The following is a 144,179-nucleotide window of genomic DNA, read 5'->3' on the forward strand; positions in this document are numbered from 1 at the left end:
GGAGTGGGTCTAGGGTTTCTGGGATAATGATGTTGATGTGACCCATGACCAGCCTTTCAAAGCACCTCATGGCTACAGACATGAGTTCTACGGGGTCGGTAGTCATTTAGGCAGGTTACCCTAGTGTTCTTGGGCACAGGGACTATGGTAGTCTGCTTGAAATGCACTCATAACTTATGACATAATAAGCAATATAATTAGACTAAGCTTTATCTGGGCTTGATAGCCAGCTAGCTAGTAAGCTAACTGCAGGCTAACTATGCAGAGTATTGCATCACGGGAGACAAAATTCACCCTGGGAATTGTAGTATGCTATTGACGAGGGCAATGCAGACGCTTCAAAATGCCAAACAAGGAATTGTGCAGTATGACGAACAAAAACGATAGAACATTTAAATGTGTAGCAAATATTATAATTTTACAGTGCATTCGGAAAGTATTCAGACTTCTTGACCTTTTCCACATTTTGTTTCAGGTCTCTCTAGGGATGTTCAATCAGGTTCAAGTCCAGGCTCTGGCTGGGACATTCAGACACTTGTCCCAAAGACACTCCTGCGTTGTCTTGGCTGTGTGCTTAAGGTCATTGTCCTGTTGAAAGGTGAACCTTCGCCCCAATCTGAGGACCTGAGTGCTCTGGAGCAGGTTTTCATCAAAGATCTCTCTACACTTTGCTCGGTTCATCTTTCCCTCGATTCTGACCTTAACTGAGGAGTGGCTCCCGTCTGGCCACTCTACTTTAAAGGCCTGATTGGTGGAGTGCTGCAGAGATGGTTGTCCTTCTGGAAGCTTCTCCCATCTCCACAGAGAAACTCTGGAGCTCTGTCAGAGTGACCATTGGGTTTTTGGTCACCTCCGTTCTCCCCTGATTGCTCAGTTTGGCCAGGCGGCCAGCTCTAGGAAGAGTCTTGATGGTTCCAAACATCTTCATTTTAAGAATGATGGAGGCCACTGTGTTCTTAAGGACTTTCAATGCTGCGGAAATGTTTTGGTACCCTTCCCCAGATCTGTGCCTCGACACAATCCTGTCTCGGAGCTCAGCGGACAATTCCTTTCACCTCATGGCTTGGTTTTTGCTCTGCCCATATATAGACAGGTGTGCCTTTCCAAATCAAATCCAATCAATTGAATTTACCACATGTGGACTCAAATCAAGTTATAGAAACATCTCAAGTATTATCAATGGAAACAGGATGCACATGAGCTCAATCTCGAGTCTCATAGCGAAAGGTTTATAATACCTATGTAAATAAGGTATTTCTGTTGTTTAATTTGAATAGATTTCATAAAACCTGTTTTTGCTTTGTCATTATGGGGTATTGTGTGTAGAATGATGAGATAATTTAAAAAAAACTATTTTAGAACTAGGCTGTAAGGTAACAGAATGTGGAAATAGTCAAGGGGTCTGAATACTTTCCAAATGCAATGTTTACCGTAATGAAACAGGTAGGGAGCGCGGTTCGAACCCTCAACCCTCTGGCCCGAAGCCCAGCGCGCCATCGACTGTACCACAAAAGCATGCTCGAGTGGCAGAGTTGACATCTGCACTTATAAACCAGGGTCGCTACACAACTACCTCCTTTCAAAGAGCGCGTCCTAGCACACAACCTCACAGGATGCTGTCTTATAGGAACACACTCACCGGCCAAGCATCCAGCTTATCGTTCCTATCTTTCAACACTCACTTTCTTTACTTATCCGTAATGTGTACAGTATTTATTGTCTGTTTGTTGACTGCGATGGTCAACCAGATCATGATTATGAGGCTTCCTACATCCAGAAATGTTCTTTCTACTCTGTCATTTGGGGAATTTTGTCCCTGTAAGCATTGTCTCTGTAAGTTTTTGATAAAGTGACTACCTGTTTGAAAATGAGGGTCATGGAATTCCTTTTCTTTTGCGTGACTTTCATCACTTCTGTTCAACTAGCTGCAGATTTGCGAAATTGTGCCTCAAAATGAGCATACTTCAATGTTCAGGTGAACTTTCTCTTCATGTGCAGCATCCTACAAGCTAATGAATCTAAAGGTAGTATCACCTTATAGTGGGAAATGCCACAGTTTGAAACATCAGTGGTTGTTTTGGCAGAGTTTCAATAGACAAAACAAAGCTTGGAGGCAGAAGAAAATCAAAGCACAGTTTTGACTGTTATAGAATTGTTTTGTCTCGTCTTTGAACAGAGACAGGGAAACTATCAAGGTTGTTTTACGTTTGTGAATTTGGTTTAATTTCTCATCTGTTCAGTGAAACTGTTCTATGTAAGTTCCTGACCTTAGTTTGTATTGCAAGTTGAGTAACAAGGAAATGAGTGACACTTAACATTACTGGCCTAATACCGGAATGAATCATGTGGAATGAAGCCGTTAAATAGCCCTCAACTAATTGATACTGTAAAATACAGTTGGTCTGCAAGACAAGAACAGTCTAAAACAGGACAAAGCCACTACGATGTGTGGCTTTTATTCACTACATTTTGTATTCGCCCTATCTTCCTTTTTAAAGGCTTGAAAGAAAGTTTCACTCTGCTTTCTGCCAATAAAGATCTGTTTTTTTTAAAATTCATTACAGAAGCAACATAAATAAACTTGATTTATAGTAGGCCATAAAGCAGTGCATCCCATAACCCGCCAATGCAATCTACACTCTAATTACAACTCCAATCATAAAAGATCAGAAGAAAATGTAATATAAACAAAACTTCACATTAAAGTAAGCAATATTGTAATGATGAACACAGATGGAACGATGCCTTTAAAGTTGTTTTTAAATGTATCGGTAGATATCACAGATTATTATAGAAAATTGTCAGAAGTTTTGATGTAGCTAATTGTGATGAAAGTTCAATTTTGGGAAAATACACAGGATATTGTTTAATTTCTCTGGTGCCACTTTCTTTAACCAGTGTACATGTCAACACGTGAAAATATAATTAGATGAGTAAGATTAACGCAATTAAAAATATATTCTGAACAAAAAATATAAACGCAACATGCAGCAATTTCAAAGATCTTACTCGGCCCACCCACTTGGGAACCAGGCCCATCACCTCTAGCAACAGCGCTGCTGGACATTCCTGCAGTCAGCATGTCAACTGTATAGGGGCATGCAAAAGTATTCACCCCTTTTGGCATTTTTCCTATTTTGTTGCCTTACAACCTGGAATTCAAATTGATTTCTTGGGGGTTTGCATCATTTGATTTACACAACATGCACTTTGAAGATGTAAAATATTTTTTGGTGTGAAACTAACTAAGAAATAAGACAAAAAAAAACTAAACTTGAGGGTGCATAACTATTCACCCCCAAGTCAACACTTTGGAGTGCCACCTTTTGCAGCAATTACAGCTGCAAGTCTCTTGTGGTATGTCTCTGTAAACTTGGCACATCTAGCCACTGGGATTTATGCCCATTCTTCAAGGCAAATCTGCTCCAGCTCCTTCAAGTTGGTTGGGTTCCGCTGGTGTACATCAATCTTTAAGTCATACCATAGATTCTCAATTGGATTGAGGTCTGGGCTTTGACTAGGCTATTCCAAGACATTTAAATGTTTCCCCTTAAACCACTTGAGTGTTGCTTTAGTAGTATTAGGGTCATTGTCCTGCTGGAAGGTGAACCTCCGTCCCAGTCTCAAATCTCTGGAAGACTGAAACAGGTTTCACTCAAAAATTTCCCTGTATTTAGCACCATCCATCATTCCTTCAATTCTTACCAGTTTCCCAGTCCCTGCCAATGAAAAACATCCCCACAGCATGATGCTGCCACCACCATGGTGTTCCTCGGTGTGATGAGAGGTGTTGGGTTTGCGCCAGACATAGCATTTTCCTTGATAGCCAAAAAACGAAATTTTAGTGTCATCTGACCAGACTACCTTCTTCCATATGTTTGGGGAGTCTCCCACATGCATTTTGGAGAACACCAAACGTTTTTGCTTATTTTTTCTTTAAGCAATGGCTTTTCTCTGGATACTCTTCCGTAAAGTGCAGATCTGTGGAGTGTACGGCTTAAAGTGGTTATATGGACAGATACTCCAATCTTCACTGTGGAGCTTTGCAGTCTCTTTGTTGCCTCTCTAATTAATGCCCTCCTTGCCTGGTCCGTGAGTTTTGGTGGGCGGCCGTCTCTTGGCAGGTTTGTTGTGGTGCCATATTCTTTCCATTTTTTTAACAGTGGATTTAATGGTGCTCTGTGGGATGTTCAAAGTTTCAGATATTTTTTATAACCCAACCCTGATCTGTACTTCTCCACAACTTTGTCCCTGATAGGTTTGGAGAGCTCCTTGGTCTTCATGGTGCCATTTGCTTGGTGATGCACTTTGCTTAGTGGTGTTGCAGACTCTGGGGCCTTTCAGAACAGTTGTATATATACTGAAATCATGTGACAGATCATGTAACACTTAGATTGCACACAGGTAGACTTTATTTAACTAATTATTTGACTTCTGAAGGTAACTGGTTACACCAGATCTTATTTAGGGGTTTCATAGCAAAGGGGGAATACATATGCACGCACCACTTTTCTGTATTTTATATTTTTTGAATTTTTTAAAAGAAGTTCTTTTTTTCATTTCACCAATTTGGACTGTTTTGTGTATGTTCATTACATGAAATCAAATTAAAAATCCATTTAAATTACTGTTTGCAATGCAACAAAAACGTCAAGGGGGACAAATACCTTTCCATAGCACTGTTTACTCCCTCAAAACTTGAGACATCTGTGGCATTGTATTGTGTGACAAAACGACACATTTTATTGTGGCCTTTTATTGTCCCCCGCAAAAGGTGCACTTGTGTAATGATCATGCTGTTTAATGAGCATCTTGATATGCCACACCTATCAGGTGGATGGGTTATCTTGGCAAAGAAGAAATGCTCACTAACGCTTTTTGTGCATATGGAACATTTCGGGTATCTTTTATTTCAGCTCATGAAACATGGGTCCAACACTTTAAATGTTGTGTTTATATTTTTTGTTCAGTATATATACACTTCACCATCATATTTTAAGTGCGAGCGCAATTTTTCTGTGTGAAAGGGATTGTCATTGTTTTACATGTTCACTGATAAGATAGTAATGCAGGCTGGAGTCTGCAGTGAAGTCGACATTCATGTACTCTTTGGCAGATGCAGGGTACAGATCGAATGCAACAATCCCACTACGTTTCACTGCCAGTGGAACCAGTTCTTTCCAGATAAAGAAGTCACATCAGAGGGGTAATCAGACACAGCGTTACATGGGAATTCAACATGGATATCTGCCATTAGGATCGCAAATCAACAACAACAACCAGCAGACAAATGAAGGAGAACAAAAAAAGATGTGCAGATAGAGGAGAAGTGTTCATCTTCTGTGTTGTGTCTAATCCTGTTGAGAGGTGTAAATACCTACCTTATCCCCCACCTTAAAAAGTGCCATTCAGTCACTCTCTGGTACAAACTCAAGCAAAACAAGATGGCTTCCTTCACCTCCTCGTTAACTAGTGACAATGTCAAAGTGGGTTGTACAAGTCTATACCTTGCCATGTACATGAAATGCAATTAAATGAGCAACTATACAAACACATATAAACATGTCAATGATGCATTGTAGTAGTTCATTTTTAAACAGTTATTTACTTGTTGTTTATCTACTTAGGTAAAAAAAAAAAACAGTTACAGTATCTTCATATCCACAAGCATGTCAATCTGATTATGCAATCTATTTTCTGACATTTAAAAAAAAATCAAATTGAACAAAATTCTTTCCCTTTATCCATCCTCAATTATAGGAGAATTATTAACATCTGTTTATACAGACATCAGGATAAGTCACTGGTGCCTTAATGACCTCTCCTGTTGTCATTTACGTGGAAAATGAACAATTAACCAGATATAGGATATATTTTCTCCGAATTTCATCCAACATCCATTTATTTTTATGTTTACTACAACAAAGTTCAGCGTATTGACAGTCTTTCGCTGTTAAATTGACGTTGGTGATGAGACATATCTGCTTAGCTAAACGAAAGGTCATTAAAGAAGGCTGTACAATGACAGGTGGACACTGAGGACAGTAAGGAAATGCCATCTAAAGCCATGAAACAGCCTCAAGAGACCCTCTCAATCTGAAGACAAAACATTCATGTGTGGTGTTCAGTATATCCTTGAGTGAATGACACTGGAAATATTGTTTGCTGACTATACAAATACTTAGCTGGACATCACAAGTGATGAGCTGCACGCATAGAGAGACATCAGCTCCATAACTGGTTCCTGACCTGGTGTACAGCAAGGATTCTGGCTTGACTTGTTTCCACTGCAGAGCTTATTAAAACAAACAAGCACACACACACACACACACACACACACACACACACACACACACACACACACACACACACACACACACACACACACACACACACACACACACACACACACACACACACACACACACACACACACACACACACACACACACACACATATATATATTTACACACAAATACACACAGAGACACACAAAGTCTTGTATAACTAACCACAATTCAGTCCCGTTCAAAATCCACCCTAGCCCCTATCCCTAACCCGAAAACTAACCTTACCTCCTCACCCTAAACCTAATTCTAACCGTAAAAAAAAAACATTTTAATCTTAACATTAAACCCCCTAGAAATAGCATTTGATCATTAACAAAATGTCCCCAGTTGTTTGTTTACTATTTGTGTGGGGACTTATGGTCCCCACAATTATAGTTAAACACACACACTCACACACCTTTGCTGACATCATATTGTCATGCCCTCCAGCACCCCGCAGGTAGCTGTCTCAGACATCCTTCCGCTACAGAGCCATAGATCATTTGAAAGATCCAAAAGTTACAGTTGACCAACTGCCTTCTTGGCTGAGAAATACACACAGGGTGTGTGTGGGGTTTTATCGACAAAGCCACCATCTGGTGTCAATGCCTTAGTCATTCACCATGACCAATTGTGTTATTAGATTATTGAATAATTACTGGGTTGATCATGACTACACACAGCATGCATTTTCACTGTCTTAGCTATTTTGTCAGAGGTCAAAGCCAGTGGGACATAAACATAGATTAGATAGAAGGTTAAAAAGCATTCATACACATCTGATTGTTTGTCAACCAAATTGACAAGTTGGATTTAACCAGGCTTTCTAGACCATGTTTGATAGCTATATCACATAGTGTCAATACACTAATGTAGCTTTCAGACAGAATATTCTCTTTACTGGACTGAAGGACGGCTCTAAATGAGTTCTTAGCTACAGTATGACTCACATACTGTTCTGGGCAGTGAAGGATATTTTATTAATGAAGTCTGCACTTTGTTTCAGGTCAAACTATCGTTAACACCACCCACTGCCACACCACCAAGGTAGAATGAACTAAATGGTATTTTATGTAGGAAACTTCTTTGATGTGGATGTCAGCATGTATTTTGCCAAAATCCTATCATGAGTAGTCTGTCGGTTGTGAGCAGATTTGACAGTTTGTGGTTTACACCAGTGAGATATTGGTAGACATTTTCACCCTCCCAACTTCTCAAGAATGTTACCTCTTTTGAGGGCTTGAGCTTCAAAGAACCCCCTCATATTGCACTTTAACTGTTAGTGCAACAAAAGATGCAGGAAATAAATTGACCTTTTAGATTCGTACGTAAGTCACGTCTGCAAAAACAAGGTACAGGTGACATCCAGAGTGAACCTGAACCGTTTCACAGAATACTGTCCCTGGTTTAGGTGAACATTTCTGTTGGATTCCGTTTACCTTTTAAACATGATTTTGTATTAGCAGCAACATTGTAATCTCCTGATCCTGTCGACTCCAGATGATGGTGTGGAAGCTGAAGAATAAGTATTACATATAAGAACTAATGAAACAACTCAATAACAAGTTCACAATGACGTGGAGGAATTCATTTGACGGGCGTTACGAGTTATTTTGGTGAACGCGATTGTCCTTTAGCTTGTGTAGGGGCTGTGTTATATTCCTGTCATGGGGCCTTACGCTCCACAGGGAGTAAGAAAGAGGAGAAGAAGTGACTGAGTAACATTCATGTCATGTACGCCTCTTTTTCATACCACCACTTTATTTTGAATAGTGAGTTGAAGTGCTGGGTCTATGGACTGTTATCTTGTCATCTGTGTGCGTCCCTAAGATGTATTTGACAGCTTCTCTGACTTTAAGGCTGAGGGTTTTATTGTAGTTTGAGCCTCTCATTGAAATGATTTATGTGGATGGCACAGATGTTGTTCAGATCCTGCTTTTTCATTCAATTACTGAATCCATCTTGCTGTTTTAATGATCCTATGAAAAGCCCATATCCCTCCTCTTCGACTCCTCTCTTCAGACCATATTAAGGCCCCTGATGGCCTGGCAATGTTGTTATCAGGTGCTTCTATGTTGCTCAGAAGTGAGTCGACTAAGGTTGGAGGATTTTGAATAAAACAATTAAAGGGGCAATATGCAGAAATCACTCGCAAAAATTCTAATAGTTCACCTAATTTTCATAACAAGCTATGTATAGTGTAGAGAATCATTGTAACACCTAAACCGCTGTGAAATATATTTTCAGTAACCAAAAATGTTGTATTTTTAGCTGTTTGAAACTGGTGTACAACACGAAAAGTAACAGACACAAAAACTAAACGTAACAATAGAAACATAGAAATATCGCACATAGAACAGATCTACCGCTTCATAGACTTGCTTTCAATGAGAATGGAACAGAAATATATGTCACATTTCTATGCGAATTTGGTCGGGTCACCCAAAAAGTTACATATTGCAGCTTTAAAGAAATTATACCTGTCTTACTTGGGTTAATGACAATAATGGCCTTTTTATCTGTTATAAATTATATTAATGGTAAATCAGTGTAGTTGCTTTGTTGCAGGTTTTGTTCAACCGTATGTAACATGAATAGACCTCTATAGGCCTACTATTTTTCTTGCTTTAAGTGTAAATGATATGATTTTTGAAGGTTAAAAGCATGGTTTTGAAGGTTAAAGACAAGTTATATCTCTCCTCACGCATCGTTGAAACAGAATTTGCACTCTCTTGTCTGTCAACTGGTTTATGAGTGTTTGTTGGCATAACAAAATGCACTGCCTCCCTCAGTTCTCCAAGCAGTGCAATACTCTCCTGTGAAGATCTCTCCTCCTGGTCCTTGGGGTATCAGATTCCAAGCAGAAACTAGCTACCTGCTTCCTTTTCTCTGGGTGTTTTTGTTTTTCTCTCTTAAGTGGCGGCGCTCTCCACGGTTCCAGGAGACCTCATGCATTTTTATTGCCATCTGGAAAATTCCAACAGGTCTTAACAAGAGGACTCACTGTAAAAATCTGTTTACTGTAAAGCAGTCATTTGACTGGCCGAGACCCGGTATAAGAGAGAGAGAGGGAATAAAAAGCACAGGTTAAAATAACTTGAATCTCCTAATAATCTCAGAGAGAGAGAGAAACGATGTGTGTTTGAATGTCACACCAGAGCAGATAACCCACTAAGTATCCCTCTTCCCCTCCCTCCCTCCTTCCCTCTTCCTCCCCAAGAGCACCAGAGTTTGATGAGTCGTCCCAGACGCTAGCTGACATTTTGTCCCCACTCCGACCGGATGCTGCATGAAAAATGCAGTCAAGCAAGGAGCCAGGAGGAATACCCAGTCCCCCAGTGTGTGTCTCTCTGTGGGGAGTGCAAGGTGAGCAGAACTTGAGCTTGTCATGGCTCCACGCTCCTGACAAACATAAGTAGATGCTAATGGCAAAATCGTGACAGAGCAGAGTCCCACCACCATATGGCTAATTGCCACAACAATATCTTCTGTGTTATTAATCACGTTTTCATAGCGTGCCATGATAATTGGAATAATTAGAGAGGGAGAAGGCACAGGGATGCCTCTGCGACAATGTCCCCTGCTCGCCAAAAACAGACCTGCAAAATATGTCACTTTTCCCCTTACCCTTCACCTTGTCCTTCCTTGGTCCTTCTTATACCCCTTCCCCTTCATCCTCTTATTGTCTTTCCCTCCTCTATTCCCACCTACCTCTATCCTTCCTTCCTTCTCTCTTTCCATCTCCTCCCTTCCTCCTCTTCCTCCTCTTTTATCTCACTAATCGCTCTCTAGTTCCCCATATCCCCGTGTTGTTTACAGTTTTGCTGTGAGGAATGGAGGGAGTAATTAATGAATACAGTTCCTTGCCTGTCAGGAGGACCTTGGTTGCTAACTTGCTGCTAGCTGTGGTGCGGGCATCTCCGGTAGCTGAATGAGGCCACATGCCCCACATATAGACAATGGAGGAGATATTTTTAACCCTTTCTGGTCCAGTTCTGTATGTGCTCTGTATGTTTGTGATGGTAATAAAAGGCCTGTGAATCTCAGTGGACATTATTCAGACATTAGTATCTCAGATTGGCCATATATAGGCCATGTTTAATAGTGCAGAAAGAAACATTTGGATGCTTGAGGTAATGTCCCTGTAAATCTCTCAATGTTTGTGCAGGAGCAGCCTCAACGTCTCTGCTACTCAAACTGTAATTTAAATGCCTAACTTTATTGATTCTGCCAGTGAGTCAATCAATAGAACATCTGTAGCATTACAGCTATTTCCGTCCCTGATGGCTACTTCTGCCAAAATAACCGTAGAGAGATCAAACTTTTTCCAGTCACTCGTAATGAAGACATCTTCCCTTGACCTGCACGACCTATGTCTGGAAATAATGAGAGGAGGGTTGAGAGAGAGAGAGAGAGAGAGAGAGAGAGAGAGAGAGAGAGAGAGAGAGACACTTACAGATGACTCATGGGCGTTTTGGAGCAATAAGCCTCAGAAAGATAGAGAGCATCTGCCATTATAATGTACTGTAGGAGAGGTCAGGCAGAGATAGAGAATACAGTACTGTTGTCCACAGTGAATGCATTATGAGGAAATGATTTAACCATTGTTTGTTGTCAAAGTTATTACCAAATCACATAGTTTGATACTCGGATGAGAGCAATAAATGAGTGTACAGTATGTTTTCCTACTCTCCAAAATGAAATGTGAAGTAATAGAGTTAACCTTCTGAAGCCATTATTTTTGAGCTCATCCTGTAAGGCACTGATTTAGGCCTAACGTTTGACTGAAAAAGTAGTTTTGGCTCCACATTCACTGTTGTCTCTAATCGCTTGAGGTCTCGTTAATGACTTGACTCTTCATTTCAACGAGTCCCATCCCCAAGGCCTCTTGTTAACACCATTCACATCTTGCTCAATATCTTTTATCAACACTTCAAACCACGTTGCCAAAGCTCTGCTATTTTTTGCTCCCGTCGTCTGAAGGGGAAAAACCCATTGCAGATTGTCTGTGACATGATCTGTTTATGGTTGACTAGCGGAGGTGTGGATTATGCAGAATAAGCAGAAAGAGGGTGTAACACACAACTGGAGGGAGGGGCCAGTGCTACTCTTCTCTCCCCTCACTGTTGTATCAGACAGTAAATGTCAAAGCAGCTGCTTCTCTGACCATAAACCAGAGAGCTGGGCCCTTAATTATTTCTCTGTGGAGTGGAAAAGATCCCCAACAAAGACCTCCCCTGGGAGAGGGTTAGTGCTATCTGGGATCCTTGGTACATCCAAACCCTAATCTTAACCACTACCCTAACCATAACTCTTACCTAACCCTAACCATAACCATTTTAAATGTAAACTTTAATGGGTTAGGGACGTTCCAAGGATCCCGCATAGCAAGGTCCCCTGGGAGAGAGGAGGGGATGGAGGCTTGGATAGGTGTGGGTGGATTTTGGCACAGCCACTGGAGGGTGATGCGGTAGTGGTACTGTATTGTAGATAGAACTCCAGCAACACAGGCTAACATGGTAACCCAGTAAGACAGAGCTAACTGAAATGGTGACACTTCCTGTAATATCCGTAGATCCAAGATGCAGACATTTTGTATGGGAGCATTTCCTTCCTATGTGTATTTTCTGTGATGCTTGCCTTCTTGTATGAGACATATTTTATTACATGTTCTACAGTTTGGTATGATTGAATGTTTATCCATTAACAGCATATCAAAAAGCATAGGTTAAAAGAGATGTTGTAATGTGTAATGTGGCTCTGAGAGTACATGGGAAGGCTTTCCGTCTGCTGTTGAGTGTCCGCTCTGGGAGATAGGCCTGTGTGTTCACCATACAGATAGCAGCTCTTCTCTATAGAGGTGAGCTCTAGGTGCCTCCACATATTAGTTTGCTTTCCACTTAATGAGGCAGCGGAGCATGAAGGTCCAAGCACTGCTAAATGCTGTGTTCATTAAACCAATGGTGCTTAATGATGACGGTAAAGACAGCCACGACCTGCTCTGCTCGGCTCACTCCTGCTGGGGACTGCCATTACGGTTACAGCCAGCCAGCTGGAGGACAACATGGGAGGGTGTTCTCCCTGGGACTATAGGCTGCCACAGGGACATCTAGCAGGGATAAATGACCATACCGGTGTAACAGTTCTGCTTCCGTCCCTCTCCTCGCCCTTACCTGGGCTCGAACCAGGGACCCTCTGCACACATCAGCAACTGACTCCCTTGAAGCATCATTACCTATCGCTCCACAAAAGCTACGGCCCTTTTGCATAGCAAGGGAAACAACTACTTCAAGTCTCAGAGCGATTATCAGCGAGCACCCCGCAAACTAGCTAGCCATTTCACACTGGTAACACTGGCAATAGTAGTGTTTTTCAAGTAGAGATGAAGTACGGCTGTTTGTGAAAATAATGGATACTGGTTTATAGTTGTTGTTTTGAGTTTACTTGAGTAACTTTAATGGGGTAATTTGAGTCGTGCTTGATGTATTTCATGGACGCGTGCAGGATTTCAAATTGCATTTGAATATTTTCAGGTTAAAGAAATTGTCATCATAAAATGTAATATTTGTGCTTTTTAAGGGCAGTGCAATATCGAGTGACATCACCATGTGCGTTGTGCATTGTTTCTGGCTAAAAGAGGTAACATGCTTACCCAGGATTCAGATCTGCATTCACAACCACCTGCACTATATCCTGTTTAAACTAAAGTTACTCTGTGACAAATATCCTCTTTCCAGTAGTATTCAATCTTAGCCCACTCTGTGTATTTTGCTTGAAAGAGTGTGGACATTGGAGTCTGTGGACTGCATCAGTGCCCACACACTGCCAGCCATCACCACAGGCTATGTGCTTCATGCAGATCCCAAAGGACAAACTAATGTATCCAAATATATTTACAACAGATGTTGCATTTTATTTTTCATGATAAAAACCCATTTTAGAACATTTACTTCATAATGGGTATTGCATGTTTTTCTGTGTGCGTGCGGGTGTGTGAGGGTCTTCGAGTATAGCGAGCGAAGTACCCCACCTACTGGCGGTAAATTGCAAAGACTTTGCTTATATTGACCTGAGTTGAAATGAAATCGATCAAAACAAAGTTTGAATAAGCTGTGAGTACTGTATGCCAAGTTTGCCTACTATGTCAACTGTCATCGTGCCATCTGGAATGTTGATACTGCAAGTTAAACTGTTATCAGGTGATGTTTCATTTGATAGGCCTATCCCACTGGTGTTCATGAGTAACATGTTCTTTGAAACAAATTAAGAAAATGTGTGATTAAATCAATGTGTTAAATCAATGTTATTAAATCAAATCCTTAAACATTTTGCTCATTTGAAATTGGATTAAATCTGAATCAGATAAAACAACTATTCTGTACAGGAACGTATTCAATCGGAGTAATAAGGAACCTTCAACTTCACACCTTTGAGTAAGTAGTTCAAGGACTTTGACGAAGAACACTCTTCACAAGTCTTCATCAAACTCTGATGCCGGTATGTGTGCTTGTGCATTCTATCACTTGTGTTCTAATCACCATAGTCAGACTTGGATGATTAGACAATGGGAGAGGGAGAGAAGGGGGAAAGATTAAACAGAGGACGCATGGAGAGTAAGAGAAAGAGAGGGGGAGGATTAGGTAAGGAAGAGGGCAAGTGGCGCTCTCATGGAGCCTGATGTGGCTAGAGAGAACGAGAGAGAGGCAATAGAGAGGCGATAGAGAGGCAGAGCAAAGGAGAGCAACGCGGGCTAAGTGAGCCCTTTATGAATGAAAGCAGATGCCTGGCATTATGAATTTGTTGGGTCGCAGATGGAGCGTACAACTATGATCGTGATCACTCACTCACAAGCCCTCGACTTGTGCATGTTTCCCCCTGCTGAAACAAAAAAAGAATCATCCCAGAATACAAGCGAGCAGGGCGATGAGGAGGAGGACCTTTCAAACGAGTGATTAGTGAGCCTAACAAGGCCCTTCTCAACGAAGAGGGGAGAGAAACACTTCACGTCTTTCCCCCTCCCTTTCCTCCCTCCCTTGCTTTTTTTAAAGCCTGAGCATTGATTGATCTTGGCGTTGGTGCTCGGTGATTGATTGGATTGCCTGCGGAACATCATCTCGCTAACTCTGCGAGAGGGGAGTTTGTCAGTGCAATTGATCTTGTTGTAAATGAAATGTTCCATTTCCAGTGCATTTTATTGTTAAATGCAGTTCATTAGCTACACAGAGATTTATCACCAGTTCTCCAGTCTTCTCGAGTCTCGTCAGTGATGCTTTGATTTCTCTAAAGAGAGTTGAACTGAGGTAAGGATGATAGAGGAAGAAGAGTGATTTAAAGTCAACTGATGTTGGGTTCAAAACAACAGGGAACTCAGGGAATAGTTTTGAATGGTCATCCAAGTCGGAAACATCTTTCTAGAGCTCTGACTTTCTGACCTGAACATCACTGACGTCATGACTTGAGCTAACTTTTTCCCGAGTTCCAAGTTGTCTTAAAAGACTAATTTGGTACAACATTGCTGCAACTTCCTCGAAATACCCAATATCCTGCTTTTCAAAGTTCGTACAACTGGAAAATTACATTTTACAATGCATATAACTGTGGCATACACACACACACACACACACACACACACACACACACACACACACACACACACACACACACACACACACACACACACACACACACACACACACACACACACACACACACACACACACACACACACACACACAGCCCAATTAAAAGCTGTCATTTGAAGAAATCTTGGGTGTCCTCGGCTTCCTGTCTCACCAGATGTTATTGCGCACCTGCAGGCTACAGTGCTACTCTCTCTCTCCCTCTCTCTCTCTCTCTCTCTCTCTCTCTCTCTCTCTCTCTCTCTCTCTCTCTCTCTCTCTCTCTCTCTCTCTCTCTCTCTCTCTCTCTCTCTCTCTCTCTCTCTCTCTCTCTCTCTCTCTCTCTCTCTCTCTTTTATTCTCTTCTTTCTTTCTGCACTTCATCCTTACTGTGAATAGTCTTTTTAATGCAGTTGGCCCTCTGGGGACCGGCTGGCGCTCTGAGTCCCAGACACATCAAGGACAGAGCTGCACCTCTGTTTGCCCCTGTCAAACAGTCTGTGTGCAGGGACAATTACAAAAGCAAACTGGAGCCACTGGGTTTCCACAGAAGTACAGGCATAATGCTATGAGTTATGAAAAGCAACCGCGTGTTGATTCATTAGTAGGCAGGCCTTCTCTGTAACGTGTGTGTAATAATACTACTTTGGAGTGTGCTCATATTTGTCCTATTTCACACACGTACAAGTGTACATTAATATGCAAGTGTGAATTGAACATGTGTTTTTTGCATATCCCAACTCTCCCTGAGACACCTTCAGAGAGTGGGGTCACAGCCAGGGTCTGTCATTATCAAAGGAGTGTGGGGTCACTCAAGGGCACATTGACAGATTTTTCACCCTGTTGGCTCTGAGATTTGAACTAGCAACCTTTCGGTTACTGGTCCAAAGCTTTAACTGCTAGGCTACCTGCCGCCCTGCGTGTGTGCATGTGTGTGTGTGTGCGTGTGTGTGTGTATGTGTGTAAGCCACTTTTGTGCTGACTTTGACAGTAATTGCTGTGATCAAGTCTTCAAAAGAGTGCAGGACTGTTAGACACATGCACTTGTTAATAATCTAATTTCATAATGTTGTGCATGTTTTGTAACTCATCAAAACTCGGCATACTTGACATGGGTAATTAGCAAGCTGCTAATGTTGGACAGACTGTGTGCTTGAGCTATACCACCTATATTAGTTCTGATGTACAAAACCACCCACACTCATTAAGTAACACAGTAGTGTACAGTACATGCCAGTTATTATAGTGCTTAACACTTTCTTAGCTTAGTGTAGATGCAATTTGATATTTAAGATGTAAGAGACATCATTTCGGCCTACCACTAAAATGCCGTATGATGTACATCGTAAAATCTTACAGTATTTAAATCAGAGCCTGCGGTTTAATTTGATTAGAAAAGGGACACATTGGAAACATCTTGTCTTCCACACTTGGTTTTGGTGATGTGTTGCAGTACCACGCGTCCTCAGCCATAACAAATAGTACACGTTGTCACAGACGTAGCTCCTCGTAGGGCTACACGGGAGCCTAACATTGCGCTCATCCATATTCATCCCTTGGAATTGGGGATAGTGACATATGGTTGGTACTCTTGTACATCCCCCTGAACGAGAGACACACATTCGAAATTGGATTTAACACTTGAATTCCCCGTTGACCAGCGCGGCTGATACAATTACCATCCTGGAGATGCCACACACACACACACAGGGCTAATCCAATTAGAACACAGCCACTGTGTGTGTGTGCATGTGTGTATTTGTGTGTATTTGTGTGCATGATTAAGAGAGAGGGAGAGTCTGGTTCTGGTACTAATTGTTCCAGTTGTGGACTGGTCAAATCACTCTCCAAGTGTGCCATCCCTCATCTCTGTCTTTCTTTTCCCATCTCTCTCCCCCCTCTCTCTCTCTCTCTCTCTCTCTCTCTCTCTCTCTCTCTCTCTCTCTCTCTCTCTCTCTCTCTCTCTCTCTCTCTCTCTCTCTCTCTCTCTCTATACTGTTCTTCATCTTCTATACTGTGGCACTTTGGTTACCCCATGCAAGGGAACTTTTAGCAATGTCTCGCTGATAAGAATCAATTACTTTAAATGATCAATGTACCTCTATGTCATAAACAGAACCAATGCATGAATGAGTGCCATGTGTCTGCTGGGCCGTAGACGATTTGCTATGTCTCATCCATTTATCTCTGTCTAGCTCCTGTTACAAGTGATTCTATCATGGAACAGAGGGAGCCATAAGCATCACATGTTGTGGACAAGCTCACCAAGTGTTTGCACAACACATGTTGTACCTACAGTACCAGGCAAAAGTTTGGACACACCTACTCATTAAAATGGTCTGACGGTGAACTGGACAGACTCGGTATTCATAACCTGAAATAAAAAATGATCTCACTACAATACATTTTAACAGAAAGTTAGCAAATATAGATAAGATCTTGCTACTATTGTCACACCCTGATCTGTTTCACCTGTCTTGTGCTTCTCTCCACCCCCCTCCAGGTGTTGCTCATTTACCCCATTATTCCTGTGCATTTATTTATTTATGTTTGTTTTTTTTACCCCTAATTTCGTGGTATCCAATTGGTAGTCTTGTCCCATCACTGCAACTCCCGTATGGACTCAGGAGAGACGAAGGTCGAGAGCCATGCGTCCTTCGAAAGACAACCCAGCCAAGCCACACTGCTTCTTGACACAATGCCCGCTTAACCCGGAAGCCAACCACACCAATGTGTCGGAGGAACACCATACATCTGACGACCGTGTCAGCGTGCATGCGCCCGGCCCGCCACAGGAGTCGCTAGAGAGCGATGGGACAAGGACATCCCGACCGACCAATACCTCACCTAACCCTGACGACGCTGAGCCATTTGTGCGTCGCCCCATGGGTCTCCCAGCTGCAACAGAGCCTGGACTCAAACCAGGCTCTCTAGTGGCACAGCTATCACTGCGATGTAGTTCCTTAGACAACTGCGCCACTCGGGATGCCCCCTGTGAATTTATACCTGTGTTTTCTGTTTGTCTGTTGCCAGTTTGTCATGTCTCGTCAAGCCTAACAGCGTATTTTTCCCGTACTCCTGTTTCTCTCTAGCCCTTGTTTTTCCGGTTTTGAACACTCTGCCTGCCCTGACCCTGAGCCTGCCTGCCGTTCTGTACCTTTCTGACTCTGCCCTGGATTACCGACCTCTGCCTGCCCTTGACATTTCGTCTGCCTGCCCCCTGTTTTGTTAATAAACAAGTCATTTAAGAACACATTCTTATTTTCACCCACTCAATTTTATTTGGAACGGAAAACCAGACTTAAATAAATGGGCCTATTTATATAATAATTATGAATTCGGAGTGGCGAAATGTTTAAATATTAAAAATATTAGACATCTCACTAAAGGCTTCAGTCATGCAAAAGTTATACTTTAATCTGAACTGGTTCTCTAGCAGATTAGTTCAAATGTAATATTTCTTACATTGTTAGCCCAGTGTTATTACATACAGCCGGAAAGAACTATTGGATATCAGAGCGACGTCAACTTACCAACATTACGACCAGGAATACATCTTTCCCGAAGCAGATCTTTTGTTCGCACCACCACCCAGGACATTGTATCTGATTTCAGAGGCCAACCCAAAACAACGTCGCAGCAGAAGAAGTAGACGGAGTGGCCTCTTGGTCCGACTTCGAAGGCATGTACACCACCCTCCACTTCTGAGTATAATTAATCGCCAAATGTCCAGTCTCTAGATAACAAGGTAGACAAAATTAGGGCAAGGGTTGCTTTCCAGAGAGACATCCGGGATTGTAACGTTCTGTGTTTCATGGAAACATGGCTCTCTTGGGATATGTTGTCGGAGTCGGTACAGCCACTGGGATTCTTTATGCGTCACGCCGGCAGAAATAAACAACTCTCTGGGAAGAAGGGCGGGGGTGTATGCTTGATGATTAATGGCTCATGGTGTAATCATAACAACATACAGGAAGTCAAGTCCTTTTGTTCACCTGACCTAAAATTCCTTACAATCAAATTCCGACCATATTATCTCTCAAGAGAATTCTCGTCGGTCACAGCCGTGTATATCCCTCCTCAAGCCAATACCACGACGGCCCTCAAGGAACTTCACTGGAAACCATACATCCTGAGGCTGCATTTATTGTAGCTGGGGATTTTAACAAAGCAAATTTGAGAACAAGGCTACCTAAAATCTATCAGCATATTTATTGTAGCACTCTTGCGGGCAAAACACTGGATCACTGCTACTCTAACTTCCGCGATGCATGCAAGGCCCTCCCTTCGGCAAATCCGACCACGACTCCATTTTGCTCCTATCGTTCTATAGGTAGAAACTCAAACAGGATGTACCCGTGACTAGAACTATCCAACGCTGGTCTGACCAATCGGCATCCATGCTTCAAGATAGTTTTGATCATGCGGACTGGGAAATGTTCCGGGCAGCCTCAGAGAATAACATCGATTTATACTCTGATTCGGTGAGTGAGTTTACAAGTGCATTGGAGATGTTGTACCCACTGTGACTATTAAAACCTAGCCTAACCAGAAATCTTGGATAGATGGTCGGATTCACTCAAAACTGAAAGCGCAAAACACTGTATTTAACCATGGAAAGATGACTGGGAATATGGCTGAACATTAACAGTGTAGTTATTCCCTCCGTAAGGCAATCAGCATTCAACACCATAGTACCCTCTAAGCTCATCCCTGGGCCTCAACCACGCCCTGTGCAATTGCGTTCTGGACTTTCTGACGGGCCGCCCCCAGGCAGTGAAGGTAGGAAACAACGTCTCCACTTCGCTGATCCTCAACACTAGGGCCCCACAAGGGTCAGCCTCCTCCTGTACTCCCTGTTCACCAATGACTGCGTGACCATGCACACCTCCAACTCAATCATCAAGTTTGCAGATGACACAACAGTTGTGGGCTTGATTACCAACAACAACGAGACAGCCTACAGGGAGGAGGTGAGAGCACTCGGAGTGTGGTGTCAGGAAAACAACCTCTCACTCAACATCAACAAAACAAAGGAGATGATTGTGGACTCCAGGAAACAGCAGAGGGAGCACACCCCATCCTCATCGATGGGACAGCAGTGGAGAAGGTGGAAAGTTTTAAGTTCCTCGGCGAACACATCACGGACAAACTGAAATGGTCCACCCACACAGACAGTGTGGTGAAGAAGGCGCAACAGCGCCTCTTCAACCTCAGGAGGCAGAGGAAATTTGGCTTGTCACCTAAAACCCTCACAAACTTTTACAGATGCACAATTGAGAGCATCCTGTCGGGCTGTATCACCGCCTGGTATGGCAACTGCATCACCCACAACCGCAAAGGCTCTCCAGAGGGTGGTGCGGTCTGCACAACGCATCACCAGATGCAAACTACCTGGCCTCCAGGACACCTACACCACCCAATGTCACTGGAAGGCCATAAAGATCATCAAGGACAACAACCACCCCAGCCATTGCCTGTTCACCCCTCTACCATCCCAAGGCGAGGTTAGTACAGGTGTATCAAAGCTGGGACAGAGAGATTGAAAAACAGCTTCTATCTCAAGGCCATCAGACTGTTAAACAGCCATCACTGACACAGAGAAGCTGCTGCTTACATACAGCCTCTAAATCATTGGCCACCTTAATAAATGGATCACTAGTCACTTTAATAATGCCACTTTAATAATGTTTACATTCTTGCATTACTCATCTCATATGTATATACTGTCACGCCCTGGCCATAGAGAGGCTTTTATTCTCTATGTTGGTTATGCCAGGTGTGACTAGTGTGGGCATTCTAGTTTCTTTATTCCTATGTTTTCTGTTTCTATGTTTTGGCCGGGTATGGTTCTCAATCAGGGACAGCTGTCTATCGTTGTCTCTGATTGGGAATCATACTTAGGCAGCCTTTTTTCCTTTGTATTTTGTGGGCAGTTATCTTTGTTAGTGGCACTATAGCCCTAGTAAGCTTAAAGGAAATGTACGCTCACCACGCTGCACCTTGGTCCGGTCATTTATACGATGACGTCTGTGACAGTGTGTACAAACTTTTGACTGGTACTGTAACTATTTCCCCAATCATCTTGAGGATAAAGCCTTACCTGTTGTGACATTTCTGATGAAAACATCTGCTTTCGAAGAATGTCACTTAAACAAACAGTATGAGCCCGAATCAACAATTCAGCAAAGTCATTTCACAGTTGGATGCAGTGAAAACAGGACAGACAACAGCACCATTGCTTAAATGTGTGACATAAAATATATTGTGAAGGAAATGCTACCTGCAACTTTCATAGAAAATGATATGCTCCACATTCACAGTTTATGCTCTGAAAATTGCAGTCAGTTCAAGAAAGCCAAAAACGAATAGTTCAACTAGGGCATGTTTTTAGAAAGAGGCATCATAGAATTCCTTTCACTGCATGCATCGCAAGAAAACAAGATTTGTAAAACATGTCAAACTTTCAGCGGTCAAGCTTTAATGTCATCCATGTTCCAAAGACATTACCAAAGACATTAGCATGTTAGCATTTTCAGATAATTACCCATTTGGGAAATCGTACACACTACATGGCAAGCTCTGGTAAATATCGACTACACTCAAGTATCAAAATCAATTGTGGGCTTTACCTTAGAGAAGGACCAATAATTCCTGAAGCAAGCTGTGTTCTACCTGGTATCATACGAAAAGAAACACAGTGAAAAAGTACTCAATTTTCTTCAGAAAGACAAAAGTAATATGTGCTCTGACAAATGTACAAAGAATAACTCATCTGTGTCTTAACTTCTAATTTCAAAGGCAACCAAAACTCTTCCATCTCCACTTACTAAAGAGGATTATAACATATTAAGCAATGACAACAAGTGATTCAATGACCAAATCATTTAAGGGTACAATTATCTTTTGATGTCACATCTGAAGGAACAATTTGTGTTAATTTCTCCCGCTGTCTTTGAGTCGCGAATGACAGTCTGTTTTGTGACAGCAATGAGGTTATGCCAAATGTGCCTGGAACCGAAATGGTGCACTATTGGTGGCGTTTTGATCATGTGATAGTGATAATCTATCAGCTGATCCACTCAAACAGCTGAAACTGAGTATTTCTGTCTGTAATAAAGCCCTTTTGTGGGGAAAAACTCATTCTGATTGGCTGGCCCTGGCTTCCCAGCCTATGCCCTCCCAGGCCCACCCATGGCTGCGCCCCTGCCCAATCAAGTGAAATCCATTGACTAGGGCCTAGTTCATTTCAGTAAAATCTTTGAAATTGTTGTATGTTGAGTTTATATTTTTGTTCAGTATAAATATGCTAGCATGAAACAAACTAGTTTTTAAATGATATGAGATTGTTCTGCTGGTGACATCTTCCTCTTACTAACAAGCAGTCGAATTGCCCTATTTTTTGTCTGTAACAGTGAAAGACACACGTGATCTAAAAAAAAAAGATCTACCAGTATTCAAGTCTCCCCGCCCAGCCTACCACAACCAGTGACCACTGCATACAGGTCAGACGAGTGCACTCTTGGGGCGTGTGGGCGGGGATGGGGAATTTTCAGAGATTCAAAATCTTATGAAATTAGCTAGTTTTAATGTGCAATCCGTTACCTTTAAAAATAAAAACATTTAAGAGACTCAAAATAAAATCCACCGAAGTGCGAGGGCACTTTTTCATAAGAGGACCAAAGGGCAGGTGCTTGGGCCCTATCTGTGCAGATGCCTGGTATTGAGCTAATACAAGCTGCCCAGACCACCTGACACCTGAGACAGAGGTAATACAGCCCGCATTACGTCACCTTACCTGTTATAATGGATCTGCTTGTTTGGGTTCATTCCCTACCTGTATGTGTGTCTGTGCTGATGAAGGGGATACGGCTCAGTGTGTGTGAGTACTGGGAGGCAGGTATTAGCCCTGACAGATCGCACCGTTAATTGCTAATTGTGTTTCTCATTAGGTGCAGGGGTGACAGGTGTTGTTAGTGTGTTGTGAGTTTTCCGGTGCTCTCCCATGACTTGTGCTAACTCCCCCCGTGCTCCACCGCCGATCCACGCTCTAATGGCTCCCCCGAGATCTGCCATCAGCCCCTGCCCTGGGCTCCATGCAGCGAGAGGTCCACTTTAGATACTCTGTAACAGCCGTGCGTGAAGTCGCAGTGGGATGTGGTTTCCTGTATTCTTTTGTTTGTCAATTCCCTTTCACAAATAGACTCAATCTATTTTTCTCAGTGGTTTGAGTAAAGTATTATATACATAATAACATTTGAACTATGGTTCATGGAAGCATATTGGTTCTTAAGGTAAAGGCAGAGAGGCCTTCTGAATATTTCAATGTTGTTCCTTTGTTTTGACATCTTGGGTGTGGTCTCATTTTCATACTCTAACTGTATACTTGACATTGACAATGCTCTCTTTCCTTTTTCTGCTGATACTTATACTTATTCAAAGAATACAACACCAACCAGCTATACTCAATGGTACATAGTTGTCCATAGTTGCTTGCTTCAATGAATCCCGAATAAAACAGTATTTTGTGGCGCGCAGAATCAGAATAATTTACTATGGAGATAAACCCTGTTCTCATCACCTTTCACATCACAAGAAAGAGAGTTCCAATGTACATATGATGTGAGGGTTTCAAATGAATATTAGAAAAGGGGTTCCCCAAGGCTCCAATTTAGGGCCTGTTTTGTTCAGCATTCATCTAAATGATATCGGCAAAGCTGTGAAATACCATTTCACTGCAGAACATATGACATTCTATAAAATGTGGACAATACAATGTTTGAGTTTCCATAGTTAGTCCCCTGACATTACACAAATTGTGTTCCTACGATGTCCCAAACTGTTTTAAAATAGTAAATAAATCGGCATGGCAAAAAAAATCCATGCCTTCTTCTACATTATCTTCCTGGATGCAACTGGCTTTAACCCCGAGGTCCTGGCCTAACCACATGGCTGAATCAGTGGGTCAGTGGTGGCAGTGATAGCTTGTCTAATAGAATATCCTGGGTTGATTGTTTTGGTGATTGATAATTATTATTGTTGCTGAGACCCTGGTGTCCCCGTTTACCTCTCCTTGCTCCTCTGGTGAGCTGTGTTTTCACCGGCTACTAATTACAACCTGAGGCCCTGTCCCCACACGGCCTGAGTCTGACACGTCCCCCCAGTGTCACCTCTGTGTCCCCCACCACTGCCATTAGCCACACTTGGCAGCCAGTATTAGCCCAGATATTAGCGCCTCGCCGGCCCACCTGCTGCCCTTATGGGACACTCTCATTGCACCCCTATGTGTGTCTGTCCTGTGCTAGTGGGGAATCGGGACTATCGGGGCACATTGCGTTAATAATAATAATTACCCCCCAGGCACTATCCCAGTCCCCACGTACACAGTCCCGCTAACGAAGTGTCTCAGTCAGGGTCCTGTGCGCCTATACCCCTTCCCCAGGGAACGGCATGTCTAGTCCACACAATGCACAATACCGCCAAACCCTCATCCCCTGATCCCCTCCTGCTTTGTTAGATTGACTCTTCCTCACATCCCCCCCTCCCTCTTTCTCTTTCTATGCTCCCTGGTCTTCCTTTGATATCACCTGAGTGGGCTACTCTTGACTTTGCCTCTGTAGCAGACGCTCCCTCCATTTCTCCCTCGCTCCCCTTGTGAGAGTGACTCCAGGGAGACCCCCCCCCCCACCTCCTTTGTCGTGAGATCACTCTACCCCTCTGGGTCTTTTTATTTTCCTGTTCGCACAGCAGATCCATCCAGTGCCAATTATCTCATCATTTCCACCAACTAATTCACCATCAGCCTCAGCAGTGTGCCCTTCTTTCTTGCCACTGCAAGTTATTTGTAAGGTATATGATGTAGTGGTATATTTCCATAGAAATGTCAATAGCATTTTTTTTTATTGCTTACTTACCTCATGTTTACTTCTGATTAAAAATGCTCAGTGGACAGGACTAACATCTTGTTATATTGCCCAAGCCGAAAAGTGTTTAACTAAGCTTTTGAGGCCGACATCAAGTGTTCTGATTTAACTTCTTATGCAACAATTGAATTTATATACACGAAAGAAAAATGTAAATGCAACATGCAACAATTTTAAAGATTTGACTGAGTTACAGTTCATTATAAGAAAATCTGTCAATTTAAATAAATTCATTAGACCCTAATCTATCGATTCCGCATGACTGGGAGTACAGATCTGCATCTGTTGGTCACAGAAACCTTAAAAAAAGGTAGGGAAGTTGATCATTAAACCAGTCGGTATCTGGTGTGACCACCATTTGCCGGATGCAGCACGACATATCTCCTTCGCATGGAGTTTATCAGGCTGTTGATTGTGGCCTGTGGAATGTTGTCCCACTCCTCTTCAATGGCTGTGCTAAGTTTCTGGATATTGGCAGGAACTGGAACATTCTGTCGTACACGTCGATTCAGAGCATCCCAAACATGCTCAATGGGTGACATGTCTGGTGAGTATGTAGGCCAGAGAAGAACTGGGACATTTTCAGTTTCCAGGAATTGTGTACAGATCCTTGCAACATGGGGCTGTGCATTATCATGCTGAAACATGAGGTGATGGCGGCGAATGCATGGCATGACAATGGGCCTCAGGATCTCGTCACGGTATCTCTGCATTCGAATTGCCATCGATAAAATGCTATTGTGTTCGTTGCCTGTAGTTTATGCCGGCCCATACCACAACCCCACAGCCTCCATGGGGCACTCTGTTCACAACATTGACATCAGCAAACCGCTCACTCACATGTCTGCCATCTGCCTGGTACAGTTGAAACCGGGATTAATCTGTGAAGAGGACACTTCTCCAGCATGCCAGTGGCCATCAAAGGTGAGCATTTGCCCACTAAAATTGGTTACAATGTCGAACTGCAGTCAGGTCAAGACCCTGGTGAGGATGACGAGCACGCAGATGAGCTTCCCTGAGACGGTTTCTGACAGTTTGTGCAGAAATTCTTTGGTTGTGCAAACCCACAGTTTCATCAGCTATTGGGGTGTCTCTCCTCAGACCATCCCACAGGGGAAGAAGCCGGATGTGGAGGTACTGGGTTGGCATGGTTATACATGGTCTACGGTTGTGAAACCAGTTGGTCAAATTCTATAAAACTACATGGGAAGCAGCTTATGGTAGAGAAATGAACATTTCAGTTCTCAGGCAACAGCTCTGGTGGACATTCCTGCAGTCAGCATGCTAATTGCTCGCGCCGTCAAAACATGAGACATCTCTGGCATTGTGTTGTGTGACAGAACTGCACATTTTAGAGTTGCACCTGTGTAATGATAATGCTTTTTAATCAGCTTCTTGATATGCCACAACTACCAAGTGGATGGATTATCTTGGCAAAGGAGAAATGCTCACTGAAAGGGATGTGAACAAATTTGTGCACAAAAGTTTTTTTTGCGTATGGAAATGTCTGGGATCTTTTATTTTAGCTTAAGAAACACGGGACCAACACTTTATTTGTTGCATTCATATTTTTTTGTTCAGTATAGATTCAAAATATAATAAAGTGCCAGTGTCAACTCCTTTTGGAAAATCATGAATATCTATGACAATGGAACAACCTCTACTGTACTTCAAATCAGCCCATTCTGTTAAAGCTGTGATAAGTGTTAACAATAGACAGTACCATAGATCTCTGAGGTTTTCCTGGAGTGCCATGATGCCACTCATGCTGATCCCTCCTGGAGGCTTGGGCGGGTGTCAGTGGACGCTGGTACGGTGCACAGATCTGATTGAATGTGACAGGAGATCCCTGAACAAGGCTGAAGTGTCCAGTCACATCTTTGTCCCCATCACACAGACAGATGTGTCGAGTAGATTTAAGTTATGTACTGCATGTCTATACAAGTTAAATCTAATTTAATATGTCACGCACGTCCTACTCAAACTCTCAATGAGGTGACCTGGCAGTACATGACAAAACAGTCTGTGATATGATTTCTGTAACATTGTTCTCACACCTTTGTGTGGTGTGGATTGACACCATTACATACTGTAGTATGTATTCTCCAGCTTTGTCTTTTCACTATCGCATTGGTCTTTTTCTAATGATAAGGGGAGGATTCCACAGTAAATTGAATTTGAAGTTGTTTCAGTCACACTTTATTTGAATAGCCCCATTTTGATGATCTACAGATGGTCACACTAGCAACAAACTATCCGTTGAAAAGCAAATGATTGCTAAGGTTACGGTTCGGGTTAGGTTTAGAATAGGGGTAAGGGTTCAAGTTAGGGCAAGGGTTAGGCTAAGGGTTAAGTTTAGGGATAGGATAAGGGTTAAGGTTAGGGCTAGTGTTCGTGGATAGTTAGTTGAGATGTTGTTGACAGTTATTGAACATCTACTGAACATCTACAAACCATCTACTCGGGACTATCCAAATAAAGTGTTACTGTGGTTTCTTTTAACAGACGTTCAAGCTATCTATACTTTGATTGATGTATAATTTGTCCATAATAAGGTTTCACTGCCATTCCGCTCCTAGTTTACTCCTTGCCGTTCATCGTGTCACTTCATCACTTAAATAGCCAATAATCTGTGCAACACAACAACAGTCTATTTAGATCTTCTCTTTCTTCTGGCAAATACTATTTAAACAACCTGGTAAACATGTCTGTCTTAATTCATTATTCTCCTCCCCATCATGATCAAGCCTCTCGATTTAATGAGGCAAATAGATATTTCTGCAGTGATTGTCTCTCTCCCTCAAAGTATTAAGACTATTAAATGGACACATCTGTTTTTAATTAGGAGCTAAAGTCACCTCGACGCTGCCTTCCATTTTAATGTACTTTGAGCAGTGATTCCATCATGCCCCCCCGACAAACAATGCAGTGTTTCTCTGCGGCTCTCTGTAAACAATGGCCTAAAATTAGATAAATAAGGAAGGATGAAACAATTCTACCGGCATACCAGAGACACTGCAGTGCACAGAAAGGCCGATCCAGGGTTTTGTCCAGCAGTATAATGACATACATTAGATAATTGTCCCATCCTTCTTTATGTAATTCTAGACAATAGCACCTCAGTGATTTGTCCATAGAGAGAGTAGGCAAAAGTATAGGCTGTTTTGGTTTGGTTCCTGTTGCTAAATCAAATCAAATCAAATGTATTTATACAGCCCTTCGTACATCAGCTGATATCTCAAAGTGCTGTATAGAAACCCAGCCTAAAACCCCAAACAGCAAGCAATGCAGGTGTTGAAGCACGGTGGCTAGGAAAAACTCCCTAGAAAGGCCAAAACCTAGGAAGAAACCTAGAGAGAAACCAGGCTATGTGGGGTGGCCAGTCCTCTTCTGGCTGTGCCGGGTGGAGATTATAACAGAACATGGCCAAGATGTTCAAATGTTCATAAATGACCAGCATGGTCAAATAATAATAATCACAGGCAGAACAGTTGAAACTGGAGCAGCAGCACGGCTAGGTGGACTGGGGACAGCAAGGAGTCATCATGTCAGGTAGTCCTGAGGCATGGTCCTAGGGCTCAGGTCCTCCGAGAGAGAGAAAGAAAGAGAGAAAGAGAGAATTAGAGAGAACATACTTAAATTCACACAGGACACCGGATAGGACAGGAGAAGTACTCCAGATATAACAAACTGACCCTAGCCCCCCGACACATAAACTACTGCAAATCAATGTTGATTTGTCGCATACACAGTTTTGCAGATGTTATCGCAGATGGAGCGGAATGCTTGTGTTTCTAGGTTCTATGTGGCCTAATAGCATCTTTATAGACACAAATATCAATACATTTTGTTTGGTGGCCTTACAAATAATGCCAAAATATCAGTGGTCCTCAAGGTGCATAAGGATCTACTGATCATTTTAGGGAAACGCAGTGCATTGTGGGATGCTGCTTTTGGTTAGTTGAGGAGGGAAGCGGGCAGGTGTGAGACTCCGGGAGGCGGCTCTCAGAGCCAGGTCCCTGTAGAATAACCCATAATTGGAAGCAGAACTCATGAGTATCTTCTGCGTAGGGATGCTGTGGCGCTTGACTTAGCTCCACCTGCCACCTAGTGGAGTAGAGGAGATTTTGTGAGAGAGACTGTTGGAGCTCAGGCTTTTCCGTTTTAACCAGTGCATACGGTATATGAAAGCTAGTATCTCAGGTCTCAGGTATTAGTCTGGCCATTTTGAGTAACTGAAACCATTTGTTTTTCCTTTTGAAAGGCTTTGTTGGTGAGGTGTTCTTGATTTTTTTCCGCAGCTGACAATGGTAGACATTGAGAGGCATGTAATTATCTATGTGAAACACATGCTGTGTATTGGTTTGGGGTCTGAGTTCAATGGAACAGGTTAATTATGCATGACATTGTGTCTTGTTAGGTTGGCCAAAGTGGGCTAATAGACAGGCTCAGTCCTGCATACTTGTTATACCCTATAACAGATACAGGTGTGTTGTGAGAATTTGAATTACAAGTTAGCCTGTTGTGTATGCAGGCAGAGAAATAATTATCCACAGGGCAAATCATGTTTATTTTAGATTATCTTTCACAGAGGAACCCAAATGAGGCTGTGCTGTTCTTTTAGCACCCAAACAATATAAAATGACTTATGTGCTCGTTATAGAGGGACAACATGCGAATATATAACCCACACATCTATAACTGACATCCCAGTCAGTATGCAACTGTCCACCTGTATGGATGTCTAAATCTTGTTCATGATATTCCCTTGTGACAAAATGATGTCTGCAGTATCGCCTAAGGCCACTGAAGGTCAGTGTAACACCTCTTATTGAAACGTTCTTAGAGGGATGTGGAGAGTGTTGATTATTACCTACCAAACATGTTCTAGTTTGGAAAGTACAGCTGTTTTAGTTGTTTGGTTGTGTCCCACATTTTCGTATATTTATTTTGGTAGGCTACTGTACACAATGTACAAAACATTTGGAACACCTTCCTAATATTAAGTTGGACCCCTTTTTCCCTCAGAACAGCCTCGATTCGTCAGGGTATGGACTCTGCAATGTGTCGAAAGCATTCCACTGGGATGCTGGCCCATGTTGATGCAAATACTTCACATAGTTGTGTCAAATTGCCTGGATGTCCTTTGGGTGGTGGTCTATTCTTGGTACAGACAGGAAACTGTTGAGTGTAAAAACAACCCAGCAGATTGGCAGTTCTAGACAGACTCAAACTGGTGAGCCTGGCACCTACTACCTACCGTACCTCGTTCAAAGGCACGGAAATCTTTCGTCTTGCCAATTCATCCTTTGAATAGCACACAAGTAATCCATGTCTCAATTGTCTCAAGGCTTAAAATTACTTCTTTAACCTGTCACCTTATCTACATGAATTGAAGTGGATTTAACATGTGACATCAATCAGGAACCATAGCTTTCACCTTGATTCACCTGGTCATGGGTGGGTTATAATGTTAGCCGAATGTGATCTAGGCCTTTTTTCTCAAAATAACTTTGATCCCTCCCCTAAACACCCCGACCCACACTCCTTTTCACATTTGTAAAAGCATTAATGGGTAGGCCACATATGAATTCTATATCCAGTGAATTTCTTTTTGATCACTCAAAAGCTTTCACAAGTCCTTTAAAATGTGTATTTTTGACTCAAGCAAAAACGATGGCCTAGAGGAAGAGAATCGCTCATGTCTGAGGATGACACTCTGTCACAGTTTTCAGTAATGAGTCACTCAGAGATCCAGTCAAGGGGAGATAGTAATGATGTTTATGAAAGAATGTAGAACAATTGTTGTGTTTTCAACCCCCACTCTGTCTAGCCTGGAATACAAACTGGAATACCCTGTTTTACTTGAACAATTTAGATTCCAAGCTACATTATAATAAATAATTGATTAGATGTATATAGCACTTTTTTACCAACTGAGGTACTCAAAGTGCTTTACATAGTAAGATAGAAACTCCACCACCAATGTGCAGCAGCCACCTGGGTGATGTACAGCAACCAGCATCTGATCTTCCATCCAGGGAGCGATCAGGACCGACCCTGCTTAGCTTCAGAAGTAAACCAGCAGTGGGATGCAGGGTGGTAAATGTGTCCTATTGAAACAATAGATCATAAACCAGACAGGAACCAGCTGCTTCAGCAAGCTTATTGGTTCACCCACCATTCTAATCGAGTAAGAGGTAATAAGACGATCGCACGCGGTAACTGATACTGTAGGTCATTTCCCTCTGGTTCGATTGAGAACGGAACAACAATGTACCATACAGAAATAAAGTGTTCTAACATTTTCATAGCCCTTTATGTTTGTATAATACGTTGTTCTTCCTTTGTGATTAATACGTGTGGGGAGGATCAGGTGGTTCATCACGTCCCGGTTCAAATCCCGGGATACTGCTTTTGTCCAAGGCAGAAGGATGAATGACTTCACCACACCATCGAACCATTACATCAACTGTTGTCGTGCTATGTCCTGTACGTCTGCATTGTCCTCTGAGAATGTGGCGTTATGTGGAAGTCAAAAACAGAACACAGTTGCAGTTTGTTAGGGAGCAGGGAAAGGAAGCCAGGGCTAACAGCACTGCACCAGCCACCAGCCCACACAGAGGCACGATATTCATTGGCAAGAACAAGTAGTTATTGTGTCGTGCCATGATAAAACTGAGTTTGTGCAGCAGTGTGACAGTGAAAGGAACGGAAGACCAGTCAACGCTGGGTTCTTTGTCAAGGTTCTGCTAGGTTAGTTACCGAAAGGATGCACAGTATTCCTCTAACACATTTTAGGGTCAAGATGGTAGCTGGGATTCTTGATAGTCTGCCATGGCATCGCCACTTCCCAGGTATCTCAATTGTATGTTGATATGTAAATATTTGACTGTTGTATGATCCGTGTGCATGGTACACATTGTTCGACATGACGAGACAACTTCATCTGTGAGAGAGTGTGAGAACATTGGGTGGTCAAGCTAACAAGGAGAGCTGTTCAATGTTATTTTGACAATGCAAAACTTGAAACTCTTGATGTCTACTTCACAGTTTAACTAGACAACTTGTTAAAGAATGACATAAACAGAACACACTGCAGACCTGGCTTGCATACATGTGTTCCATTAAACTTCTCTTGAGATAAGCACACAATTTCTCCTGTATAGCTTATAGTTGAGGGGGAAAACAGGGCATTGTTCACTACATTGTTAGCACCAGACATTCCCTGGACATGCCAGCCGCTCGCTAAACTGATAAGCAGCTAGCTATCTATACATCTCTTTATGTGGAGGCAGAAAAAGACTCTCTGTGTTAGCATTAGCTTTGTAAGTGCTCTATTTATCTGTTTGTGGGCCTTTTTCTCTGAATACTCTTTCTAGTCTTGAGGCTTATGCCCCCGGTCATGATTGCGGTGGTTAGTCTGCAGAGAGGCGCATAGCACTAAGTGCTCTGGATGAGCAACACAGGCTTTCTACAAAGGGGACCGTGGCGAGAGCAATCCGCTCTGGGACGTGCAGTTTAGTGACTGGCAGAGCATGAATTATTCAACGTGGGAAGATAGTGTATCTTTCTAATACAGGGCTACAGTTTGTTCAGCTGCCTCTGGTTATTCCTAGAGAACATTGCAAAGAAGCCTGACCCATAAATCAGTTATGGATCAAAAGGTCTCTTTTCTCTGTGGGTTAAGAAACATAATTGCTCTTGCTCAGAACAGTGGCAGGGGTAGAATAGGAGTTTGAGTGAGCATTGAAAAGGGATGAATGTGGATCGATGGGAGCAGAGCTGAGAGAAGGTACTGGTTGACCTTAGTGCCATAGCCTTATATCAGACTGCTTCTCCAGCAGTTCAATCCAAGGCATCTCCATGCCATCACGCCGTGGCATGCCGGCCGGATGCAGCTCCCTAGCATGAGGCCTGGTCCACAGCTAGACTAATGGCCTCCACTGCTTCATCATGAAGACCACAGGGAGACTCGCTTCGCAGGCCAGACCAGAGGATTGCACGTACATGTAGTCTACAGTGGCATGGAAGCACAACTGCATATAAACAAAGCAAATATAACACATGAGAGGCTGTCTGTCCTAAAGCAAACATTGGGTAGTTCATTTATTAACCAACGCACCACCCACTAAATATCTAAGTCTAGACCTTTCACAATGTTACAAAGCAGATCTATTCCAAACGTTCAGATTTATTCATGGGGAATGCGTCCTCGCTGGTTGTTGACGTGATCTGCAAGGCCCCGTCTTGTCTGTGGAGCGACTGATACTAACCAGACACTGTTTGTCACGGGCATCCAGAATGGCATTCAAATGGAATCCATTCCCTTCTCTTCTTTGTGCTTGTTCAACAGTAAGGTTTTTATTAGTTTATACACAGGTGGCCTTGAATTCAGTTGGTTATTTAAAAAACATACATTATACCCAGATTTGAGCCATTGCTATAGATGGTGCAGCTGAACTGAAATGAATCCCAACTCTCATTATGAGGACTATGTATAATTTATAAAAAGTATGACAAAAATACTGTTCAAAAGGTTCATCCTCAACATCACCGGGGGCACACTACCTGCCCTCCAGGACATCTACAGCACCCGGTGTCACATGAAGGCCAAAAAGATCAGCCACCCGAGCCACTGCCTGTTCACCCCACTACTATATAGAAGGTGGAGTACAGGTGCATCAAAGCTGGGACAGAGACTGGAAATAGAAGCTGTTTCTCTACCATACCCTGAACCTTAGTCACGGTTCTAAACAGCTACCACCATGTACTCCTGTACACCCTGCAGAGACCGAGACTGCTGCCCTGTGTACATGATCATTGAATACTGGTCACTTCAATAATGTTCACATACTGTATTCTAGTTGTGGCTTATCTTATATAACATATTTTTTATTATTTGTTAAGGATTTTTTATATTTTTTATTGCAAGGTATTACTGCACATCTACAAGTCAGTGTACGCGACCAATACACTTTGCTTTGATCTATTCTAAATGCTACTGTGTGGTGCTGTACTCCAGTTTGACTTCCTCAGGACTCTTTCTGATTTTCTAAGAACATGTCCCGGGGCCTTTGTCCTGTGATGTGTTGGGGTGCTTGTTTTTCTGTGACGACAAGTGACCACCACAACGCAGCGGTCTATCAGGGAAAAACAAATATAGTGACAAAAAAAAGATTGTCTGCGTGTGTGTTTGCATGGGTCATCAGCTGTGCGTGCATGTCTGTGTGTGTGTGTATCTGGGAACATGTGCCAGTCACGTCTGTGGTTCGCTGGATATCCCAAGGCTCTTTCCACTCCTATCAGCACACTGTAAACTAATCTATAGCGATCCTTCAGTTCCTCCAGCAGCTCCATGTGATGGATGGGATATCCAGACCCTGCAGTCTCTGTCTGCCGTCTGCCCTTAAACAGTAATAGGATGAATACAACAGAAAACAGCACACTGTAGAATGTTAATGAATGTTCATACGGTCGGTCATTGAATCTGACACCAGACACCATAAACGATTTGACGTAGTTTATTCTGAAGGTTTTGGGAATTAACAGATAAGAGCAAAACCGGTATTCAGTTCAACCATCTGTAAAAATGGTAAACAACAGTTATAAATACAACTGTCACGACACTGAAGTTCATTAATGACTTTTTGTCCCAGTGTGGGTCCAGTTAAAACACTGGTGGTGAGATCCAGAGGTAGTGGTGGGTGGCTAAAGTTGACTAGGAGCAACACTGTTTCAGCACTGTGGAGAGAATGAACAGGGGGACAAATACAAAACTAGAAGCAACTGGTGGGGAAAAGCAGGTTAAGATGGATGTGAGGAAGAGCGTCTCTTTCCTCACCATCCATGCCCTTTGTTGACTGATTTGTAGCAATGAGGCACAGTCGTACATGAAAACGTATTCATGAATAGGGTGCTAGTTTGTTACCAGGACTGGTTGAGAAGCTATTATTACTTTGTACATCCCACTCAACCCTCTCACATGGAATGGTGAAATGACACCAAAACGTAGGCCTAACGCGTTACTCTCTCCATGGTTCCTTCCCAAAGCAGTTGCTAGTTGTGCTTGAGACTCGACTGCCACCCTTTGGACCACACACTGAGGTTTAAAGTCTCTATCCGTCCCTCGGTCTCGACAAAGGAACAGTGGGAAAGTGTCAAGGACACCTCCATTTCACATCTGCACAGACAAATAAAATAGTTATTTTTCATGGACGAGCCATTTCCTTTACAAAATAAATCTTATTTCTCAAGAATACAATAATAAAATGAAGCACGTTGGGAAAAAAGTAACAGAACTCCATATATACACATACTATTTTGGCAGACAAAAACATGAACAAGTTCATTATTGTAAACAGCGCTCTCCTCCCTTTTCTTCTCGCCATTGTTCCTCTTCCTGTTTCCTATTACATTCACAGCTCTAGTTTCTGGTTGGTCAGAAACCCGTAAATTGTGCTTAAGAAATCCTTGAACCGTTCAGAGCGGCTCTCCTAAGGTCAGACCCTGGGGTCTGCCTGTAAATAAGTGCACTGTCTCTACAAGTAGGTCACTACTTTAAGACTGTCCCGTGGCTGCAAGTTCACGTGGCCCTCCTAGTTGACCCGCAACATCTTGCTGTTGGACGTTGAGGTGGGCAGGAAGGGTTAAGGGCTTTTTGTGTGGTACCGGGTTAAGCAAAGGGAGGTTTGAGTGGGACTGGGGTGGGAATGGAATGGTTGTATACGGCGCTGGAATAAGAATAGTTGTGTGGCAACGGCACTAGAACAGGTATACTGTAGTCAGGTTTGTGTGAGACTGCGGTAAGGAGATTTATGTATGCCACTAGGGTAGGGAAAGGTGCTTGGGGGTATGAGTGCCACTAGGGTAGGGAAAGGTGCTTGGGGGCATGAGTTCCACTAGGGTAGGGCAAGGGGCTTGGGGGTATAAGTGCCACTAGGGTAGGGAAAGGTGCTTGGGGGTATGAGTGCCACTAGGGTAGGGAAAGGTGCTTGGGGGTATGAGTGCCACTAGGGTAGGGAAAGGTGCTTTGGGGTTTGAGTGCCACTAGAGTAGGGAAAGGTGCTTGGGGGTATGAGTGCCACTAGGGTAGGGAAAGGTGCTTGGGGGTATGAGTGCCACTAGGGTAGGGCAAGGGGCTTGAAGGTATGAAGGGTTTAGGGCGTAAGCCTTCAGTTGTCCTCCTCAGAGAGCTCGTCCTCCCCCGTGGCTTTCTCGGGGATGGCGTCCAGGCTGCGTGGTCGGGTCCTGGACTCGGAGCCTGCCGTGCTCCCTGATGGCCCGTCCTTACTGAGTTTACAGGTGAGGGCGGCGTAGTGGATCTGCTTCAGGTTCTCCTGGACTTCACTCTTTGCGTGCTTCAGCAGGTCCGCCTGGCCCTGGAGTGAAGGCAGGGACATGACAGGAATGGCAATATACAGACAATGGAGCATGTATCAACAACTTGAATCTCCAGTTTATACAGAAAGACAAAAGGGTATAACCAATAATACTTTAAAAAGGTCACGAAGTGAAAGAGTAGTGTGGTACTAACTGTTTAATCTTCGTTGTATGCGGTCAGACATTGGAGTCCTACACCTCCCCAATACCCACGGAGCGTAACCGCTGCTTCTGTGTATAATGAATTATGCAGCGTAGCCAAACACTCACCAGGCACCAACTCAATTTCCCGGGGACCATGTATAAATGATGAGCCCAAACGCTCATGAGGTGAGCATGCAATTAACGCATGCAAATATCACAAATAAATATGTGGAAGGTCATTCCTCGATAATTAGCACTTGCATTGACACAGGGATTAAATGAACGGCATGAAGACAAATACATCAGACTGAGTGTGTACAATCTAACTAACTCAGACATAGGCTCTTACTCCACCGCGCTGCAGCTGAAAAACAAATGTCAATATAAACCTTATGTCCCTTCTGTAAACAAACTGTTTTCCTCATTTAGTGAAGCTCAACTGCACTGTGGAATCAGAATCTCTGAAGTGTTTGCTCGGAAGTTGTTTCTTGAATTTAAATTCACTACCTATGCCTGCCCTCAATAAAACAAAACATTAAGTTAAACCTCTTACATGTAACTAAATGCAATCGAAAATGTAATCTACGTAATCCCAAAAAGTAACTATTTATCATGAGATAAACAATAACTAGTAGTGCTGCATACTCCCAAGATTAAACTCTCACCTTTCTGTTAAAAATAGTTATACATTGCAAAGGTGTAGTCACTTTTGAGGACACAAGCTCAAGTACACAGATCATATTTTATGATTATTTCCTATTCAACAAAACTGTATGAAATCTGTATGAAAAATCTAAACTATTAAGAGTTCACCTTCCTTATAACTGTAAAATACATATTGGTATATTAGGTGTTAGAGAAAATGTGCCTGTTTTCTAAAGGTCTCTCTTGATCAAAACGTCTGCCCTCATCACTGTGAACGTCTGAGTTCTAGCTTGGCTGCCTGAACTGGTTAGGAACTCGCCTTTCATCTCATTTTACTATTGTCCATCTATGACAAAGTATGTTTTGTCAATCTATTAATTATTTTAGAAATATCACATTAAGTAATCATAAGTAATCAGACCCTTTACTCAGTACTTTGTTGAAGTACCTTTGGCAGCAATTACAGCCTCGAGTCTCCTTGGTATGACGCTACAAGCTTGGCACACCTGTATTTGGGGAGTTTCTCCCATTCTTCTCTGCAGATCCTCTTAAGCTCTGTCAGGTTGGATGGGAAGCTTTGATGCACAGCTACTTTCAGGTCTCTCCATAGATGTTAGATCGGCTTCATGTCCGGGCTCTGGCTGGGCCACTCAAGGACATTCAGAGACTTGTCCCGAAGCCACTCTTGCAGTGTCTTGGCTATGTGCTTAGGGTCGTTGTCCTGTTGGAAGGTGAACCTTTGCCCCAGTCTGAGTGCTCTGGAGCAGGTTTTCATCAAGGATCACTGTACTTTGCTCCGTTCATCTTTGCATCGATCCTGACTAGTCTCCCAGTCCGTCGCTGACGGAAACCCCCACAGCATTATGCTGCCACCACCATGCTTCACCGTAGGGATGGTGCCAAGTTTCCTTCAGACGTGACCCTTTGCATTCAAGCCAAAGAGTTCAATCTTGGTTTCATCAGACCAGAGAATCTTGTTTCTCATGGTCCGAGAGTTGTTAAGGGCCTTTTGGAAAACGAGCTGTCATGTGCCTTTTATTGAGGAGTGGCTTCTGTCTGGCCACTCTACCATAAAGGCCTGATTGGTGGAGTGCTGCAGAGATGGTTATCCTTCTGGAAGGTTCTCCCATCTCCCCAGACAAACTCTAGAGCTCTGTCAGAGTGACCATTGGGTTCTGACCAAGGCCCTTCTTCCCTGAATGCTCAGTTGGCCGGGCTGCCAGCTCTAAGAGTCATGGTGGTTCCAAACTAATTCCATTTAAAAACGAGGGAAGCTACTGTGTTCTTGGGGACCTTCAATGCTGCAGAAATATTTTGGTACCCTTCCCCAGATCTGTGCCTCGACACAATCCGGTCTTGGAGCTCTACGGACAATTCCTTCGACCTCATAGCTTGGTTTTTGCTCTGACATGCACTGTCAACTGTGGGACCTTATATAGACAGGTGTGCTTTTCTAAATCATGTCCAATCAATTGAATTTACCACAGGTGGAATCCAAATCAAGGAGTAGAAACATCTCAAGGATGATCAATGGAAACAGGATGCACCTGAGCTCAATTTTGGGTCTCATATCGAAGGGTCTGAATACTTAGGAAAATAACGGTTTCCGTTTTTTATAAATTTGCAAACATTTCTAAAAACGTGTTTTTGCTTTGTCATTATGGGGTATTGTGTGTAGATTGCTGACGATTGTGGAAAAAGTCAAGGGGTCTGAATACTTTCCAAGGGCACTTTAGGCTTCAGACAGGAGTTGACAGACAGTCGGAAGAGCAAATGAATGGTAGGAGGGACATCCCTGCTGCAAAATGTGTCAGATGTCATATCCTGCTTCATACAGGCAGATGAGATACTCCTGTGTCCGAGAATCAGGGCTACCTCTTAATGCAAACCATTTTGATCTACGGTGTCCACAGATCGATTTATACGCAATGGTTTTAAACGGTTTACTGGTAGCTAAAATAGATTAAACAAAAGCTAAAAACTGTCACACAAAAAAGATTGCAAAAACAAATTACTCAAACTAGGTGGTCATTATCCTTACCTTGAGGATGGTTATGTTCCAGGTGAAGCTCTCCACAGCCTTGGCCAGCGTCCTGCCCTTCAGGCCCTCCTTCACCGCCATGTCATGGAGGTTCTCATGGAACTCCATCGCTGGGGAGAGAGGGGTCAGGGGACACATGAGTTTTACACTGTATTCACACACATTTGTCCCAGAGGCTAGCATTGACGTACAATGTTCAATGCATTTATATGCTAGGTTTGCATGAAATGCCAATTGGGGTTAGGCAAGTGTCAGCACTATTGGGGAAAAACCTTAAGTTATAAAGCCTCCACACATTTGGTTTCATTCTTGACATGTGAGACAATGATAAAACACCAACACACATTAGATGATCATACGTTAAGTATTCAACCGTCTGTCTCTCAGTGTGCACACAGTACTACCTGGTTCAGTTTCTGTTTTCATTGTCTATAGAAATTACACTAGTCTGAAAACAGCTGCCCAGCAGACAACATGAGGACGGAAGCAAGGCTGGTGAGGTCAAGATGGAGTGAGAGACATCTTCTCTTGAGAGTGTGAGAGAAAGAGAGAGCAAGACTAGTATGGGCAGGGCAGACAGACATGACATCCCCTCACTGTGGATTAGCATCAAGGCACTGAGCAGAGGAGGGACTTGTCTCCCGAGGAGCTCCGTTCCTCCTCTCCTTCCCCTCTTTCCTCCTCTCTCTCTGACGGAGTGCTTCTCTCCGTTAGGATACACAGACGAACATTGCTGGGTGTTTGATTTGAGTCAGGTTGCAGTGGAGTCCACAACATCAGGGCAACAGCTGAGGGTCTGGCCGTTAAGGTGCTCGGTATACTACTAATAGCTTCACCAGACTCAGCTGATGGCGTACACACACACACAAGCTGAAACGGTCGGACTGAGCATGCTCAGATCTATCGCGGCGCTCTATCAGCTCTGGGTCGGTTCCCAGCCCTGTTGGTGTTGTTTCCATGGCAACACCAAATACCATGTGAGATATACGGTGGGGTGGGTTGGATGTTGATGATGATTCTGAGGAGGTCTGTGATATTGGCACTTCAGCAGTTAGCACATACCGGACCTAGATGAAGAGTCGAGACTGAGAAAACGGCCAAAGGAATGTCCACAAATTAGGCCCTGGCTGAGGCTAATATTGTATACTTTTACAGAGAATGGTTAAAGCATAGACTTTAAAAAATAATTAATTGGACCATACATACACTGTGCTAATAATCTGTTACTCCCAGCCTTTATGATTTTGTTCACTGTGAAACATCGTAATGATTATCCCCCACCCTGAGGTGCTGTGCTGCTGCAACTACAGTCACTGCTATTGTACTTCATGAACCATGACTGTGCTGGACACACACACACGCACACACACAACCAACTCTCAGCAGGGGTTGCTTAGCAACGCAGTGTAGAGTTGGGGGTGTGTGGCGGGGGACTAATTCTGTCATTCTGAGCAAGCCCTTTCAAACGCAATTCTCGGCAAGCTTATGCTCGCTGACAGAGACTGTACGGAGACACCAAAGGTTCTCAGTCACCTTTGACAGTCCATAACCGAGCGGCAGGTAGGAAAGGGGTTTGCCGTGGCCAATGACAATACATCAGGGATTAGCTTCTTTAGATGGTGTAATCTTCTCCCTCGTATACCTGGAGCTCAATAACTGTCAGTACAATGAACTTGGACCACAGTGCCCAGTCAGAGGATATATTCATGAAATCGTTTCCCCAACCTGTATTGTAGCCGAGGCTAAATGTTGGTATCAAACGGTGGCATGCGTGTACAGATATGTTATGATCTGCCTGTTTACTAGCTTTATTAATAATGGATTGAATCGCAAAAGCAACACATTGATGAATTGTCCCCAAACCTCCTGAACAGTTGATGCATTTGACCCTGTAGAATATCACCTACTGTATTTAAATGGCCACAGGTCATTACTGTAATGGGGCTTTTCCATTCATCTTATGTTCCACATTTTCTCTTTAGCTTGTTTTCTAGGCAGCTTGTAAAAGTTAACGTAGGTGGGATCTGTTATAAGCATTACTCTGTCCAGACTAGGTGTCTTTTGGGGTTCAGCTATTGACTTGTCCCAGATGTTATTTGGTACCTGTGTGAGTGTCAAGTATTGCATTTGATCTGTGCGCTTCAGACAGTAAGTAGTGAGCTTTGTTCATTGTTACCCAGGGGGTCTTTTGAGGCGGGTTGTTCTTTCTGAGTGGTTATGATGGATTACACAGAACTCCAGTAGCTGTTGCTGGAATGTTCTGCTCACTGTCCGGAGGGAATACAGTTTGTATTGACCCATTTTCCACTCGCACTCACAGCTGACAACACGTATCGATGAAATTATAACGTGGTTTACCATGTGCTGTGTCCTATTTTGCAAAATGTTGGTGGTTGAATCCAGCCTGGTAGTGACCAAAAGCCTTGGGCGGCCAATGTGGAAGTCCATGTTTAACCTGTTAAGTAGTCATGTGTGCCCATATTAACTAATAAAACAATACAAATTCATGAAAGATTTCCTACCTTCACTAGCCTATCGTTTTGGCTTAACTGAGTGGCGTAGTTAGGTACAATTTGAAAGAATTTCTGTATTTGAGGACTCACATGTTAGAGTGAAACGGTGCTGAAGGCAAAAAAAAAGTTGGTGCTATGCTGTTTGTTCTGATACACAACTGAAAACCAAACTTAAAAAATGTTCAATGCACTTGATATACTCCTCAAAGAACACACACCATACCAGAGTTTGAAATGATGTCAGTGCTTATAAATGTAACATAATAAATTGCTGCATTTGTGAATTGAGTACTTGTATTCGAGTAATTAGTAAACAAATGCAAACTTTAAATCGAGTACTGTGTACGTGTGCCCATCCCTAGTTGCTTTCAGGTTCATTTTCATAGACATTTCAAAGATTAGAGGAAAATAACCATACATTGACAAAGTGTGATGGGTTCATATCAACTTGAAGAGGAATGCTTTCAGACTATGGACACAATATACTGTAATACTACAGATCGAACGAGCACCAAAAGTGAGCACAATTCCGTATCTCCCTTCTGCCCAGAGTAAGAGATGTTTTTGTTGTCTCTTCCAGCACCGTTCCTTCAGACAGTTCACACCTTAACTCTCAGACTACCAATGTCTCGGGCAGCAGCTTGAAGGCAGGTCCTATTGGTGTTGTGATGAATACTAAGAAGAGGAGATGACGGCGAGAAGCCATTGATTTGCGACACACACCTCAGTTAAAGAAGACACTTCTCCACCCCCTTGATGAGCAAAGACAACAGACTATGAATATTTTATATGTCATCCATCTGGAAACCAATAAATCCCTGCCCCCGGAACGATGGCCTGTTTTTCCTCACTCGGCGCTCCAAGCAAGCTACTCCATGAGAAATGAAACAAACAAATCTTAGATGGGAAACGTTGCTGAAATGCGCTGCATTAGATGAAAGACACAGACGTCTAAATGATCCTGTCATTGAATATGATTTTATTTGTACTGTAGTAAATCTACAGGTCAATTTTATGCTGCTTTTATAGCACACAATTTAGTTTTGCAGAGTTTGCACCGTTAGAGGTCTTTCCACCTTGTCGAGTTCCCCTCATAATGGGGGGGAAGAGAGGGTGAACATTCTGAAAGCTTCTCAAGCCAAGACTCTCCCACCTTGGAGCGAGTAGTGGAGGGTGGGATCTCTGCCAGCGTGTTCCATTGATGAGCTGCCAATCACCCTATCAAGGCTCCAAGATCCTTCCGATCCCCCACGCCACAGAGCAGAATGGATTAACACTGCCCCTGTTCAAGTCAAGTCATTATGCAGGGCCAGAAGGCTATTCTCACAGAGACTCTCACCAGAGGAGCGGGATAAACAGTGCTAAGCGCACAGATATAATAAAATTGCAAGCTGCAATATTCATATCAAAGTGCAAACGCAGAACTCTAACAATGAGATCAATTATTTTCCAATCAATTGCTCAGACAAAAAAAACAACACTCTTTTTTATCCATTCTGGTAAATTATTCTCTTTCAATTGTTATTAGATGGGCTTGATCTCATTCTGCACGTCTTGTAGCAGTGCGGTTCCTGGTGGAAACCAGGCATAAAGAGACCGCAGCCGCCTGCCAGTCTTTGATGTTGTTCTGTTCAGAACCTGGGTGTTTACCACCTCAGCTGCAACCCTCCTAATTAGAGGAGCAGCGAGGCCCGACGCCGTGAGAATCATCAAAAACCAGGCAGAACCAAAGCAGCGTTTCAAAGCATCCGGGTCACAGAAATGAGCATGAATCAAATGTTAATAACTTATGTAACAGGGCCGGCATAATCAGTCCATCTTTTTTGTTAGCTGCTGCTCTCTATGGCAGACTTCAGATGGGGGGGGGGGGGTGATTGTATATGAAAGGAAGTAGGGAAGATCTGAGGGACAGTGGATATTTGCAGAGAAATTGGCTTTTCATGCTAAACATCGCTCTTTAGTCATCTCTTTCCCTCTCTTACCTGCTTTCTGGGTTAGTAGTATTCGGTCGTAGGCTCCCTCGGAGTTCTCCAGCAGAGTCTTGCTGGTCTGGATCATCTGTCAGGAGAGGAGAAAGCAGACAGTCCAGTTGAACCTCTTACTCCCTTGACAGCAGCCTGGCAACCTGCGGTAGTGAGCCATCTTCATTTTTTGGGGGGTTTGCGGAGTATGTATCCAGTGCAAGGGAGAAAGAAGCCTTGGCCCTTATTACAGAGATAGAAGGGCCAAGCAGCGGGAGTTGTGTTGAGGCACGGTAAAAAACAGAGGGAGGAGAGTGTATCCGAGTATGTTATTGAAATTTGCAAGACAACTAGGGTATTACAGTAATTGCATGTTATAATATGACGCTCCAGTCCTGTTTCAGAGTTGGTCTGAAAACATGTGATTTCAAGAGTAGGTTATTATTGTTTATTACAGCAATCTGTTGTAGAGAGGATAGGCCTTGTTCAGAGGCGTAACACAGCCTTATCTGTGGCATTACAGCTGGGTAGCGGACCGCTAAATTTAGCTCCCTGCCTTAATTGAGTGCACACACTTCTGACCTCCATGACGGTGTTAAAATTGTCATGGTGGCTCTGATCACAGAGGCCCATTTGCACTTCTAATGCCCGACCAAAAAATAAAACACCCCAAAATACATCCCTGGTACATTGGGGGTATTTCGGGAGGTTAATGATGCGTGTGTTTACTGTCATGGATCCGGGTAAATACCCACTGCGTGACCCAGAAGCCGTACACACGGATATGACCATCTGGATCTTTCTCCCTTATTACCGTCTCTCGGAGTGCAATTAATACGATCATCTGAAGGAAATGATGTATCATCTAAAATTAGAATAGGTTTCTTAATGCGATTCTGGGGCGAGATGACACAGTTACAGCAGCCTTCCGTTTCAATTAGTGGTACGGGTGTTGGGCTTTATATTCGCTGCTCTGGCGTAATTGACTTCTACATTCCCTCAGTGACTTAAGAGCACTGCAAGGTCACATAATAAAAGGCAGACAGTCTTGTTCCATTGCCAAGGCAGACCGGACGGGAGCTTGGGGTGGGGAGCGTGGGCAGCTGTTTCAGCAGAGCTCCAGTTGCCAAGTCAATCTCTGACGGTCGGCCGGTGACCCAACAACATGCCCCCGAGATCGATCCCCGTTGCTGTGCCAGATTTCCAGCCAGAGAATACCTATTTAGGAGCATTGAGAACGATGTGACAGGCGCTAAGGGGATCGGCAGCACTGTGACTGTGTGTCTGTGACAGCTTGTCCATGGTGGACTGCTGGGCTGGGCGTTCCACTTCAGGCAGTGAAAATGGAGATGGTTTCACACAGTGACTCCAGCCCTCTACACCCAAATGGGGATATTAGGGAAAAAAAACAAATTAGAACATGTTCTTTGGTGATACATCAATTTGAAAATTAGGAGTGATTTACAAAATTATTTGAAAGCCCTGACATTGAACACTATGGCCTAAATATTTATTGAGGTGGGCATCAAACCTAGTTTTATGAGGGCAACCCAGAGCATTCCTACAGTCTGTGATGAGTGTAACACGTCGTGACGAAGCTGAGGGAGGCGTGCGGGGTGTGTGAGGGAGGAGGGGGGCTGTTTGTGACAGTCCACAGCTGCAGTAACAGGGCTGGAGGCTGTCAGGCACACTGATTACTTTACTAATGGGTGAAGAAATTATTTACATTTACATTTACGTCATTTAGCAGACGCTCTTATCCAGAGCGACTTACAAATTGGTGCATACACCTTATGACAACCAGTGGAACAGCCACTTGCATCTAAATCTTGTTGGGGGAGAGAGAAGGATTACTTACCCTTACTTACCCTATCCTAGGTATTCCTTGAAGAGGTGGGGTTTCAGGTGTCTCCGGAAGGTGGTGATTGACTCCGCTGTCCTGGCGTCGTGAGGGAGTTTGTTCCACCATTGGGGGCCAGAGCAGCGAACAGTTTTGACTGGGCTGAGCGGGAACTGTACTTCCTCAGTGGTAGGGAGGCGAGCAGGCCAGAGGTGGATGAACGCAGTGCCCTTGTTTGGGTGTAGGGCCTGATCAGAGCCTGGAGGTACTGAGGTGCCGTTCCCCTCACAGCTCCGTAGGCGAGCACCATGGTCTTGTAGCGGATGCGAGCTTCAACTGGAAGCCAGTGGAGAGAGCGGAGGAGCGGGGTGACGTGAGAGAACTTGGGAAGGTTGAACACCAGACGGGCTGCGGCGTTCTGGATGAGTTGTAGGGGTTTAATGGCACAGGCAGGGAGCCCAGCCAACAGCGAGTTGCAGTAATCAAGACGGGGAGATGACAAGTGCCTGGATTAGGACCTGCGCCGCTTCCTGTGTGAGGCAGGGTCGTACTCTGCGGATGTTGTAGAGCATGAACCTACAGGAACGGGACACCGCCTTGATGTTAGTTGAGAACGTCAGGGTGTTGTCCAGGATCACGCCAAGGTTCTTAGCGCTCTGGGAGGAGGACACAATGGAGTTGTCAACCGTGATGGCGAGATCATGGAACGGGCAGTCCTTCCCGGGAGGAAGAGGAGCTCCGTCTTGCTGAGGTTCAGCTTGAGGTGGTGATCCGTCATCCACACTGATATGTCTGCCAGACATGCAGAGATGCGATTCGCCACCTGGTCATCAGAAGGGGGAAAGGAGAAGATTAATTGTGTGTCGTCTGCATAGCAATGATAGGAGAGACCATGTGAGGTTATGACAGAGCCAAGTGACTTGGTGTATAGCGAGAATAAGAGAGGGCCTAGAACAGAGCCCTGGGGACACCAGTGGTGAGAGCGCGTGGTGAGGAGACAGATTCTCGCCACGCCACCTGGTAGGAGCGACCTGTCAGGTAGGACGCAATCCAAGCGTGGGCCGCGCCGGAGATGCCCAACTCGGAGAGGGTGGAGAGGAGGATCTGATGGTTCACAGTATCGAAGGCAGCCGATAGGTCTAGAAGGATGAGAGCAGAGGAGAGAGAGTTAGCTTTAGCAGTGCGGAGCGCCTCCGTGATACAGAGAAGAGCAGTCTCAGTTGAATGACTAGTCTTGAAACCTGACTGATTTGGATCAAGAAGGTCATACTGAGAGAGATAGCGGTAGAGCTGGCCAAGGACGGCACGCTCAAGAGTTTTGGAGAGAAAAGAGAGAAGGGATACTGGTCTGTAGTTGTTGACATCGGAGGGATCGAGTGTAGGTTTTTTCAGAAGGGGTGCAACTCTCGCTCTCTTGAAGACGGGAGGGACGTAGCCAGCGGTCAGGGATGAGTTGATGAGCGAAGTAAGGTAAGGGAGAAGGTCTCCGGAAATGGTCTGGAGAAGAGAGGAGGGGATAGGGTCAAGCGGGCAGGTTGTTGGGCGGCCGGCCGTCACAAGACGCGAGATTTCATCTGGAGAGAGAGGGGAGAAAGAGGTCAGAGCATAGGGTAGGGCAGTGTGAGCAGAACCAGCGGTGTCGTTTGACTTAGCAAACGAGGATCGGATGTCATCGACCTTCTTTTCAAAATGGTTGACGAAGTCATCTGCAGAGAGGGAGGAGGGAGGGGGGAGGATTCAGGAGGGAGGAGAAGGTGGCAAAGAGCTTCCTAGGGTTAGAGGCAGATGCTTGGAATTTAGAATGGTAGAAAGTGGCTTTAGCAGCAGAGACAGAGGAGGAAAATGTAGAGAGGAGGGAGTGAAAGGATGCCAGGTCCGCAGGAGGCGAGTTTTCCTCCATTTCCGCCTCGGCTGCCCGGAGCCCTGTTCTGTGAGCTCGCAATGAGTCGTCGAGCCACGGAGCGGGAGGGGAGGACCGAGCCGGCCTGGAGGATAGGGGACATAGGGAGTCAAAGGATGCAGTAAGGGAGGAGAGGAGGGTTGAGGAGGCAGAATCAGGAGATAGGTTGGAGAAAGTTTGAGCAGAGGGAAGAGAAGATAGGATGGAAGAGGAGAGAGTAGCGGGGGGAGAGAGAGCGAAGATTGGGACGGCGCGATACCATCCGAGTAGGGGCAGTGTGGGAAGTGTTGGATGAGAGCGAGAGGGAAAAAGGATACAAGGTAGTGGTCGGAGACTTGGAGGGGAGTTGCAATGAGGTTAGTGGAAGAACAGCATCTAGTAAAGATGAGGTCAAGCGTATTGCCTGCCTTGTGAGTAGGGGGGGAGGGTGAGAGGGTGAGGTCAAAAGAGGAGAGAAGTGGAAAGAAGGAGGCAGAGAGGAATGAGTCAAAGGTAGACGTGGGGAGGTTAAAGTCGCCCAGAACTGTGAGAGGTGAGCCGTCCTCAGGAAAGGAGCTTATCAAGGCATCAAGCTCATTGATGAACTCTCCGAGGGAACCTGGAGGGCGATAAATGATAAGGATGTTAAGCTTGAAAGGGCTGGTAACTGTGACAGCATGGAATTCAAAGGAGGCAATAGACAGATGGGTAAGGGGAGAAAGAGAGAAAGACCACTTGGGAGAGATGAGGATCCCGGTGCCACCACCCCGCTGACCAGAAGCTCTCGGGGTGTGCGAGAACACGTGGGCGGACGAGGAGAGAGCAGTAGGAGTAGCAGTGTTATCTGTGGTGATCCATGTTTCCGTCAGTGCCAAGAAGTCAAGGGACTGGAGGGAGGCATAGGCTGAGATGAACTCTGCCTTGTTGGCCGCAGATTGGCAGTTCCAGAGGCTACCAGAGACCTGGAACTCCACGTGGGTCGTACGCGCTGGGACCACCAGGTTAGGGTGGTCGCGGCCACGCGGTGTGGAGCGTTTGTATGGTCTGTGCAGAGAGGAGAGAACAGGGATAGACAGACACATAGTTGACAGGCTACAGAAAAGGCTACGCTAATGCAAGGAAATTGGAATGACAAGCGGACTACACGTCTCGAATGTTCAGAAAGTTAAGCTTACGTAGCAAGAATCTTATTGACTAAAATGATTAAAATGATACAGTACTGCTAAAGTAGGCTAGCTGGCAGTAGCTGCGTTGTTGACACTACACTAATCAAGTCGTTCTTGGGTGACAGACACAGCAACATGGGGAGGTATTTATAGTGGATTGAGAGGTAAGTGGCTGAACTCAACGCTGGCTTTGCTCACTAAAGACTAGCTATGGTGAAGTGTATTTAGTGGTGCTACTGGGAGTGTTTTACAAGGCTTCAAAATGGCAATAGTTATCATTAACAAACTAGTACTTTGTGACACATTGGTACTTCCCTACATTGTTTCTAGAAAAATACATTTACAACACGAAGAACAGCACATTCAATTAAGATAATTTCTGCAGAGGAGCACTGTGATGATACTGGAAGAGTCCACATGTTCTTTTCCTCTGCAAACAAAACAAGTAATGATTAGAAAAACCAGACAACCCCATAGTAGAATAGTGTATATCTATTTACCTAGTCGGCTTGATGTTGTGTGTCCTATGAGAGAAATGTTCCTCTCAAAGTGCATTCAAGTTATGACTGCCATAGGGAGGGAAACCTGCAAACTGACAAGCAGTCAGTGCACAACAATTCTTCATTCAATCGCGTGGGAAAATGGCATTTGTTAAAAAGAGGTGGATCCCGGCTTTCCATTCATACTTATTTCTCAACTCCTAAATATTCTGAAATGCACCATTTTAAAGGCAGAGTTTTTAGCAGCGTCATGATTGAGCACGATACCGCTCAGCAATTCACCTCGAGTGCACAGGGAGAGTGGACCAAAACGTAACACGGGTCAATTGTAGGGTAACTTGGAGTGACTTCAATTGTGATGAGACAGATTACATACAGTTGAAGTCAGAAGTTTACATACACTTATGTTGGAGTCATTAAAACTCATTTTTCAACCACTCCACAAATTTCTTGTTAACAAACTATAGTTTTGGCAAGTCAGTTAGGACATCTACTTTGTGCATGACAAGTCATTTTTCCAACAATTGTTTACAGACAGATTATTTCACTTATAATTCACTGTATCACAAATCCAATGCGTCAGAAGTTTACATACACTGAGTTGACTGTGCCTTTAAACAGCTTGGAAAATTCCAGAAAATTATGTCATGGCTTTAGAAGCGTCTGGTAGGCTAATTGATATCATTTGAGTCAATTGGAGGTGTACCTGCGGATGTATTTCAAGGCCTACCTTCAAACTCGGTGCCTCTTTGCTTGATCATGGGAAAATCTAAATAAATCAGCCAAGACCTCAGAAAAAAAATTGTAGACCTCCACAAGTTTGGTTCATCCTTGGGAGCAATGTCCAAACGCCTGAAGGTACCACGTTCATCTGTACAAACAATAGAACGCAAGTATAAGCACCATGGGACCACGCAGCCGTCATACCGCTCAGGAAGGAGATGCGTTCTGTGGTGAGAAAAGAACGCACTTTGGTGCGAAAAGCGCAAATCAATCCCAGAAGAACAGCAAAGGACCTTGTGAAGATGCTGGAGGAAACAGGTACAAAAGTATCTATATCCACAGTAAAACTAGTCCTATATCGACATAACCTGAAAGGCCGCTCAGTAAGGAAGAAGCCACTGCTCCAAAACCGCTATAAAAAAGCCAGACTACGGTTTGCAACTGCACATGGGGACAAAGATCGTACTTTTTGGAGAAATGTCCTCTGGTTTGATGAAACAAAAATAGAACTGTTTGACCATAATGACCATCGTTATGTTTGGAGGAAAAAGGGGGAGACTTGCGAGCCAAAGAACACAACATGTATTTGGCTAAGGTGTATGTAAACTTCCGACTTCAACTGTATTTGGTTGAGCAAGAATAGTGGCAACCAGGGAAAATGTTGGGGGAATAAAATGTAATATGAAGTGGTTTCTGTGAGAAGCACAGGCAGGGGGCATGTCAGCATAATTATATTTATTCATTTTCTCAGTCCTTCTACATAAACTGTTCACGACTTGATCTTCTTTCACTTCATATTTTCATCAAAATTGCTGAGGACACGCAAGAGTCAATGTCTAACACTTAACTCATGATCCAAACTTCACTGACGGCTGCCCATGACTCTCAGTGAGTGAGACACTTGAGTAAAATTACACGACTCATCTTTTCGCAGGTTAGTTAGCACATTACCGTCATGCTCTGTGTGGGGGTTCTAAAGTCAAGAGAATGAGACATGAATACATTAGGTAAATGACATGCAATGCTAATGGTGTACTAATGCAGTCTGTACCCTTTGACCTGTGCTTCTGCAGTGGATAATAAGCTTTGCCAATACTTCTCCAGGATTTCTGCTTTGTGCACAGCACACTGCAAACATGTCTGACACAGAAAACAGCTGGTGTCAAATAGAAATATCAAGGTATGAATATTTTAAAGCGTATTCAATACATATTCAGAGAAAATAGGCTACAGATTTGAGGATGAAATATCAGATGCTCCTAAAGTGTTTTTCCATGGCCACGTTGGATAATCTAGCAGAGCTTTCATGTTGTTTTTATCTTGCCCACTGTATTGTAGCAAATAGAGTAGATAAGTAATGAAATATTCAAAATGGGGGACGAAGGGAATTCTGTAACACTCGTATTATTAAGGTACAGTGGGGCAAAAAAGTATTTAGTCAGCCACCAATTGTGCAAGTTCTCCCACTTAAAAGATGAGAGAGGCCTGTAATTTTCATCATAGGTACACTTCAACTATGACTGACAAAATGAGAAAAACAAATCCAGAAAATCACATTGTAGGATTTTTAATGAATTTATTTGCAAATTATGGTGGAAAATAAGTATTTGGTCAATAACAAAAGTTTATCTCAATACTTTGTTATATACCCTTTGTTGGCAATGACAGAGGTGAAACGTTTTCTGTGAGTCTTCACACACTGTTGCTGGTATTTTGGCCCATTCCTCCATGCAGATGCTCTAGAGCAGTGATGTTTTGGGGCTGTGGCTGGGCAACACGGACTTTCAACTCCTTCCAAAGATTTTCTATGGGGTTGAGATCTGGAGACTGGCTAGGCCACTCCAGGACCTTGAAATGTTTCTTACGAAGCCACTCCTTCGTTGCCCGGGTGGTGTGTTTGGGATCATTGTCATGCTGAAAGACCCAGCCACATTTCATCTTCAATACCCTTGCTGATAGAAGGAGGTTTTCACTCAAAATCTCAAGATACATGGCCCCATTCATTCTTTCCTTTACACAGATCAGTTGTCCGGGTCCCTTTGCAGAAAAACAGCCCCAAAGCATGATGTTTCCACCCCCATGCTTCACAGTAGGTATGGTGTTCTTTGGATGCAACTCAGCATGCTTTGTCCTCCAAACACGACAAGTTGAGTTTTTACCAAAAAGTTCTATTTTGGTTTCATCTGACCATATGACATTCTCCCAATCTTCTTCTGGATCATCCAAATGTTCTCTAGCAAACTTCAGACGGGCCTGGACATGTACTGGCTTAAGCAGGGGGACATGTCTGGCACTGCAGGATTTGAGTCCCTGGCGGCGTAGTGTGTTACTGATGGTAGGCTTTGTTACTTTGGTCCCAGTTCTCTGCAGGTCATTCACTAGGTCCCCCCGTGTGGTTCTGGGATTTTTGCTCACCGTTCTTGTGATCATTTTGACCCCACAGGGTGAGATCTTGCGTGGAGCCCCAGATCAAGGGAGGTTATCAGTGGTCTTTTATGTCTTCCATTTCCTAATAATTGCTCCCACAGTTGATTTCTTCAAACCAAGCTGCTTACCTATTGCAGATTCAGTCTTCCCAGCCTGGTGCAGGTCTACAATTTTGTTTCTGGTGTCCTTTGACAGCTCTTTGGTCTTGGCCATAGTGGAGTTTGGAGTGTGACTGTTTGAGGTTGTAGACAGGTGTCTTTTATACTGATAACAAGTTCAAACAGGTGCCATTAGAGGAGTGGAGGACAGAGGAGCTTCTTAAAGAATAAGTTACAGGTCTGTGAGAGCCAGAAGTCTTGCTTGTTTGTAGGTGACCAAATACTTATTTTCCACCATAATTTGCAAATAAAATAATTTTAAAAATCCTACAATGTGATTTTCTGGATTTTTTTGTCTCATTTTGTCTGTTGAAGTGTAACTATGATGAAAATTACAGGCCTCTCTCATCTTTTTAAGTGGGAGAACTTGCCCAATTGGTGGCTGACTAAATACTTTTTTTTGCCCCACTGTACATTGATTACGGTGATGTGTAAGGCGTAATAGGTCTGTATTGAAATAGCCTCAATGGCACATTATAAACTGGGTGTTTCCAGCCCTGAATGCTGATTGTCTGACAGCCGTGGTATATAAGACCGTTTACCATGGGTATGACAAAACACTTATTTTTGCTGTTCTAATGACGTTGGTAACCAGTTTATAATAACAACAAGGCACCTCGGGGGTTTGTGGTATATGGCCAGTATACCACGGCTAAGGGCTGTGCCCAGGCACGTGCTTAAGAACAGTCCATAACCGTGGTATATTGGCCAATATACCACAGAACCTCATGCCTTATTGCTTAATTATATAATGTCAGTCCATTGTCAACATTGATTAAATTAATTGATTAAAACAACCCACCCCTGCCCTATTACCTAACCCTCTTACCCCCATGTCACCATTCAAATCCCACTACACCCTCCTCTTGACTTGATTAGAGTCAAGCTCATTTTCTAGGTGTTTTGAGGTTGTTTTTACAACCAGCACATTAGTAGTGGTCTAAAATCTCAGATTTCAAGTCCTGGTCCTAAAAAAGAATGTCCTCTATCAACTAACTTTATAAAACAAAGGAAATGTAAAAAATAATAATAATAATTAAATAAGAAAAAAACACGATACTGTTCAAACAGAAGTCCTCCTGTACTCACCATGTCATAGGCAGTGACCACCTTCTTCAGGACATCTGGTAGCAGGCCCTGGGGCTCCATGGTGGGGTACTGGTCCTTGAGGTTGAACACTAGGAGGGGGTTGTTGTCAGCCCCCGTCAGCCGGGAGGACAGGGCCAGGATGCACTGCTTCAGGTTGGCCACTGCCGAGAGGCCACACAGTTCCTTGAAGGGCACTATGGCATTCTGCAAAGGAACATGAAAGCTTGGGTTGGTGTCCGTTTGATGATGAACTAAAGACTGTTGTTGTATTGAAGACAAAGAACACTGGACAAAGTGGAAGATAAAAAAACAACTCAAGCTTTCATAAATGGTACAAAGTATTAACTTAAGGGGGCTGAATAATTTTGCACGCCCAATTTTTCCGTTTTTGATTTGTTAAAAAAGTTTGAAATATCCAATAAATGTCGTTCCACTTCATGATTGTGTCCCACTTGTTGTTGATTCTTCACAAATAAAATACAGTTTTATATCTTTATGTTTGAAGCCTGAAATGTGGTAAAAGGTCGCAAAGTTCAAGGGGGCCGAATACTTTCGCAAGGCACTGTATGCATGGGTTCACTTCACTGTTCACAGCGTGGTAGCCAGGGCAGCAAAACAGTAGTGAAGTGCCTCGTGCTTCAAAGCTCTTAGTTGTTGAGGAAATTGACCAACTATGCTGTTTACTTTCTGGATCTACATGAAAATTTTAAAAAAAAAAATGTTTCCGGTTAGCGATTTTTATTAATGTTAATGATCCCAATTTTTTCTACGTTAAAACATTCACACCCTAATGCAGACAAAGTTGCAAAACATTATTAGCCTCAGGGGTACTAGGGCATGAATGACAAGTGAATTATTACAGTTCAGAGTTCCCATTTGTTTTCATTTCAGTTTGGTTTTTAGTCATTTAAGATAAAGCTCACTGCTGTGACAAAGTTCACTTGAGTAACTATCTCGTTCAGCTGGTTTATTTGATTCATTATGAATGAAGATCAGTGATTAGATGATTCCTAATGTTTTCAGTTATCTAACGCAGAAAATAACAACTGAGCTCTGTTAAGTTACCTAAGTTAATGTGGCCTACGTAGTTACTAATTAACAGGCTAGAAGCAGAAGTATAAGTACAGAGAAACACCCTGTGATAGGAAGTGGTTAAGAGTACTTCTTACCTCCAAGAACCTTTGTTGGTTTTTGTTAGTCATCCGATAACACACACACGCACGCACACAAATCCTAACCTTCCTGTGAAAGGCCCAATTTAAACAGTGTGTAAACAACCGGGAGGACAAACAGCCACAGAGAGAACGCCCAAGATGTGTTAGTCTCAGGGCCAGTGGCCTGTTATCACATAATGACTGCAATGTAAACAGAGTGACCAAAATAAACCCTAATACACAATGCATAATGCACCACAAAAGACCAACCACACAGTGGGGGAACAATCGACTATGCAACTTCCTTCTGACACATTTCTCAGTATTGCTTCAGACCAGAAAAGACCAGCTGTTTGAAGTAGGCTAGCTCATGGGGGGCCCATGGGGGGCCCAGTGGGAACCTAGTGAGCACACAGGAATGCACAAAAGCAGATGTAGGTGGATAGTCTGAACAGGCAAATTGTCATGTGGGTAGTGGGTAACAATAGCCTATTGTTCATCTTTTGGTCGATATCTTTCTGTTATGTCCTTTTTCAACCAATAAAAGATTGATCATTGCTGCTAACAGTTTACCGAGTGAAAATTTGAAGTAAAACACCATATGTGTTTTTTGCTTTTTTGAAAATAGGTGACGCACTAGTCTCGTTTCCACTCCACTTCAACATAATTTGTGGTAATCTTTCCTTTAGACAGCATACAGTAATCTCCTTCTAGAATTATTACTGACAAGCCCATAAGCGCCACAGTGCAGTATTACATAACACGTTGTTCCATTTGATATATTAGAAGGTATGCTCATAAGCCACTACCTGGATATCTGAATATCAACCCCGGTCCTCAGCTCTCCAGTGGGGATTTCACTAGTCTGGCTCTGAGCTGCGAAGTCTCCTCGAGTCTGTGTCGACTGTTGTGCAATACACATGGATTAGATCAAATCTGCTTAAATCAAGTTTGGTGGCTTTGTTTTCTCTTGCCAAAGGGAGCTTTATTTTTAGATGCTACACAGTCTTCGTAGTAAATCTCGCTGTGATCCCCGCTCGACTCTAGGGGTCAGTGTTCATATTCTAACAAAAACATTCCCGTGTAGGAGGATGAGTAAATAAACTTGGATTCAAACGACTCATCCACGACTTTATTAAAAAATGCACATTCCCCCCCAAAATATATGACATAATGGAGGCTAGCCTGGACAATAGAAACTAGGAATAAAATTGGTGATTTTTAACAAGTCAATGCTTAGGGATGGATCGGAATTTACACAATGGTTACTCAGGCCTACCTGTCTGACAGACAAAATTAGGCTATAGGCTGATATAGCCATAGATTTGTCAGTCAATTCCTCCACCCATCACGCATTCTTTAAATATCCTACCCCGTGTCAGTGAAGGGCTGTTAAGTTAAAACCAACACTCGGAATTGAGAGGGTATCTATTTTTTTTTTATGGCAAAAAGCACAGGCCTACCCCTTGTTAGCTTAAGATTTTGAAGAAAATTAAATGGGATCCGATATAAAGTGATCGATAACAGTGCTTTGGTCCGCAATGTTTTATGCTAGAAACAAGCTGTAAAATATCCAGGAAAGACATGACACAGATTAATGCTTTCTTTGACATTAAGAGGCTGAGCTACAACCATCTATAGCCGATGAGACAAAACAGACTTTGATTGGGAAGTAATCTAAATCTATCACTATCAATTGATTAAACTGTTCACTATGTACAATAGAAGATGTTTAAACCCAGACAGCTTTTAGCTAAAACCTTCTGACCATCTCTTGTTGGGTTAAGCCACAGAAGAAAAGTAGCCAGCAGTTAAAGCTTACATTTGTATGTGTCGGTAGGCCTACTCTGTCTGGGGTGGAAAGGTAGGCCTACTCTGTCTGGGGTGGAAAGGTAGGCCTACTCTGTCTGGGGTGGAAAGGTAGGCCTACTCTGTCTGGGGTGGAAACGTAGGCCTACTCTGTCTGGGGTGGAAAGGTAGGCCTACTCTGTCTGGGGTGGAAAGGTAGGCCTAACTTTTAAAAGAACCATGATCAGATTCCTAATCATTTGCAAACAGGGACAGCATCGTTGCAAACCAAGTACACCGATTTGGCATTGGAGAAATATGATAAGATGAACACATAAGCTATCGCTCAGTCCATTCTTAGCCTGTAAGTTTGGTCATTGTGTGGTATTAAAAAAGATTATGTAGAATTGCCTGACATTTTTATAAAAATGATATTTCTTTCTCAGACCTGCAAATACAATAATAGATTCATGCAATGCTTTTACTATAAAGGAGATATTTTCACTTCTACTGTTGTCCATGGTGGTCTGTGAGCCCACAACTTTCTGGCCCTCAGCCCTGTGCGCTATAAAGAATTCCTGCGTTGCCATGCGGTGCTCTGGTCTGTCCAAGACGTGAGGGTAAACAGTAGACATGTTCTCTGCTATCCACTTTGTTTTAATGACTATTTTGGGTATAGGGGATGGTCACTTATTAAAAAAATATTAAAAATATGTTCAGTGAGTGAAATCAAATTTATTTTTCATTTCATAGAGGTCCAATTTTCTCCATGTAACCCTTATTACAAATAATGTTCACTCCCTTACCTGCATGTTTTCTCTGAGGTCGGTGGCTTCCCTCAGTGGCAGTATGGCTGTCTTGAAGATGTCGTCCACAGCCTTGATGACCAGCACTCTCATGGTGGCGTACTCCCGACTTCTCTTGCCCTTACGCACAGAGAGTCCCCTCTTGTGAGGCTTGCCCCCGCCCCTTCGGTTGGTGATGGCCACATGGACGAATAGCCAGGCGTGGGGAAGGACTTCCCCCGTTAGCGATTGTAACGGTATGTGCCGGAATCCCGGCTGGAGACACTCGAAGGGGATTGTGTACTGACCGATGAACTCGTCGCCAATGTAGTCATCATCAAGCACCACGAAGCGCACCATGGCCAACTCAGGTAGGTTTATCTGAAACTCAAAGCTTTCATCAAACAGTGGGTTCTCCCCATTCTGATTGACAGTTTTAGTCCTTTGCTCTGCACAATCAGCAGGGATGCCATGTATCTCCACATAGACATAAGGGTCAACAACATCTCCTTTGGAGCCTGAGCCTTTGGGTTTGGGGAAGTTTTGTCCACTTATGATCTTTATGTGCAAGAGCTGAGGAGACACACCAGGTACTGAGTCTTTAGTGTTGGCACTGAAATATGACACCTGCTCCCTCATTATGGCTGGTCGCAGCACATACCCACAGTTCCCATTCTGACGGAACCAGCCAATGTTTAGGTCCATCATCAGGCCGGGGGTCTGGTAGTTCATTGCCACGATCTGGCAACCACACTTCCAGAAATCCTGAGGGTTCATGTTACTAGAGTCGATCCGCATTGGGCTGGGGTAGACTCTCGCCAATAACTTCTTGTTGTAGTTAACAAAGTCCCCTGGAAAGTCATTGGCACAGCGACTGGCAAAGACCTCATTGAACGAGCAAAGTTCCCAGTGCTTCTGGCTTTGGAAAGCTGTTGGGAAGTCTTTGAACGCAATCGATTTACACAACGTTACCAGGTCAGAGAGGTCCTTGGACAGCTGGAACTTTTTCAGTGGGATGCTCTGCTGTTCGTCGGCTTCAATGTTCATTCTTTGTGACATCTCAGCCCCCTCATCCTCATCAGTCACTTCACCCTCCGAGCTAATGCAGGTTGTGCCCAGCTTCTTCCCCTTCAGCAGGATCTTACACTTGAGGTCAAAGGGTGAGGGCAGGTAGCTGTCTTCAGGTGAAGGTGGAACCATGTAAATCTTGTCACCAAGAATCTTTTTCAATTGCTGAAACATGACCCTCTGCTGCTTTAAGGAGCAGTGGTTCTCCAGACACAATATCAGGGGAAAGTCAGATGCAACAAAGGCATATTTGTTGATGACGTCACAGACACTGCAGAAGACTATCTGCGAGGTCATTGTGTGGCCAGTGTAAATGACAGGCTCATTATCTGGTCCATCCCAGACATCTAGTTCTACACTTCGACAGCCCATCTTGAGGGCACGGATGTACCCTGTAATGTCAGAGGGGCCTCTAAACTGATCCTCGATCAGGTATGTGTTGTGGGAAGCGTTGATGTAATAGTGGGACAAGGGCTGGTTCATGTCCTGACACACTGTTTTTTGTTCCGGGTCAAATATGTGGCACTCTGGCGACATGAGATAATTGGTAAACCCATCAAGGGAGAGCCAGCCCTTGAGCTGCCCTTCTTTGGAAGGTTCATAACTCTGAATGACCTCCAGACTGGTGTCTTCACTTACTTGTGCCATACCCTGCTCAGCCTCCAGAAACATAGTTAAGTCCTTGGTATCTAGAAATTCCTTGTTGCTAGAGAACTGGACAAGAAGGAAATACATTTCTGGTCTTGTGCAAAGGTCATGAAAGACTTCAATGAACTCCTCCTTAGTCACACCACATCCCACCTTATCTTTAGATTTGTGAAACTCCTTGAACTTGAGTTCAATCTTAATGTGTTTGAGTCCAGGATTTAGGTTTTTAATTAGCTGCACGGCAGCACATAGATTGATGTGCTTGCTGTTGTTGGCATCAGCCTCCTCAAAGAGGTCCCCGAGCCAGGAGGAGCGCATGTTGTTCTGGTTGCTCTCAATCATATTCAGTGTGTGTTTCCCATAGGATATCAGGTATCTAAGCCCGGTCACCCATATGTTGGCCATATCGGCAGAGTTTGCAACCAAGTCCAAAGACTCATAGTTCTCCCCATAGATGATTGAGAAGGCACAGTCCTCTGATATCTGATCATATATTCCGTTGGTCCTAAACGTTTCTGTGTTTTTCCCTGTCCGCACCTCTTTGATGGACTTGACATCAATTTTGGCTTTCTCTGACTCTTTTTTGGAGGGTTCCCACCTCAGAGACTGCATGTCGGCGTCCAGGAGGAAGTAGCGGTGGTAAACGCGGGAGTTGGAGCGGACCTTCTTCAGTTCCGAGCCGTCCACCATGGCGTTGATGCAGTCACTCGCACTGCTGATCTTCTTCTCAGTGGGCATGCTGCTGAACGATACCGTCTTCTTCCTCTCTTTGCGCAGCCTCGAGCCATCCTGAGGAAGATAAAAAGGAAAAACCTGAATACCTGTTCTGTAAACAAGTAGAAAATAAGTAAATCACTTTAGATTTAGAGGTAAAAGGAGGAGCCTGATACTCTTTAAATCCCTTCTCTGAGCTGGAAGCAAAATATTTAATTTATGAGATATACTACAAGCCAACTCAAAAAGTGGGAGTATTCCTGACTCTTTATGACTAAGCATTTGCGCATGTGTCTGTCTGCCTATTGAAATGGGTTGATTATTTCACTGCTATTTGCTATGAAATCTGTTTAACTCCTTAGCATTCCTTGATGATTGGAGCTGCCTAATGTCAGTGTTTGACTTCTAACTACAATTATTTTGGGGCAGCTGGTTGCCTAGTGGTTAGAGTGTTGGGCCAGTAACCAAAAGGTTGCTGGATCGAATCCCCAAGCTGACAAGGTAAAAAAAATCTGTCCTTCTGCCCCTGAACAAGCAAGTTGGCCTACCGGCAAACAGTGGGTTGTCATTTTAAATAAGAATTTGTTCTGAACTGACTTGTCTCGTTAAATAAAAGGGAAAAATGAAAAAAAAAACATTTAAAATTGTGAGCATTGCTTTTCACGGAGAAAATTATTTCCTAATTTAATCTCTATTAAACAGTATTTTACCTCTCAGGCTTAACCCCAGAGTAACTAAGTATTAATTAAGCACAGTTATGATTTATTAGTTTCAGAAGGACCAAAAAAGAAGATAGCCACTACGAAAATAGCCACGAGGAACATTGTGAAGTATAAAACATAATGTTCAAATATTGGGCATAATGCAGCGGTATGGCAGCCTGCTAATTCTCTTTGTCCATGTTGCTGCTGGTGATGGCAGGTCTTTATGGTCTAGAGGTCATCAATGTTTCCTTTTCAGCCCTACCTCGCAGAGACCAGAGGGAGAGAACTATCGAACTAAACTCGGCTCAATAAAATTAAATAATTAAAACGTTTCTGTGAAATGCGTGCAGTTAAATTCTTGACCCTGGGGAAGCAAATCACACTCCAATCAAAGAGGAAGCGGCCAGTATATGGGATATAATCATTTGGGCTTAGGCAGTAGGGATGGGGATTTGAAATAATTTCACTATATGAATAGTATCGTGAATTTTTGTCATTTATTTGTAAATTCTTAATACGTGTACGTTTTTAACCTGAGCACTGCTGCTGCGCGAGGGAGAGGCTCAAACAACCTTTTATTGGTTGTGTGCACAGATTTGCAGATGTTATCGTAGGTGCAGCATTTCCAATGTTATTTATCATCCCATACAACAGTACCGGTCTTGACTGGAGTAGCCTGGAGAAGCTATAGTTAGCTAGGCTAAATGCTGGGCTTTCTCCCCAACCCCATTCCAACAATATCCTACCTGTTGGTTGCTCGTTGTAGCCTACTCCTTCTCATTTTGCAAACTGTTAATTCCATAATTGTATTCCATCTTGCATTGAATTAGTGAACTCTCACTCCATTTGCTACATGTTGAGCCTCTTTGCCACTTCGATTGGCCAACATAAACAACAAGCTACACATGACACCTGAAGGCTACCGGTCGGCTAGCTGTCTTTTTAATGGGGCACAGGCAGCACACCAGGTTAAGATGAATTACATCCTCTAAGGAATGTTGCCAAACTATCCTAGTGTCTATAAATATTTGACCTTGGATAAGTGCTTCATACTGAAACTATAGGCTGTAGAGAGCTTAAAATAACTTTAGCAAAGCTCTAACTCAGCTGAGAGGGAACATAAACAATTGTTAAAAGGGGCATGTTTCAGTGGGTTAATTCATGCATCATAATTCATAATTTCTCACTGTAATATACAGTATCTACTGCTGTCCATATCACTCTTAGTATATCCTGTTTAAATTAATCAAGTGTACATACATATAAATTGCATTTGGATTACTGTTACAGTGCTACTCAGGTTTGTTCCAAAATTTGTTGATATCTCGTGTTTGTTTTTTGGGGGGATTATTTGACATTTTACTGCATTGTTAGGCGCTAGTAACATAAGCATTTCACTGAACCCACTATAACATCTGCTAAATTGTGTACGCATACAATAAACCGATTTGGTGAGATGCTAACAAAGAGGTCAAAGCAAAGTTGAGAGCAGCATACCATATATGGTGCGTCACATGATGTGAAGAACACTGTTGACATATCTTGTGTATACGTCTTTCCTAACTCCCCCCAACCCCTTCTATTTTTCTCGAGAACTGAGGACCGTTACCTTGAAGAATCTCCTTGAACAATTGTGTTACTCGACTTAAGGTGCCCGTCACAGTGCATTCTGGGTGAACCACAATGAGTCCCCCCCTAAAAAGGATACAGCCCACACAGATCTAGTAGTGTATTGGCCACGTGCGTGACATTTCCCAAGTAGTCTGTCATTGTTGTGTTCCAGCACCTTTATGTTTAACCTTTCCACATTCAAGCTGAACTAAATAAAACATGAATTCTGCATCAATTGACTAGCATCAGATGAAGTCTTCAATGCATGCTGAAAGTGCCTGATTTATGAATGAATAGATTCCATTTCCATGAAAAGATTAATGACATTACTAAGAGGTTCCAATTTGTTTTCACCCAATATTTTGGATGCCTTTTTTTTTTAAGGCCAATTGGAAGTTTAAAATGGGCATTCAAAATACATAGACAAGCGTGAGGCTGGTTCTCATGTAAGTTGTTTATACTGAAATAAACAGCATGCATATGGAGCTTTAGATGTGGGGAAGGCTTCAGCGCCCATCGTCCTGCAACCAGCGCCCTGCCATCCCTGATCGAATGGCCTGCGACGTTCAATGTCCCAAGGCCTGCCATGTGATCTTGCCCACGCTTGTGTGCACTTACTAAAGAGTGATGGCTCTCATGAAAGTCTATGTGCTTCTCCCCCAGGGCAAAGGCCATTGAAAATGTATTACCTTTAGGTAAAGAAAAATCTGACTACCCTTGTTGTAGAAAGAATTGAATGACAGACATTAACTGCTGAATATTAAAGTTTATGATTGACTATGAGCACCACCAAATATATTTGGAAATAAAAACATATAAAACACAACATGTGTTGGTCCCATGTTTCATGAGCTAAAATAAATTTCCCATACACACAAGCTTATTTCTCTCAGATTTTGTGCACAAATTTGTTTATATCCCAGTGAGCATTTCTCCTTTGCCAAGATAATCCATCCACCTGCCAGGTGTGGCATATCAAGAAGCATGATCATTACACAGGTGCAGTTTTGTCACACAATGCCACAGACGTCTCAAATTGAGGGAGTGTGCAATTGGCATGCTGACTGCAGGAATGTCCACCAGAGCTGTTGCCAGAGAATGTAATGTTAATTTCTCTACCATAAATTGCCTCCAATGTCGTTTTAGAGAATTTGGCAGTACGTCCAACCGTATGACGTTGTGTGGCGAGCAGTTTGCTGATGTCAACTTTATGAACAGAGTGCCCCATGCTGGCCGTTGGGTTGTGGTATGGGCAGGCATAAGCTACGGATTTTATCAATGGTCATTTGAATGCACAGAAATACCGTGAAGAGATCCTGAGGCCCATTGTTGTGCCATTCGTCCGCCATCATCACCTCATGTTTCAGCGTTGTAATGCACAGCCCTATGTCACAAGGATCTGTACACAATTCCTGGAAGCTGAAATGTCCAAGTTCTTCCGTGGCCTGCATACTCATCACACGTCACCCATTGAGCATGTGTGGGATGCTCTGGATAGACGTGCACGACAGTGTGTTCCAGTTTCCGCCAATTTCCAACAACTTTGCACAGCCATTGAAGAGTGGGACAACATTCCACAATCAAGTCTGATCAACTCTATGCAAAGGAGATTTGCCACGTTGTGAGGCAAATGGTGGCAAATGGTGGTCACACCAGATACTGACTAGTTTTCTGAGGTGTCTGTGACCAACAGACGCATATCTATCTTTCCAGTCATGTGAAATCCATAGATTAGGGCCTAATTAATTTCCTTATATGAAGTGTAACTCAACAAAATCTTTTAAAATTGTTGGATGTTGCATTTAGATATTTTTTTTTACAATGTATTCCTGTCAACCATGTTGAATGGCAAGCTAGTTTGAGTGGAAATTCTAACATGCTTTGCTGATGAAAAAAATAATACAATTTTTGTCAAAACGGTTGCATAGCCTAGAGTTTCAGTTGATTTTGTTGTAACACTTGAGGTTTGGAGACCAATTCTATTATGCTATAAGATTTAGCTTAACAAGAATCACAGACTGTGAGTACACTACAGACTTCATAGCCTACAAACAATGGTAGGCAAGGTCACATATTTTCTTTAGTACGGTATATGAAAGTGTTGACCCGTCTGATGCTGTGGTTCCTCATCCTGGTGAAAGAATAGCAACAGCATCCTGACATTTTATCTATTCTAGTTGGCTACTTCCTGCCCCTCATTCTCATACTTGAGGTTGAAATGAGACAAAAGGGAAGGCCACATTAAGCCGTGAATGCACTTTTAAAAAGACAGACAAGCATCTCTGTAGGCAGGGCTAGAGCTTTTCTTTCATTCTATAGTCTGCAGGTGTACACAGAGGGTTAAAAAGGTGCAACTCAGAAGATTTCATGTTCAAAACAGTGCTGGGAGACATGTTCAGAAATGAAATGATCCTCCAATACACTCTATAGGCCTACATCTCAATTGTATGACCGGATTCCAAAACGTAAACCATTGTAAGCATGTTTGGGTGGTATGGTCCACAGATTGTAGCCTATGTATCTTCTACCTTTGAGAAAGCTTCAGTATTTCATATGATTATGTGGCGATTGTGATGAAGAACTGCTGGTGAGCTATTTTGTTAAACACCATTACTGTCAGAGGTCTAAACTTCACTGTAACCCCCACTTGTCTGGTCTTGTAGATAAAGGAAATCAGCACATCTTTGTTTACAACCTACACATTAGCACATCTTTGTTTACAACCTACACATTAGCACATGTTACACATTAGCACATCTTTACACGTTACACATTAGCACATCTTTACACGTTATACATTAGCACATCTTTACACGCTACACATTAGCACATCTTTACACGTTATACATTAGCACATCTTTACACGTTACACATTAGCACATCTTTACACGTTATACATTAGCACATCTTTACAAGCTACACATTAGCACATCTTTACACATTAGCACATCTTTACACGTTATACATTAGCACATCTTTACACATTAGCACATCTTTACACATTAGCACATCTTTACACATTAGCACATCTTTACACATTAGCACATCTTTACACATTAGCACATCTTTACACATTAGCACATCTTTACACATTAGCACATCTTTACACATTAGCACATCTTTACACATTAGCACATCTTTACACATTAGCACATCTTTACACATTAGCACATCTTTACACGTTATACATTAGCACATCTTTACACGTTATACATTAGCACATCTTTACACGTTATACATTAGCACATCTTTACACATTAGCACATCTTTACACATTAGCACATCTTTACACATTAGCACATCTTTACACATTAGCACATCTTTACACATTAGCACATCTTTACACGTTACACATTAGCACATCTTTACACGTTATACATTAGCACATCTTTACACGTTATACATTGCATAACAACTCATCATAGCTGTTTTAACAAAGCCAGTCACAGAGAAATGAGTTGAAAGTTTAAAAAATAATAATAAGTTGTCCAGTCATTATAAATGTGGCTTGGCTCTGTGCATTTAAAAAAAGGAGGACTGTTGCATCACTATTGGTTTCAAACACCAAATTCTAGATTGAGGAGCGCAATATAAAAATATTGGCCAACACTGCATTAGATTTAAACAAACTTATCCACAAGCGTATGCTGTGGTTAAGGAAAAAACATTAATACAGTAGATTATCACAATATTTTGCGATTTTATATTGACTCCCAAGTACCGATTTGTAATGTCAGCGATCACTAGTCAGGTGTACCTGCCCCAAAACTCTGGTATATCATCCTATGTCTAGTTCCACATCTTTTTCATTGTTTTAAATGGTGAGCCAACATGTTGTGTACTTTTACCTCTCATGGCTTTCTACTGTCCCTCTGCAGCAGACATGTAGTGAACAATGTGTTTGAAACATCAAATCACAATAAAATCACAGTATCGAATCGCAACACATAAAAAAAATTGTGATACATAGAATCGCAACACACCTAAGTATTGTGATAATATCGAAATCATGAGGTCCCTGGAATTTCCCAGCCCTAGCTAGGAGAAACATTGTCTCTACATGAACAAACTCTAAAATGTTACTCGTGCCTTCAATTATTTTGGCATTTCCAGGAAAAGCCTTTATTTAACTAGGAAAGTCGGTTAAGAACAAATTCTTATTTACAATGACCTACCCCGGCCAAGCCCTGACGACGCTGGGCCAATTGTCCGCTGCCCTATGGGACTCCCAATTCTGGCCGGTTGTGATACAGCCTGGAATCGAACCAGGGTCTGGAATGAGGCCTCTACCACTGAGATGCAGTGTCTTAGACTGCTGCGCCACTTTGGAGCCCCAAGACATCGTTTGAGAAGGAAAGGAAAAGTGGTCGTTTTTGCTCTTGGCAACTAGGATCATACTCATACATCACGGCTAGCCTGGTTGTCATAAATGGTTAGAAACATTATAGCTTTGATACCTCGGGGCCTTTACATCTGCAAAACCTTAAAAGTCAAGCTTATCAGCTGGCAAAGTCTATGTGGAATTTATGAGTTAGATTTAACCTAGTCTACAAATGCAGGTGAAAGTCTCAACCATGACATTCTTCAGGGTTTGGCAGCATGAAGCCATGAAAACTGACTTCAAGGAATACATGGCCTTCTAGAGACAAATTCATCTCTTGTATCAACACGTCACATCTGGTGACAGGACTCTGGCCGTGTTGATCGAACACTTTCTCACCCTTGCTCTGTGGTGTAATTGAAGAGAAGGCAGGCTGTACTTTAATGGGTACTAATCAATCTCAGGGCCCCACCACTTCATTTTTACCCCCTGCAGAGCCTAACCAGAGTTTCACATGCATCTCTGTGCTGTGAGGAAGGATCTAATCAAAAAGTAAAGAATTCAAAATAAGTACATCTCTCCTGACAGAACTGCTACTGGAGCTTTCCTGAGGCTTGGAAAAAGCTAAAATACATGACTGAAGATAATCCGTGTGATCTGGACAAGAATCTTGACTTTGTCTTTGGAAGGAGTTCATTCGTGTTGGCCTTTAGGTGTGGCTGCTAATCAGGATTTCCTCTTGCGAGGAGAGGACTGGCTTCAGCTCCCCAAGCAAGAAAACGATACCACAGAACCCCACCCCTCCCCCCAAACTGTGGTTATTTCCTGAAAATACAATTCTGTGTCTTATGTAATGGCCAAAGTGAGCAGGGTGTTTTTTAGTTACTTACAGTGACTCAAAATTATCCTGAAAGGGAAACATTTCTTGATTCTAAAAGGAAAAAGAATCCTCAATAACATACTTTTTGGGGATGATAACGACAACCATACAATCTCCAATGTTTCAATTTAGCCTACTTGCTCAGCAGAGATTCTTACTTTTTTGCTTCATTACCAGCATACTGGTCCACAATCCATTAATAGATTCTAACTGGATATTAAAATGTCCAATTTCTGAAGCAACAAAATCTCAGTGTTTTGTTATTCTACGGTGATGCTGTATCCAGAAAATCCCAGGAGTCTTGCTGACCTGAGGTGCTGTCGTAATTAAGAATAACACAGGCCCAATTATCATCACGCGTAGGCCTGCGTTGGCAAAGCAACCATGCTGAGAGGTCCACACCTGACTCACTCTTGTGTGTTGGACAATTTGCAGAATCCAAGTAGGTCATAAAATGCAGACGCCAACCTCACCAGTGTATGAGAAATTATATTGAAATTCTCCCTTTATTTCCAGATACTGGATGTCCTGATTTCCTTTGCAAATGTATAGGCCTAATACATGGGCAGGTCAGATTCTGCAAAGGTCTACACCTGGAGTTCCTGTCATTTTGTACATAGATATCAATTGGGTATTTCTGTGAAAAGTAAAACCACAGAGACATGATGTTCGATAAATGTAATAACATAGGCCTAGCTAAACCTGTGCAGGGCTTATCGTTGCATGGGGAGATGGAGAGTATTTTTGTCTCCCTGCATTACATTTGAGTGTGTTCAGCTGCCAAAAACTCCGTAGGATTCTGAATTCCCTAATTGACTGAAACCCCCTTTACTGGTTCAAATGAGCAGTTCAGGACTGTCTGTACATCTGAAGAATTCACAGGGGACTCATTACAGTCCAGACCAAATGCATTGTATAGAGCTAGCAGTCTTCAGCAAGAGACCACAACTGCTGCATAATGTGATCATCAATATTAGTCTACATCTATTCTAGGCTAAATACTATAGAATCATCAACATCGACATTTGACTTTATAAAACGCTTTAAACATTCAAATGATAATGTTACCAAGGCACATTCAACAGCACTAAACTACAGAAGTGCAGGTAGGTTGGCAGCTAAATATGTCATCTTAAATCTTATTATAGCATAAAAATGGGATATTGCTCATCATTTTGTCCCTTATCAGGCACTCGTCTCAATAACATAAAACGTTCAAAAGGGAAAAGAGCATTGGCTTTGATGCCTGAGCCCAGACTGAACTTTCCCCCCACCCCGAAAAACAACGTGAAGAAGCCTCCCTATGTGGAGAAGGCTCGTGCCCCCCACTCTGTGACCTCATCTACCACTCTCACCCTTCAAACACCAGGGTTCATTCACATCCACAGAGCAGATTGAGACCATAGTCACATGTTAAAGAGCACATCTGAAAACAGCCATTAGGAGTCAGCCATGCTGGCTTAGGTTTTACTGTATAAAAGGGTAATTTAGATGCATTAATAGGCTAGGAGTCGCCGCTGCTCCACAGCGCTCTGGACCTCAGACTGGGGCAAAGGTTCACCTTCCAACAGGACAAAGACCTTAAGCACACAACCAAGACAACGCAGTAGTGGCTTCAGGACAAGTTTCTGAATGTCCTTGAGTGGCCCAGCCAGAGCCCGGACTTGAACCCGAACAAACTTCTCTGGAGGCCTGAAAATACCTGTGCATCGACACTTCCCATTCAACCTGACAAAGCTTGGAGAGGATCTGCAGAGAAGATTGGGAGAAACTCCACAAATACATGTGTCAAGCTTGTAGCGTCATACCCAAGAAGACCTGAGGCTGTAATCACTGCCAAAAGGTGTTTCAACAAAGTATTGATTAAAGAGTCTGAAAACTTATGTAAATGTGATAGTTCAATTAGCAACATTTTCTAAAAACCTGTTTATGCTTTATTATGGGGTATTGTGAGTAGATTCATGAGGGGGGGGGGAAACCTATGTAATACATTTTAGAATAAGGCTGTAACCTTTTTTATTTTATTCAATTTTTTTACCTTTATTTAATTTATTTAACCAGGTAGGCAAGTTGAGAACAAGTTCTCATTTACAATTGCGACCTGGCCAAGATAAAGCAAAGGAGTTCGACACATACGACAACAGAGTTACACATGGAGTAAAACAAACATACAGTCAATAATACAGTAGAAACAAGTCTATATACGATGTGAGCAAATGAGGTGAGATAAGAGAGGTAAAGGCAAAAAAAGGCCATGGTGGCAAAGTAAATACAATATAGCAAGTAAAACACTGGAATGGTAGATTTCCAGTGGAAGAATGTACAAAGTAGAAATAAAAATAATGGGGTGCAAAGGTGCAAAATAAATAAATAAAATAAATACAGTAGTGGAAAGAGGTAGTTGTTTGGGCTAAATTATAGGTGGGCTATGTACAGGTGCAGTAATTTGTGAGCTGATCTGACAGCTGGTGAGGGAGATAAGTGTTTACAGTTTCAGAGATTTTTGTAGTTTGTTCCAGTCATTGGCAGCAGAGAACTGGAAGGAGAGGCGGCCAAAGAAAGAATTGGTTTTGGTTTTAGCAAGGTCTTGTAGATGACATGGAGCCAGTGGGTTTGGCGATGAGTATGACGCGAGGGCCAGCCAACGAGAGCGTACAGGTCGCAATGGTGGGTAGTATATGGGGCTTTGGTGACAAAACAGATGGCACTGTGATAGCCTCCAATACCCTTGGATGCAGTCTATTTTGTAAATGACATCGCCGAAGTCGAGGATTGGTAGGATGGTCAGTTTTACAAGGGTATGTTTGACAGCATGAGTGAAGGATGCTTTGTTGCGAAATAGGAAGCCAATTCTAGATTTAACTTTGGATTGGAGATGTTTGACGTGGGTCTGGAAGGAGAGTTTACAGTCTAACCAGACACCTAGGTATTTGTAGTTGTCTACGTATTCTAAGTCAGAGCCGTCCAGAGTAGAGATGTTGGACAGGCGGGTAGGTGCAGGTAGCGATCGGTTGAAGAGCATGCATTTAGTTTTACTTGTATTTAAGAGCAATTGGAGGCCACGAAAGGAGAGTTGTATGGCATTGAAGCTTGCCTGGAGGGTTGTTAACACAGTGTCCAAAGAAGGGCGAGAAGTATACAGTTTTGTGACGTCTACGTAGAGGTGGATCAGAGACTCACCAGCAGCAAGAGCGACATCATTGATGTATACAGAGAAGAGAGTCGGTCCAAGAATTGAACCCTGTGGCACCCCCATAGAGACTGCCAGAGGTCCGGACAACAGACCCTCCGATTTGCCACACTGAACTCTATCAGAGAAGTAGTTGGTGAACCAGGTGAGGCAATCTTTTGAGAAACCAAGGCTGTCGAGTCTGCCGATGAGGATGTGGTGATTGACAGAGTCGAAAGCCTACGGCTGCACAGTAATGTTTCTTATCGATGGCGGTTAAGATATCGTTTAGGATCTTGAGCGTGGCTGAGGTGCACCCATGACCAGCTCTGAACCAGATCCCATAGCAGAGAGGGTATGGTGAGATTCAAAATGGTCAGTAATCTGTTTGTTGACTTGGCTTTCGAAGACCTTAGAAAGGCAGGGTAGGATAGATATAGGTCTGTAGCAGTTTGGGTCAAGTGTCCCCCCCTTTGAAGAGGGGGATGACCGCAGCTGCTTTCCAATCTTTGGGAATCTCATACGACACGAAAGAGAGGTTGAACAGGCTAGTAATAGGGGTGGCAACAATTTTGGCAGATAATTTTAGAAAGAAAGGGTCCAGATTGTCTAGCCCGGCTGATTTGTAGAGGTCCAGATTTTGCCGCTTTTTCAGAACATCAGCTGACTGGATTTGGGAGAAGGAGAAATGGGGAAGGCTTGGGCGAGTTGCTGTGGGGGGGTGCAGTGCTGTTGACCGGGGTAGGGGTAGCCAGGTGGAAAGCATGGCCAGCCGTAGAAAAATGCTTATTGAAATTCTCAATTATAGTGGATTTATCAGTGGTGACAGTGTTTCCTATCTTCAGTGCAGTGGGCAGCTGGGCGGAGGTGTTCTTATTCTCCATGGACTTTACAGTGTCCCAGAACTTTGAGTTAGTGTTGCAGGAAGCAAATTTCTGCTTGAAAAAGCTAGCCTTGGCTTTTCTAACTGCCTGTGTATAATAGTTTCTAGCTTCCCTGAAAAGCTGCATATCACGGGGGCTGTTCAGTGCTAATGCAGAACGCCATAGGATGTTTTTGTGTTGGTTAAGGGCAGTCAGGTCTGGGGAGAACCAAGGGCTATATCTGTTCCTGGTTCTAAATTTCTTGAATGGGGCATGCTTATTTAAGATGGTTAGGAAGACATTTAAAAAAAATATCCACTGATGGGATGAGATCAATATCCTTCCAGGATACCCCGGCCAGGTCGATTAGAAAGGCCTGCTCGCTGAAGAGTTTCAGGGAGCGTTTGACAGTGATGAGTGGAGGTCGTTTGACCGCTGGCCCATTACGGATGCAGGCAATGAGGCACTGATTGCTGAGATCTTGGTTGAAGACAGCAGAGGTGTATTTAGAGGGCAAGTTGGTCAGGATGATATCTATGAAGGAGCCCGTATTTACGGCTTTGGGGAGGTACCTGGTACATTCATTGATAATTTGTGTAAGATTGAGGGCATCAAGCTTAGATTGTAGGATGGCTGGGGTGTTAAGCATGTTCCAGTTTAGGTCGCCCAGCAGCACGAGCTCTGAAGATAGATGTGGGGCAATCAGTTCACATATGGTGTCCAGAGCACAGATGGGGGCAGAGGGTGGTCTATAGCAGGCGGCAGCGGTGAGAGGCTTGTTTTTAGAGAGGTGGATTTTTAAAAGGTAGAAGTTCAAATTGTTTGGGTACAGACCTGGATAGTAGGACAGAACTCTGCAGGCTATTTTTGCAGTAGATGTGGCTGATATAACAGATCAGAATGTTTAGCTTAAAATGTTTATAGCCAAATAATTTATTTCTTCATATTATAAGAGCAGAAATGTGCACATGGCAGTATGCTATAAGCATGAATGTTCCATTAGCGGGAAAACACCATTATAGAGTCACCGCAAATGTGAATATGCATGTAATACTTTTTTTTATAAAAGGTGCATTTTTATGGTGGAAATGATCTTCCCTAAACTTGAAACTCACGCACTGCTTATGTATGCCAGTTAGGTTCCACACCCTTTGTAAAGCGGATTAATGTGCTTAATTTTAAGAAGTTATTTGCCCACTTTAGTGATACAAACCTTATCAAAACATATAGGCCTATGGACTATACTATGAGGTGTGCAACTATGATTCGACAAAGTCGAGAAAAAAAGGCAGTTTCTTGATGGGCATTATTCACAAGTTATATGTAATTCATATTGTCACCCATCAGATTATTCTTGATGTAATCTTGTCTTTACATATACTAAATAATGTGTGAAATGTGTTTTGATTTACAATGGGCCATTAATCACGCACCTGTCTCAAATCAGGGGTAGTGGGAAAAATACATGTCATCTATGCACTTAAATAGGGAATGGAGGACACTTTACCCGTGGTTCATTTTCATGCCAGCCAGGTAGGCTATACTCCTGTTGTAAAGATAAGCATTGTTCTTAATATTAGGAAAGTTGAGAAAAAAAGGGGGGAAAAGTAGGCCTAGCCTATAGAAAGCTGATAAGATACTCCTCTTTTTAGTAGAGGCAATCACTCTGTTTTCACATGCAATTGTATAGCCTATAGAAATTATGCGCAACATGAGCTCATGATTAGATTTTCGATTACATTTGCATTGATGTCAGAGTGATTAGAGGGACAAACGAGTGCTGAGTACCAGGCAGTCAGCAAGTTTGGTAGGCTACTAATGACCATCAGCAGCATGAGAGCTTAAAGAAGACTAATTCCATGGAATTTGACTGCCTTCGTGACCGCCGGTGTGGTGGTAATACAGTCACCGCAACAGCTCAACTCCAGGTGGTAATACTTATAGCAATTAGCATACCTGATCATATGGACCATGCATAGGCTATATGCATGGTCCAATATGTTCAAATAATTCTAACAACAAAACTGAATAATTTCTAGAGGTGGAAATATCATTTCAGATGTGTCAGCATCATTTTATTTTCATTCATTTTAGAGTAGAATGTCCTGTTAAAAAGTACCTATACATGACAATTATCTGGGGGGGATGCCGGAACCCCAAAACAAGGGGGGCGGGTACGTGGTGAAATAAAACGGATGGCAGTTGATGAAAATAATTCAGGAAGTCAGAAGATCAAGTCAGGATATCAAGATTTCGCCAGTAAAGTGACATGATTGCACCAATGTTGTTTGACGTAAAAAGCATACAGCGCCACCATAAGATTTTTTGCACAGCTCTGGTACACTATCAGCCCGGTATAGCTGGAAGCCTGGTATATCCACAGCAGCTTCAGGTGTGTCGTCATTTAGCCAAGATTCAGTGAAACAGAAATGACAGAAGTCCTTTTTTGTTCTAATCAGAAGTTGTAGCTCGTCGACTGAGGTGAGTAAACACATTTTGGAGAGGAAATGACCTTGGCAGCAGGGCACGGCGACCTCGCCTTCTCCCCAGTGTTTCTCTCCCTCGTTCTCCGACGCACAGTCGCATAGCCTAAGTTAGAAATCCAACTCGTGGTCTGTGGTTTTCAGCAGTATATTGTCAGATGAGGACAGAATCTCAGGACAAAAAACAGCTGGTAATGTGTCCCTATTATTCAGTAGCTCATCCCGGGTGAAAGAAATTGCAATTCAAAAGTGAACTAACAAAAACAGTAAACACAGAAGCAGCTCCAAAACCCTGATGGTTTTCTCACTGGGTGCCTCACACAAAAAGGCACACCTGTTGTGGTAATTATCTGGGCCTGGTTCTTTTCTACTGCAGTATTCAGATTTCCCATTTCAATTAGTTCACAGCTACTTCAAAAACATTGACTACAGTGATAAATTCACATGTGAATGTGAGTGTTCTATGTAAGACTAAGTAACGTGAGTGTTCTAAGACCAAGTAATTACCAACCCCAGTGAATTGGGTCATTTCCACTACACCAGTTGTTCCCAACCTCTGTCCTCGGGACCCAAAGAGGTGCACGTTTAGTTTTTTGCCCTAGCACTACACAGTTGATTCAAATAATCAAAGCTTGATGATTAGTTGAATCAGACGTGTAGTGCTAGGGCAAAAACCAAAGAGTGCACCTCTTTGGGTACCGAGGAGAGGTTGGGAAACACTGCAATATACCAACCACTTCTTATTTCATAACGAACATACAGCCCTTGCGTGATCAAATACTGAGCTTTAGGAAAGCAGAATGACAAAGGGCCAAGCTGGGTTACCAATCAGACAGGCTTTATAAAACAGAGACAGGCAGTCAGAAGAGAACTGCTGCAGCAACAGGACGTCGATAGAGCCCCTGAAGCTACCCAAATCCAAATGGATTGATTTAGCTCCAGTCAAGCCCCGATGCACTCCACACAGAGTGTGATTTGAGTGATGCAATCAATGGATACATCACTAGTGTGTGAGGAAGCTAAGCAACTTCACAGACACTGTTACAGCTATTTTATCAAGAGGTTTGAGTCCTTTAATCCAGTTATTTTTTATTATCTTTTCACATTATAAAAAAAATGTCCCCCGTCCATTTTATTATTGTTTATTAAGATAGCCTATATATATTAAATCCACCATCTTGATTTTGTTTAATTTGAGGGACCTATGATTTTTAAGCTCAATTCCTGCAATTCTATGTAGTTTAACAAGACTCATTACACATTTTAGGTAGGCCATTTAATGATGATCCTAATAAAGAAATAAAGAAAAAAAAGTCGATGTAACGGCGTTCTTCGTTTGTCAAAAGAGAGTCGGACCGAAATGCAGCGTGGTGGTTACTCATGTCTTTAATAAAGAAAGCGATACATTAAATACTATTACAAAATACAAAAACAACAAACGGAACGTGAAACCTAACTACAGCCTATCTGGTGATACTACACAGAGATAGGAACAATCACCCACGAAATACAACGCGAAACCCAGGCTACCTAAATACGGTTCCCAATCAGAGACAACGAGAATCACCTGACTCTGATTGAGAACCGCCTCAGGCAGCCAAGCCTATGCAACACCCCTACTCAGCCGCAATCCCAATAATACAAAGACCCCAATACGAAATACAACAACATAAACCCATGTCACACCCTGGCCTGACTAAATAATTAAAGAAAACACAAAATACTAAGACCAAGGCGTGACAGAACCCCCCTAAGGTGCGGACTCATGGTCGGCGTCCGGGAGTCCGCACCTCAAAACCATAGGGAGGGTCCGGGTGGGCGTCTGTCCATGGTGGCGGTTCCGGCTCGGGACGTGGACCCCACTCCATTAATGTCCTAGTTCCTCCCCTTCGCGTCCTGGGATAATCCACCCTCGCCACAGACCATGGCCTAATAGTCCTCACCCAGAACCCCACAGAACTGAGGAGCAGCTCGTGACTGAGGGGCATCTCGGGACTAAGGGGCAGCTCGGGACTAAGGGGCAGCTCGGGACTGAGGAGCAGCTCGGGACTAAGGGGCAGCTCGGGACTGAGGGGCAGCTCGGGACTGAGGGGCAGCTCGGGGCTGAGGGGCAGCTCGGAACTGAGGGGAAGCCCAGTACTGAGAGGAAGCCCAGTACTGAGAGGAAGCCCAGTACTGAGATGAAGCCCAGTACTGAGATGAAGCTCAGGCAGGTAGTAGGCTCCGGTAGATCCTGGCTGGCTGGCGGATCTGGAAGATTCTGGTTGACTAGCAGATCTGGAAGAGACTGGTTTACTAGCAGATCTGGAAGAGACTGGTTGACTGGCAGATCTGGAAGAGACTGGTTGACTGGCAGATCTGGAAGAGACTGGTTGACTGGCAGATCTGGAAGAGACTGGTTGACTGGCAGATCTGGAAGAGACTGGTTGACTGGCAGATCTGGAAGAGACTGGTTGACTGGCAGATCTGGAAGAGACTGGTTGACTGGCAGATCTGGAAGAATCTGGTTAACTGGCAGATCTAGAAGAATCTGGTTAACTGGCAGATCTAGAAGAATCTGGTTGACTGGCAGATCTAGAAGATCATGGCTGACTGGCGGATCTAGCTGCTCTATGCAGACTGACAGCTCCTTGCAGACTGACAGCTCTGGCAGCTCCATGCAGGCTGACAGCTCCTTGCAGACTGGCAGCTCTTTGCAGACTGACAGCTCTTTGCAGACTGACAGCTCTGGCTGCTTCGAACAGACTGACAGCTCTGGCTGCTTCGAACAGACTGACAGCTCTGGCTGCTTCATGCAGGCTGACAGCTCTGGCTGCTTTATGCAGACTGACAGCTCTGACTGCTCCATGCAGGCTGACAGCACCCTGCAGACTGGCAGCTCCTTGCAGACTGGCAGCTCCTTGCAGACTGGCAGCTCTGGCTGCGTCATGCAGACTGACAGCTCTGGCTGCTTCATGCAGACTGACAGCTCTGGCTGCTTCATGCAGACTGACAGCACCTTGCAGACTGACAGCTCCCTGCAGACTGGCAGCTCAGGCTGCTCCGAACAGGCAGGAGGCTCCGGCAGCGCTGTAGAGGAGGAAGGCTCTGATAGCGCTGAACAGGCGGGAGACTCCGACAGCGCAGGAGGGAAGGAAGGCTCTGGATGTGCTGAACAGGCGAGAGACTCCGACAGCGCAGGAGGGAAGGAAGGCTCTGGCTGTGCTGAACAGGCGAGGCGCACAGAAGGCCTGGTGCGTGGTGCTGGAACTGGTGCTACAGGAATGAGGACATGCACCGGAAGCCTGGTGCGGGGAGCTGCTACCGGAGGACTGGTGTGTGGAGGTGGCTCTGGATAGACCGGACCGTGCAGGCGCACTGGAGCTCTTGAGCACCGAGCCTGCCCAAGCTTACCTGGCTCGATGCCCACTCTAGCCCGGCCAATACGAAGGGCTGGTATGAGCCGCACCGGGCTATGCACCCGCACTGGAAACACTGTCCGCTCCATAGCATTACACGGTGCCTGCCCGGTCTCTCTCTCGAGCCCACCGGTAAGCACAGGGAGTTTGCGCAGGTCTCCTACCTGGCATAGCCATACTCCCTTTAAGCCCCCCAATAATTTTTTGGGGCTGCTTTTTGGGCTTCCAACCGCGTCGCCATGCTGCCTCCTCATACCAGCGCCTCTCCGCTTTAGCCGCCTCTATTTCTTCCTTGGGACGGCGATATTCTCCAGGCTGAGCCCAGGGTCCTTTTCCGTCTAATTCCTCCTCCCATGTCCAATTCTCCAAGTGGTGCAGCCTCTCCCACTGCAACTGCTCTTCACGATTAACAGGGAGAGTTGGCTCAGGTCTGACTCCTGACTCAGCCACTCTCTCTGAGCCATCCTCCAATAAATATTTGGGGGTTACTTTCGGTTTTCGCTCTGCGCCGCCGTGTTTTTCTTTTCGACTCCATTCACCTATAGCCCTCTTCGCACTGCTCCAGCGAATCCCAGGCGGGCTCCTGCACTCTCTGGGTCGGCCGCCCACCTGTCGATTTCTTCCCACGTCGTATACTCCATGCCTCTGCTGTCCATAACGTTCTCTCTTCGCTGTTCAAGCTGTCGCTGCCTGTTAACACGCTGCTCGGTCCGTGTGTGGTGGGTGATTCTGTAACGGCGTTCTTCGTTTGTCAAAAGAGAGTCGGACCGAAATGCAGCGTGGTGGTTACTCATGTCTTTAATAAAGAAAGCGATACATGAAATACTATTACAAAATACAAAAACAACAAACGGAACGTGAAACCTAATTACAGCCTATCTAGTGATACTACACAGAGACAGGAACAATCACCCACGAAATACAACGCGAAACCCAGGCTACCTAAATACGGTTCCCAATCAGAGACAACGAGAATCACCTGACTCTGATTGAGAACCGCCTCAGGCAGCCAAGCCTATGCAACACCCCTACTCAGCCGCAATCCCAATAATACAAAAACCCCAATACGAAATACAACAACATAAACCCATGTCACACCCTGGCCTGACCAAATAATTAAAGAAAACACAAAATACTAAGACCAAGGCGTGACACTCGACAAGTTTTCCCCAAATGTTATTCCGCTACCAAATATATTTTATATGAACCCTCAATTTAATTATACATATTATTTTACAGAAAGTGAATTGATCAACAGATTGCGACAGAGTCACACATTGTATAAGATGACTTCACAAGGAAAGTTTTTAAAAAATGTATACACTCCGACTTTAGGTCGTAGCTCAGCTTCTGAACATCAGACACAAACCAAAGAGACAAAAACTGCTTGTTTCTAGCCTAAAGCGTTGCAGAGATATAAATTGTATAAACCGATCTACAACGATTCATAATTTAAAACATGTTTTGCCCCTCAAATCAAGGAAAGTCCTGTGACCCACCAGGAAACTTTGGCGGCCACCGGTGGGGGGCGAGACCCATATAAGGGCCTGACATGAACTATTTTAGATACAAAAATCAGTCATCAATAGGACAAGTAGCACCATTTTTACATCATTGCAAGATGCAAGGAACCACTTCACAAAATGAAATGCGTTACTATATTTTTTAACATAGAGAATCAGACAAAAATGGAGGCTACACTCCGTCAATTGGCTTCTTTGCATATTCCAGCCGGTCTCAAAATACAACACAACCCTTTTAAAGGCTCTCCTGAAGGATGGTTGGCCACCCTTGGTAGCCTATAAAATATTGCAACATTACAATCAAATACTTTTTATGCCTTTATAGAATAAGTCCCTCCAGGGATTGAAATTGGAGGCAATAAAAAAGTGCATTTTGTTCAAAACGGGCTCTGGGGACAGTTCTGGGAGGACAGATCGGATCGTTTAGCTTAAAACATGTTGATGAGTTTTATATTTTCATATTATAAAGCTCAACAGTGCACACATGGCTGTAGGCTACACGCGAATGTTCCAAAATGCAATTAGAGGGAAGACGCCATTCTCAAAAGCTATGACTAGGATTATGCATTCGGCTGCTGGACAATAACATTTAAAAAATGATTTTTTTTTAAAACATGGAGGAAAATGCTGGGTTCAATAGCATGTTAACTTAAAGTATAGGGGGCAGCATTTTCACTTTTGGATAAATAGCATGCCCAATTTCAACTTCCTGCTACTCATGCCAGGAATATAATATATGCATATTATTATTAGATTTGGATAGAAAACACTCAAAATTGTTTGAATCATGTCTGTGAGTATAACAGAACTAATGTAGCAGGCAAAACCCCGAGGACTAACCATTCAGAATTATTTTTTTTTGGTCTGTCTGTTCACTGAGTTCTCATTGGCAAATGATATTTCTTAGGAACATCTTTTCAGTTCCTACCGCTTCCACTGGATGTCACCAGTCTTTGGAATTTGGTTGAGGTTATTCAGTTGCGCAATGAAGAAGTAGGCCATCTAGGAACTGGGTAACACTGTTGAGAGTGCGCAAGACGTGAAAAGTAGCATGGTTTGTTGTCTTCCTGTATTGAACACAGATAGACCAGTCTACAATTTGATCGATTAATAACATTTAAAAAATACCTAAAGTTGTATTACAATGGATGGAATTAATCGAACAAAAGGACCAATTGTGATGTTTATGGGACATATTGGAGTGCCAAGAAGCTCGTCAAAGGTAATGCATGTTTTATATTTTATTTCTGCATTTTGTGTAGCGCCTGCAGTGTTGAAATATGCTACCCTCTTTGTTTACTATTGGGCTATCATCAGATAATAGCTTCTTATGCTTTCACCGAAAAGCCTTTTTAAAATCTGACATGTTGGCTGGATTCACAACGAGTGTAGCTTTAATTGAGTATCTTACATGTGTGATTTAATGAATGTTTGATTTTTATATTATGTTTTTGAATTTGCCGCACTGCATTTTCCCTGTTTTTTGCCCAAGTGGAACGCAACCGTCCCCTATACCATAAGAAGTTACGTGTTTATAAATGCTGAGAGAATTATTTTATCAAGGTCAAATTTGAAACAAGGTAATAAATGCTAAATGAAATGACAAACATCCAGGATTTAAACAATTATGATTAAATAGTTTTAAAAATGCTGACCGCCTCCGCTCATATTTAAATTGTCCCAGACAAGCGGACAAGCATTAAATGTCGAAGCCCTGCCCTAGTTGGGAACCCCTGCTTTAAATCTGACCTGAACCAGATTTGTATTACAATGTGATGAGAAACAATAGCCAATATGGGAAATGAAAGGTAGACAGACCTATGTGCAATATCAAGATCTCATCAGTTATAACATTGATTTACGATGAGAAAGTGTGACCACTTACATTTTTGTCAAGTCTTCAAGCGAAAAAAGAAAATGAAATAAAAAATCTTTATAAAATGCATTGGGTAGAAGCCAATTAATCCTGGTATAAATTCATATACACATCTTAAAATGACTGTTTTCATTAATTTGATTATATAATCTTAAAGCCCATTCAAAAACAGTATGGGACGACGTAAGGCAAAATGTGCAGTCATCGTAATTGCATAGGTCCAAACCCATGCAAGCAGATAGTGTAATGACGAAGTCTATGGTTAACGCTTGTTAGAGGCAGTTTTGTTAGCCAATGCTAACTTCCTTCATACTGGACAGACAAAAATGGTATCCACGATTAATCTGACTCCTACCAAAATCCCAAAGTATCACTTTTAAAAAAAGAGGCAAGCAGCAATAAATCATAGGTGTCATGTCACACAATTTATATCCACGAAGGAGTGAGCAGCTTCAATATAGTTCAGCATCTAATAAGTAATCTTTAATGAGACAAGCCTAACTCATCCTGCTTGAAGGCTTCTTAACACCACAGTACTGCACTGTGAATAAAATTGGGCCCTACTGCTTAGTTTTTGCCAAGGGTATCAAGATGCCCAAATCCTGCATAAACTTTATTGCGATTACGGTTTTGCCGATTTAACGGCTGCATAGCTGGAAGGTCCAACAGGAGAAGAGGACAGTGCTGAGGCAGAGGAAATGTGGTCAGGTCAAAGAAATCCATATGCCAATCATGAACAAATTAGGATGTGAGAAGAGAAATCTTGTGAGATCAATAATTGTACTAAAGTTGTAGAGTACATTGCCAACACGTCGTGGCAGTGACTGCCTTTCTTGCGTTCAATCACAGATCAAAATATGCCGGCTGTGTTTGAGATCGACTAGCCTACACATTTCAGTCGGTGACTGCAGACTAAGCAAAATGTATGCTATCGAATAGTTGTGTCATATCCTGGGCCAACTCTTGAAGATGTATGGCAGGGGTCAAAAACCAGCCTGTGAGTGGTTTCCCCCCCTCCAAAGATTTTTGTAAAAAAACAAGACTTATATCAAGGATTTCAGTTTTTCTGGGGGAAAAAATGTGTGTGTGTGGGGGGAAATCACCAGTAAACATTTCTACCAAGTATTCCCACAAATAAAAAGAGAGATATGATCATGTCAATGTAAAATATTTACAAAATTATTATTTTCAAATATAATTTATTTTTGGGATTACGTTTTGTACATTTTGCAATGTACAAATAACTATAAATTCTCTTCCGGGCCCCAGAACATCCGCTCTACAAAAATCAGACAGGTGCTAAGATCTGTTAATAATTGAAGGTGTCAGAAATGTATATATACCTGTGTTCACACTCTTATGCACTTCCCTTCCATTAATGGTGGTCTACTACAAACTTTACCCTGGTAAAGCCACTTGAGTACTGCCAAGTCATCTGTGGTCCCCCTGAAATAACAGGTTATAGCCGGTAGCTCTCCGTCAAGTCCCCAGCCCTGTAAATGAGTGACATCTTAATATATGCCATTTAGCAGACGCTTTTATCCAAAGCGACTTACAGTCAGTCATGTGTGCATACATTCTACGTATGGGTGGTCCCGGGGATAATATAATATATATAATAATAATAATAATAATAATATAATAATCTTAGTGGATAAATGAATAAATAATACTGCAGGCTTGGTAAAGTGTAGCGAGTCGTCTGGAACAAATACAGCACACAGTGAGCAACTTGAGACAGCACCCAGACCAGGAATGGTGACAGAAGATCTTTAAAATCAGTGACAACAAAAGAAATACAGTTTTGGCTGATGCCGTTGGAGCCTACATATCAATGCATACAAACTAGGTCAAATAGGGGAGAGGCGTTGTGCCACGAGGTGTCGCTTTATCTGTGTTTTGAAACCAGGTTTGCCATTTATTTGAGCAATATGAGATGGAAGTTCTGTGAAATACTGTACGTATTCTTGAATTTGTTCTGGATTTTGTGACTACGATAAAAACCCTGGTGGAATGTCTGGTGGGATAAGTGTGTGTGTCAGAGCTGTGTGTAAATTGAATAGGCAAACAATTTGGGATTTTCAACACATAAAAAGAAGAAGTGAAGCAGTCAGTCTCTCCTCAACTCTCAGCCGCTCTGTTCTGGGCCAGCTGCAGCTTAACTAGGTCTTTCCTTGCAGCACTGGACCACACGACTGGACAATAATCAAGATTAGACTAAACTAGAGCCTGCAGAACTTGCTTTTTGGAGTGTGGCATCAAAAAAGCAGAGCATCCCTTTATTACAGCCAGACCTCTCCCCATCTTTACAACCCTTGAATCTATATGTTTTGACCATGACAGTTTACAATCTAAGTCTAACAGCCACACCAGTTTTTTTTCCATCATTCCTTATATCATTGATCTTGGCTTCATAATAAAGTTTCTTCTTTTTGTTAAGTTTAGTCCCATCATTTCTCAATTTGCTGTAAGTAAGCCAGTCAGATATACAGCCAGACTTATTAGCCCCTCCTTTTGCCCCATCTCTTTCAACTCCTCATCAATTCATGGGCCCTTAACAGTTCTAACAGTCAGTTTAACAGATGCATGTTCATGAATAATTGGAAGAAGCAAATTCATAAATCACGTCAGACCAACAAATGTTTTTACCATCCACATAAGAATCACAGCAAAATATTTTGTATGATATCTTATACACTATTTTAGGCCCGTCTGTTGGAACTTTGTTTTTCCTGGATATAACCACTATATTGTGATCACTGCATCCAATGGGTACGGATACAGCTTTAGAACAAAGTTCTACCGCATTTGTAAAAAATGTGATCGATACATGTGGATGATCTTGTTCTTGTAGTGTTTGTAAACACCCTGGTAGGTTGATTAATAACCTGAACCAGAGATTACAGGCACTGGTTACAGTAAGAAGCCTCCTCTTGAGCGGACAGCTTGATGAAAACCAGTCAATATTCAGGTCCCCAAGAAAGTAGACCTCTCCGTTTACAGCACTTACACTATCAAACATTTCCCCCATATTATTTAGATACTGACTGTTAGCACTTGGTAGCCTATAGCAACACCTCAAAAGAAGATGTAGATGTACAAAGTGAACCTGCAACCACAACACGTCAATAACACTTGACATGATCTTCTCTAAGCATTACAGGGATAAGGCTCTGAATATATACAACAACCCTTACCACATACACATTTCTGTCTCGTCTAGAAATGTTATATCCTTGTATTGCCACTGATGTATCATCAAATGAATTATCGAAGTGAGTCTCAGAAATGGCTAATATATGAATGTTATCTGATGTTAGCAAGTTACTGATTTCATGAACCTTATTTCTAAGGCTACATATATTAATAATGGGCTATTTTCAGCCCTTTCCTGGGTAGCTTATCAGAGATAGACATAACATTGAAAAGAGCAGACAAAGCAAGAGAAAAAAAATATACAGTTTGAAGTCAGAAGTTTACATAAACTAAGATTGGAGTCATTGAAATTTGTTTTTCAACCACTCCACAAATTTCTTGTTAACAAACCATAGTTTTGGCAAGTCGGTTAGGACTTGAATGACAAGTAATTTTTCCAACAATAGTTTACAGACAGATTATTTCACTGTATCGCAATTCCAGTGGGTCAGAAGTTTACATACACAGAGTTGACTGTGCCTTTAAACAGCTTGGAAAATTCCGGAAAATTATGTTATGGCTTTAGAAGCTTCCGATAGGCTAATTGACATCATTTGAGTCAATTGGAGGTGTACCTGTGAATGCATTTCAAGGCCTACCTTCAAACTCAGTGCCTCTTTGCTTGACATCATGGTAAAAGAAATAGGCCAAGACAAAATAAAATAAAAACAGAGCTCCACAAGTCTGGTTTATCCTTGGGAGCAATTTCCCAATGCCTCAGGATACCATGTTCATCTAAACAAATAATAGTACGCAAGTATAAACACCATGAGACGACGCAGCCGTCATACCGCTCAGGAAGGAGATGCGTTCTGTCTCCTAAAGATTAACTGTTTGGCCATAATGACCATTATGTTTGGAGGAAAAAGGAGGCTTGCAAGCTGAAGAACACCACCCCAACCGTGAAGCATGGGGGTGGCAGCATCATGTTGTGGGGGTGCTTTGCTGCAGGAGGGACTGGTGCACTTCAAAAAATAGACGGCATCATGCGTGTGGAAAATTATGTGAATATATTGAAATCAACATCTCAAGACATCAGTCGGGAAGTTAAAGCTTGGTCGCAAATGGGTCTTCCAAGTATACAATGACCCCAAGTATACATCCAAAGTTGTGGCAACATGGCTTAAGGACAAAAGTAAAGGTATTGGAGTGGCCATCACAAAGAACTGACCTCAAACCTATAGAAAATTTGTGGGCAGAATTGCGTGTGTGAGCAAGGAGGCCTACAAACCTGACTCAGTTACACCAGCTCTGTCAGGAGGAATGGGCCAAAATTCACCCAACTTATTGTGGGAAGCTTGTGGAAGGCTACCCAAAACGTTTGTCCCAAGTTAAACAATTTAAAATGCAATGCTACAAAATACTAATTGAGTGTATGTAAACTTCTGACCCACTGGGAATGTGATGAAAGAAATCAAATCTGAAATACAGCCCAACACCGTGCAGGAAGTTTTTCATTTGCCAGAGAACACAAAGATTGGCAAATTCGCCACTGGCGCCCTGTGCCCTTCACAGATGAAAGCCGGTTCACACTGAGCACATGTGACAGAGTCTGGAGACGCCGTGGAGAACGTTCTGCTGCCTGCAACATCTTCCAGCATGACCGGTTTGGCGGTGGGTCAGTCATGGTGTGGGGTGGCATTTCTTTGGGGGGCCGCACAGCCCTCCATGTGCTCGCCAGAGGTAGCCTGACTGCCATTAGGTACCGAGATGAGATCCTCCGACTCCTTGTGAGACCATATGCTGGTGCGGTTGGCCCTGGGTTCCTCCTAATGAAAGACAATGCTAGACCTCATGTGGCTGGAGTGTGTCAGCAGTTCCTGCAAGAGGAAGGCATTGATGCTATGGACTGGCCCGCCCGTTCCCCAGACCTGAATCCAATTGAGCACATCTGGGACATCATGTCTCCCTCCATCCTCACGTTGCACCACAGACTGTCCAGGAGTTGGCAGATGCTTTATTCCAGGTCTGGGAGGAGATCCCTCAGGAGACCATCCGCCACCTCATCAGGAGCATGCCCAGGCGTTGTAGGGAGCTCATACAGGCACGTGGAGGCCACACACACTAATGAGCCTCATTTTGACTTGTTTTAAGGACATTACATCAAAGTTGGATCAGCCTGTAGTGTGGTTTTCCACTTTAATTTTGAGTGTGACTCCAAATCCAGACCTCCATGGGTTGATAAATTTGATTTCCATTGATAATGTGTGATTTTGTTGTCAGCACATTCAACTATGTAAAGAAAAAAGTATTTAATAAGAATATTTCATTCATTCAGATCTAGGATGTGTTATTTTAGTGTTCCCTTTATTTCTTTGAGCAGTGTACATCCACAGGTACACCTCCAATTAACTCAAATGATGTCAATTAGCCTATCAGAAGCTTCTAACGCCATGGCTCACTGGAGAGACGCTATCGGAATCGGTGCAGCCAGCGGGTTTCTCCATGCATCGCGCCGACAGAAACAAACATCTTTCTGGTAAGAAGAGGGGTGGGGGCGTATGCCTCATGGCTAACGAGACATGGTGTGATGAAAGAAACATACAGGAACTCAAATCCTTCTGTTCACCTGATTTATAATTCCTCACAATCAAATGTAGACCGCATTATCTATCAAGAGAATTCTCTTCGATTATAATCACAGCCGTATATATCCCCCAAGCAGACACATCGATGGCTCTGAACAAACTTTATTTGACTCTTTGCAAACTGGGAGGCTGCTTTCATTGTAGCTGGGGATTTTAACAAGGCTAATCTGAAAACAAGACTCCCTAAATTTTATCAGCATATCGATTGCGCAACCAGGGGTGGAAAAACCTTGGATCATTGTTACTCTAACTTCCGCGACGCATATAAGGCCCTGCCCCGCCCTCCGTTCGGAAAAGCTGACCACGACTCTATTTTGTTGATCCCTGCCTACAGACAGAAACTAAAACAAGAGGCTCCCATGCTGAGGTCTGTCCAACGCTGGTCCGACCAAGCTGACTCCACACTCCAAGACTGCTTCCATCACGTGGACTGGGATATGTTTCGTATTGCGTCAGATAACAATATTGACGAATACGCTGATTCGGTGTGCGAGTCCATTAGAACGTGCGTTGAAGATGTCGTTCCCATAGCAACGATTAAAACATTCCCTAACCAGAAACAATGGATTGATGGCAGCATTCGCGTGAAACTGAAAGCGCGAACCACTGCTTTTAAGTCAGGGCAAGGTGACTGGTAACATGACCGAATACAAACAGTGCAGCTATTCCCTCCGCAAGGCTATCAAACAAGCTAAGCGTCAGTACAGAGACAAATTAGAATCTCAATTCAACGGCTCAGACACAAGAGGCATGTGGCAGGGTCTGCAGTCAATCACGGACGACAAGAAGAAATCCAGCCCAGTCACAGACCAGGATGTCCTGCTCCCAGGCAGACTAAATAACTTTTGCCCGCTTTGAGGACAATACAGTGCCACTGACACGGCCTGCAACGAAAACATGCGGACTCTCCTTCACTGCAGCCGAGGTGAGTAAGACATTTAAACGTGTTAACCCTCGCAAGGCTGCAGGCTCAGACGGCATCCCCAGCCGCGCCCTCAGAGCATGCGCAGACCAGCTGGCCGGTGTGTTTACGGACATATTCAATCAATCCCTATACCAGTCTGCTGTTCCCACATGCTTCAAGAGGGCCACCATTGTTCCTGTTCCCAAGAAAGCTAAGGTAACTGAGCTAAACGACTACCGCCCGTAGCACTCACTTCCGTCATCATGAAGTGCTTTGAGAGACTAGTCAAGGACCATATCACCTCCACCCTACCTGACACCCTAGACCCACTCCAATTTGCTTACCGCCCAAATAGGTCCAGACGATGCAATCTCAACCACACTGCACACTGCCCTAACCCATCTGGACAAGAGGAATACCTATGTGAGAATGCTGTTCATCGACTACAGCTCGGCATTCAACACCATAGTACCCTCCAAGCTCGTCATCAAGCTCGAGACCCTGGGTCTCGACCCCGCCCTGTGCAACTGGGTACTGGACTTCCTGATGGGCCGCCCCCAGGTGGTGAGGGTAGGCAACAACATCTCCACCCCGCTGATCCTCAACACTGGGGCCCCACAAGGGTACGTTCTGAGCCCTCTCCTGTACTCCCTGTTCACCCACGACTGCGTAGCCACTCACGCCTCCAACTCAATCATCAAGTTTGCGGACGACACAACAGTGGTAGGCTTGATTACCAACAACGACGAGACGGCCTACAGGGAGGAGGTGAGGGCCCTCGGAGTGTGGCGTCAGGAAAATAACCTCACACTCAACGTCAACAAAACTAAGGAGATGATTGTGGACTTCAGGAAACAGCAGAGGGAACACCCCCTATCCACATCGATGGAACAGTAGTGGAGAGGGTAGCAAGTTTTAAGTTCCTCGGCATACACATCACAGACAAACTGAATTGGTCCACTCACACAGACAGCATCGTCAAGAAGGCGCAGCAGCGCCTCTTCAACCTCAGGAGGCTGAAGAAATTCGGCTTGTCACCAAAAGCACTCACAAACTTCTACAGATGCACAATCGAGAGCATCCTGGCGGGCTGTATCGCCACCTGGTACGGCAACTGCTCCGCCCACAACCGTAAGGCTCTCTAGAGGGTAGTGAGGTCTGCACAACGCATCACCGGGGGCAAACTACCTGCCCTCCTGGACACCTACATCACCCGATGTTACAGGAAGGCCATAAAGATCATCAAGGACATCAACCACCCGAGCCACTGCCTGTTCACCCCGCTATCATCCAGAAGGAGAGGTCAGTACAGGTGCATCAAAGCTGGGACCGAGAGACTGAAAAACAGCTTCTATCTCAAGGCCATCAGACTGTTAAACAGCCACCACTAACATTGAGTGGCTGCTGCCAACACACTGACTCAACTCCAGCCACTTTAATAATGGGAATTGATGGGAAATGATGTAAATATATCACTAGCCACTTTAAAAAATGCTACCTTATATAATGTTACTTACCCTACATTATTCATCTCATATGCATACGTATATACTGTACTCTATATCATCGACTGCATCCTTATGTAATACATGTATCACTAGCCACTTTAACTATGCCACTTTGTTTACATACTCATCTCATATGTATATACTGTACTCGATACCATCTACTGTATCTTGCCTATGCTGCTCTGTACCATCACTCATTCATATATCCTTATGTACATATTCTTTATCCCCTTACACTGTGTATAAGACAGTAGTTTTGGAATTGTTAGTTAGATTACTTGTTGGTTATTATTGTATTGTCGGAACTAGAAGCACAAGCATTTCGCTACACTCGCATTAACATCTGCTAACCATGTGTATGTGACAAATAAACATTTGATTTGATATAATTTATTCAAATTTTCCAGGCTGTTTAAAGGCACAGTCAACTTAGCATATGTAAACTTCTGACCCACTGGATTTGTGATACAGTGAAATATAAGTGAAATAATCTGTCTGTAAACAATTGCTGAAAAATGACTTGTGTCATGCACAAAGTAGATGTCCTAACAGACTTGCCAAAACTGTAGTTTGTTGACAAGAAATTTGTAGTGGTTGAAAAACGAGTTTTAATGACTCCAACCTAAGTGTATGTAAACTTCCGACTTCAACTGTGGGTTGTAAATATTGCTTTTTATCTGGCTTCCCCAGTGATTATACCCACGCACCACTACTGCGGTCTCCCCTAAAAACGTACTACTGCTCCTCTGATGAAAAACGGACCTATGACCAAGTAGCTTGGCATGAAAATGGGTTGGCCTTCAAACTTTCTATTTACTAACACATATTTTCCGGCTTTTCACTGACAGCATACTAGGCCTAGCTTCTTTAATTTTAACAGAGGCAAAATATTGCCGCAGTGCTTAGTTCCTAACATTCTTGCAGCCATTGATATAGCATGGTGAAATATTAATTACAAAAAATAAGATGCACAGAGCATGTGTGACAATTATGTATGCCTACCTGCCTACCGATGGCCGATTACTGAAATAGCAATCATAATACAGCCTTCCCAGTGATAAGTAATTATAGGATTAATGACGCATTGCTCCTGCAATCCATTTGCTCCATGTTCACTTCATAGCTTTTAGGGCTGACCCCATTAAGTCGACTGGTCCAATGTTTGGTCGATAGGCTGTTGGTCGACCAATATTTATTTTTTGTCAAGCAGTGGAAAATATATTTTTTTAAATATGTATGGTACACGAGACACCAGTCTGATTCACGCCTGTCTGAGTGGACTAATCCATTGCAGAGGCCGCAGGGATGGCACACCAGTAGTACATTTACCATTAATTCCCACTATTTTTAATCTACAATGTTTGTTTGGTTAAGGTCATTTCTGTTAATGCATTCAATATATTACTACAGTCTCACCATCGTCCTTGTAGGAGTGGACACATTGTTTGCAGAGCACACAACCTAGGCTACACTGATTTATTTAATTCCATTTACAAGTTGTCAATTTATTCATTGTCTTTTGTTTGTACTGTAGCGCTCCTGTCAATCTTGACTACGGACACACACCTGATTATGCATAGAAGTAAGCCTATAGGCTACCTGGCCTGCACACAAATGCAGGCCTATAAAATGTGCCCCTTTGGGGATCTAATACTAATTCTCAAAGTAATTTTTTCTTCTCCTCAAACGGCAAGTAAACAAAGTCTGTTTTTACATCCATTGAGAATGACAATAGTTCCTCAATGTAGCTTATTTGAAAATTCTTTCCAGCTCTATCCCTTTAGATAAACACTCAGAAAGGGGGAAAAAATGTCATGCCCTGATCCTGTGGAAATATCAAAGTAGGCCTACCTGATTACTTCTTATCCCACAAATATCCTACAGCTGTGTCTCTCTCCGGAGCTCACTGGCACAGGAAACTGAGGGCCCAGAATATTTTAATAGTTGACAATGTTTCAAGTTCCTTGCAGACAGGCCATGCTTAGCCAAGGACAGGATATTTATTTTTATCAGGATAATATCTACCTGCGGACTGCAATGTTTATTTGTTGGCTTTATGTACGCCATTTTTACATATCGGCAATGGCAATAGAAGTTAAGTTTTCAAATGTAATCTTCATTCAAGTAGGATTTTGATTAACCAGATGACATTGATTAAGATATGAAGACTATTATAAATTTAAAATAAAACTGTTCCACGAAAATGAAAAAAGGTTGCCGACGGCTGGTGTAGCCCATTACCGGCAACTTCAGGAGTATAGAAACTGCCATAATCTGCAAAGGCCAGCAGCAGCGGGAGGAAGAGGGTCAGAACAGGTTTTTATTATTCTGGTTAGGCTATATTAAACTCTGGCTCCATCTTTAGTAAATTTGCGTGTCTTCATTTAAAAAATTGCAGTGCTTAAAGCATCAGACAAGCGCAGTAGCCTACATATAGTTGATTTTATTCAAACATAGGGTGTGTCTATATATGGAAAGAACAGACGACTCTCGGTCGACCAACATTGTTTTGTAGTCGGGGACAGCCCTAATAACTTTGCACATTTTAAATCAGTCTGTTGCTAATCGATTTAATTTGAATAGTAGCTAGGGATGGGCACGGTTATTCAAATATCTGAAACGGTTAGTATTTGAATACTTGTGTATTTTTTTAGGCCTAATTTAATTAGGAATGAAAATACCTTGTATTAAGTCAATTATCCATGTGACATTGTTACATACAAGGATGACATTTGAAATTCCTAAATGTAATAAAACAAATGTTTAAATGTACTTTATCACCTGTGTCCCATAATTAAAAAATATATATTTTAAAAAGACATGCATACTGGTAGCCAGCTATGCCGGTATCCTACACACATTTCACAAGTAGCTTTTAGATTTTGTCAGCCTATCAAAACTGCTCTACAGTCCAAGGTTCCATGTGTAGCAAGGGAAGTGAGAGATTTCTATAATCAATGCAAAATGGAATAAAAATTACAGAATTAAACGTTAGCTAAATGAGAATGAGTGAGCTACAAACAATCAACAGGTATGCCGTTTAATCTGAATTATGTTAATTGTTTTCAAGGACAGGGGAGCGCAGCACATTGTAGCCTCAATTACCTAGATAGCTAGCTGGCTAACTTAGCTAGCTGAGAAATCTTCTCTACATTGATTTGATGCAGTCAAGTAGGATTGAGCAATATGGCCAAAATATCATACCACGGTAATACATTTTAAAAATATTTTATGTTTTTGAATAATATGTATTATTTTGTGTATGTCAATCATCCATTTCGTATGATATGTTACAAATTTGTTGTGGCTAACGTTAGTTAAGTGGCTACCCTAGCCACTTAGCTAGATTTAGGGGTCAAGGTTAGGGCTAGGAGTTAGGTTAGGGTTAGCTAAAACGGTTAAGGTTAGGGAAAGGGTTAGATAACATGCTGCTAATAAGTAACAACGCTGTTAATTAGCAAAAATTGTCCTTGAGATTCACACACAACCTTTGGGTTGCTAGATGTTATTATATTATTAGATGTTAGGAGTCAAGGTTAGGAGTTAGGTTAGGGTTAGCTAAGAGTTAAGGTTAGAAGGAGGGTTCACTAACATGCTAAGTAGTTACAAAGTAGCTAAAAAGTAGTTGCAAAATAGCACATTTTGCTAAAATGCTAAACATGTCCATGATGAGATTCGAACACACAACCTTTGCGTTGCAAGACGTTATACACCCACCCTGACCATGCAAACCCTCCTTTTTGTTTTTGCCTCAAGTAATCTTCCATCTTATGTAACCATAGCAAACGTAACATATCATTCCAATTTCAGTGTCCAGGATGGATTTACGCTTACCATGTTATATCTAGTCTATGAGACCAGTGACATTTCACATTCAACAGGGTTTGGTTAGCGCTAGGGTCCAAGAAAGATCAGGCATCATAAACTGTTGTAGGCTGGTGTCGTGTAAACTACTCAATATCGACAAATAACCCTGATCTTGAGAAAAGGGAAGGAAAACAATTGCTGCAAGGGATTCCTAAGCTAACTAAGTATAAGGCTCCCCTTGAAATATGGAGCATCTGAATTGAAAGAGAACATATTGCTTCTCCTGTTCTGCCTGGACCAGAAGAGAAGATTTTTATTATTTGCAGTAGACAGCTGGGAAAAAATCCTAGGCCTACATTTTGCTTGGATGATCACTAAATCAGGGACAAGCTCTGAGCTGTGGTTTTGGCAACAAGATACAGAAGATAATTGATAGCCATCAAACAATGAAGGGACCATGTTAAGGGAACTGTGAAAAAATGATTTAGCCACAGGTTCATTCAAAAATCTGTCATTTCCAGTGGTTGGTCAAAACTGAACAGAATTTTAAAAACTGTTAGGCCAAAGCTACATCATCATTCACATGTGTAGGCCGTCATTGTAAATAAGAATTTGTTCTTAACGGACATGACTAGTTAAATCTGGATTTTTACACCTCAAGCAGTATGATACAGTGGTTTTAATTGTGCGCGTCTACTTATGATTATATTTTGAGCACATACTGTGACCTGACCCAAGCTAGGCCTCTCACACTCAGCAATACCACAATTTTGGAAGCCAAGTTTCAGCCCACTGTGTGTGTGTGTAATTTGAGAAAGTGTTATTTTAAGTCCCAGATAAGTGGGTTCTGTACTTCACCATTTATATTCTTGAAGTCTTTTTACTTTTACTTCACTACATTCCTAAAGAAAAGAATGTACTTTTTACTCCATACATGTTTCCAGACACCCAAGAGTAAATTGAATGGCTAGCAGTACAGGAAAATTGTCAAATTCATGCACTTATCAAGATAACATCCCTGGTCATCCCCATTGCCTCTGATCTGGCAGACTCAGTGTTGGAGTGTGCCCCTGGCTATCCTTAAATAATTGTAAAAACATAAATTAAAATACAAATACAAATTTAAAACCCAATTGTGCTGTCTGGTTTGCTTAATATAGGGAATTTGAAATTACTTACTAGGTATATTTCAGCAATTACATTTACTTTTGATACAAGTATATTTCAAACCAAATACTTTTAGACTTTTACTCAAGCAGTATTTTCATTGGGGGACTTTCACTTGAGTAGTTTTCTTTAGAGATATCTTTACTCAAGTATGACAATTGGGTATTCTTCCACCACTGCCGACCACATCATCTCATCACTGCAGAAAAACTATTCTGCTTTAGTAGGTAAATAGCTTATTATATTACTCAGGGGTTGGAACCATTTTCAAAGAACATGAAAAAGAACAAACCATTTTAAGGAATGGAAACAAAAGTGATATCTAGTGTTCGAGAACAGAACCATTATTTTCAAATCTTAAGTTGTTTTTCTTTGTTCCAGAAATATTACACATTTCTAGTGCATCATTCTGTAATAATTCATGTAATATCCTAAACACATTCCAATCCACTTCATGTCAAGCCCCCTCCATCCCCACATCACAGGAGGCATAATACTGGCCGGAACGAAGCAAATGGAATATCAAACACATGGAAACCATACGTTTGATGTATTTGATACCATTCCACTCCAGCCATTACCACAAGCCTGCACGTATCTGACCAATCAAACATGTAAACAAATATCTTACCCGTTCCACAGAAAGCTGCTCTCTCTGAAAATTGGTGGAGTAAATGTAAAAACCATGTTGATTTCAAAGGTAAAAAAATTAAGGAAAACGTTCAACGTGTGCAATGGGGATTTGCGCTCCATAATACAGTTGAAAATCAGTGTTCATGTTATGTGTGGACAGAAAGTGAAAGTGCCAGTCTTCTCATTGGAAGTGCTTAGATCTTTCATATAAATTCAATCTTGAAGGCTGTGCACAATTAATTATACAGTGAACAAAAAATAAACACAACATGTAAAGTTTTGGTCCCATGTTTCAGGAGCTGAAAAGATACCAGAAATGTTCCATACACACAAAAATATTATTTAGCTCAAATTGTGCACACATTTATTTACATCCCTGTTAGTGAGCATTTCTCCTTTGCCAAGATAATCAATTCACCTGACAGGTGTTGTATATCAAGAAGCTGATTAAACAGCGTGATCATTACACAGAAATACAGTGACGAGATCCTGAGGCCCATTGTCGTGCCATTCATTCGCTGCCATCATCTCATGGCTCAGCATGATGATGCACAGCCCCATGTTGCAAGGATCTGTACACAATTCCTGGAAGCTGAAAATGTCCCAGTTATTCCATGGCCTGTATACTTACCAGACATGTCACCCATTGAGCATTTTTGGGATGCACTGGATTGCCGTGTAGGACAGCGTGTTCCAGTTCCAGCCAATATCCAGCAACTTATCCAGCACAGCCATTGATGAGTGGGACAACATTCCACAATCAACACCCTGATCAACTCTGTGCGAAGGAGATGTGTCACGCTGCATGAGGCAAATGGTGGTCACACCAGATACCGACCGACTGGTTTTCTGATCCACACCACAAGGTGGAAGTGGAGAGGAGAGGTGTAATATGGCAGCACAGGTCTAAGACCTCCAGCAGAACCCACTGCTACTAATGGGAGCTGTCCATTTTAGCTCTGGTCTGACAGGGCCAGCATGATTAGCCTGGAAATTTGCCCAACACTGATTTGCATATGGACCAGTGTTGTATTATACCAACTTGTCAAGGCTTGCAGAGAAGGCTGTTATTGTGTAGTCCTAGTCCCTTATTGCGTTTTGGACATTGGTGGTAAGCCACGTGATAATTTTCGACTACCTTCGGACCAGTCAGTACTAACACGACGTGTGCATTAAGCTTTGTTCAATAGCAATGAGAGGTTTGTCGACACAGAAGGTTTCCCTAGACCAAACAAGAGCTTGGTGAGTGAAAGTATGTGCAGCAAATATTTTTTGGGGGGGGTAAATACAGAATTCTCTGCTCTCCAATACCTTTCAATAGACATAATTGAACTATTAATTTGTAGTTTTTTTTAACCTTGAGTCACAGGAGTGGACATCAGATTAAATAAATAGTTCTTCACAGCTGGGAAGTGAGACAGGTCCTTGTGTGGTGAGAGATCACTTGGATATTTACAAGGCAGAAATGTCAATGTTACCTTCATCAATCTCCAGGCAGAGAGAGAGTCAAAGTTCAACACTTTCAATGTGCCAAAAAAGTGCTGCCCACAAAACCTGGCTTGAAAAAGAGCTTAACTGGAAAGAACCATGTTCATTGCAGGCAAATTAACAATACCACAATGAAAAGGCTCACAATGAATAACATAGTTGATTGAGATTTTGGACAATAACAAGTGCGAGCCTCATCTACAGTAGGACCAGAAATTAGCTGATCAAAAGATATTGATGCAACTTCAGTCACAGTGGGGACTATCCATTCAAAAGGCTACACAGTTGACTTGCAGATATGATAAGAAGGCTAGAGCAGGGACGAGCAACTCCAGTCCTAAGTGGTTGTCTCACCTTTCCCCCCCAATCCCTAGCAAACACATCTGATTAAACTAATTGCAGTCAAAACTAAAAGATCACTCATTGATTATTGAAGTCAGTTGTGTTAGCTGGGGCAAAAATGTGACACCAATCAAGCCACAAAGGACTGGAGTTGCCCATCCCTGGGCAAGAGTGTAAGCCATAAGCAGCTTAAAATCAAAAGATGCAAAGAAATAAGGGATAGACCTACATAAGCTGTTTCCATTAACTTGTCCAGTGATTTTATTGTTGTTGACATTTAGAAAGTTTGCATAGAAATTGCAACAACTGACTTTGTTTCTACTTGTGACAAAAACAGCAGGCCGTAATGATGTCACCCCCCTGCCTCCCAAAAAATGTAACATTCGCAAAAACCGTGTGGCGAATAAAACAATTAAAGTGTTTGAACTGTTTCCAAAATCCATTTAGGGAAATTGTGCATGAATAAATGTGACAGTCTGTATGCCTTCCCACCTACAGTATGTTTCATATCTCAGGTAGCCCGCAAAGGCCAGCATGGATAGAATGCAAGAATTTACTCATATTTGCCATATTCTAATAATTCTCATGTGCCAACGTATCGCCATGGTCTGTGCCATTGTGCAGCTTGCACTCCTGTAGAGCTGAAATAATTGGGTTGTGAAACTTGCATCCAACCAACCAGAAAAGCAAGGCGAAACAATTCAGGCATTCTTGAAAGTCAAGACAATCCTTGTTCTGCAAAGAAACATTTTTATTTTTGCAAGCAGTAGACATTTAGAATTAAAATGTGTAGTGGAGCTTTATAGTTGTGTGACATGTGCCCAGAGTACCTTAAATTATTCGGCAATAATTTATTCTGAAAAACTGTTTCCATCATAATTCCTCACAATAAAGTTTGACAAAAGACACATCCACACATTGAATGGATAAATCTTTAGAACATTTCTTCAATAGCTGCTGTTTCTATTACACGTTGCAATGTGTTTTTGTTGCGACATAGCTTTAATTGAATAAACCTGGGTCAATGGTAACCTGCCTAATGAGCAGCAATAAGCTAAATACAAAAATGCTGTGAGTTTAGCAATGTAATAGCCTCAGGCTGCAAGACCTAGGCTACACTTGAATGCAATTTGTAGGCCTATTTAGGGATTTGTAGCCTTCACTTTCAGGGAAAACAAGTCAAACGAACAACCTTGCAACACAGTCAATATGAGGAAATAGGCGAATGCATCATTTCCTTCATGAGGCCATCTGTTGTCTAATATAGAGGCCAACTGAAAACACTATTGTAATGAAGACAACAGAATACAAAGCTGAGAAGTCTTAATGAGGAAAATCCTTGTCTCTGATGAACTGCTTACAAAACCAATGTGTTCAGACAACAATGGCACCAATTTAATTTGGAAACTGTTCTTAACCACAGGAATTGGTCCTGACTTTCCCAAATGTGGAATGGCAACATATGGTAAACGTCAAGCACTCAAGATTGTTGTTTGAAAGATGCCGCAAACAGATCACTTTGGTCTCCAAATTCAGTTCATGCAAAGCATTCAAGCAATGTTTTCCTACAGAACGTATTTGTAAGAACGCCTGTAACCTAGACATTGTTGTCCCATACTAACTCCCTGTGTCTTCATATTAAGGTCTCAGCTTCAATTTCATAAATGAGTTAGTGAGGACTTGGCCTAGGATATTTTTAAACAATAGTATTCAATCTGATAATGGAGGTGTATCCCCTCCTAGTAGTCACCTATCCAGAATTCAGCTAAATATCTCAGATATTTACCATGAGCTGACAACACAGAAGTTAGTTAATTTGCTCTGAATGGTGAATTGACACTTGCGATGAAATTCAGAAAAGACCTATACTTTAACCTGACTGTTTGCATTGTCACTGTGTGTGTGAACAGTGTTTTTTTTTTTGATTGCAAGTGGTCGTATGGTCGAGGTTGCTGAACCAATGTGCATAACATGTACACTTCGTGGAAGATCAAAGTCTAAGGATGCATCCACTATGCTAACCATCTAGCCAACCATGCATCCCTCTTTGCGTTTTCAAATCCGTATTACAAATATGATTTACCTTTATAATGCTGCTCCTGCGTGGTATTCCAGATTTGGAATCCAATCCGACAGAGGAGTTGTTGGCAGTTTCAAGCCCTGGGCTGTCAGGTAACGCATCTGATCCAACCGTGTTTGCCGGTATCCCACAGTCCCCATTAAAGACCGATACTTCGCACTGCGTCTTCCCGTCTGTTTGATCACAGGGCAAAGCCACCGAATCCCCAGTATTCGATGGAGATGAGCCGTCGTTCTCTCCAAACTCCGCCATAGGCACTCCACGCACACAGCAAGACCAAGCGTAGCTGTCAACCTGCAATGTAGGTGTTTCACTTGCAACGCTGTTGTATTTATCCAATGTCCTGGCTTGCTAACTACCTCGTTATAACATCTGCACAAAAACGTTCCGTATCATCTTTCGGTCCATATTTGACTCGTACCTAATGTGCGCCATGGATTGTGCTCTGTAAAACAAAACACACCATTAACAAGAGACACTGAATATCAATAGATTCAACGGTTCAATGCTAGACATTATCATCTGAAATTGCATGCACACAAGATGTCTAATAAATGTGACTTTGAATAGTAACTGACTACCGTTAGCTAATTACATGCAAACAGTGCATTTGCATTCAATGGAATTTTCAATTGGCAAAACTGTCGGTATAACATTGCAAAATTATGTTTCATAATGGATGCATTAGCTAGCGTTAGCTACATCGTCTCATTTGAAATTGTCTGGTTAAGGCATTCGATAGTTAGCAGCCTAGCTAAGCTTCGTTAGTCAACAAGTTAGCCATATTTACAATCGTCACGGATAGACGTGGCTGGTTTGTTAGCTGCTGTGTGTATTTAGACTAGAGCTAATTTAGTTATCGCTAGTTAACGTAGTCAGACATCCGTACTCTGCCATGTTACGTGAACTGACAAATTAGCCCACATTTCATAAACTTGCCAATAGTTAGCTAACATTAACTAACCTGGCAAGCTAATACTAGAGCCAAATATGTTCTAACTAACCCTCTCGTATCTGTTCTACAGCCACCCATGGCAACATAATGTCGTGTTATCACACTTGCCTTGCTTGATAAAATCTTGTAGAAAGAGAACAAAGTTCCATTCTGCTGTGCTATCCAGCTGCAACGACAATACTACTGTTCAGTCCCTGCACCACCAGTTGCTGCATTAGCTAGCTTGTTAACAAGTAGTCACCGAGTAAACCCAACTGTCAATACATTAGCTATCTAAATCAAATGTATCTAGCGAGCTAACCGTTTAGAAAAATTCGAAAAGTGAACGAATTACTTGCAACGACAACGAACCTTCTTTCAATCAAACTTTGCTTATAAAAAAAGGTAATCGATCAATCCGGTTCTCTATAATTACACTAGATGACTAATGAGGGCACTGTTTTGATGCCACCGCCCCTACGTCCTGGCACGCACCCAACACAGTAAAAACAAAATAATTTTGGAAGCTATACAAATGCAATTATTCATGTCTAAACTATTATTTCCCACGTTTATTCTATTACAGACACCTTCATACATACTTTAAATATATATTATGTGAGTTAAACATACATACATACTTATATATATATTAATGTATTTAAAGTATGATTTTTGAAAGTATTAATGTTACTATCCCCACTACAACAACAAATACTTATGCATGTAATTTTGTCCTTGACACGTTTAACTGAAATACTGTATAATTCCATTCATTCCTATGGCGGACTCCGTATTCTGGGGAGTGCCAATATGGTCGACCGGTATTTTCAAAGTCCCTCATTGGCCAATACGTAGGATATACAATCCAGGGTTTATTTTTCGTGCATTCGGAAAGTATTGAGATCCTTTCCCTTTTCCCATATTTTGTAACGATACAGCCTTATTTAAAAAATAAAAATATTTATTCCCTCATCAATCTACACAGTACCCCATAATGACAAGATGAAAACATGTTTGTCGGAATGTGTGCAAATGTATTAAAATCAAAAAACAGAAATACCTTATTTATATAAGTATTCAGACCCTTTGCTATGAGACTCGAAATTGAGCTCAGGTGCATCCTGTTTCCTTTGATCATCCTTGAGATGTTTCTACAACTTGATTGGAGTCGACCTGTGGTAAATTCAATTGATTTGACATGATTTGGAAAGACACACAAATCTCTATATAAGGTCTCACAATTGACAGTGCATTTCAGAGCAAAAACCAAACCATGACGACAAAGGAATTGGCCGTAGAGCTCCGAGACAGGGTGGTGTCGATGCACGTATCTGGGGAAGGGTACCAAAAAATGTCTGCAGCATTGAAGGTCCCCAAGAATACAGTGGCCTCCATCAATCAAATGTAAGAAGATTGGAACCAACAAGACTCTTCTTAGAGCTGGCCGCCCGGCCAAACTAAGAAGGGCCTAGGTCAGGGAGGTGAACAAGAACCCGATGGTCACTCTGGCAGAGCTCGAGAGTTCTTCTGTGGAGATGGGACAACCTTCCAGAAGGACAACCATCTCTGCAGCACTCCACCTTTATCGTAGAGTGGTCAGACAGAAGTCCCTGCTCAGTAGACAGAAGTCCCTGCTCAGTAGACAGCAGTCCCTGCTCAGTAGACAGAAGTCCCTGCTCAGTAAAAGGCACAAAGTCTGTAGCCATGAAGTGCTTTGAAAAGCTAGTCACGGCTCACATCAACAACATAATCCCAGAAACCCTAGACCAACTCCATTTTGCATACTGCCCCAACAGATCCACATATGCAATCTCTATTGCACTCCACACTGCTCTTTCACACCTGGACAAATGGAAGACCTATGTGAGAATGCTATTCATTGACGACATCTCAGCGTTCAACGCCATTGTGCCCTCATAACTCATCACTAAGCTAAGGAACCTGGGACTAAACCTCCCTCTGCAACTGTATCCTGGACTTCCTGACGGGCCGCCCCAGGTGGTAAGGGTAGGTAATAACACATCCGTCACGCTGATCCTCAACACGGAGGCCCCTCAGGGGTGCGTGCTCAGTCCTCTCCTATACTTCCTGTTCACTCATGACTGTGTGGCCAGGCACGACTCCAACACCATCATTAAGTTTGTCGATGACACAACAGTGGCCTGATCACCGACAATGACGAGACAGCCTATAAGGAGGAAGTCAGAGACCTGGCTGTGGGGTGCCAGGACAACAACCTCGAGAGCATGCTGACTGGTTGCATCACTGCCTGGTATGGCAAATGCTCGGCCTCCGACCGCAAGGCACTACAGAGGGTAGTGTGTACGGCCCGGTACATCACTGGGGTTAAGCTTCCTGCCATGCAGGACCTCTATACCAGGCGGTGTCAGAGGAAGGCCCTCAAATTTGTCAAAGGCTCCAGCCACACTTGTCATAGATTGTTCTCTCTGCTACTGCACGGCAAGCGGTACTGGAGCTCTAAGTCTAGGTCAAAGATGCTTCTAAACAGCTTCTACCCCCAAGCCTTAAGACTCCTGAACATCTAATCAAATGGCTGTCTGAAAACACAACCATCGCGGGATCTACGAGTGATGAATTTCCGGCCAAGGGTGGTCCATTTAAAACTCATTCTTTCCTCCGTCGCCCTTTGCCCTTCAAGTGTATACTCGTCAGACATCATGATACGTCGTCAGAAGTGTCCACTTAATTTGAGGGCTGAGGGCATAGGGTGTGTCTTTTAAATGTTTGGATCGCAGTCAGTGTTTCTTCCGACACATTGGTGCGGCTGGCTTCCGGGTTAAGCAAGCAGTATGTCAAGAAGCAGTGCCGCTTGGCAGGGTCATGTTTCAGAGGACGCAAGGCTCTCGACCTTCACCTCTCCTGAGTCCGTACCTTGGCTGCATTCCAAACACTTAAAAGACACACCCTATCCCCTCAGCCCTCAAATTAAGTGGACACTTCTGATGATGTATCATGACGTCTGACGAGTATACACTTTCAGGGCAAGGGGCGAGGGAGGAAGGAATTATTTTTAAATGGGCCACCCTTGCCCGGAAATTCGTCACTCATTCATCCCGCGATTGTGTTTTCAGCCATCGGTAGCTTGTGGGTGCTTTATATGCGCTACAGTCAATTATGAGTGCATGTCTACTTATATTAACTATGTAATTATTCATATATGCCTCCTGTATGATAGCTTGCAAACTAATTAGCTAACAAACGTTAGCCTGCCTTGATACTTCAAATCAAATTTATTTATATAGCCCTTCGTACATCAGCTGATATCTCAAAGTGCTGTACAGAAACCCGGCCTAAAACCCCAAACAGCAAGCAATGCAGGTGTAGAAGCACGGTGGCTAGGAAAAACTCCCTAGAAAGGCCAAAACCTAGGAAGAAACCTAGAGAGGAACCAGGCTATGTGGGGTGGCCAGTCCTCTTCTGGCTGTGCCGGGTGGAGATTATAACAGAACATGGCCAAGATGTTCAAATGTTCATAAATTACCAGCATGGTCGAATAATAATAAGGCAGAACAGTTGAAACTGGAGCAGCAGCACAGTCAGGTGGACTGGGGACAGCAAGGAGTCATCATGTCAGGTAGTCCTGGGGCATGGTCCTAGGGCTCAGGTCCTCCGAGAGAGAGAAAGAAAGAGAGAATTAGAGAGAGCATATGTGGGGTGGCCAGTCCTCTTCTGGCTGTGCCGGGTGGAGATTATAACAGAACATGGCCAAGATGTTCAAATGTTCATAAATGACCAGCATGGTCAAATAATAATAAGGCAGAGCAGTTGAAACTTGAGCAGCAGCATGGCCAGGTGGACTGGGGACAGCAAGGAGTCATCATGTCAGGTAGTCCTGGGGCATGGTCCTAGGGCTCAGGTCCTCCGAGAGAGAGAGAGAAAGAGAGAAGGAGAGAATTAGAGAACGCACACTTAGATTGACACAGGACACTGAATAGGACAGGAGAAGTACTACAGATATAACAAACTGACCCTAGCACCCCGACACAAACTACTGCAGCATAAATACTGGAGGCTGAGACTTCTGCCAAGCTACTTTCCAAAAGCTAACCAAACAAAAACATCATTACTTTTATGAGACGTGTTTGTGCATTAGTAGCACAATTTCTAACTTATTTACTTTTTTTTTTTTACTTACACTTGTATATTGACTTCATATTGACATTGAGGTTTTAATTTTTGCTGCACTTTTCTTAGTGGATGAACAATCGTCACGAACTGAATTATGTGGCGTTCCAGGCCCCGAAGTGAATATAATTTAAAAACGAGGGCTGAGGGGCTAACGTTGCAAACTTCCCTTGCTTGGCTAATCATTTGGACCGACGACAAATATTGCCACGGGGATTCTCCCAAGGGCATAAGTGGATGAGGGTGTGTCTTTTATGAGCCCTTGTCCCAAGGTACTCTGTACCGGAGTTGCAGCGATGGGACAAAACTGTAACTACCAATTGGATATCACAGATTTGGGGAGAAAAAGGTGTAATATACTGTATATATGTCAATGCTTTAACTTAAAAACAACTCCAAGTGTATTTTGAATTAATATACTAAATTACAATTTAAAGCGTTTCAAATTGAAGTACAGTTTTAATGAGTGTGTTTACATTTAAAGATAGTGAACATATACTGTAGTATACTTCACTGAAAAACAATTAATTTAAAGTACACTTCTAATAAGTGTATTGAATGTTGACGATAGTATATTTATAGTATATTAAAAGCTTTAAAAATATAGTAATTTAAAGTACACTTTAAATAAGTCTGTTAGTGTAATGATATTATATTTATAGTATACTTAAGATAAGAAAAATACATCTCGTATTTGAAGTATATTATTACAAAATGTTGTATATTTATGTATACTTGTGATATATAAAAATATTACACATTTTTCGCTTGGGATGTTAATCAGAGAATGTTAAAATCTTGGATTTAATTCAGTGCTCTTGGATTTAATTCAAGATGCTGGAGTGTGTCAATCCAAATGATTTCCTGGGTAAAAATATAGCATTTTACGGTCTGAAAAATGTCCATCTGAGACGTTATCAATATGCTGTATTTATGTCAATTGTCAACAGATCATAACTTGTAGAAGACTATATGTTCCTTCAATAGCATAGCCTATCCAGTTATTGAACCAGATAACAGTATAATTAATTGTTTTTCTTGTAGCAGCTCTTATTCTCTTTAGCTATTCAAAAATGATCCTTACAGTTTACGTTCTAATATTTTAGTCAAAGTTAATCATGCCTGAGTTTATGTGCAGGAGGGTATGCATTGCTGAAGTTTTTATAGCCTACACATGAGACATGAACATAAACAGTTATATTGAACCTTTTTTGAATCAAATTCTAGACAATAAATATACTGCAGAATACCTTACCTCTATATCAGTGTGCCAGTTCCACCTTGTGTTGCCTTCTCAGGGTTCTTATTAGAAGTCATGTGTCTTTTTTCTGATAAAGGATCAGTTCACATAAATCAATGTTGTAAGGGACAGGAGAAGGGACGGTGTACACTAACTGTTCAAAAGCACATTTTGTCCATTAAAATAACATCCAGGATGCTGGCCTTCTAGGCAGAGTTCCTCTTTCCAGTGTCTGTGTTCTTTTACCCATCTTTTATTTTTATTGGCCAGTCTGAGAGATCGCTTTCTCTTTGCAACTCTGCCTAGAAGGCCAGCATCCCGGAGTCGCCTCTTCACTGTTGACGTTGAGACTGGTGTTTTGCGAGTACTATTTAATGAAGCTGCCAGTTGAGGATTTGTGAGGCGTCTGTTTCTCAAACTAGACACACTAATGTACTTGTCCTCTTGCTCAGTTGTGCACCGGAGCCTCCCACTCCTCTTTCTATTCTGGTTAAAGCCAGTTTGCGCTGTTCTGTGAAGGGAGTAGTACACAGCATTGTATTAGATCTTCAGTTTCTTGGCAATTTCTCGCATGGAATAGCCTTAATTTCTCAGAACAAGTATAGACTGACGAGTTTCATAGTCTAATAGACTGACGAGTTTCATAGTCTAAAGAAGGCTTGTTTTATTGCTTCTTTAATCAGGACGGCAGTTTTCAGCTGTGCTAACATAATTGCAAAAGGGTTTTCTAATGATCAATTTGCCTTTTAAAATGCTAAACTTGGATTAGCAAACACAATGTGCCATTGGAACACAAGAGTGATGGTTGCTGATAATGGGCCTCTGTACCCTTATGTAGATATTCCATAAAAAATCAGCCATTTCCAGCTACAATAGTCATTTACAACATTAACAGTATCTGCACTGTATTTCTGATCAATTTTATGTTATTTTAATGGACAAAAACATGTGCTTTTTTTTTCTTTCAAAAACAAGGACATTTCTAAGTGACCCCAAACTTTTGAACGGCAGTGTATATCAAGCCTGCAGATGGTCATGTTATTCTGATACAGAATTTACTGTTGTACAACAGAGGCATCTGGTGGTGACGCTGACTATGTGATAGTGAGTTGTAAAACCATTAACACAGAGTCCATGAATTAATCTTCATGATCATTTAATGTGATTAAGGAAAATAATAAGGGTTATGTATTTCTGTCATGTGCAAACATTTAATGTTGATAGAACAAATGGTGAGCAGCATGAATCAACTTAAAGTTAAATGTGTTGAGGTATTGCAGTTCTGTATAACCATATTACTGTGTGGTTAATTAGCTAAATAATCGACATGTTCACTGTTACTGTAACTGATGGAAATATTGCTTCTCGAAATGTAGAGGATATTCTTATTCAACGTCCATGCAAATCAAAAATTGATTTTCTTTGGTGAAATGGGTATGAAGACATTGAAACCAATGAAAGGGAACAAAATCAATTGCAACGCTTCAAACTAACATTAGTTACTGTAGGTTATACACCTTATGTTACCCCCAGAATAAGAATCATGTTTTATCTGTACCTTAGACCTACAGTGATAATTAAAATATTATTAGTGATAGTTAGTATTTTTCAAATCAACTGACTTTACCAGAAGTACAGTAGATAGATCAGCCAGGTTTTATGTTTTTTTTTCGTCTTCTAAAAGACAAGGAAACAACAGAGGAATCATTCAAAGTTATCTTTCAGTGGACCATTTTGGAGAGGTCTGGTGGTTTCACTTCTTTGCTATTGGGATGATTTTGGAGGTGCACAGGCAGAGGGCGGGACACCAGGCGTACACCAAAGGATTACTGCACCCGGCCTGTTCTTTCATGGCGGCACAATTGACATACTTGTTTAAGTAAGGACAGGGATTGGCTGAAATGACACATAAGAAGAAACATTGGCCGTCAATTCATTGTATATTGACCGTTTACATTTGGGGATTATTGTACATTGAACCTTGTGAACATGTTTTTGAAACACTAACATTGCTGAGTCACATTGGTAAGATTTTAGACCACATGCATTTCATCATGTCTGATACTTACTGCAAAGCTTATTTTCGCAGGAGTTGGGGCAGTCGGCACATGTAGCTCCTTCCTTGTATGGAGCCACTCCTCTGTAGTTTCCCCTGTTAACCAAAGTATTGAAATGATCGCTGGATGATGCCTACCTTCCACTACCAGTTACAGTAAATTGGGTGAAATTGTACACGGGTGTTAGGTGCATTTCTGGGTGTGATTAGTGCAACATACGCTCTGTAATACTGGCACCCATAGAAGTAGACTGAGCCAGGACACAGGGCCACACCACAGCCAACCTTGTATGAACTGTTCCAAACCACCTTCAGGTATATGGAAGGAAACACCGTTTAGTGTTATCCGAGTTTCATTGGCGAATAACCATAATGACACTTGTCGGTAACTACACACCACTCTGACTACCATACAGCACAGCAAATCAAATCAATTGTTACATGTCTCATCCACATATGTAGCAGATGTTATTTTGAGTGTAGCACAATGGTTCATAACAATATACACTGAGTAGACAAAATGTTGAGAACGAAGAACACCGGCTCTTTCCAATGACGTAGACTGACCGGGGGTGAATCCAGGTGAAAGCTATGATCTCTTATTTATGTCACTTGTTAAATCCACTTCAAACAGTGTATATGAAGGAGAGGAGACCGGTTAAAGAAGGATTTTTAAGCCTTGAGAGAATTGAGACCTGGATTGTGTACGTGTGCCATTCAGAGGGTGAATGGACTAGACAAAAGATTTAAGTGCCTTTGAATGATTTTATGGTAGTAGGTGCCAGGTGCACCGATTTGTGGGGAGACAACTCAATATTAGGAAGGTGTTCAATTTTCGAGTCTCATAGCAAAGGGTCTGAATACTTATGTAAATATGTTTTTTTGTTGTTTTTAATCACTTAGTCATTATGGGGTATTGTGTGTAGATTCGTGAGGAAAATGTTTTATTTCATCCATTTTAGAAGGCTGTAACATAACAATGTGGAAAAAGTCAACAAGTCTGAATACTATCTGAAGGCACTTCATGTCATAGTGTATCTGCACATAAGATGAATGTTACCTGTGTGTAGTGGCCAATGGATTTACCATTGATAGATCCATTGGGATAGGAGTAGTCTATGACCTCACTGTGCCAGGCTGTAACGATTTGAGTCCAATTCGTAGAAGCGGAGGACATGAACAGGTTCTCACCCATTTCGTAGTCTGTTCAGAAGTGAAGCATGCATGGAAAAGTTTACTAAATAGGTGTGTAACAGTGAAATCAAACTGGAACAGTTTACTAAAATGTCTCTGAATGCAGGATTTAAGATGTCAACAAACGTAAGCTACCATAGAGAGTCACTGGTGATAAGAACTCATGACATTCAAAATATATTTGAGCTTAAGATCACGCTCACATTGATACCATTGCAGCCAAAGTCTTGAGTTGCATGAATCAATCAAATATATTTGTTTTAGTTTGCTCTACAACAGGGGACGAACAGGAGATGTCAAGGAGAGACAAAGGGGAAAAGGTACCGCCAAGCATGCGACTGCTGGGTGGGCCATGAGCCATGGAGCAGGTGTCAACCCAAGCCTGAGCACTGGCCGCTGCCTCCTCGCTCCAGTTCTGCAGATCAAATACTAACAGTTCTAGAATAAAGCCATCCACAAGACTGACATCCACATACTAGTGTCCAAGGAGTATTTTGTGGCCACTGTATTTTCTCTACCTGTACATAGACTAACCATATAGGGCTGCTCTATGAATTACCAATCAGGGATTCTATTCTTTATGATGGATTTTGGGGGATACTATGTTGGAAACATTGATTCTGAGGTTTGTTACTGGTGGAAAGTACATGAATTATGAAAGTTTACCATCTTGAGCATGTCTCTAGCAGTTGGCGTAACCGCTCTCCGGAAGGCGTTGTGCTGGTTAAGGATCTCAGCCTGAACTGCTGTGCTGTCTGGGCAAATATCTATACATACACACACACACATTATATTGTGGGATTATATGCACATTACTTACTCCATGTGTAAATACTTCACTAAACCATAATACAAAGCAACTATTTACTCCTAATGTCTTTGCCAACGTCTGGACAATGAGTCCCAAATCAATCCACGTTCTTTTGTAAAGACAACACATGATGAATTAAACATTGAGTGTGATAATTAAATCCAGTTGAATTCATTTATAATCATGTTGGTAGAGGATATTGAAAGTCTACACACCGTTTGCAAAGTCTTCACATGAAATTGAAAGGGATTACATTTTTTCCTACAGTACAGATCTACATAATCTACTCCACCTTTTGAAGTTTACACTACCAACTCTTAGGGCAGCATATGCCAATTTTTTTGGGTCAAAATTGCTCAAGCGCAGTATATTTGGTTGGGAATCATTGATGGAAAGCATATTTAAACCTCTTTTCAAGCAAATTTATGTCAGGACTGAGTCCAGACAACTCGGCAACACAACACCTTGGAAATCCAATCAGGTGTGTCTTTGACATAACATTATGTATAATTGTCTCACTGAAAAATACAACTCTGTCCCAGGATTTTGAGAAGACTGAGGAGGGTTATTTTTGTCAATGTTTACCTGGGCTTTGAGGCTTTCATATTTATTTTGAAATTGACGCGCCTCCCAGTCCCTGCCGATGAGAAGCAATACCTATAACATGATACTGCCACCCTAATACTAACCCTGAGGTAGTTTTTTTTCTGGAAAATTCTACCTATTTAATGCCAAAGACACATCCGAATGGCTTTCCAAGAGTTGTTTACTTGTTCCTGAATGGTCCAGTCTCAGTCCTGAATGAAATCTCCTTAAAAAAAAAGGTTTGAATATTGCTGTCCATCAATGATTCCCAGCCAAAGTTAATGACAAAACAATGAATACATGTTGCCCTAAGAGTTGTGCAAAGTTGGTAGAATCTTATTCGAAATGATTCAATGCTGTAATGGCTGCCAAAGGTGTTTCAACCAAGTATGAACTCTGGGGTGTCAAGACATATGCAATCAAGACATTTTCATTTAATTTTGAATTGATTTGGAAAACGTTCTATAATTGTCTTTTACTTTTAAAATCTGGAGTAGGTTGTGTAATCCCTTTTTAAATGTTCAGGCAGCAAAATGTGGAGACTGTGCAACGAGTGTGTACACTTTCACTGGGCACTGTGTTAGAATGTTCGAAAGGAATTGTACTTACTTGACTGTGGACACAGCAGTAGGAGATGGCTCAAGGGAAAGAATGAAAAGCTTTCAGAGTAAGACCTTTCATAAATACTTTAACGTGTAATTGGTTTCATGTCTAATATACTGTTTCAGATGACATATGTTATTTTCAGTAATTAGTAGGAGTACTTACCACATTGCACGCAGAGTACACTTCATGCAGTGTCAGGATGCAAACCAATAACTCAAACATTGTGCCTGAAATCCAGGAGAGAGAGACTGCACCTATCTAGAATAAGAATCCACATGATCAGAATGGAGTACATTGCCTTCGTTTGCCTGTTGTCAGAATCTTTGTACAACTGCATGCTAGTATCTATTGCATTTTTGTTACTGTATTTTAACATCAACTTTTGTCTTTTCCCACTAACATATTCACATTGATAGCCATAAGCAAAAATGTTACTAACAATAAAAATAGGCAATCCTTTGAGAATCAAGAGATTAGCCTTTGCACATCACGGAGATTGATGACCTCATATTTGAACTTGCATGTTCTCGAATAGTAATGCTGTAAAGATCTGTACTTCTTGCAAAGCGAAGAGGCTTTACCTGCTCATGGGTCTTCAAGGAGGTTGAGTGGTGCTTGGTGCTGTTCTTTTTCCTTTTATATGGCCAACGCCGGGCCATATTCGTGACTGTGGTAGGCTCACCTTTTCTTTCACTACTAATGAGGCAGAGGCTATCAATATTACACAATAAATGCAGAACAACAATACATCCAGAAACCAGTATTGAGAAGCTGACAGAAGTAAATATGAATTTGTAAGCGCATGGGGTGTAGTTTCTCCACTGCAAACCTCCACAAAGAAAGGAGAAGCGCTCTGTAAATACTAGTGTAAATAAAAGAACAATTATGGATGGCGTTGACTGCATATGAGTGGATGCATTTCTTTGTTTGGAATGGAACGCCAATTCTGAAAGTAGGGACCTCGCAATGGCAAATAGTCTTCCTTGAGTTTGTTCTAGCTTGGCAGGATTGTCAGTCAGATTAATTAGCCTTTAAAGACTATGCCTTTGGTGCCTGTCCAGCCAACGTGTCTGGGCCACAATAATGACTGTTTAGTGTGTATGACCAAATCCTGTTGTATAAATTCAGTCAATATAGAAGGATTTATCCTTTGCATAATAACGATCTGCTCGGAGGTCAGTAGGCATTTCTTTAAAAATGGAATGCATGACTTGTTGGCAACTGACATAAATAACAAAGTTGGATATCATTTTGTACACCTTATCATGATGCAAGGTGACTTTGGGTGTTCAGAAAGGCCCCAAACAAATAAAGGGAATACATAGTCAGTTGCACAACTGAATGCCTTCAGCATTTAACTCAACCCCTCTGAATCAGAGAGGTGTGGGGGGCTGCCTTATTAATCAACATCCACGGCACCCGGGGAACAGCGTGTTAACTGACTTGCTCAGGGGCAGAACAACAGATTTTTAGCTTTCGGTTACTGACCCAATGCTCTAACCACTAGGCTACCTGCCACGCTCAATAATATTATTTTATTATTCTTATTACTTCACTTTATATCAAGATCTTGTTTTAATAAACTTTCATGAATAAACCAATAAATCACTGAATTGACTGTGTATCATTACAAATACACAAATGTCTGTCATAATCAAGGTGTAATTCGTTTTTTCCAAACCGATTCCCTCTATCCCAAAAAGGCTGAATGAAATATGTGTCGAGTTTACATAGAAAGTCGGTAAGTAGAACATACTTATAATGCAATGCGAGAACATGCCAAAACCAAGTACCCACGTCATGTCTTTTGATGTCATATCACCTTACCCTCATTCACTTCTGTCAAGAACACTTGTGATGTTTGTATATTTAACTGGGTGTTCCTCTTTACATACCATACATGTTTGGGTGCAGCAAATACAATGTATTTCTCACTGACCTAAATATACTGAATAAAAGTATAAACTCAACATGCAACAATTTCAAAGATTTTACTGAGTTACAGTTCATATAAGGAAATCAGTCATTTGAAGTAAATTCATTAGACCCGAGTCTATGGATTTCACATGACTGGGAATACAGATATGCATCTGTTGGTCATTGATTCCTTTATAAAAAAGTAGGGGTGTGGATCAGAACCAGTCTGTATCTGTTGTGACCACCATTTTCCTCATGCAGCACGACACATCTCCTACACATTGAGTTGATCAGGCTGTTGATTGTGGCCCGTCAAATGTTCTCCCACTCCTCTTCAATGGCTGTGCAAAGTTACTGGATATTGGCGGGAACTGGAACATGCTGTTGGAAGCATCGATCCAGAGCATCCCAAACATGCTCAATGGGTGACATGTCTGATGAGTTTTATTTTTTTATTTTTTATTTCACCTTTATTTAACCAGGTAGGCTAGTTGAGAACAAGTTCTCATTTGCAACTGCGACCTGGCCAAGATAAAGCATAGCAGTGTGAACAGACAACACAGAGTTACACATGGAGTAAACAATTAGCAAGTCAATAACACAGTAGAAAAAAATGGGCAGTCTATATACAATGTGTGCAAAAGGCATGAGGAGGTAGGCGAATAATACAATTTTGCAGATTAACACTGGAGTGATAAATGATCAGATGGGCATGTACAGGTAGAGATATTGGTGTGCAAAAGAGCAGAAAAGTAAATAAATAAAAACAGTATAAAAACAGTATGGGAATGAGGTAGGTGAAAAAGGGTGAGCTATTTACCTATAGACTATGTACAGCTGCAGCGATCGGTTAGCTGCTCGGATAGCTGATGTTTGAAGTTGGTGAGGGAGATAAAAGTCTCCAACTTCAGCGATTTTTGCAATTCGTTCCAGTCACAGGCAGCAGAGTACTGGAACGAAAGGCGGCCAAATGAGGTGTTGGCTTTAGGGATGATCAGTGAGATACACCTGCTGGAGCGCGTGCTACGGATGGGTGTTGCCATCGTGACCAGTGAACTGAGATAAGGCGGAGCTTTACCTAGCATGGACTTGTAAATGACCTGGAGCCAGTGGGTCTGGCGACGAATATGTAGTGAGGGCCAGCCGACTAGAGCATACAAGTCGCAGTGGTGGGTGGTATAAGGTGCTTTAGTGACAAAACGGATGGCACTGTGATAGACTGCATCCAGTTTGCTGAGTAGAGTGTTGGAAGCCATTTTGTAGATGACATCGCCGAAGTCGAGGATCGGTAGGATAGTCAGTTTTACTAGGGTAAGCTTGGCAGCGTGAGTGAAGGAGGCTTTGTTGCGGAATAGAAAGCCGACTCTGGATTTGATTTTTGATTGGAGATGTTTGATGTGAGTCTGGAAGGAGAGTTTGCAGTCTAGCCAGACACCTAGGTACTTATAGATGTCCACATATTCAAGGTTGGAACCATCCAGGGTGGTGATGCTAGTCGGGCATGCGGGTGCAGGCAGCGATCGGTTGAAAAGCATGCATTTGGTTTTACTCGCGTTTAAGAGCAGTTGGAGGCCACGGAAGGAGTGCTGTATGGCATTGAAGCTCGTTTGGAGGTTTGATAGCACAGTGTCCAATGACGGGCCGAAAGTATATAGAATGGTGTCGTCTGCGTAGAGGTGGATCAGGAATCGCCCGCAGCAAGAGCAACATCATTGATATATACAGAGAAAAGAGTCGGCCCGAGAATTGAACCCTGTGGCACCCCCATAGAGACTGCCAGAGGACCGGACAGCATGCCCTCTGATTTGACACACTGAACTCTGTCTGCAAAGTAATTGGTGAACCAGGCAAGGCAGTCATCCGAAAAACCGAGGCTGTTGAGTCTGCCGATAAGAATTTGGTGATTGACAGAGTCGAAAGCCTTGGCGAGGTCGATGAAGACGGCTGCACAGTACTGTCTTTTATCGATGGCGGTTATGATATCATTTAGTACCTTGAGTGTGGCTGAGGTGCACCCGTGACCGGCTCGGAAACCAGATTGCACAGCGGAGAAGGTACGGTGGGATTCGAGATGGTCAGTGACCTGTTTGTTGACTTGGCTTTCGAAGACCTTAGATAGGCAGGGCAGGATGGATATAGGTCTATAGCAGTTTGGGTCCAGGGTGTCTCCTCCTTTGAAGAGGGGATGACTGCGGCAGCTTTCAATCCTTGGGGATCTCAGACGATATGAAAGAGAGGTTGAACAGGCTGGTAATAGGGGTTGCGACAATGGCGGCAGATAGTTTCAGAAATAGCGGGTCCAGATTGTCAAGCCCAGCTGATTTGTACGGGTCCAGGTTTTGCAGCTCTTTCAGAACATCTGCTATCTGGATTTGGGTAAAGGAGAACCTGGAGAGGCTTGGGTGAGGAACTACGGGGGGGCGGAGCTGTTGGCCGAGGTTGGAGTAGCCAGGCGGAAGGCATGGCCAGCCGTTGAGAAGTGCTTATTGAAGTTTTCGATAATCATGGATTTATCGGTGGAGACCGTGTTTCCTAGCCTCAGTGCAGTGGGCAGCTGGGAGGAGGTGCTCTTGTTCTCCATGGACTTCACAGTGTCCCAGAACTTTTTGGAGTTGGAGCTACAGGATGCAAACTTTTGCCTGAAGAAGCTGGCCTTAGCTTTCCTGACTGACTGCGTGTATTGGTTCCTGACTTCCCTGAACAGTTGCATATCACGGGGGCTATTCGATGCCCATGAAGAACTGGGTCATTTTCAGCTTCTGGAAATTGTTATATTTTTGGTCCTGATGTGGTATGATAGTTTAAATAAATTCACGAGCCATTTTATTAGTTATATTCTTCAAGACTCAATGGCTATACAGTATTTCATTTAAAAGTCCTAAAATGGATATACCAATCCCTGATAGCCCTTTTCAAATAATATTTACAGTTTTTCACAATTGCTAACAAAGTGTTTACCTATACTTAAGATACTTTGTCTAAACTCTTAACACAACAACACACCTACATCACATAATTAGCCAAATAGTTCATTATCTGCTCAAAACCACATTTTGTTTATTAAATTCCAACTCCACATTTCAAAATGCAAAAAAACTCTCTCTACATACACTAACTCTATCAAAACATGTCAAACTCGACTCAACATCCAATCATTCTGTCAAAACACTAGCACATGTTTTCTATCCAAGAGGAACATGTAGTCAATCATAGCACAATGACTTTCAAAATACGAACAGTTGATGGCATTACAAAAACTGCATTAATTTTCATGTTTCAGTTCTACCTGCAGACAATAGACAATGTGAAAACCATTGTTTTTATAATTCAGTTTCCTTCTACTGTAAACCACTCAACATTTTTTGGTTGAGTGTCAAATGTGTGCATTTTTTGGCAACATACTATCTAAAAGTGAACGAGTCATCTTTACTTTATAGAATGTACAGTAGAACATTTTTTGTAAGTGACAGAATTGCTGCAGTAAAAGCTTTATTAGCAACATGAAATTGCGGCCAGTGATCAACAAGAAATCCAACATGTCCTTTGGATCCAAATGTGTACAAATAAAACACAATTACAGTAAAAAAGGCACGGAAGGGAAAAAACAGTAAAATGCCCGTCCTGTTCTAATCTATACCATCTTCAGCATTTGACCACATGTCCTCGTCCACATCGCATCTTATGTCGTCTCTCGCTATGCACCTTGGATAGAAACTCTTGGCCTGCCTTATCCACCCCTGGCAGTCTTCAGCTGAGATGTCTCTGCAGCCGGCATCCATTGCATCCAGGAGGGTGAATTGGTCATGTGGCCGATGATCATACACTTTCCACCTCCAGGCAGAAAAAAATCCTTAATGGTGTTGAGGAAAGGTGAGTAGGGTAGGAGAAAAGGCGAGTAGGGTGGGAGAAAAGGCGAGTAGGGTGGGAGGAAAGGTGAGCAGGGTGGGAGAAAAGGCGAGTAGGGTGGGAGAAAAGGCGAGTAGGGTGGGAGAAAAGGCGAGTAGGGTGGGAGGAAAGGTGAGCAGGGTGGGAGAAAAGGCGAGTAGGGTGGGAGAAAAGGCGAGTAGGGTGGGAGGAAAGGCGAGTAGGGTGGGAGAAAAGGCGAGTAGGGTGGGATGGGAGAAAAGGCGAGTAGGGTGGGAGAAAAGGCGAGTAGGGTGGGAGAAAAGGCGAGTAGGGTGGGAGGAAAGGCGAGTAGGGTGGGAGGAAAGGCGAGCAGGGTGGGATGAAAGGTGAGCAGGGTGGGAGGAAAGGCGAGTAGGGTGGGAGGAAAGGCGAGTAGGGTGGGAGGAAAGGCGAGTAGGGTGGGAGGAAAGGCGAGTAGGGTGGGTGGAAAGGCGAGTAGGGTGGGTGGAAAGGCGAGTAGGGTGGGAGGAAAGGCGAGTAGGGTGGGAGGAAAGGCGAGTAGGGTGGGAGGAAAGGCGAGTAGGGTGGGAGAAAAGGCGAGTAGGGTGGGAGGAAAGGCGAGTAGGGTGGGAGAAAAGGCGAGTAGGGTGGGAGGAAAGGCGAGCAGGGTGGGAGGAAAGGTGAGTAGGGTGGGAGGAAAGGCGAGTAGGGTGGGAGGAAAGGCGAGTAGGGTGGGTGGAAAGGCGAGTAGGGTGGGTGGAAAGGCGAGTAGGGTGGGAGGAAAGGCGAGTAGGGTGGGAGGAAAGGCGAGTAGGGTGGGAGGAAAGGCGAGTAGGGTGGGAGGAAAGGCGAGTAGGGTGGGAGGAAAAGGGAAACCATTCTTGAATAGGCTGCAAACCAGTTTGTGATTGCATGTGAATGGTGGAATGCTGCATTGTCCCATGCAATCACAAATGTCCTCATGTTTCCTCCCACCTGTTCCCTTTCTGCTTCTGGCACCAGTTGTTAGTGGAGGTAATCTAAACATAAAAGAAGGTGCTCAGTGTTGCAGGGACCAATCTGGCATTTCTGCCGGACCAAACCAGCACTTGAGATTGCAGTCATTGTGATTTTTGCTCCTCTCTGACCCGACACATCAACGGTGGCCCTTTTCCCGATGACGTTTCTTCCCCGCCGATGTGTTTTTGCCAGGTTAAACCCTGCCTCATCTACATAAATTATTTCACAAGGGGTCTGATTAGCCTCCACCTCCATGACTCTCTGAAAGAAATCAAACACAGTATGTGTAAATGCTTTTCAGTTGTTCCTATTGTATGTACTGTAACCCATGTTTACATGTAGAGTAGCATAGTGTAAAACTCACTGTAGAACAAGACATCTTGGATGGACACCATACCTGGACATATTGGTGCCGGAGATCCTTGACCCGCTCACTGTTTCTTTCAAAAGGAACTGCTTACAGCTGTTTCATTCCAACTCTGTGTTTGGTCAGAGTCTGAGCCAATGGTAGTCAGGTTGATGCTTTCAACATTGTGAAATGCCAGGTTGTCCTGGTAAAAGGCAACAGAACAGGATGTCACCTTTTTGAGGCTATTTTCATGCACTTCTGTTTTACAGGTTAGAAATGAAAGCACTTTATCTAGTTCCTAAAAACTTCTAAATGTATCCTGATAATATCATGATTTCTTTTGAATGAATAATGGTGAGTGAGAAGGTTTGAGGCTATAACAAAACATGCTAACCTCTTACTTTAAAAAAATCTGCAACACACTTATAATGCAATGAGAGAATATGCTGAAACCAAACACCCACGTCATGTCTTTTGATGTCATATCACCTTACCCTCATTCACTTCTGTCAAGAACACTTGTGATGTTTGTATATTTAACTGGGTGTTCCTCTCTACATACTATACATGTTTGGGTGCAGCAAATACAATGTATGCTCTCTGACCTAAATGTACTGAATAAAAGTATGAACTCAACATGCAACAATTTCAAAGATTTTACTGAGTTACAGTTCATATAAGGAATATATAAGTAAATTCATTAGACCCTAGTCTATGGATTTCACATGACTGGGAATACAGATATGCATCTGTTGGTCATAGATTCCATTTAAAAAAAAGTAGGGGTGTGGATCAGAACCAGTCTGTATCTGTTGTGACCACCATTTTCCTCATGCAGCACGACACATCTCCTACACATTGAGTTAATCAGGTTGTTTATTGTGGCCCTTTGAATGTTCTCCCACTCCTCTTCAATGGCTGTGCAAAGTTTTTTTATTTTTATTTTTTTTATTTCACCTTTATTTAACCAGGTAGGCTAGTTGAGAACAAGTTCTCATTTGCAACTGCGACCTGGCCAAGATAAAGCATAGCAGTGTGAACAGACAACACAGAGTTACACATGGAGTAAACAATTAGCAAGTCAATAACACAGTAGAAAAAAAGGGGGAGTCTATATACAATGTGTGCAAAAGGCATGAGGAGGTAGGCGAATAATACAATTTTGCAGATTAACACTGGAGTGATAAATGATCAGATGGGCATGTACAGGTAGAGATATTGGTGTGCAAAAGAGCAGAAAAGTAAATAAATAAAAACAGTATAAAAACAGTATGGGAATGAGGTAGGTGAAAAAGGGTGAGCTATTTACCTATAGACTATGTACAACTGCAGCGATCGGTTAGCTGCTCGGATAGCTGATGTTTGAAGTTGGAGAGGGAGATAAAAGTCTCCAACTTCAGCGATGTGCAAAGTTGCTGGATATTGGCAGGAACTGGATTCAGAGCATCCCAAACATGCTCAATGGGTGACATGTCAGGTGAGTATGTAGGCCATTTTAATTGTATTTTTTTATTGAGCCTTTATTTAACTAGGCAAATCAGTTAAGAACAAATTCTTATTTACAATGACAGCTAAAGGTCTCCTGCTGGGACGGGGGCTAGGATTCAAAATAAATATAGGAAAAACACATTTCACAACAAAAGAGACAACACAACATTACATAAAGAGAGACCTAAGACAACAACATAGCAACACAACATGATAATAACAACATGGAAGCAGCACAAAACATGGATCAAACATTATTCTTTTACCTTTATTTAACTAGGCAAGTCAGTTAAGAACAAATTCCTATTTCAATGACAGCCTAGGAACAGTGGGTTAACTGCCTTGGTCAAGGGCAGAAGTACAGATTTTTCCCTTGTAGGCTCAGGGATTTGATCTTGCAACCTTTCGAGGACTAGTCCAACACGCTAACCACTAGGCTACCTGTCACCCCTTTATTGGGAAATAACAGGTTGTCCTCTACAATTGCATTGTCAGCAATGACCAATCCTACAATGGCTCTTGGTCTTCACTGAGGAGCTTTCCTCTTCCCCAAGAGGGAGGAAGACGTTGTGTCCTTTAGAGGAACAAAAATAGAACATGTGTATTTGTATTGGCATTGGTGATCTACAGTTACAGTGGGACATAGCAACAGTAATGAAAGAAGAAGCTCTTGTGAAATACATTACTTACCTGTTGGTTTGTTGAAAATTCTGGATAATGGAAGCCACGGTTGACCGTCTGAAATTAGGCTGGACTCTTTCACCAGCCTCTCTCAGTGATAGACCATGGTATTAGGCTGGACTCTTTCAACAGCCTCTCTCAGTGATAGACCATGGTATTAGGCTGGACTCTTTAACCAGCCTCTCTCAGTGATAGACCATGGTATTAGGCTGGACTCTTTCACCAGCCTCTCTCAGTGATAGACCATGGTATTAGGCTGGACTCTTTCACCAGCCTCTCTCAGTGATAGACCATGGTATTAGGCTGGACTCTTTCACCAGCCTCTCTCAGTGATAGACCATGGTATTAGGCTGGACTCTTTCACCAGCCTCTCTCAGTGATAGACCATGGTATTAGGCTGGACTCTTTCAACAGCCTCTCTCAGTGATAGACCATGGTATTAGGCTGGACTCTTTCACCAGCCTCTCTCAGTGATAGACCATGGTATTAGGCTGGACTCTTTCACCAGCCTCTCTCAGTGATAGACCATGGTATTAGGCTGGACTCTTTCACCAGTCTCTCTCAGTGATAGACCATGGTTTATCACATGGTCTATGATGGTGGCTCTTATTTTATCAGCGACGACAGCTCTTACTCTCCTTTGAACACCACCACGCATTCTTACTCCTCTCCCCTACCTCTCCTTCTCCCTTGTCCTGGTCCAACTATTCCTCTGCCTGGTCCAGCTACTCCTCTCCCTGGTCCAACTACTCCTCGCCCTGGTCCAACTACTCCTGTGCCTGGTCAAGCTACTCCTCTGCCTGGTCCAGCTACTCCTCTCCGTGGTCCAACTACTCCTCTGCTTTGATTTGAACTACTCCTCTCCCTGGTCCAACTACTCCTCTCCCTGGTCAAGCTACTCCTCGCCCTGGTCAAGCTACTCCTCGCCCTGGTTCAGATACTCCTCTCCCTGGTCCAACTACTCCTCTCCCTGGTCCAACTACTCCTTTGCCTGGTCCAGCTAGTCCTCTCCCTGGTCCAACTACTCCTCTCCCTGGTTCAACTACTCCTCTGCCTGGTCAAGCTACTCCTCACACTGGTCCAACTAGTCCTCTCCCTGGTCCAACTACTCCTGTGCCTGGTCAAGCTACTCCTCTCACTGGTCCAGCTTCTCCTCTCCCCGGTCCAACTACTCATCTGCCTGGTCCAACTACTCCTGTGCCTGGTCAAGCTACTCCTCTCACTGGTCCAACTACTCCTCTCCCTGGTCAAGCTACTCCTCTCCCTGGTCCAGACATTGTTTTCTCTCTCTGCTCCTCTGTATTATTCTGTATACACACTGAACAAAATAAATCCAAATTGTCCCCTTTTTACTGTGTATGTCCTTGTAATTGAAAGAACTTCAACACCTGGCTATGTCTTTGATTGAGATTGGAATCAGCTGTGGTTGGTCTATCTTACACAACTTACAGTAAATCAGCTATTTCTCAATGTTTCAATGATCTGTTCATTCAAAAATGCTTTTCAGCTGTTTCAATATAGCTTTTGAGATGCTGTTGTTGCAGAAGTAGAAGCTTTATACTATATTTAAGGTTTTGAACAGTAAATCTTCATTTCTGGCATGGTATGTGCAAGCATTTGTAAATAAGACAAGAAAGATCCATAACTTTGGTATTGGGTAAGCTTGTATGTAAAGAAAATGTAAGCATTTTAGAAATGTGTTAATTCACTGCATATTCTGTGTTAACAACATGAATTGTGTTAATGGTATGGTCCACAACAGACGTTGTTGTGTGCTAATGTTGTGCTAATTGTGTTTACAGTTTTGAAAATGTGACTACAGATTGGACAAAAGGATGTTAGTGATGTAAAAAACTGTAATTCCCTGACCCCCCTCACACACAGTTGTATGACCCATAGATATTAAACTATCCTCGGACTCTCAGACTGCACAGTTCCTTTTGTTCAGTGTCTCTTGACTATTTGAGCCATGTGAGGCTGTACCTTCAGTATAATTCTCACTTAGAAAAAGGATGAGGCAGATACACTCTCCTCAATATGTATTTGGACAGTGAAGCAGAAATTTGGTGAAGCACATTTTGGATATTAGATCAAATGTCTCATGAGGCAACAGAACAGGATGTCACTTTTTTGAGGGTATTTTCATGCATGTCTGATTTACAGGTTAGAAATGAAAGCACTTTGTCTAGTCCCTGAACACTTCTAAATGAATCCTGATAATACCATGATTTCTTTTGAATTAATAATGGTGAGTGAGAAGGTTTGAGGCTATAACAAAACATGCTAACCGCTTACTTTAAAAAATGAGAGAATATGCCGAAACCAAACACCCACGTCATGTATTTTGATGTCATATCACCTTACCCTCATTCACTTCTGTCAAGAACACTTGTGATGTTTGTATATTTAACTGGGTGTTCCTCTTTACATACCATACATGTTTGGGTGCAGCAAATACAATGTATTTCTCACTGACCTAAATGTACTGAATAAAATGTTGTTGTTGCAACATGCAACAATTTCAAAGATTTTACTGAGTTACAGTTCATATAAGGAAATCAGTCAATTGAAGTACATTCATTAGACCCTAGTCTATGGATTTCACATGACTGGGAATACAGATATGCAACTGTTGGTCATAGATTCCTTTTAAAAAAGTAGGGGTGTGGATCAGAACCAGTCTGTATCTGTTGTGACCATTTGCCTCATGCAGCACGACACATCTCCTACACATTGAGTTAATCAGGCTGTTGATTGTGGCCCATTGAATGTTGTCCCACTCCTCTTCAATGGCTGTGCGAAGTTGCTGGATACTGGAGGGAACTGGAACATGCTGTCGTACGTGTGGATCAAGAGCATCCCAAACATGCTCAATGGGTGATATGTCTGGTGAGTTTGCAGGCCATTTGATTTGTATGTTTTTATCTAACCTTTATTTAACTAGGCAAGTCAGTTTAGAACCAATTCTTACTTACAATGACAGCCTACCAAAAGGCCTCCTGTGGGGATGGGGGAAAAAAATGTACAGTATATATATATATATAAATATGGGGAAAACACACATCACGACAGGAGAGACAACACAACACTACATAAAGAGAGACCTAAGACAACAACATAGCAAGGCAGCAACACATGACAACACAGCATGGTGGCAACACAGCATTACAACAACATGGTAGCAACACAACATGGTAGCAGCACAAAGCATGGTACATTCATTATTGGGCACAGACAACAGCACAAAGGGCAAGAAGGTAGAGACAACAATACACCACGCAAAGCAGCCACAGCTGTCAGTAATAATAGTGTCCATGATTGCGCCTTTGAATGAAGAGATTGAGATAAAAATGTCCAGTTTGAGTGTTTGTTGGAGCTCGTTCCAGTCGCTAACTGCAGCAAACTGAAAAGACGAGCGACCCAAGGATGTGTGTGTTTTGGGGACCTTTAACAGAATGTGACTGGCAGAATGGGTATTGAATGTGGAGGATGAGGGCTGCAGTAGATATCTCAGATAGGAGGGAGTGAGGCCTAAGAGGGTTTTAGAAATAAGCATCAACCATTGGATCTTGCGACGAGTATACAGAGATGACCAGTTTACAGAGGAGTATAGAGTGCAGTGATGTGTCCTATAAGGAGCATTGGTGGCAAATCTGATGGCCGAATGGTAAAGAACATCTAGCCCTCGAGAGCACCCTTACAGTATCTGCCGATCTATAAATTATGTTTCTGTAATCTAGCATGGGTAGGATGGTCATCTGAATCAGGGTTAGTTTGGCAGCTGGGGTGAAAGAGGAGCGATTACGATAGAGGAAACCAAGTCTAGATTTAACTTTAGCCTGCAGCTTTGATATGTGCTGAGAAAAGGAAAGTGTACCATCTAGCCATACTCCCAATTACTTGTATGAGGCGACTACCTCAAGCTCTAAAACCCTCAGAGTTAGTAATCACACCTGTGGGGAGAGGGGCATTCTTCTTACCGAACCACTTGATCTTTGTTTTTTAGGTATTCAGAACAAGATTAAGGGTAGAGAAATCTTGTTTGTAGTGCATTTAACACTATATCTGGGCAGGGGCCAGCTGAGTATAAGACTGTATCATCTGCATATAAATGGATGAGAGAGATTCCTACTGCTTGAGCTATGTTGTTGATGTAAATTGAGAAGAGCGTGGGGCCTAGGATTGATCCTTGGGGTACTCCCTTGGTGACAGGCAGTGGCTGAGACAGCAGATTTTCTGACTTTATACACTACACTCTTTGAAACGGGTAGTTAGCAAACCAGGACAAAAACCCCTCAGAGACCCCAATACTCCTTAGCCGGCCCACAGGAATGGAATGGTCTACTGTATCAAAAGCTTTGTCCAAGTCAATAAAAATAGCAGCACAACATTGCTACGAATCAAGGGCAATGGTGACATTATTGAGGACCTTTAAGGTTGCAGTGACACATCCATAACCTGAGCAGAAACCAGATTGCATACCAGAGAGAATACTATAGACATCAAGAAAGCCAGTCTGTTGATAATTTTGCACGCCCAATTTTTTAGTTTTTGATTTGTTAAAAAAGTTTGAAATATCCAATAAATGTCGTTCCACTTCATGATTGTGTCCCACTTGATGTTCATTCTTCACAAAAAAATACAGTTTTATATCTTTATGTTTGAAGCCTGAAATGTGGCAAAAGGTCGCAAAGTTCAAGGGGGCCGAATACTTTTCGCAAGGCACTGTACCACTAAAATACCACTGAAAAAATAAATAAAAATAAAGGCCCAAGTGTCTTTGACAGAGGGGATCAAGCTGATTCTGTACAATTTTACAGAGGCCAGTTCATGAAGGAAGGCTTGCTCCTTAAAGATTTTTAGCAAGTGTCTATGACCAATCAGGACAGGTTGTTTCACTGAGCAGCCATTACAAACACAGGCCAGCAAGTCAAATTGTTTTCGGACAGACTTGGTGGAGACAACCATGCACTGAAGGTGATCCTTGGTAAAAATTGCCACTCCCCCACCTTTGGAAGATCTGTATTGCCGAAAAAGGTTATAACCAGAAAGGTTAACATCAGTATTCAAAACCTTAACCACATCTCAGTAATGACCAACACATTGGAGCTGTGAACACACACTTTCAATTGAGCCATTTTAGGTAATAAGCTTCTAGCGTTAATGTGCAGAAAACACATGCTTTTACGAGAGCAGAAATCAGTGAAGCAGATATCAGAGCACAAGTCAGAATTGGGGCTAGCAACGGTAGATGGGCCAGGGTGTACATGCATATTTCCAGATATCATACACAGTAATACAATCAAGGCACGGCAGAGGACAGGGAGAGTTCTGCAGTGCTGATTTATGACATCTGAATGTGCATCAGATGGCAACTAGATCGTATTGTCCAGCAATTTCATCAGGTAACATGAAATCAAAGCCGGCGAGAGGTGGTTAGAATAGGATGGGAGGCCAAAAGGCTGTGTAACCAATAGAGAGTCAGAGTCCCAAGTGTGGGAACAAACATAGTCTGTCCCACGGTTGGTTAAAGAAAGTTCGTAGTCAACAAAGCATGCAGGAGTCATGAGGAAAATAGCAAAATGCACAAGAAAAAAATGATATATATAACGACTTGGGACTAAGTTCAGAGTCATTCGCCCCAACAGTGTGCCATGGAAGAACTGGGTCATTTTCAGCTTCTGGAAATTGTTCTATTTTTGGTCCTGATGTGGTAAAACAGATTAAATAAAATCACAAGCCATTTTATAAGTTATATACAAGTCCTAAAATGGATGTACCAATCCCTGATTGCCCCTTTTAAATAATATTTCATCCCTGACCCCCCACCCACCCCCTCACACATAGTTGCATGACCTATAGGTATTAAACTATCCTCAGACTCTCAGACTGTACAGTTCCATTTGTCTCTTGAACACTACAGCCATGTGATGCTGTACCTTCAGTAATAAACACTAGAGGGCAGTCTCACTTATAAAAAGGATGAGGCAGATACACTCTCCTCCGTATGTATTTGGACAGTGAAGCAGAAATGTACATTTTGGATTTTTAGATCAAATGTTTCATGAGGCAACAGAACAGGATGTCACCTTTTTGAGGGTATTTTCATGCATATCCGTTTTACAGGTTAGAAATTAAAGCACTTTGTCTAGTCCCTGAACACTTCTAAATGAATCCTGATAATGCCATGATTTATTTTGAATGAATAGTGGTGAGTGAGAAGGTTAGAGGCTATAACAACCAATAATAGGAGTTTAGCAACAACCAAAAAGTTGTGTGTGTGTGTGGGGGGGGGGTGATCTTTGTGCCTCTGTATCCTTCTCACGTAGTTATTAACAAATAATTCATGATTATCCATAATCATGGTAGCATCCACATTAATGTAGAAGTGTTCAGAAATATTGTATATTCTTACTTAAAATGAAAGTGACTCCAAAATGGCAATTATTCACCAATCGACAACAATTTATCTTCTACTGCTACCGAAAGCTATTTTGACTCACATATACTGTACACTTGAATCTTAATTCCAACCCCTTTTTATTTCTCTATTTGGTTAGGTCGGGGTGTGATTTGGGTGGGCATTCTAGTTTTCCTATTTCTTTGTTTGGCCTGGTATGGTTCCCAATCAGAGGCAGCTGTCTATCATTGTCTCTGATTGGGGATCATACATAGGCAGCCTTTTTCCCACCTTATTTTGTGGGATCTTGATTTTGTTAAGTTACTGTGTAGCCTGCAGAACGTTACAGTTGTTTATATTTTGGTGTTCATCAAATAAAAGTAAAATGCACCCCTACCACGCTGCACCTCAGTCCAATCCTTCTCTAAACGATCGTGACAAGTATATTGGAGTTTAGCTGTAATATTGGTTCTGCCTCTTCTGGAGGGTGAAATTGGAATTGGAATCAACTCTGTATGGCTTCATTTTAAAAGGAGGACACTTTAAATAGGGTTTCATTGTCAAGCCACCTGAAATGGTTGGTTTTAAATATGTATAATGGCAAAAGGCTCTATTTTGAACAGTGGATGTGCCTCTCTTAGGCTACATTTACACAGGCAGCCCAATTCTGATCTTTTTTTCACTAATTGTTATTTTACCCAATCAGATTAGCTCTGAAAAAGATCTGGTGTGAAAAGTTTGATGTGATTGGTAAAAAAACGAATTATTGCAAATAATATACACTTGAGGACTTGTGAGGCATCTGTTTGTCAAACTCAACACTCTAATGTACTTGTCCTCTTGCTGAGTTGTGCGCCTAGGCCTCCCACTCCTTTCTATTCTGATTAGAGCTAGTTTGCGCTGTTCTGTGGAGAGAGTAGTACACAGCGTTGTACCAGATCTTCAGTTTCTTGGCAATTTCTCGCATGGAATAGCCTTCATTTCTCAGAACAAGAATAGACTGATGAGTTTCAGAAGAAAGTTCTTTGTTTCTGGCCATTTTGAGCCTGTAATTGAACCCACAAATGCTGATGCTCCAGATACTCAACTAGTCTAAAGAAGGCCTGTTTTATTGCTTCTTTAAATGCCACAGCAGTGTTCAGCCGTGCTAACATAATTGCAAAAGGTTTTTCTGATGATCAATTTACCTTTTAAATTGATCAACTTGGATTAGCTAGCACAACGTGCCATTGGAACACAGGAGTGATGGTTGCTGATAATGAGCCTCTGTATGCTTATGTAGATATTCCATAAAAATCTGCTGCTTCCAGCTACAATAGTTATTTACAACATTAATAATGTCTACACTGTATTTCTGATCAATTTGATACATGTTGTCAATATTTTTGCTTTGCCACATTGAATGGTGAGGTGCCTCCAATTTTGTACTTTGTACTGCCCCCTGGTGGTTCCTGCTTCAGTAGGATAGACATCGGTCCCTCTTTTTTTGTGTCTGACAGTTTGCCATTTATATACGAGTAATTAAAACATGATAGTAATGGATCTTTCAGTAGTTCATGAAATGTTTATCTCTCTATTGGAATGTCATCGAGGCTAGGGGTTTTACCCATCTGAAATGAATCAATTGCATCGATAATTAATTTTGTGTAATTAGACTTTCCCAAGAATCTTGTTTTTTGTCACATACATTTTTTTTTAAATAGTAGAAGGATATCACAACTCATCGTGAAGCAAGGTTGCATGAACTTGACAATAGAACATAAATTTACAATATTTTACTTCCTCATTCAAAATCTCCCTTGGTGAGAAGGATTTCTCCAATGTTTAACTATTTTCTGTAGGTCATTTTTTGTGTGATAATATATATTGTTGTTCTCCGTCCAATTTGCTCAGTTTTCTTTGCATAAGTGAAACTTGATATTTCCTGATTAAATTCTTCAAACTTCATTTGTTTTGTGTCTATAGTATGCAGTGCTTCTGTAATACATTTATCAATACCATTGATGTGTAATGTTAGGTTTTCTATTTCTGTTGTAAGTCTTTTCTCCATTGACCAATACCATTTTTGTTTTATGGGATGAATATTTATTTGAATGGCCTCTAAAGTCATCCTATACAATAAGTGGGTCCACTGAACCTGTATTGTGCAAGAAAAATCCTTATGAATTCCTTTGTTTTTGTTAAAGTACTCTCAGTCAATAAACCCTAGTTACATTTCCAATATGTTCCAAATGTTTCTTTGGAGTTCTCATCATTAGGTTTCTCTGTTTAAAATCTAGCAAATGAACTGTTACATTTCAAGTTAGCGCAATAATTTGAAAATTCAATGTGTGAATCTGGATATTTATTTGATCATGTTTATTAATCTCAACTCAATTTCTCAAGTGTTCATAGTCATGCTACAATGAGACAAAGTTCCATCTAAGCAATTTCTTTAGACTTGTTTTGAGTATGACTCTTGTATAAAGCATTAATTAATGAAACACCAGCATGCACAAAGCTACGGCTAAAGCTAGGTGATGCTATCCCATTTGAATGGTTTCAGTGTATCAGTGGGAAAATGCCAGTAGGGTTACAGACAAGTATTAACATAATAACACCACCCAAGCATTTACTCTGATGACATCATGCAAATGTCCTTTGTTCTCAACATTATTATTTTTGACAGATTATGAACTGATTACCCAAAACTAAACACCGTGGCAACTACACTGTGGAAGATCATTACTGTTCTTCAGGCTTCAGTAAAGGAGCTCTTCTGGCAGACTGGCTGCTTTTGATTTCAGTTGTGACTTATAACAAGGGGGAAAACAGCTACCTAACCTTTACCATCAGTGTTGCGTATTACGTGGTGCTTGAAATCTTCTCCAAGGGCAGAGTAGTACTCCTGGAACAGTTTTTCATCCAATGTCACCTTTACCTGTAAAATGTACTTCAATGCTAAATATGACATATTCAATTGGATGCGTGTAGCCCAGAACAAGATGTGTGTTTGCAGCTCCTATTCTTGCTTTCAGGGGCTACGTTTGAACTCTAATAAGGCTCCTGTTGTGTAGTAGAAGAGAAAATCTCAAGCTTTCAACAGAGGCATCATTAATTTGTGGCCCGAAGAAATGGTTGCCTTCTGACTGAGGCCCAACACCACTGGGAGAAGTGTATGCCCTTGGATGAAAGTGCCCTGTTTTGAGCATACAACTATAGTCTCAAAAAATGATCAACCGGTTGCCCTATTGTTCAAAGAAATGGGCTGAGGCCAGGATTCTTTCAATTGCAGAATGGCTTTCCAGATAATGCTTTCAGAAGCTCTCACAATGTTCTGAGCATAACGGTGATGTTGTATGATAATTTTTGTCCAGAAATGCTGTGAGATGTACAGTTGAGGTCGCAAGTTTGCATACACTTAGGTTGGAGTCATTAAAACTCGTTTTTCAACCACTCCACAAATGTATTTTTAACAAACTATAGTTTTGGCAAGTCGGTTAGGACACAGTCACTTTTCCAACAATTGTTTACAGACAGATTATTTAACTTATAATTCACTGTATCTCAATTCCAGTGGGTCAAAAGTTTACATACACTAATTTGGCTGTGCCTTTAAACAGCCTGGAAATACATCCCCAATGTAATTCAAGGCCTACCTTCAAACTCAGTGCCTCTTTGCTTGACATCATGGCAAAATCAAAAGAAATCAGCCAAGACCTCAGAAACAAAAAATTGTAGACCTCCACAAGTCTGGTTCATCCTTGGGAGCAATTTCCAAACGCCTAAAGGTACCACGTTCATCTGTACAAACAATAGTATGCCAGTATAAACACCATGGGACCACACAGCCATCTTACAGCTCAGGAAGGAGACGCCTTTTGTCTTCTAGAGATGAACGTACTTTGGTGCGAAAAGTGCAAATAAATCCCAGAACAACAGCAAAGGACCTTGTGAAGATACTGGAGGAAACGGGTAAAAAAGTATCTATATCCACAGTAAAACGAGTCCTATATTGGCATAACCTCAAAGGCCGTTCAGCAAGGAAGAAGCCACTGCTCCAAAACCGCCATGAAAAAGCCAGACTACGGTTTGCAACTGCACATGGGGACAAAGATCGTACTTTTTGGACAAATGTCATCTTGTCTGATGAAACTAAAATAGAACTGTTTGGCCATAATGACCATTGTTATGGTTCGAGGAAAAAGGGGGAGGCTTGTAAGCCGAAGAACACCATCCCAACCGTGAAGCACGGGGGTGGCAAAATCATGTTGTGGGGGTGCTTTGCTGCAGGCGGGACTGGTGCACTTCACAAAATAGATGGCATCATGAGGAAGGGAAATTATGTGGATACACTGAAGCAACATTTCAAGATATCAGTTAAAGCTTGGTCGCAAATGGGTCTTCCAAATGGACAATGACCACAAGTATACTTCCAAAGTTGTGGCAAAATGGCTTAAGGACAACAAAGTCAAGGTATCGGGGTAGCCATCACAAAGCCCTGACCTCAATCCTATAGAGAATTAGTGGGCAGAACTGAATAAGCGTTTGCGAGCAAGGAGGCCTACAAACCTGATTCAGTTACACCAGCTTTGTCAGGAGGAATGGGCCAAAATTGACCCAACTTATTGTGGGAAGCTTGTGGAAGGCTACCCGAAACGTTTGACCAAAGTTAAACAATTTAAAGGCAATGCTACCAAATACACTCAATTAGTATGTAAACTTCTGACCGACTGGGAATGTGATGAAAGAAATGAAGCTGAAATAAATAATTCTCTACTATTATTCTGACATTTCACATTCTTAAAATAAAGTGGTGATTCTAACTGACCTAAGACAGGGAATTTTAACTAGGATTAAAAGTCAGGAATTGTGAAAAACTGAGTTTAAATGTATTTGGCTAAGGTGTATGTAAACTTCTGACTTCAACTGTATGTAATGTATTTCTAGAAATGTTCCTTGGGATGGAAGTATGCTCATGGATATGCTTTTCATGCAGTTTTCAAATATCAGGCCATGATCAAAAGTAACACAAGTCATTTTTAACAACAATTGAGAGAGTTCTGACACGTTCATAAGCTTGTTATGACCAAGAGCATCATGAGGCTATCATGTGCACAGCAAGGAAAATACATATGTTTTTTGATAAAATTTCCAATGAGTAATGCAAAAGACATTTTAGAGCAGAATATTGAATGCCAAAACTCAACTTTATTTGCATTCCGATTTGTCATCTAGTTGGACAAAGGAAAGCTTCTCAGCCAATTTGTCAGCTCAAATGTGATGACTCACTTGCGATAAACGTGAGAGTCCTTGTGATTTCTGCCTTCAATGTAAGCTCCCCTTTTCTACTGACTTCTCCGGGGCAATGACATCGCCTCTGGTCCTTTATTTCAGCAATTAGGCCTGAGACGCACAAATACGGATGGAATCGTATATGACGTACATCATTGTCCATCAAAAGTACAACTCGAGACAACTATTTTCAGACGATTTGCCGCCATCAAAAGGTGGACTATCTCATTCGTTAACTGATGACTCCCATTGGAAAAGCATTGGGTCCATCTGAAATACACAAAATACTCAGACAACATTGTGTAGCTAATTCTGGTGGCAATATCTGAACTGTCCAGCAATGTCTTTGCTGCTCTAGGAGAGAATAGTTTCCTCGATGATGCAAGAGCCCACACCTGCCCGCCCGTCCAGCATCACTACTCTGGACGGTTCTGACTTAGAAAATGTGGACAACTACAAATACCTAGGTGTCTGGTTAGACTGTAAACTCTCCTTCCAGACTCACATTAAACATCTCCAATCCAAAATTAAATCTAGAATCGGCTTCCTATTTCGCAACAAAGCATCCTTCACTCATGCTGCCAAACATACCCTCGTAAAACTGACCATTCTACCGATCCTCGACTTCGGCGATGTCATTTATAAAATAGCCTCCAACTCTCTACTCAACAAATTGGATGCAGTCTATCACAGTGCCATCCGTTTTGTCACCAAAGCCCCATATACTACCCACCACTACAACCTGTATGCTCTCATTGGCTGGCCCTCGCTTCATACTCGTCGCCAAACCCACTCGCTCCAGGTCATCTATAAATCTTTGCTAGGTAAAGCCCCGCCTTATCTCAGCTCACTGGTCACCATAGCAGCATCCCCGCAAGCGCTCCAGCAGGTATATCTCACTGGTCACCCCCAAAGCTGCCTCTCCTTCCAGTTCTCTGCTGCCAATGACTGGAACGAACTGCAAAAATCTCTGAAGTTGGAGATTCATATCTCCCTCACTAGCACCAGCTGTCAGAGCAGCTCAAGGATCACTGCACCTGTATATAGCTCATCTGTAAATTGCCCATCCAATCTACCTCCTCCCCATACTGTATTTATTTATTTATCTTGCTCCTTTGCACCCCAGTATCTCAACTTGCACATGTAACGGATGTGAAATGGCTAGCTAGTTAGCGGTGTTCGCGCTAAATAGCGTTTCAATTGGTGAGGTCACTTGCTCTGAGACCTTGAAGTAGTGGTTCCCCTTGCTCTGCAAGGGACGCGGCTTTTGTGGAGCGATGAGTAACAATGCTTCGTGGATGACTGTTGTTGATGTGTGCAGAGGGTCCCTGGTTCAAGCCCGGGTATGGGCGAGGGGACAGACTCAAGTTATACTGTTACACACATTCATCCTCTGCATATCCTACCATTCCAGTGTTTAATTGCTATATTGTAATTACTTTGCCACCGTGGCCTATTTATTGCCTTATACCTCTCTTATCCTACCTCATTTGCACTCAGTGTATATAGATTTTCCTACTGTATTATTGATTGTATGTTTGTTTATTCCATGTGTAACTCTGTGTTGTTGTATGTGTCAAACTGCTTTGCTTTATCTTGGCCAGGTCGCAGTTGCAAATGAGAACTTGTTCTCAACTAGCCTACCTGGTTAAATAAAGGTGAAATAAAAAATAAATGTACACAGCAGACCCAATGCTGACCTCCCATAATTGATATGTCCCATCCACCTGCACAGTGGTGTAAATTACATAATTAAGTAAATATGCTGTGTATCTGTACCTTACTACCTATATGTTGGACAACTTTTATTTTTACTTCACTACATTCCTAAAGAATATGATGTACTTTTTACCCCATACATTTTCCCTGGCACCTAAAAGTAATATTTTGAATGCTTAGCAGGACAGGAAAATGGTCAAATTCCCACAGTTATTAAGAGAACACACCTGGCCATCTCTACTGCCTATGATCTGGCGGACTCACTGAACACAAATGCTTCCTTTGCAAAGTAAGTGTTGTTGTTGAGTATCTGGCTATTCGTAAATTTAAAAAACACATTGTACCATCTGGTTTGCTTAATATAAGGAATTTGAAATGATTTATATTTTTACTTTTGATACTTAAGTATATTTTAGCAATTACATTTGATGTTGATACTTAAGTATAAAAACCAAATACTTTTAAACGTTTACCAAAGTAATATTTTACTGGGTGACTCACTAATTTCTATTAAATTATCTTGACTCTTACTCAAGTGTGACAATCGGGTACTTTTTCCACCACTGCACCTGCATGAAGAATGACTTCCATGTTACGTTGCAATCACCTTCCCTTGTTGTTTTGCGTTCAATGTTCGGTACTGTGAACATCATGGGTTTCTGTGTCAGTCATCTCCAGAGCGGTGGTCCCTCTCACAGACTGGTGTGAACTGGTGTGGGCCTCGACAGGGCCGTATTAAATATGTATAGTCACCATAGAAGTGCTGACACAACTTACCCACCAAAACATCCTCACACCCTGTACCCTACCCATAGTCAACCCCAACAAATTCTCAAGGAATATACTAGTATGTATAATATATTATATCTCTCTTTGAAATGACCATTTTTATTATCCATCCTGTCTTTTCTTCCACTTTTACTCCTTGTACACCCGTTCTTGCTTCCTCACCACTCTTTATTTCGCTCTCTCTCCCTGACATTTCCCACCTCTCCCTTCTTCCCTCTTTCCCCCAGCCTCATCCTCAGATGGATTCTTCAGTCAGTCGACTGGAACTGGTGCGGCTCCCGGAGAAGCCTTGAGTGAGTGAAAGAGAGCGAGAGGGAAAGATAGAGGGGCGGAGGGGCTGCGCCGAACAGAGGTTGGGTCAGAGCGCTCCGTCGCTTCAGACAATCACAAGAGAGAGAGAGGGAGGTTGATATGTGACAGGATGTGGTTTCCCTGAGCTTGCAGAACATAGCCGAGGCATACTTTGAGCATGACTTAAACGCACGCGCTCAAAGTGTTTGCTGCGCACGGTTAGCTAGTGAGCCTCTAGCGGGGATAGAACAAGCTGGCGGAGCTACTGATCCCATCCAGATTTGAGTCTTCTCGCTGTCTTTTTCCCCCTCATTTGACCGAAAGCCTCAGTTCGAGCTGTATCGGCAGGACCTGAGTGAAGAATCGCAGAGGGTCTGAGCGTGGACTGTTGCGCGGTGCTGTTCTGCTGTCATTAGAATGTGTGTGATTGTTGGAGGAGCCGTTCCAGTGGCTTTCTCTTGATCTCAACAGTGAACTTTCCAAATCCTGTAGTCAACAGCTTCTGATCAGGTAAATCCCTCGTATTTCTACTTTAACCTGCATGTGTTTACCACTAGTCTACATCCTTATTTCTCAAGGCTTGAGAAAATAAATATGTAGCCTATAGGAAAAGACACTGATAAAGACAGACTGTACAACTCCTTGGACAGAAGTCACAGACAACTTAGTGTTCTAGTTGTTTATAGCGTAACAACGTTCAGAGGCAGATTAATGAGGAGGCATGTAACAGTCAAGGGATGCCGCAAGCCACAAGTTTGGCTTGTGTGCAATGCCTTACAAGAAACTCCTGATCACCAACCCACACTCCTCCCATACACACATGTGTACACACACATAAACACCCGCTCATGCTCAGAGCAGTAATCATGCAGATCAATGAGCTGGTTGGTTTGAAGTCACATGTGTGGCACCAGAGGGGTGAGAATGCCAAACATGTCTACCTGGCTCCAATCACTGAACCCTGATGGTATTTCAAGATGTGCTTGACAAACAGGATTTAGCCATAGCCTCTACTGCAGAGAGAGAGAGAGAGAGAGAGAGAGTGTCTGTGTGTTTTTGCCAGTGTGAGAGAAAGTAAGAGGGAGGGACAAAGTAGAGAGTTGAAGGATGTGAGAAGGGATAAGAGGTTGGGAGAAAGGAGAAGAGGGCAAGAGAGAGGAATGCACACAGACAGGAAGAGAGAGAAGGAGTGAGTGAGGAAGAGAGAGAGTTCTGTGAGTGCTGTTTAAGTGAACTGTTAATCATTTCCAGCTGGAGGGTTGTGAGTGCTGGGCTGTTAACCCTTTATTTTTGCTGGGTCACGAGCTAGCACACACACACACAGATGGAAATACTTTTCACCAGGAACCCCCAAATTACTGCATCACAGACTAGCCACAACCCAAATATAACTGGCCAACTATAACTAGGAACTCACTATTGTGCGTTTCATAAAGTTGGTCATGTTTACAGATTTTCTGAAAATTGACGTCAGTCGTCCAGCTCCATTGACGTTCAAATTTCCACTTGAATCCAGTTCCCATATGTTTGCTACCGGACCAGGGTGTAGAGATTTCTCTGGTACTGAGTTGAATTTGAATTGAATTGGCGAGTCTTGCTTGATTTAAACTTGAATTGATGTTCTACTCTCCACAGCATGTACAGTGCATACATTCACAGAGGGAAAAGGAAAACATTGACCACTCGTCTACAAGTTTCCTGCATTTTACAGTAAAGTACTTGAACCCAGTTCTATCTTCCAATGAAACATAGTTTAAACAAGAACCAAAACTGAGAATGACTGAAATAATATTTCCATATTGAAAGATTCTACACACACAATCCCACACATACTGTATTTATCCCTATGTCCCTCCCTACAAGTACCTACCCACCATATTTTAGGCCTTTGGATAAACAGCTTAGCCGACGGGGTAATTCTTTGCACTTCTCCTGACAGCGATGACAGTCTAAGTGGATTATACTCTTGCATAAGCATCACATCTATATCCTTTGAAATGCTTGGGTACATGATCTGTGGCAAAGATTGTTCCTTTTTCTTTCTTTAGGGATGGGCTTTCGAAGAGACCAATTTATTCAAGCCTTTGGCATAGCCTTACATGACTTAAGAATGTATATTAAGAGAAGTCCCTTTGCTGGAAGGAAAACATGGTGGTATCGAATATTCACTTGTTTTGTAGTGGTTGAGCGAGGAAGAAAACTCCCCCTTTGATACTGTATTTGTCAAAGGGAAATTGACTGGGTGGTCAAGAATTGTATCGGTATTGATCAACTAATGTTCAAGAACTTGTCGATACTGTATCTGAAAAGCAAAACTTGGCTTCAGTTGGCTGTAATAAAAAATGGCCTGCCTCCAGCAAGTTTGCATGAAAAACCAATGAGACGTTCCTTGAAATCTTTATCCCTATGTTTTGGAAAACATAATATGACCAAGTAATTCATGTTTCTATTATCAAGTGGCTTTTTCTCTTTCACATGATTATTTTCCTTCTTGCTGTGTGCCATTCACTTTGGCCATGATCTGACTCATCCATTTGCTATGTTTATCCATGATAGATTTAGAAATGTGTTGAGTTCAGAGTATTGTATAAAGCCCAGTGTGAATAGATCAGATTATACATAGTTTATCAAGATAATGACTGTCAAACAAAGCAAATGCAAAATACAGAACTGAAAGTCAGAGACTGGGAGGAAATTATAGAGAAGATCTTATAGGCAGTGAGAGAAGGGAGAAGGCAGAGACGAGAGCTTAGCCCTTGGAGAGAGGAAAATAGAGATATTGGTGTCTATTATTCTCCTGAGAGGGGAAGTAGTTCTAAAGGGGCTGGTTCCCATGGCAATAGCTCCCTACAGTACATGTGTGTCTGAGTGCAGCATATGTAGCCGGCTGTGCCCAGGCCTTGAGACAATAGAGGGATGGCTTAGAGAGAACCAACCACCGGGCCAGCCAAGACACTCAGCCTTGAAGCACTGGAGAGGCTCAAGCAGACACTTGTTTACTACGCTCTGTTTTTACCAGCACTTATCTCCCCTCATCTTTCGGCAAGGCTCTTTCTTTATGTGTGTCATTATGTCTTGTCCTTGGAGATTTCAATTGAATATAATAAACTGTCTAGCTGTGGGTTTTCAAAAAACCTATTCCAGTTTTCAGAGAAGCTCCAGTGTTTGGGAATGCGTTATGGTCATTGTTTTCATCTTAACTACAGGGCTTTCAAGCTATGTAATATTAACACTGGTCTAATTGTTTTTGTTGCTGTAGTATGGTCACCAACACCACCTAAATCCCAGCCCAACTCATGTTTTTCCTCTGTTGGGCCCCTTGCTCCTATCCTCCTTGTCACTGTCCTGCCCAGGTGAGGAGCCAAGGAAGGAAGGGAGGGAGGAAGTCTAAACAGGGAATGGCCCTTCTCCGGGCCCCTGAGAGCACTCTCCCTCCTGAGTGGACAACACAACAGCTGCCAGGAAACTGCGCCTTGAGCACAACTGCTTTATTTGTCACATTGAAGAACCGGGGTAATCGGATTTAATGTGATCGACACAGGCAGAAGTCAGGGGCAGAGACTGGGGCAATATACGTGTTTTAAAGAGTGACTGCCCCTGAAAAGCAACTTGAAAACAGCCTATGTGGCTTCGATAGGAGTCAAGCATTTATTCGATTGTGAAAATTGACTACAAAGTGTAAATAGGATAATTTTGGTCGTAAAGTCAGTCTCGTCCAAAACAGAGACTTGTCAGATGATAGGGAAAAAATTGGTACGTCACGGAATGAAGGGTACTGTCAATTTAATTTGGGTTGGATTTATTTCAATCCTGCTCACAGCTGGCAGCACCCAAGTAATCATCATTTCGGGGCACAGCTGCATGTGATCTGATCGTAATGCCCATGGTCAATTTGGTTTGACGTTCGATATCCCTATGGGGCCAGTTAGGGACCAATAGTAAATTACCCAATTTACTGTACACCGGACAATATTTTTAAATGTCAATAGCACCAGATTTTAAAATGACTTAAAAACCTTAAACCAACTATACATTTCAGAAATACAAAAATTGAAAGCATTTAATGAGAACTAAAATATGTGCAACATTAAAATATTGTTCCATTTGCACTGTGTAAGTTATTGACAGTCCCTAACTAGTCCCAGAGCTAGGCTGTCCAATGTCAACTTTGCCACAGTTGCACACCAGACGGCTGAAGCTAATTGGCGAAAGAAGTTAGATAGCGATAGCCTAGGTGACTTCAAGACTAGACAAGACTGATTAGACTAGTTCAAGTTATTTAGAAGGATGAGTGACTGTAACTGTGTAGTGTTTTAGGAGAGTGAATGTACATAAGCTTGCCACATGCGAACAAACACAGAAGAGATACCCCCCTCAAGACAAATCTTGTTTGCCTTTGCATTTCTTAACGACCAAGCTGAAAAACAAAGCCAAATCAGGAAGTTCAGCCCCCCTTTAAGTTTGGAGATGGCTAACTCTTCCTCTAATCCAGTGGTCACCAACCTTTTCTGAGTCAAGATCACTTTCTAAGTGAAAAATGCAAGCTGAGATCTACCACTCAGATTTAAAAAACAAACACAACTTAAATAACGTAAGCCTATGCAACATTACCCAATTAAAACAGTTCTGTAGCATTGAGGTTTGTGCAGTAAGCTATAAGCCCAATACATTGTCACTGCATATTGGCTATGCTTGAATTCCCCTGCCAAGGTTGTTCTTCTTAGACCATTTTGGAATGATATTTAAAATGAGGTATATGATCACACTGGTAGTAAGATCATTTGTTGTGTTACTTGTGAGGCACAGCAAAGTGAGCATGATCATTTGTTTATTTTTTAAATATATTTGTTATATTACTGGACTCGTGGTCAGTCTGAGAAGGAAGAAGCAGCGTTGAGGCTGCCTCTCACACCCGACTCATCGACCTCTGCCCTCCATTCCTCCACTGAGAAAAGGAGACAGTCTTCCAGCTGATGGCGAAACTCAAGTCACACTGCATTATTTTTGCCTCATGCACCAATTCATGTTATTCCTATGACCAGAGAAAGTGAAATATTCCTCCGGCTTAAAAACGACAAGCCGCTAATAATAACAACACAAGCTGATTGGAACCCTTTTCTAACATTATACTCATTCTTTGCAGCTGCAGTTGGTTGTAGTGTGACATTTCATAACACTTTACCCAATACATTTAGTGTGTTCCCCTCAGGCGAGTACTCCACTATCACATATTTACAATACAACATCCATGTGTATGTGAAAAGTATCTTGTGAGGCTGGAGTTGGGTAGAAGGTACAACATTGGTCAGTTTAGGAACCAAACAGGTTCATGGCTAACAAACGTGACCTTCTACACTGAACAAAAATATAAATGCAACATGTAAAGTGTTGGTCCCATGTTTCACGAGCTGAAATATCCTAGAAATGTTCCATACGCAAAAAAATATTATTTCCCTGTTAGTGAGTGTTTATCCTTTGCTAAGATAATCCATCCACCTGACATGTGTGGCATATCAAGAAGCTGAACAAAAAGCATGCTCATTACACAGGTGCACCTTGTGCTGGGGACAATAAAAGGCCACTCTAAAATGTGCAGTTTTGTCACACAACACAATGCCACAGATGTCTCAAGTTTTCAGGGAGTGTGCAATTGGCAGGAATGTACACCAGAGCTGTTGCCGGATAATTGAATGTTCATTTCTCTTCCATAAGCCGCCTCAATGTCGTTTTATAGAATTTGGCAGTACGTCCAACCGGCCTCACAACCGCAGACCACATGTAACCACGCCAGCCCAGGACCTCCACATCCGGCTTCTTCATATCAAATTTTCTTTGTCACATGCAGATCAGATGTAGATCAGGGGTGGGAAACTCCAGTCCTCGGGGGCCTGATTCGTGTCACACTATTTCTCCATCCCAAGCAAACACACCTGATTAATCAAATTGCATTCTAAACTGAAGATCATGATTAGGTGATTACTGGAGTCAGGTGTGTTAGGTGGGCCTGGGGCAAAACTGTGACACAAATCAGGCCCTCGAGGACTGGACCCTGGTGTAGACCTTACTGTGCAATGTTTACTTACAAGCCCTTAATTAACCAACAATGCATGGTATGAGACAAGCCACCCGGACAACTGATGAAACTGTTGTTTTGCATAACCAAATAATTTCTGCTCAAACTGTCAGAAACCGTCTCAGGGAAGCTCAACTGCGTGCACGTCTTCCTCACCAGGTTCTTGACCTAACCCAAGTGGGCAACTCCTCACCATCGATAGCCACTGGCATGCTGGAGAAGTGTGCTCTTTGCGGATGAATCCCGGTTTCAACTGTACCGGGCAGTTGGCAGACAGCAGCGTGTATGTCGTGGTGTGAGCCAGCGATGTTTGCTGTTGTCAACATTGTGATCAGAGTGTCCAATGATGGAGGCGGGGTTATGGTATGGGCAGGCATAAGCTACGGACAATGAACCCAATTGCATTTTATCGATGGCAATTTGACTGCACAGAGGTACTGTGACAAGATCCCAAGGCCCATTGTTGTGCCATATATCTGTCGACCATCACCCCAGTTCTTTCATATATATGCCATTTAGCTGACGCTTTTATCCAAAGCGACTTACATTCTACGTATGGGTGGTCCCGGGAATCGAACCCACTACCCTGGCGTTACAAGCGCCATGCTCTACCAACTGAGCCACAGAAGGACCACAAGGCCTGCATACTCACCAGACATGTCACCCATTGAGCATGTTTGGGATGCTCTGGATTCACGTTTACCACAGCGTGTTCCAGTTCCAGACCACAATCAACAGCCTGATCAACTCTATGCCAAGGAGAAGAGCTGTATGAAATAATAATATAATGACTGGTTTTCTGATTTTCTGACCCACGGCAATCTTTTTTATTAACCATCTGTGACCAACAGATGCATATGTATTCCCAGTCATGTGAAATCCATAGCTTAGGGCCTAATTCACTTATTTCGTTGACTGATTTCCTTACATGAACTGTAAAATCATTGAAATTGTTGCGGGTTGCGTTTATATTTTGTTCAGTATATATCTGTCCTATAGAAGTACAACCGATCGTTACTAATTCAGCAAAGAATCAATGCCTTTCTGTTTTTCTGACAATATCGAGCCTTTGTTTAGACTGTTGGTGTAACCCAAACTCCCTCACTGTCAGTCTAAAAAGCAGAGGAGATTAACCAAAGCGGCCCGTGGAGGCAGAGCTCAGACAGCCTGCTCAGAACATGCACCTCGACTCTTGAGGAGAAGTTTGAGAGGGAAAACAGTCACTCTGAAAATCATAAACATCTCACACTTCCGCTGTCAACTCTAAAAATACCCGGCCTCGCCTCGCTCCCCCCCGTCAGTCTCCAGGAGCTATACAAATAAGAGCCCCTCCATTTTTCTAAAATGTTCAGCCCATTGTTTTCTCTCTTTTTGTTCAGACTTCTGCCTCTCCTGTACACGACATCGCGGAGCCTCTCTCCGGAGTTCACTGGAACTTAAACAGAGCAGAGCACATCTGAGGTGAAAGAGAGAATATTAAAAACTATGGATATTTTACTGTAGTATTTGCCTATTTTCTTTGATGACAGAAAAAATGTTGATGTCATTGAGCCAAGTTGCTTTAGAGTTCAGTCCTGGGGGGCTGTTTAGGAGAAATGTAACACTTTTTGGGAAATGGAAGATCTGTTTTTTTTGTTTATTTTGGCTTTGAAATGTGTGCTCTTGATTTGAGAACTGAGGCATGAGCCCCAGTTTAAAGACACAGTGGAGAAATTACACAATTCCCAGAGATGACTCACCGAGCTCTATTTTCAACATTTAAAACCAATTTTAAAACCTCTTTGAAACATATTTACAAAAGTACAAAACATCAGATCCTGCAAGCAATTCCTTGTATTCACTGGCGTACTACACGCCCTGCAGCCCCCGCAAGGCAGGTCATAAGCCATGAATTTATTTTTTAGAATGACAGGAAATAAGCTGGAAAACTGCTAAATTCTCTGACTCATGGCAAAATGTGTAGAATAGCAGGACATTTGCTTAGAAAATGCTAAATTCTCTCAGCCTCATTGCAAAATCTGTAGAAAGGTATGAGATGGTCTATAAAACTGCAGTATGCCGCTGCTTGCATTGACTTGAAAGCCATTGCTTGTATATTGTTATAAATTATACATTTTATGCACACTCATGAAATTGATCAAAAAGAGACATACAAACACGGATATCTATGTAGGTGTTGTCATGAGAGCCACTGTCTTCCACAACACTTTTGAATCTCTGCCATCTCCCCCTTCTTGTCACTTCTATTCAACAGGGTCTAATTACAGTGGCCTCTCTCTCCAGACTCTACTTGCCATGCATTACCTAACTCGTCACTCTAACGAACAATCTCCAACCAGCCACCCATTTCCTCTTTTTCCCTTGATTGATTCTCACCTTTTCATTCTTCCTGCTCACCTCATTAACAGAGCACCGGTCCCCCCCATCTCCCCCATCCTCCTATCTCCGCCACGGCCTCATGGATTAGTACACTGGCGGAGCCCGGAACGGCATATAATTAGAGGGAAACATAATAAAGTGCGTTCCTCATCAGCTGGGGGTCCGGTGCCCCCTGGACCACCATCCCACCCTCCCGGGTTTAATCAGCAGAGAACAATGGGATATTACCTGTGCCAGCCTGAGCCAATGGAGATGCAGCACCGCTGTCACAAGCCAATTCGGTGACGCCCGGTGCACAGGCTCTTTAGAGGCCCTTTTCCATAGTCTTTCATGGTTGTCTCTGTTAATTTGTCCCCCAGGGAAAAAGGGCTCCGGAGCCCATGAAAAATCAAGCTCATTTATGCCCTTATTTATTTATTTATTTGGAGCCACTTATACAGTATGTTTTTCTTTATTGGTTTTCCCTCTGAGACTCCCTTGGGGCCCCGTACGTGAGGGGAGGGGGGTGTGTGTGTGTGTGTGTATGTGTGTGTGTGTGTGTGTGTGTGATATCAAGAGATTAATCCATTTCTCCCTAAATTGGACATGTTTTATGCTTTGGGGACCGGTGTCCAGTTTCACACACACACGGGTGTCAGGTAGCCTAGCAGTTAGAGCATTGGGCTAGTAACCAAAAGGTTGCTAGTTTAAATCTGCGCCAACAAGGTGATGGCAGACCCTGGCCATGACCCCACTCTTCGAGGGTGTCTCAGGGGGAATTAGGATATGCAAAAAAACAATTCACACGTGTATTAATTAACACTTGTACATGTGTGAAATAGGACAAATTTAAGAACCCTCATTATTATTATTATTGTTATTATTATACACACACACACATTCTTACAGAACCTCATTCGGCCCCATCTATTCCCTATGTAGGGTCCACACACACTCTGGGGAGATGGGCTGTGGACTGAGGAAGCTGAAGCCATCAGAGGAGAGCAGTCCAGGGAAGATCTACTCCACCCTGAAGAGACCACAGGTGGAGACCAAGGTGGGCGTGGCCTACACATACCAATACGTCGACTTCCTCGTAGGGAATTACGGTAAGACATGCGACGTTTCAGAGAGAATTCAGTGGTTATTTCTAAGCCGTTTGAAAAATGTATTAGTCGCTGTTACAGTAAGAATACTAAATTATAATGTTCTCCAACTCTCTTTTTACACACCGAAGATATCCTTAACCATCATATTATTAGGGGTGGCAGGTAACCTAGTGGTTAGAGCATTGGGCCAGTAACCGAAAGGTTGCTAGATCGAATCCCCGAGCTGACAAGGTAAAAATCTGTCGTTTTGCCCCTGAACAAGGCAGTTAACCCACTGTTCCTAGGCCGTCATTATAAATAATAATTTGTTCTTAACTGACTTGCCTACTTAAATCAAGGTTCAATAAAAAAATATATATTGTTCAAGTTCAGTACCAGACATAAAACTGACAAACACAACAGGTTCTCCAACCACAGAACACGTTCTCCACCTCTCACATCGTTAGATGGAAATTACATTCCTCCACCATAATAGACTCCATCTCCCTCTCCCACCTCCTCACACACCCGCAGCCCACAGAGGCCTTTCTTGTCGCAATTTGAGGTGTTTATGAGATGCAAGGTGGGTGTTGCTTCCTGAGACCTGCTCTGCTCAGGGGCGGGGGCCCATGGAAGCTGGGGATAAATATAGCCATCACTTTATTTCCCGTCAAGAGAAGTTACAGTTCAAACAGTGTGAATGATGGTGGGCTGGTGGGAGATGCAGTCCTCTGGAGCCGGGAGAAGCTGGGAGATGTAGTGTGCTGTGCGTCGGCTGTGACAGTTTATTAGACTCCATTAGCGAGTCACTTTGACGGGGAGAGAATGGGTACTAAGATACACCATCTGGGTGTCTGGGGCTGTATGTGTGCGTCTCTCTCGCTTTCTGTCTCTCCCGCGCTCTCGCTCTCTCCCACTGTTGTCTATCTGTCTCGCTCACTCTTTCTCAGTTCTCTGCCTCGCTCTTTTTTTTTAAAGCTGTGCCTGTTTATGTCTCCTAGGACTATATTGAGCCTGTGTAGTGTTTGGGACCGTCTGAAAATCCTTACATTATCGAAACAGTTTTCCAGGGTAACTGTTGGGGGATAACTTACTGTATGTAATTCTATTGTACCAGGGATTTGACTAGGCTACAGGTAGTTCCACAGTTCCTGCCACTGTTCATGCTGTTTCCTAGAAAATACACAACATTTAATATGATCACAGAAGTGCACTATACATACTCATGGCTGTATATACTAACTAGCCTGTTTATTCCAATTTGTAATGTAAATGTGGCCTAAATGTGGTTCATAC

The 144,179-nt window shown here is 42.5% G+C and overlaps 3 protein-coding genes across 8 annotated transcripts in view; 1 reads left to right on the forward strand and 2 right to left on the reverse strand.

The window, feature by feature from the left end:
- Positions 1–34,379: 34,379 nt before the first annotated feature.
- LOC118367442 (inactive phospholipase C-like protein 2) lies at positions 34,380–101,584 on the reverse strand. Of its 3 annotated transcripts, XM_035750929.2 has the most exons (9): positions 99,343–99,385; positions 99,100–99,157; positions 98,458–98,481; positions 98,040–98,330; positions 57,088–59,571; positions 53,340–53,543; positions 43,579–43,654; positions 39,084–39,193; positions 34,380–36,252 (listed from the first exon to the last, which is right to left on the reverse strand). In XM_035750929.2, exons 4-9 carry the CDS (start codon positions 98,286–98,288, stop codon positions 36,046–36,048), a joined length of 3,330 nt encoding a protein of 1,109 aa, XP_035606822.2. In that variant the 5' UTR covers positions 98,289–98,330; positions 98,458–98,481; positions 99,100–99,157; positions 99,343–99,385; the 3' UTR covers positions 34,380–36,045. The 3 variants fall into 3 exon arrangements, with proteins under 3 accessions (XP_035606822.2, XP_035606821.2, XP_035606820.2); XM_035750928.2 differs by having other exon boundaries at positions 99,100–101,584; XM_035750927.2 differs by lacking the exon at positions 99,100–99,157 and having other exon boundaries at positions 98,040–98,481; positions 99,343–101,584.
- A 3,914-nt stretch (positions 101,585–105,498) lies between these two features.
- On the reverse strand, positions 105,499–110,331 carry LOC118367443 (cysteine-rich venom protein). The gene is made up of 8 exons (XM_035750930.2): positions 110,193–110,331; positions 109,770–109,869; positions 108,276–108,376; positions 107,934–108,024; positions 107,476–107,618; positions 106,636–106,724; positions 106,429–106,511; positions 105,499–106,255 (listed from the first exon to the last, which is right to left on the reverse strand). Exons 1-8 carry the CDS (start codon positions 110,268–110,270, stop codon positions 106,113–106,115), a joined length of 828 nt encoding a protein of 275 aa, XP_035606823.1. The 5' UTR covers positions 110,271–110,331; the 3' UTR covers positions 105,499–106,112.
- A 22,999-nt stretch (positions 110,332–133,330) lies between these two features.
- Positions 133,331–144,179, forward strand: part of LOC118367598 (raftlin) — a 63,457-nt gene continuing 52,608 nt past the window's right edge. Inside the window, exons 1-3 of one of the 4 annotated variants that reach the window (XM_052494255.1) lie at positions 133,331–133,874; positions 135,000–135,074; positions 142,738–142,904. In XM_052494255.1, the coding sequence (XP_052350215.1) occupies positions 135,001–135,074; positions 142,738–142,904 (241 nt within the window). In that variant the 5' untranslated portion in view covers positions 133,331–133,874; position 135,000. Of the gene's footprint in view, positions 133,875–134,999; positions 135,080–142,737; positions 142,905–144,179 lie in introns of all 4 variants that reach the window. The other 3 variants (XM_035751188.2, XM_052494257.1, XM_052494256.1) reach the window with 3 other exon arrangements.

This window comes from Oncorhynchus keta, chromosome 34 (genome assembly GCF_023373465.1).
Source record: "Oncorhynchus keta strain PuntledgeMale-10-30-2019 chromosome 34, Oket_V2, whole genome shotgun sequence".
NCBI classification, from domain to species: Eukaryota; Metazoa; Chordata; class Actinopteri; order Salmoniformes; family Salmonidae; genus Oncorhynchus; species Oncorhynchus keta.

Excerpts from the sequence above, each read along its gene's own strand:
- LOC118367442 (XM_035750927.2), bottom strand. The coding sequence starts at position 98,288 with ATGGCGGAGTTTGGAGAGAACGACGGCTCATCTCCATCGAATACTGGG. Across the intron at positions 59,572-98,039 it reads GCAGGAGCAGCATTATAAAG|GATGGCTCGAGGCTGCGCAA; the intron begins GTAAATCATATT and ends TATCTTCCTCAG. Across the intron at positions 39,194-43,578 it reads ACTACTAACCCAGAAAGCAG|CGATGGAGTTCCATGAGAAC; the intron begins GTAAGAGAGGGA and ends CTCTCTCCCCAG.
- LOC118367443 (XM_035750930.2), bottom strand. The coding sequence starts at position 110,270 with ATGGCCCGGCGTTGGCCATATAAAAGGAAAAAGAACAGCACCAAGCAC. Across the intron at positions 108,377-109,769 it reads CTCTGCGTGCAATGTGGTAA|ATATTTGCCCAGACAGCACA; the intron begins GTACTCCTACTA and ends GTGTATGTATAG. Across the intron at positions 107,619-107,933 it reads CAGCAGTCGCATGCTTGGCG|ACTACGAAATGGGTGAGAAC; the intron begins GTACCTTTTCCC and ends ACTTCTGAACAG.